Source organism: Miniopterus schreibersii (genome assembly GCF_964146895.1).
Source record: "Miniopterus schreibersii genome assembly, chromosome: 7".
Lineage (NCBI taxonomy): Eukaryota > Metazoa > Chordata > Mammalia > Chiroptera > Miniopteridae > Miniopterus > Miniopterus schreibersii.
This window is the reverse complement of record NC_138108.1, coordinates 11,706,344-11,828,239: the sequence shown is the minus strand read 5'-3', so window position 1 is coordinate 11,828,239 and position 121,896 is coordinate 11,706,344. Positions and strand designations below refer to the sequence as shown.

Genomic DNA, 121,896 nt, shown 5'->3' with positions numbered 1-121,896 from the left:
CAGGTGTTTTCACTTGGTCCTCTCTGTATGTGTGCTTTTGTTCAAATCTCTTTTTATAAGGATGCCAGCCATATTTGTTTAGGGCCCACTTGACTTCATTTTACTTTAATTATCTCTTTAAAGGCCATATCTCCAAATACAGTCACATTCTGAGGTACTGGGTTTAGGACTTCAACATATGAATTTTGAGGGCACACAATTCAGCCCAGAAAGAGCAGCATTTCAAACAGGATCGCACTGGCACAGGAACAGGCAGAGAAAAAATTGGAACATAATAAAGCAGAGGCTGAAAACTAGCACACACAGATTTTGTTCGGCCTGATTAATTTTTAAAAGATTTCCAGCTGTTTTCACATAAAAATCCTGATTTTTGGCTTTTCTTAAAAAAATCCAAAGTTCTAGCAACACCAACAATTGGCCAGAGTTGGGTGGTAGCTGCCCTGGGGCTGTCTAATTTACCCCAATTCCCACCACTCCTCTAATCTGGTCTCTGGCCTGGTCTGTTGCATTTCAAACTATTTTGATTTTTGACCTCTGGGACAAAGAGTACAGAAATAGGTCCAAATATATATTAGAACTGATGAAAAGATGTATATGGTATTACAAACCTCTGGGGAAGCATTGTATGGAAAAATGGGCCACACCATCTCACCACCAATCAGAGGATAATTGTTGACCTGAAAGAATTGAATGAAGGCAGGTGCCTTTCCCTGGGTATCAGAGGGTGTAGTCATTAGAGCTAGTGTAGACCTGTGACGCAGCGGGTCTCCTGCACACCCAAGAAAAGCAGAAGAGAAACTAACTGTTTTGTTCTTTAGCAAAATAATTTCTATTCACTGATTCAGTATGGGTTTAGACTGTACAGTTTTAGGGGAAGAAAAGTAATTTATCTAGGATGAAATGCTTACTTTTATAGGTCAACCAATAGAGGAACCAAACCAGCTGCCTTGTCATCTTGCTCATGGGTGCAAATATTGTCAATAAAACAGGAACTGAAGGTCCTTCTTCCCTGTCTCCCAGGTGCTGGGTGCCCACCTGTGCCACAGCTGTGGGACCACTGGCTGAACCCCAGGGTTGGATGAGGCTACCAAAGTAGGACTCAGAACCTTATCTGAAGAAGGGAACCCAGGGTCCCTGGGGAAAGAAGTGAGGCTCTCCTGAGGAAGAGAAGGTGAAGTTTGCCACTTTGAGACTTGAAGAAGAGAATGCAAGAGGGACATGAACAAATGCAGTGCTGGAGAACCCAGTTAGGAAGCTGGTGAGGTCGAAGCTACCAGCTGCCTACCCTTGTGGAGCTCAAGGTAGAAGTGAGGTTTGGCATGTTTGATTTCCTGAGTAGTGAATCCCCTCTGGAAATGTCCTAACCTCTTGCTAAAGGAACATGTGCCTTCTGGTATGTTGGTCTTGTGAAATGCTAAAGAGACAGAGTGGTATGCAGCGGCAGTGTCTGTTCTTGTCATCTCCTCCTGGCCTCTGGTGAAGGTGGAGGGTCATCCTAGGGGAGACTGTGACTCTGAATTCAAGGTGGTCATTGCAGTATCAGAGGATGATGCAGAGCCAGCTCCAGAAAGCTACTTGGCACCAAAGGAATGTACTGGAGTGAAATGGAAGGTCAGATCTGCTAAGTCCTGTAATATAATTTATTATTATTTTTTAAAATCTGCACCCTAGGATATTTTTTCCACTGCTTTTCAGAGAGAATGGAAGAGAGAGAGAGAAACATCAATGTGAGAGAGACACATTGATTGGTTGCCTCCCACACATGCCTAGACCAAGGATGGAGCCTGCAACCGAAGTACGTGCCCTTGGCTGGAATAAAACCCGGGACCCTTCAGTCCGAGGGCCAAAGCTCTAACTACTGAGCCAAACCAGCTAGAGCTAAGTCCTGTAATTTAAAGAATGCCGTTCCCAGATAGATGAGGGCACCCAGAAATCTCCTGAGCTATTATTTAATAAATGATGTTGGAATAATTAGAATATATATTAAGATTTTAGGTCACACCAAAACCAAAAATTAAGTCCACATGGATTAAATTGTTAACTGTGGGGGAAAAAATAGCATGTAAAAATGAAACTATCAAATGTAAGGTAAAATATAGGAGGTTTATTTCCTCTAATAATCTTGGGGCAATCTAAAGCAAGATATGAAACCCAGAAGTTGTAAAAGGACAAAAATGCCAGATTGAACCACACATAAATTAAGAAAAGATACCCTAAACACAGTCAAGAATAGGGGGGACACACTGTCAGGAGAAAATACTTTATCTATATACAAAGTATATATATGTAATCAAAGGTTAATCTCTCTAAATAGAAAAAGAACACCAACAAAACAATCAGAAAAGAAAAACAACCCCACAGAAAAAACTCAAATGATGTGACTAAGGACTTCACAGAGGAAAGAGAAATGGTCAATAAGCATGTTTAAAAAAACCCTAAGCCTTTATAATATTTAAAGGGATTCACATTAAGGTATCAACATGATATTTTTTCACCTACCAGTAAAAAAAAATTATATAATTATAGAACAAAGTCTGAAAGAATATACACCAAACTATGGACAGTGCTTCATTTTGAAGGAGTATAATTGGGGAAGCAGAGCAGGGGTCTTTCATTTTGTTACTTTATATAAATTTTTCAAGTGGTGGGATAATGGGTGATTTTTACTTTGGGGATTTTTTTTTGTATAGTTACATTGAAAGCAGTGCAAACATAAATTTTCTACTTTGAGGAGGTTTGGAAATTTTTTGTTTATTTTAATTTTCAAAATCACAAAGTGTATGAGTTAATTAAATAATCAGTTCAGTTTTATATACTCTCCCATCTCAACCCAAATTTTATGCACACAATTTGTCCTTGTAGTGAATTCATGGATATCTTCAATTATACATTTTCTACATCATACTTCTTTCTGGAGATCTGCCCCCCCCACCCAAAAAAAAAGAAAGAAAGAAAAATTAAGGTGCTATATATATGTAAGGATTTTATTATTATTATTCTTTAAAAAATATGTTTTTATTGACTTGAGAGAGAGAGAGAGAGAGAGAGAGAGAGAGAGAGAGAGAGAAAGAGAGAGAGAGAGAGAGAGAGAGACATCAACCTGTTGCCTTTGGTATGAACCCTGACCAGGGACCAAACTCACCATGACCCAGAATCTAATGGAGAACCTTCAGCGCACAGGTTGATGCCCAATCAACTGAGCCACACCAGTCAGGGCAGGATTTAATGATTTTAATACATTATTATTACTTTCACTAAAGTTCTTGACTCTAGTGAGCAAGATAATGAACAGCCAGACATCATTTTGGGAAACAAATTTTCAGAAAGTTCAAAAGAAAATGTCCTTGCTGTGTGACTTTTGGATAAGCCAGTTGAGACCACAACCCCAAAAGGACACACTTGGAAAACTGCTGGATATTCTCCTGAGATCTTTCCCTGGGACTTCCCCTAAAATCTCCACCCTTAAACCCTTAAGACGGAGGACACAGCATGCTCTCCCTCCTAGGAGCACATCCTGCCTTTCCCCTCCTTCTCCCCCCCTTTACCTTCCTCACTTCTAAGCTCCAAAGGCCCTTCCTTTGCCTCTGTAACTTGTTTCCTAAGGCCATTTCTTCTAGGACTTCTTTTACCTCTGTGAGTTTCTAAATAAATGTTCTCTTATAGTTTGAGTCTTGGCTCTGAATTCTTTCTTAGGCAGAGCTCAAGTACAGAGGTTGCTGAACTCAGGTCCCATCTGACGCCATGGGTCTAACCCCCGGTGCTCTCCCTACTGCCCCCCAAAGTAGCAATGTTTGAACAGATAATGCCCAGAAAAGTTCCCAAACTGATGAAGACATGCAGTCACAGATTCAAGAAACTCTATGACCCCTAAGGGGTAAGTAAAAAGAAATCCACACCCAGTCATATCAGCTGTCAATCTAATTGTCCCTTTGAAGTTAATATGCCCTTTCCCCCCCTCTGGCTGCCTATAAATAATAAACTCTTCCACTGCTCTTAGAACAAGCCTCACTATTTTGCTGGTTGTGTCACTAATGGGTTGAATAATCTTTGATCCTGTGTTTATTTTATATTTGTATAAATCATGTTTTTTATTACTTTTTGAAGAGTATACTTTGAATATATATGAAACAAAGAATTCGTGAAACAATACTTTTGCTTCTTGCAATATTTTCTGTACTATTTTATTGTTTTTCATCTTACTGAAAAATAATTCCGCTTGCACTCGCTAAGTGGTCTCAGCCTGCAGTGTGAAAAACCCGGCCTTCGCCAACTTGGGGCTGGGTTAGGGGTGAGGAGCGCCAAGGGCATTGGGCAGAATTGCATTTTAAAAGCCTATTTAAATTTGTTTGTTTGACTTTCCCCTCCAGGAATCAGATGACCTCGGACACTGGGCCGTTGCGTTTTATTTTCTCACTTCCCTCAGTGCTGGGACTCCGTGATGTGCGTGTGTGTGTGTGTGTGTGTGTGTGTGTGTGTGTGTGTAGGATGCCTTAAGAAAAGCCCCTTTAATTTCAGCAGCGGGTCCCCGGTGGCGACCCCGAAGGTGAGGCGAGGGCCGCCGCACTGGGTGGGGCCTCCCGGCCTCCGGGGCCTGCGGGACTTCCGAGAATCTTTTGCACTATTGCTGGGAGTTCGGACCAAGCGAACTTCAAGTTCTAGGAGTTCTCGGAAGTGCGATGCGGGGCGTCACGGAAGAGGCGGCCGCCGTCGGAGCTCTCCGGGTCTCCCCAAGCGCCCCTGCGCATCTTCGGCCATTGTGTTGGCCGGTCCCTTCCCCGGGCCGGGAGGCACACGATCGTAGAGGGTGCCTTCGGTGCGTTCGCGGAGTCCGGTGGGAGGGAGTGGGCGCCGCGAGCGAAGGGAACGGTAAGGGGCCTGGCCGGCCTTTGCCCGGCCCTCCCCGGGAGCCCGGTGCCCTTGGACCCGCCCCTGCTGCTCCGTCTCCGGGCGGGTTCCCGGCGCTCGGCACTCGCGGCTCAAAGGCGCGGCGGCGTGGGCATGGCTCGCCTTGCTGCGGTGAGCTGCGCGAGGCTGCGGTGGGCGCTGCTGGGGACGCGGGCGGCCCGCCTCGGCCCCGGCCCACGCGGGGCCAGAGCCAAGGCCTCGCTCCCCAACGCCCTCCCCGCGGCCGAGGCTGCCGAGGCTCCGGAAACCGGGCCTGGCCACCGGAGGCTGCGGAGCCCGGAGGAGCTTTCGGGACCAGGGCAGCTGCAGTTCTTGTTCCAGCTGTTGGGGCGCGGCTACATCCTGCACCTGCACCAGCTCCAGGTGAGCGCGCGGGGCTCGCGGTGGGGACTGGGGGCGAGTGAGCGCTGCGACCGAGAGGCTGGGATGGGGAGGTGTTGGACAAAACGTGAAGAGCGTGCCAACTTGGCTGGGCACCCGGCTGGGGCTATGTAGGGTTCAGCCCTGGGAACTGAAAAGAGCAGGTCGAGGAGTGTTAAGAATCAGGAGGGCACCAGAAAGGAGGTGGCTCGGGAGGCTCGGTTTGAAGTGGTCAGAGCTTGAGAGAGGAGGGAACTGTCTTGGTAACAACGGCAGAAGCAACTGTTTAGGCTGCCAGATGTTATAGAACCACTATTTAATTCTGGGCTTATACTGGCTACCACAGACTTCTTCCAAAGGAAATGGCTTCAAGAGGATTATAGAGATTTAGCAATTAGCCTGGTAAATTGACCCTTAGGGGGGAAAAGGTGTCACTTCTCAGGGAGTGAAAGCAAAATCACAGACATTAAGGAAAAGGCTCCTGTTTTTGTTATTAAGAAATCAATTTCCAGCCCCAGCGGGCTTGGGTCAGTGGTTAGAGAGTGGGCCTGCAGACTGAAGGGTCCAGGGTTCGATTTCAGCCAAGAGCACCTACCTCAGTTGCAGGCTTAATCCCCACCCCACTCTGGGCATGTGCAGGAGGCAACCAATCCATGTGTCTCTCTCACATCAATGTTTCTCTCTCTCTCCCTTCCTTTCACTTTCACTTTCACTTTCTCTGAAAAGCAATGGAAGAAATATCCCTGGGCAAGGATGAAATAAATGAATAAATAAGTTTATTTTCAGTAAGAAGGATTATCCAATGGAACACTGATATGAGACAGGGATGAATGGATAGCCCCCTGTCAATGGACAGAGACTGGGAAACCCAATATTGGTTAAGCTGGAGAAGTTTTTAGGAAATGAATCGAATTAATGCACACACTCTGCTCCAGGCATTTTTCCAAGTGTTAGGATTCCATAAGATAAAGTCAACACCCTCGTGGGGTTTATATACTCCTTTGGGGGAATAGGGGTGTGTGTGTGTTACATTCCATTGACTTGGCTCCAGCTCCTGGTGACCCTATGAATGAGTGATGCCCACAATGTCCTGTCCTCAACAGCCCTGCTCTGCTCCTGTATTCTCATGCCCATGGCTTCTTTTATGGAGTCATTCCATTACATATTTGATCTTCCCCTTTTCCGGCCTTGGACTGGTTACCGTGTGGCTGTGCTGGGCAGTAGTCAAAAAAGAGGAGGAGCTGTGGGAACTGGCATAGGACAGGCCTTTGAGGAGATTAAGAGCCCTGGTTCCTCTGAATGTCCATGGTGGGCTCTTGAGCAGACATGGGGTGAAGCTGCCTTCCAAGGGATACTGTCCAGGTTATGGTGTGTGCAGTAGGGTGAATTAGACAGGAGAGGGCCTCAGGTGATGGAAACTTGGGTGTGGTAGTGTCTGAGCCATCCTCCAGAGAAAGCTGGAGTGGGAGTTGAGGATGAGGGAGAAAATAGTTCTGAGGGTTTGAAGGCCTAAACTGACTACAGTTTCTCTGCACCTGTCCAGGCTGCTGCTGCCTCCTCTGGGACCTTCCCTGTTGGGCTCATGTTTCTGAGACTTGGTGGGCTGGTCCTAAGTTACTCAGAGATGATTAAAAAATTATTCCCTTTAGGCATAGCTCTAAGGAACTAAATAATCCACGAAACCAGAGTCCTGTATACTTCCTCTGCTTGATTTTACCTCTAGAAATTTGAGAGGCCCAGTGAATGGTCCAGGATGGAGGCTAAGGATTTCATCATTTCTCAAGGGAAGATTACTGGGAGGTTTTGCTGAGGATTTTCTCTAGAACAGTAACTACTAAAGAAATTCTAGATGGCCCTAGGAGGAAGAGGAAGAAGCAGGAGAAAGCCAACTATGTGTGACCTTTTAAAGGAGAGGCCAAGCTAGGATTTAGGATAACCTTTATTCCAGCCTTTATATCCCAAAGATCTGGAGTCATATGAACCTGGGCTGTGCCATGGGAAAGATATTAGCCCTTCCTATACACTACATGTGGCCGGTGTGAGTTAATAAAGGGCAGAGTTCTGCACATCTATAAAACCCAATTAATAATTCTATTGAGGAATAGCATGCATTCCAGCAACCCATTTTATATCAGTTCAAATTCATGTGGTTGCAACTCACACTGGCTTAAACTATAAAGCAGCTTTATTGGTTCATATAACCACAAAGTCTAATAGTTGGGTGCCCTTCAGGTATAGTTTTCTCTAGAGATTCATTAGATCACCAAAACAATAGCTTTGTTTTTCTGCAGTTCTCTTGGCTCTGCTGTCTCGCAGAAGTTAGTTGACTGGCTTGGGTTAATTGCCCATTCCTGAACACATCATAGTGGCCACAGGAATATTCTAATTAGCTTAGACTCATGCAGGCTCATCCCTAAAGCTGGGGTTGGGGTCTTTCCCTCTAAACCAGGTGTCCATTGTACAAGGAAGAGAAGTGGAATTGATATGGGAGCACCTGACCATAATGTTCCCTGCACCCTCAGCTGTCAAAAACTGAATATCCCACATAAAAGTCAAGTCAGCTTAGGGAGCATTGTAGGACTTAAGGGGGTCGTGTGGGAATTGGGACATGTGTAAATCATGTTAGTCCATAAATGCTACTTCCTTTCTCTTTCCTAACCAAAGTAATGTCAAGAGCATTGGAAAAATGAAATGTGAATATATGTTAAATTTATCTGATTTATATTAGGTTGGTGTCTTTTATAGATGCCACCCCTAAGAATGATGAGATCAGTTATCTATTCTGTAGCTCCTATGGTGGACTTCCTGGATTGTTGACCACCCCCCGCCCCTAATGCCCTGCACACATACTGATCATTTTATGTGTCATGCTTTTTTTATATAGTTACAAAATTTTTCTTGTGATGAGAACTTTTTTTTTAAATTAATCTTTATTGTTGAAAGTATTACAGGTGTCCCATTTCCCCCCCCAATTGACCCCCTCCACTTTGCTCCCACCCCCTCCCCAGGCCTTTACCCTGTTCTTGACTGTGTCCATGGGTTATGCATATAACTTCTTTGGTTATTCTCTTCCTACCCTCCACCCACCTTCCCTCTTTCCTCTGAAATATGGTCGTCTGCTGCATGCATCAATGTCTCTGGATCTATTTAGCTTGTCAGATTCTTTTGTTCATTAGCTTCTTCTTAAAGAAGACCCTTCAACATTTCCTGTAGTGCTGGTCTGGTGGTGATAAACTCCTTTAGCTTTTTCTTATCTGTGAAGCTCTTTACCTGACCTTCAATTTTAAATGATAACTTTGCTGGGTAGAGTAATCTTGGTTGTAGTTCCATGTTTTCCATCACTTTGAATATTTCTTGCCACTCCCTTCTGGCCTGCAAGGTTTCTGTTGAGAAATCAGCTGACAGTTGTATGGGTGCTCCCTTTGTAGGTAACTAACTGCTTTTCTCTTGCTGCTTTTAAGATTCTCTCTTTGTCTTTAACCTTTGGCATTTTAATTATGATATGTCTTCCTGTGGGCCTCTTGGGGTTCCTCTTGTTTGGGACCCTCTATGCTTCCTGGACTTGTACGTCTATTTCTTTCCCCAGGTAGAGGAAGTTTTCTGTAATTATTTTTTCAAATAGATTTTCAATTTCTTGCTCTTTCTTCCCCTTCTGGCACCCCAATAATATGAATTTTGGCCTCTTGAAGCTGTCCCAGAGGCTCCTTATACTATCTTCATATTTCTGGATTCTTTTTTCTTTTTTCTCTTCTGGTTGGGTGTTTTTTGTTTCCTCATGTTCCAAATTGCTGATTTGATTCTCAGCGTCCTCTACTCTACTGTTGATTCCATGTAAATTATTCTTCATTTCAGTTTGTGTAGTCTTCATTTCAAATTGGTACTTTATTATGTTATCGATTTTCTCAGTAATTTTTGTAATAGTATGCTTAAGCATACTTATAAACAAAATTTTGAATTCTGTATCTGTTAGCTTGCTTGGATCTACTTTATTTAGTTCCTCTTCTGGAGATTTCTTCTGTTCTTTCCTTTGTGACATGTTTCTTTGCCTCCACATTTTGGCTGCTTCCAGGTGTTTGTTTCTATGTATTTAGGTAGAGGTGCGATGTCTCCTGGAATTTGTAGAGTGGCTTTGTGTAGTAGGTGTCCTATAGGGTCCAGTGGCTCAGCCTCCCCAGTCACCTGAGCTGGGTCTTCTAGGTGCTCCCCTGTGTGGGCTGTGTGCTCTGATCTGTTGTAGTTGAGCCTTGGTTGCTGTTGGCGTCACTGGGAGGAATTGACCCTCAGGCCAATCAGCTGTGAGGACCAGCTGAAACTACAGCCAAAGAGCTGCTGTGCTGGAGATACCTCTGTGGAGCAGGATTTACTTCAGTGGAGCTTTGGTGTTCATCGAGTGTGCCCCTTGTGTGTGTCACTCGTGGATGTGGTAGGGTTGTAATCCAGCGTGGTCGAGTCTGACCACCAGGTGCACTGTCTCTGGGGCCTCCCGGGAGGGGCAAAGTCAGCCTCTGCCAGTGCCTTGCCCAGGGCCACCCAGCATGAGCTGCACAGCAAACTGTAGTTGGCTGCTACTTGTGCTGGGCTTGGAGGTGCCCAGGAGAGGCCAAGCTATGAGCCAGTGCAGGCTGCCGCTAGTTCCAGGCCTGGGGCCACTTATCAAGCCGTATGGGGCCTGCTGCTGCTTGTTTGAGAGATTTTAGGAAAGTCCTAAGCATAAGGCTCAAGAGGCTACTTGCACAGAAAAGCCACTGAAAATGGCCCGGATGAGCTGCTGGTGGGGAGGGGCGGGGCCTCCGGGAATCACGGGCGGGGCCAAAGGTGTGAGTCAGGTGCTGGCGATTCAAACATGGCGCCTGCCTGCCGGCTGTGTGCAGGGAGGACTCGCCAAAGGAGCAATGGCCTCCGCCAGCCCTTCTGCCTGGGAGGAAGCCGCCCTCCACCTCTCGCCCGGATCTCAGGCAGGTTAGTTCCTCCCCGAGTGTCCCAGGTCCTTTCTAGCTGCTTCCCCGCGATGGGCTCAGAGGGGGCGCCTCTGGGTAAGTCCGTGTGTGGGCGCATTGAGAGGAGCTGCTGGGGCTCCTGCAGCCTCCATGTCCCACAGCGACAGTCCCCGCTGTTTTTCAAACCCCGAAATTGTGGGGACTTCTCTTCCCGGCCCTGGAGCCCTGGGCTGGGGGCCTGATGTGGGCCTGGGTCCCCTCGCTCCTCCGGGAAACCTCCGCCGCTGAGATTCCCTCCCGGTTTTACCCCAAGGTGCTGGGTGTGGGCCCGGGGCCTGGTCTCCAGGATCCAGTCCCTGATTTGCCCTCGCCTCCGCCCCTCCTACCGGTCTCCGTGCTTCTTCAGGTCCTTGGTTGTGGGGCTTCTGTGCAGCTAGATTTCCGGGGGTTCTGAGTGATGGTGGTTCTGTATTTTAGTTGTCATTTTGATGTGGTTGCGGGAGGCCACGGGTGCAGCTGTTACCTGCGCCGCCATCTTGATTCTTCTCGCGGTGAGAACTTTTAAGCTCTATTCTCTCAGCAACTTTCAAATACATAATACAGTATCATTAATGATAGTTACCATGCTACATTACATCCACAGGCCTTATTTATTTTATAACTGGAAGGTTGTACCTTTTGACCCCCTTCACTCATTTTGCCCACCCTGCCACCCCCTGCCTCTGGCAACCACCCCCTGTTCTCTGTGTCTATGAGTTCGATTCTGTTTTGTTTTAGATACCACATGTAAGTGAGATCATTCAGTATTTGTCTTTCTCTGTGTGACTTATTTCAGTTAGCATAATGCTCTCAGGTCCATCTATGTTGTTGTAGATGGCAAGATTTCCTCCTTTTTATGGCTGAAATATTCCATTATATATATCACATTTGCTTTATCCATTCGTCCATTGATGGACACTTAAGTTGCTTTCATGTCTTGGCTATTGTAAATAATGCTGCATTGAACATAGGGGTACATATATCTTTTCAAGTCAGTGCTTTCATTTACTTTGGGTAAATACCCAGAAGTGGAATTGCTGGATCCTATGATAGTTCTATTTTTAATATATTTAAGGAACTATCATACTGTTTCCATAGTGGCAGCACCAATTTACAGCCTCACCAGTAGTCCATAAGGATTCCTTTTTTCCACATTCTCACCAACACTTGTTATTTCTTGTCTTTTTTATGATAGCCATTCTAACAGGTGTGAGGTGATATCATCGCGGTTTTTATTTGCATTTCCCTGATGGTTAGTGATGTGGAGCGCCTTTTCACGTACCCGTTGGCCATCTGTGTATTTTCTTTGGAAAAATGTTTATTCAGATCCTCTGCCTATTTTTAAATTAGATTTTTTTTTTTGCTGTTGAGTTGTATGAGTACTTTACATATTTTGGATATTAACGTTTATCAGATACATGATTTGCAAACATGTTCCCCATTCAGGAGGTTGCTTTTTCATTTTGTTGATGGTTTCTTTTGCTGAGCAGAAGCTTTTTAGTTTGATGTAGTCCCACTTGTTTATTTTTACTTTTGTTACCCTTGCTTTTGATGTCAAATCTAAAAAAAAATATTGCCAAGAATGATATCAAGGAGCTTACCACTTATGTTTTCTTCTAGAAGTTTTATGATTTCAGGTCTTATGTTCAAATCTTTAATTCACTTTGAGTTAACTTTTGTGTATGGTATATGCTAGTGGTTCAGTTTTATTTTTTTGCATGTGGTTGTCCAGTTTTCCCAACACCATGTATTGAAGAGACTGTCCTTTCCCCCTTGTCTGTTCTTGACTCCTTTATTGTAAATTGATCGATCATATATGCATGGGTTTATTTCTGGGCTCTCTATTCTGTTCCATTGATCTATGTGTCTGTTTTTATGTCATATATGGCCTTTATTATGTTGAGATAAAGTTTCCCTCTGTACCTACTTCATGAGAGTTTTATCATAAATGGATGTTGAACTCTGTCAAATGCTTTTTATGTGTCTATTGAGATGATCATATGATTTTTATTATTCATTTTGTTAATGTGGTGTATAATATTTGCAAATGTTCAACTATCCTGGCATCCCTAGGATAAATCCCACTTAATCATGATGTATGATCCTTTTAATGTATTGTTGCATTTGGTTTGCTAATATGTTGTTGAGGATTTTTGCATCTATATTTGTCAGGGATATTGGCCTGTAATTTTCTTTTCTAGTAGTGTCCTTGTCTGGTTTTAGTATCAGAAAAACGCTGGCCTTATAAAATTCATTTGGAAGTTTTCCCTCTTCTACTTTTTGGTAGAATTTAAGAGGATTGGTATTAATTTTTCTTTAAATGTTTGGTAGCATTCACCAGTGAAGCCATTTGGTCCTCAGCTTTTATTTGTTGGGAGATTTTTGATTACTGCTTATATCTTCTTACTAGTAATTGGTCTATTTAGATTTTCTGCTTCTTCATGATTCAGTCTTGGTAGTTTGTATGTTTCTAGGAATTTATCTATTTCTTCTAGGTTGCTCAGTTTGTTGGTGTGTAAATTGTTCATAGTAGTCTCCTATGATCCTTTGTATTTCTGCAGTATCAGTTATAACATCTCTTCTTTCATTTCTGATTTTATTTGTCTGAGTCCTCTTATCTTTTTTCTTGGTGAGTCTAGCCAAAGGCTTGTCTCTTTTGTTTATCTTAACCCTGCCCCCCCCCACAAAACAGCTTTTAGTTTCACTGATCTGTTATCTTTTTAGTCTCAATTTCAGTTGTTTCTGCTGTGATCTTTGTTATTTCTTTCCTTCTACTAACTTTTGAGTTAGTTTGCTTTCCTTTTTGCTAGTTCCTTGAGGTGTAAAGTTGGGTTGTTTGTATGAGATCATTCTTGTTTCTTATTGTACCCATTTATTGCTATGATCTTCCCTCTTAGGACTGGTTTGCTGCATCCCTTAAGTTTTGGCTTTTACCACTTTTTGCATCCTTCACCTAAGCAGGGGTGGGGAGCGTCCGGCCCATGGGCAGAAATCATTTGGTCTGACACTGGCAAGGCCTCACCAAAGAGAAGCAGTTCCAGCCATCACGTTAGGGGTAAGTTAATTAAATGTTTGACCAAATATAGAAGACTAATTTTTAAGTTGATAATTTTGTATGGCCTTCGAGTGGTGTTATAAATATCCAAATGGCCCTTTGCAGAAAAAGGTTCCCCACCCCTGTCCTAAAACTTCCAATCCCACTTTCTACTGGACATCAGCATCAAAGGCCAGATGATCTGTGACCTCCCGAACCTGGCAGGCTTTGTCTGCCCAGCACAAAGGATGTTATTTTCAGCTCCAGCAGCTCCAGCAGGTCACCTTCCTTGCTTATCTGTGGCTCAGCTGGCAGCATGAACATCCCTGTCTTGACTCTGGGAAGAAATGGTGTCTGGGCTTGGTCTCCCTTGCTGCTTGATCTGCCCCTGCAATCTACTCATGCACCTCTGCCACATCAGTGCCTGGAAGAGCATGTTGGTTATATTGCTCCTCTGCTCAGGAATCGCCACAGGTCTGGGGAATCAGCTTTAAACTCCTCACTTGGACATTTGAGGCTCCAGCCTCCTTTTCTCGAGCACCCCTCCCTTTAAGTTTTGGTATATTGTATTTCCATTTTCATTTGTCTTTAAGTATCTTTTTATGTCTCTTGATTTCTTCTTTGACACAGTGTTGTTCAGTAGCATGTTGTTTAATCTCCACATATTTGTGAATTTTCCAGTTTCATACCATTGTGGTGAGAAAAGATGCTTGATATGATTTCTTTTTTTAAATTTATCTTTATTGTTGAAAGTATTACAGATGTCTCCCTTTTTCCCCACATTGATCCCCTCCACCCCGCATCCGCCCCACCCCCAGGCCTTCCCCATATTATTGTCTGTGTCCCTGGGTTATGCATATATGCATATAAGTTCTTTGATTAATCTCTTTCCACCCACTCTCCCACCCCTGCCTTCGTTCTGAGATTCGTCAGTCTGTTACATGCTTCTGTGTCTGGATGTATTTTGTTCATTAGTTTATTTTGTTCATTATAGTCCACATAAGAGTGAGATCATGTGATACTTGTCTTTCTCTGACTGGCTTATTTCAATTAGCATAATACTCTCCAGTTCCATCCATGGCTGTCCCAAAGGGTAAGAGATCCTTCTCTTTTACAGCTGCATAATATTCCATGGTGTAAATATAACATAGCTTTTTTATCCACTCATTTACTGATGGGCACTTGGACTGTTTCCAGATCTTAGCTATTGTAAATTGTTTTGCTACGAACATAGGGGTGAATAAGTTCTTTCTGATGGGTGTTTAGGGTTTTTTAGGATATATTCCTAGAAGTGAGATCACTAGGTCAAATGGCAGTTTCATATTTAATTTTTTGAGGAAACTCCATATTGTTTTCCATAGTGGCTGCACCAGTCTGCATTCCCACCAGGAGTGTACCAGGGCTCCCCTTTCTCCACATCCTCGCCAGCACTTGTTTGTTGATTTGTTGATGGAGCCATTCTGACAGGTGTGAAGTGATACCTCATTGTGGTTTTAATTTGCATCTCTCTGATGATTAGCAACGTTGAACATATTTTCATATGTCTCTTGGCCATCCGTATGTCCTCTTTGGAGAAGTGTCTATTTAGGTCCTTTGCCCATTTTTTAATTGGATTGTTTGTCTTCCTTTTGTTAAGTTGTATGAGTTTCTCATGTATTTTGGATATTAACCCTTTATCAGATGTGTCATTGGCAAATACATCCTTCCATACAGTGTGCTCCCTTTTCGTTTTGTTGATGGTTTCTTTTGCTGTACAGAAGCTTTTTATTTTGATGTAGTCCCATTTGTTTACTTTCTCCTTTGTTTCTCTTGCCCTTGATAGGAGATGTATCAGCAAACATATTGCTTCTAGAGATGTCTGAGATTTTGCTGCCTATGTTTCCTTCTAGGATTTTTATGGTTTCATGTCTTACATTTAAGTCTTTTATCCATTTTGAGTTTATTTTTGTGTATGGTGTAAGTTGGTGGTCTAGTTTCATTTTTTCTGTCCAATTTTCCCAGTATCATTTATTGAAGAGACTGTCTTTACTCCATTGTATGCTCTTGCTTCCTTTGTCAAATATTAATTGAGTGTAATGGCTTGGGTCAATTTCCGGGGTCTTTGTTCAGTTCCACTGATCTGTATGTCTGTTCTTGTGCCAGTACGAGGCTCTTTTGATTACAGTGGCTTTGTAGTATAACTTGATATCTGGTATTGTGATCCTTCCAATTTTGTTCTTCCTTCTCAATATTGCTGTGACTATTTAGAGCCTTTTTTGGTTCCATATAAATTTTTGGAGTATTTGTCCTAGATCTGGGAAATATGCCATTGGTATTTTAATAGGGATTGCATTGAATCTATAGGTTGCTTTGAGTAGTATGGACATTTTAATGATGTTAATTCTTCCAGTCTATGAATACGGTATATTCTTCCACTTGTTTATATCTTCTTCTATCTCTTTTTGCAACATCCTGTAGTTTTCCGAGTACAGTAATAAACTTACCTCCTTGGTTAAGTTTATTCCTAAGTATCTTAATTTTTTGTTGCAATGACAAATGGGATTTTTTTTTAAGTTTCTCTTTCTGAGAGTTCATTATTGCTATGTAAAAATGCCATCAATTTCTGGGGTGTGAATTTTGTATCCTGTTACCTTGCCAAATTCATTTATTAAATCTAGTAGGTTTTTGGTGGAGTCTTTAGGATTTTCTAGGTACAATATCATGTCATCTGCAAATAATGACAGTTATACTTCCTCCTTTCCATTTTGGATGCCTTTTATGTTTTCTTCTTGTCTGTTCTCTGTGGCTAGGACTTCCAGTATTATGTTGAATAAGAGTGGTGAAAGTGGACACTCCTGCCTTGTTCCTGTTCTTAGAGGAAATGCTTTTAGTTTTTGCCCATTGAGTATGATGTTGGCTATAGGTTTGTCATATATGGCCTTTATTATGTTGAGGTATGATCCCTCTAGTCCCACCTTGCTGAGAGTTTTTATCAAAAATGGGTGTTGGATTTTGTCGAATGCTTTTTCTGCATCTATTGATATGATCATGTGGTTTTTGTCTTTCAATTTGTTTGTGATGATGTATCACATTTATTGATTTGTGAATATTGTACCAGCCTTGCATCCCTGGAATAAATCCCACTTGGTCATGTTGTATGATCTTTTTGATATACTGCTGGATCTTATTTTCTAATATTTTGTTGATGATTTTAGCATCTATGTTCATCAGCGATATTGGCCTGTAATTCTCTTTCTTTGTAGTGTCTTTATCTGGTTTTGGAATTAGACTAATGCTAGCCTCGTAAAAAGAGCTTGGAAGTGTTCCTTCCTTTTGAGTTTTCTGGAATAGTTTGAGGGAGGCTAGGTGGTAGTTCTTGAATGCTTGGTAAAGCTCCCCTGTGAAGCCACTGGGGCCAGGGCTTTTGTTTGCTGGGAGTTTTTCTATTACTGCTTCAATTTCATCAGCTGTTATTGGCCCATTCAGGTTCTCTGATTCTTCCCGACTCAACTTTGGAAGATTGTATTTTCCTAGGAATTTGTCCATTTCATCCACATTGTCCAGCTTGTTGGCATATAGTTATTCATAATATTTTCTTACAATACTTTGTATTTCTGTGCTGTCAGTTGTTACTTCACCTCTTTCGTTTCTGATTTTGTTTATTTGGGTCCTCTCTCTTTGCTTCTTAATGAATCTGGCTAAAGGTTCATCAATTTTGTTTATCTTTTCAAAGAACCAACTCTTGATTTCACTGGTCTTTTGTGTTTTTAGTCTCTTTGTCATTTGTTTCTGCTCTGATCTTTATTATTTCCTTCCTTCTGCTTACTCTGGGCTTTTCTTGTTCTCTTTCTAAGTCTTTAAGTTTTAGGGTTAGAGAGTTTATCAGAAGTTTTTTTAATTTTTGTCAGGTATGCTTGTAGTGTTATGAACGTCCCCCTCAGGACTGCTTTCATCATGTCCCATAGATTTTGGGTTTTTGTATGTTCATTTTCATTTGTTTCCAGGTAGTTTTTTATTTTTTCCTTGATCTCATTGGTAACCTATTTATTATTTAATTACATGCTATTTAGCCTCCATGTGTTTAAATGTTTTTGAGTGTTTTTACTGTTGTTGATTTTTAATTTCATGACATTGTGGTCTGAGAAGAGGCTTGATATGATTTCAGTCTTCTTGAACTTGTAGAAACTTGTTTTGTGTCCCAACATGTGGTCTATCTTTGAGAATGTCCCATGTGCACTTGAGAAGCATGAAGCTTTGGGGTAGAATGTTCTGTAAATGTCAATTAAATCCATCTGTTCTAGTGTGTCATTTAGGGCCACTGTTTCCTTGTTGATTTTTTGTCTGGAAGACCTATCCAGTGAAGTCAGTGGAGTGTTAAAGTCCCCTAGTATAAAGTCCCAACAGTATTGCTGTTGATCTCTCCCTTAAAGTCCTTCAGAAGTTTTTTTTATATATTTAGATGCTCTAATATTGGGTGCATATATGTTTATAAGGCTATATCCTCTTGTTGGATAGATCCCTTTAGTATTATGTAGTCACCTTTCTTGTCTCTTGGTATAGCCTTCATTTTGAAGTCTGTTTTGTCAGATATGAGTATTGCTACCCCAGCTTTTTTTTTCATTTCTGTTTGCATGGAAATTTTTTTCCATCCCTTCACTCTCATCCTGTGTAAGTATTTTGTTCTGAAGTGGGTCTCTTGTATACAGCATATCCTTAGGTCATGTTTTCTTACCCATTCAGCTACCCTATGTCTTTTGATTGGAGCATTTAATCCATTTAGGGTCACTGTTTCCATTTAACACATTTAAGGTTATTATTGATAGGCACTTATCTGTTGCCATTTTAATTCTTTTTTTAAAAGTATTTTTATTGATTTCAGAGAAAGGAAGGGAGAGAGAGATAGAAACTCAATGATGACAGAGTCATTGATTGTCTGTCTCCTGCACACCCCCTGCTGGGGATCGAACCCGCAACCCAAGCATGTGCCCTAAATGGGAATTGAACTGTGATCTCCTGGATTCTAGGTTGATGCTCAACCACTGAGCCATGCTGGCCAGACGGTATTTTAATTCTTTATGCCTTTGTTTCTCTCTCCATATATTTCTACTTCTTATTACAGCAGTCCCTTTAACATTTCTTGCAATGTTGGTTTGGTTGTGATAAACTCCTTTAGCCTTTTTTTTTTTTTTTTTGTCTGGGAAGCTCTTTATTTCACCATCTATTTTGAATGATTGCCTTACTGGATAGAGTAGTCTTGGTTTCAGATCCTTGCTTTTCATTGCCTTGAATACTTCATGCCATTCCTTTCTGGCCTATAGAGTTTCTGATGAGAAATCACCTGACAGCCTTATGGGAGCTCCTTTTTAGGTAACAGATTGCTTTTCTCTTGCTGCCTTTAAGATTCTCTCCTTGTCTCGAATTTTTAGTATTTTAATTATGATGTGTCTGGGCTGTGCTTCTTAGGGTTCTTCTTGCTTGGTATTTTCTCTGCCTCCTGAACTTATGTGACTTTTTCCTTCACCAGGTTAGGGAAGTCTTCTGCCATTATTTCTTCAATCAGGTTCTCTAACCCTTGTTTACTTTCTAGATCTGGTTCTCCTATGATGCGAATATTGTTATGTTTCATGTTGTCCCACAGCCCCCTTAAACTGTCCTCCTGTTTTTTTAATTGTTTTTTCTGTTTGGATTGAGTAATTTTTTCTACCCTATCTTCTAATTCACTGATCTGATCCTCAGCTTCCTCTAATCTGCTGTTTATTCCTTCCAATGTATTCTTTATTTCTGCTATGTCATTCTTGATTTCTGTCATAGTTTCCATATCTTTTCTCAGCACCCTTACAATCAGTATTCTGAACTCTATATCTGATAGATTGCTTATCTCCATTTCATTTAGCTCTTCTTCTGGAGAATTATCTTGTTCTTTCATTTTGGGCTTGTTTTTTTGTCTCTCCATTTTGGCTGCCTGTTTGGATTTGTTTCTATGTATTAGGTAGATGTGCTAGGACTCCCAGTCTTTTGGATTGTCTTTGGTGCAGGCCAATGTCAGATGCTGTTTGTGACTGGCCTTGAGTACCCTGTTTGGACGTATCCACAACCCACGGCTTGTGGTTCCCTCTGCTGGAGCTGGGTGCATTTGGACAGGACCAAGATGCACACCAAAGTCTGCTTTTCCAAGGCCCAGGTCCAGAAACAGATCAGGCAAAGACTCAAAGCACCCAGAGGTCTGCCTCTGCCTGCAGGCTAATTAATCTGATCTCTTAAAGAGCCTTAGGCTGTAGACCACAGGAAGGCATAAACTCCACAGGGTGGGTAGAGAGGTTTTTCCAGTGGTTGGGGCAATTGCTTCCCCTCCAGGCAAAAGCTGCCTGGCTGGCAAAGGTCTGCCTGAGAAAAATGTCCTCTACAGTATGGGGGAATGACTCAGCATAGGAATCCAGATGGCTGCCCTGTGAGCTCTATCTCCAGAGCCCACAATCCTGGATTCTCCTCACACCGCTCTAGTCCACTCTGCCCTCTCTCTGCTGGAGCCCAAATTGAGTGGCTGCACACAAAACTTTGTGCATTGGCCCTTTAAGAGGGTGCCTGCATTTCCAACCATCTATCCCTGGCAAACAGAAACCTCACTGCTTCTCACAGTCATATGTTATGTGGGCACCTTTCTCAGTTCTGATGCTCTGGGCTGGGGAGCTCAGCTTGGAGTTTAGACCCCAGAGTTCTCAGTGGGAACCCCCCACAGCTGAGATGTCCCTCTGGGACTTTAGCTGTTGCCAGTGGGAGCCCAGCTAGCCCTCTTGCTCCTTAGCACTTCCTACCAGTCTCTACTTTAGGTCCTTCGTTATAAGGGTGCTCTCCAGCTAGTCTTTAGTTGATTATTCAGGATGGTTTTTCTATATTTTAGTTGTAATTTCAGTTTTCTCCTGGAAGAGTGTCAGTATAGCTTCCACTTAATCCTCTGCCATCTTGGAATCCTCAATATGATTTCAATCTTCTTAAATTTATTTATGATCTGTTCTGGAGAATGTTCCATGTGTGCTTGAAAAGAATGTGTATTCTGTTGATTTTTTTTAGTAAAGAAAGGTTTATTGATCAAGAAGGCCCCAACCGAGAAGATGGGAGACCTAATAGTGCCTCAAATCCATCTTGCTTGTTGGAGTAAGTTAAGGGTTTCTAAGGGGTTTGGGGAACAGGTATGCAGAAGTGCTGGTGAAGCAAATTTTAATTGGCGGACCTTGGAACTTGGCCGTTTATGGTAAATGGGCATCAACACTGGATCTTTCTGGACAAGAAAGGGTTCTTCTGAAAGGGTTCTGGTGTTCAAGTTCTAGTTATGTCTTAGTTCTTTGGTTCTATGTATGTGTGTGTCCCAAAACATAGTGTCTTAAAACAACATTTTGTTATACCTATGATTTGTGGGTCAAGAATTTGGGCTGTGCACATCAGAAATGGCTCATCTCTACTTCACAGTGGAGTGGGACTTCAGTTTGAATAGCTGAAGATCACTAGGATAGCTTATTTGGGGCCATATGTCTGAACCTTGGGTCTTGGTTTTGGCTGGCTTCCTCAGTTTTTCTCCGTGTAACATCTGCCAGGGTTGGAATTTCCAAGATGGCTTTTTAAATTGCATGTTTGGTGCCTGGGATGGTTTTGCCAGAACAGCTGAGCATTTCTCTCTCTCTCTCCATGTAGCTAGCTTGGGCTTCCTCACAGTGTAGTAGTCTCTGGATAGTGAGACTTCTTCCATAGTGCTGACTTTCCCCAAAGTGAATGTCCCAAGAGATAAAAGTAGAAGTTGCCATTTTCTTAAGGGCCTGGAAACTGGCACAGAATAATTTCCACTATATTCTGCCCATCAAAGCTGTTACAGAACCCATCCAGACTCTGGAGAAGATATAGACCTCACTTCTTAATGGGAGGGATGTCAAAGAAACTGTGGCTATCTTTAACCCACCATATCCTCTTCCTAGGATCCAGGTACCTAGGGAGAGAAATTAGTAGTTACCTTAGTGGACTGCTGGTGTGCAGGGACCCCAGAATTAAAGGAATATATTTGTATGGAAGGAAATTTCAGCTAGGCCTTGGAGAAACCTGAATATGCTTCCCTGGTGTCTGTCCATTACATTAAGTATCTGTCTCTTGAGAGATGAATGCTGCCAAATTCTTGCTATTTGGCTCCCCTCTTCTGGGTTTTGTAATGGCCACTCTTATTCTGTTAACACATTCTTTCTTCAGTTTGGTTAATACCATTGATTAAATGGATTTTCTTCCTCAGAACTCACATTACTCTCAAGCCTTCCAGAGATTAGCCTCCAGTTACCCTGACTTGGCTTAAGTGTTTTTCAGTCTCATCTGGCAGACATTTACAGGTGCCCTTGAGGCTATAGCAGAATTAGGTGTACTGCCTTTAAGTTCGGGGATGGGAAATTTGAAACTAGGTGTTAAGGCCAAAAATATGAATCATACCAACTTATCAACTGCAATGCCAGAATTTTTATCTTACACATAAAGGAATATTCCAGCATATTCAAGGTAGCAATATTTCTGATTGGGAAAGATTAGAATGACTTCCATGTTCCAGTAGGGAGCTAATTAAATAAGTTATAATACATTCATATGATGAAATTTTATGCAACCATTAAAAAGAATAGGGGAGATCTATGGGTATTAACAGGAATTGCTTGCTAAGAGATGGAAAGAAAGTAAGGTGAAAAACTATGTAATTGCCATCGTATGTGAATTTTAAAAAGTGAGGTATATATACATTTATATATTTGTATGTACATAAAGTATCTCTGGGAAGACACACGAGAAATTGGTAGTGACAATTGCCCCTGTGCAGGGGTCTTGGAGTCTTGAGGTGAGAACTAGAAGAAAGACTTAATTTTTATTGCAGGACTGCTATGGACCTCCACCAGAAGTTCTTCTGGCTTCACCCTGCACGGGCATAGTTCAACAGCAAAAGAATGGAGAGAAGATAAACAGGTGTCTGACCAAGTGCTTCCTTGTCCAACATGTTTTGAGGTCTTCTGATGGCCCTTTCTGTTGTACTTATGTCTAGTTTTGGGTCCTTACTTTCGATGTCCACCTCTGTGTCGACATTATCTCTTCAGTTCTGCATCTGTTGCTGATCATCTATTGCTTGTTCTTGAAATACTTTCATTGCTTCACTCCAGCCCAGCCCAGCTTTTAGGCAAAGGTGTGATCAGCATACTGAGGTTTGCTTCTGGGTGTGTGAGGGCTGCAGGTGGTGGGTGGAGAGTGCTTCTTCTTTCCTGACAGCCTCTCTGAGGTCATCCAAGGCAATGCCTTTTCTTGGATCTTCCTCTACCTTCAGCCTATTGTTTCTCTAAATTTCAAAATCAGAAGGAAATTCTTATTGTCCAACTGCCTGGTAACTTATGACGGTTCTGCCTTCTTGCACAGGAACATATTTTTGGTTATTGAAGTAATGGCTGCACACATGCACAAAATTTTTTTTTGCAGCTTTGTTTGTAAAATAAAAAATTGAGAAACATGTTAAATGACCATCCATAGGATAAATAAATTGCAGTATTCATACAATGGAACACTATACAACAGTCAGAATGAATGCACAAGATTTTTATGTATCAATATAAAACTCAAACAAAGTTGAGTATAGAATGATATGTACAGTAGAATAGTGTTTCTATAAAATAAAAACCACACAAAAATATTATAAGCCATCATTGGTTATGTATATGCAGTAAAATTATAGAAACATTGACAGGAAGGCTATGCTTCAAATTCAGGATAGTAATCGCTTTGTGGAGGGAAGGAAAGGGAAGGATAAGAAGGGGAATTTGTATCTGAAATGTTTTCATTTTTAAAAAGATATGAGGCAAATATGACAAATATAAACAGCTCTTAATTCTGGAGAGTGGGTACGTGGGTGTTTATGTTATTTTCTTTAATTATCCACATTAAAATATTCATAATAAAAAATACAAGTGATTTTGCTCATCATGAGTCCAAATGGTGCCATTGGCTTGGTCTGATCTTGGAGGAGATCATTCAAGTCAAAATTTGGAGCAAGGGGAACCTGAGTATGCTGTTAATTATTTAGCACCTTCTGTCACTTTGATATGTGAATTTCACTTGCGTGAGGGGGTTGGGGCTAAACCCCTGACAACACTTTGACACCACTGTCCCTGCTGGACTCCTTTTCACCTTTGACCCTGAATGAGCCTTCTTTCTGGCATCAAAAGAGAGGCCTGTGCCTGAAGTTGCATCTGCCTGTTTATCCAACTGATGGCTGCCAGCTTTAGGGTCAGGCTTGTTGACACTGGCAGAACAGTACTTGGTATTTGTGAGCTCACTTTTGTCCTCAGGGCTGTTTACTTGCTGTGTTAGTGTTGTTTTGCTGTGCTGACACTCTCCCTAAGAAGCCCACTATCAGTACACTAAATAGTTCACCAAGTAGGAGAACAGAACATCGAAATGCAGTATCAAGTTTTTCAGGGGGAAATTTTTAGATGATTTTAATGTTCTTTTTTTTTTTTTTTTTTTGTAACAACTTTACTGAGATATAGTCACATACCATACAATTCACCCATTTAACAATTAAATGGTTTTTAGTATATTGACAGAGGTGTGCAACCATCACATCAATTTTAGAATATTTTTATCACCTCGGAAAGAAACCTCTCTCGGTATGTAATGCCTACATTCCCCATGCAGCTGACCTCCCTCATCAGCCCCTGGCGACCACCAATCTGCTTTCTGTCTCTGGATTTGCCTATTATGAACATTTCACATAAATGGATTCATTCAATATGTGGTCTGTTATGAAAGGCTTCTTTCACTCAGCATGAATTTTCAAGGTTCATCCATGTTGTAGCAAGTATCAAGTATCACTACTTTCTTCCTTTTTATGGCTGAATAATACTCCATTGTAGGGATATACTATAGTTTGTTCCTTCATCTGTTGATGGATATTTGGGTTGTTTCCACTTTTTGGCTTAAGTAGTACTTTTTGAGTTTTCAAAGTACATGCAACTGTCAAAGGTATTAGTTAAAGTGGTGAAAAATTGACTTTATTCAGAAACTACTGACAACAGGAGAAAGAGATGAACTCCATTCTGATGGAACAGAGGGTGTTTTAAAGGGAACATAAAGGAGTGAGGAGGAGGACAGTGGGGACTTGAGGAAAGCCAGGGAAGTGAAACATTACAAAAGCAGGAAGGGAGGCTTGGTTCCTGTGAAACTCATCTGGGTTTGCCAAATAGTGCTTATCTTATGAAGTTAAATTCCTATCATCCCACAGAGACTGGGAGGCTGTGGCCCAATCTTCAGGTGTTGGCTGGAACAAACAGCAAATTCTTTTGGCAGCCTTGAGTTTCCTCAGGCAGGTACTTGAAGGGAGTCTTCATCCTAGGAGTGGGCCCTGGAGTTGTTAGAAACTATGGTAGAGTGAGAAAAGTTAATAATGTAGCTTGGGTCTCTTCCAGCCTATCTCGGCCTCTTCCCACCTCCCCAAATTATAATGAAAAATTCTGTTTAAATGCGAGGTACCCTTTTGGTGAACCACCACATTAAAGTCCAAACTTCCTTAAGTGTGTGCTCCACTGGGAGCTGAGTCTTGGTTATCCAGTTATCTTTCAGTTTTTCCTTTAAGAGTCCATTCCATCTTTCAATGGCACCTGCTGCCTGGGGATCACCTAGGGGCATGGAAGGTCCAGCTAATGCCTCAGAGAGCTGCCCACTGCTGGGTACTTTTTACTACAGAGGTGGCACCATTGTCTGATTGGATGCTCTTGGAGTATCTGGATATGTAGCATGTAGCACAGTTCACTTAAGGAAGGGTCTTGGAATAGTGTGCCCCCCCATCAGATAACAATGCTTCCAATGGAATACATTCAGCAATATCCATTACAACCACTTGAGTATGTATTGGCTCAAAAAGGCTCATCCACTGTGAACCTTTATATATCAACTTGGCTCGGCTATGATCTTGTGAAGGTAGACTTTGAGTAAAGCAGTTTGCCTTTTGTAATGTGGGTGAGCCTCATCCAATCAGTTGAACGCCTTTAAGTGAAAAGACTAAAGTACCCAGAAGAGGAAGGACTTCTGCCTTTAGGCTGTCTTCAGACTCAAGACAGCAACTATGACTCCTGCTGGAATTTCCAGTCTTCTGGCTTACCCTGCAAATTTCAGACTTGCCAGCCTCCACAATTGCACGAGCCAATTTTTAAATCTCTCTCTCTATATATACATATTCAGTAAGTTCCCACTTAACATGTCACTAGGTTCTGCAACTTTAAGCAAAACAACATATAAGGAAACCACTTTTAACCATGGGCTAATTGATACAAACAAGAGTAAAGTTCCTATGGCATCTCATCCTTCTGGATGCCTGTATTCCTGCATTCGGCCCCCGTGTTAGTTTGCCAGGGCTGCCATAACACAGTACCACAAACTGAGTGGCTTAAACACCAGAAATGTATTGTGTCACAGTTTTGGAGGGGTCTCACTGTCTATTTTCCAGAAGGATTTTATGACCTTATCAGCTTTGGGGAGGAAGGGGTTAAAAACCCCATGAAGAGCCCAGGATTGCAACTTTTATTTCAGGAACACTCTGCTTTTCAGTTGGTGAAAGACAGCAGTTTTTCTTTGTCTGCCAGAGGGAGGGATTCAGTGTTGTCATTCCACCAACATTGTTTCCAGAAAACCACTTGACCAGCCCACTCTGAACTTTGTTGGGGACCTTCAGCTGGCCAATCAACAAAACATTATACAGTGAAAACTTTGGAGAGGAATTTTCCTAACACGTTGGGAACACTCACAATTAAACATTTGTTACTGGTTTCACATTTTTGCAACCGTCTGTAGGAGGAAATGGGCTCACAGGCTTCTCACTCACAGAATCACTTTCTTTTGTTCTCTTCACTGCAATCCTTGCCCCAAACTATTAATTGCTTTTTTATAGAAACAGAGACTAAGGATTTCACACAGGCACTCCAGGAATCATGCAGTGGCTGGAGCTCAGGAAATCGCGGATGGGGAGGGGAGTGGGGGGGTGTTCTAACGGAAAGCGCAGTTTTACACTTTCAGTTTTCAGTGGCCACTTATTGACAAAATAGACAGGCCTGTGGGGAGACCCTACTCCTCTGCACTGCTAGTCTTATCTGTCCTAACCTGAACTGCAGGTCCCCTAGTGGGAATATCCTCCCCTGGCCACACCCTCTTCCCACACACACACTTAGCCAGACCATGTGCTACTAGATAGCAGAAATCGGTTTATCTCCTCCTTGGCCAGGTCTTAAAAGAGCATTGTAACTTTACTAGCCCCGTGTTGGACACCAAACGTGTCAAGTGCACGCACTAGACAAGGTAAGGCCAAGGCCTAACAGATTCTTCTGGGAAAGATACAATGGAGCATGTTTAGATTTAGACAGTTTATTGCTTACATAGAGAGTGAAAAGAAAAAGCCAAACATCCCAGTTCCCCAAGATCATTGTCCCATACATGCAAAAGGACAACCCGGAAACACAAGGGGCCAGATGACTACAATGCAAGTTATGGGGTACCCTTTTGTTGAGGAGCCCCCTTTTGTGAGGGATGTAAGGCAGAAAACCCATACCCCATCAGAACCCACAGAGCATGAGAAACTGTCTCATGACAGCCTCCTAGGGGACATAGGGAGTTAAGTGCCAGGTGGCCTTCAGTCAGCTCCTTGCAGGCATCCAGGCCTCTGGCATTCCTGGAGGATGGCAGGGCTTTTCAGCCTGAAAATTCAGAGAAGGCTGGGTCCAAGCCTTTGTGTATATGGACACAAGGGTGCCATGGCGGAGCTATTACCCAACAAAGTAACAAAGGTTGTTAGTGTTGGGGCTGGAGCTAGAACAAAATCTACTGCCAAGTAGTCCCTGACTCCCCAACGCCTACTGCCAGCTGTGGCTGACTGAGCTGAGATGAAAACACATGACCATGAGACGGGAACTTTTTTTTCCTATAAAAATTACCCTTGGTTTTTAAAAATCACATAAATATGAATTACATACGAATTATTTGTGATTTCATACCACATTTAAGAGAGTGTCGTTTTCACTTAGTTGAAATTATTTGCAGAAATTGAGGAACCAGGAAATATAAAGACACAAAAAGAAGAAAATCCAAATCTTCCATAATCCTAACACCTTGCACATGCCAGAGTGCCTTGTACACATAGGAGCTTAATAAGCATTTGTGAAATGAATCCATAAATACACACATGATCCCGGGGTAAATAAGAATTGTCCCTGCTTATCAGTAAACATTTTTGTTTTAATGAATGAATTCAGCACTCTCCTTCTTTGGAATGTCCCCTGGCAGAGACCAGCCCTGCCATTCACCCTGGAGACGATCCCTCAGGAGGTTCTGTTCTGCTAAGTGGTACTTAGACAGGACCTATCTGAGAACCTGGGTTTTTCTAACTGGCTCAGGTTACAGTCCAATGGCTGGCACACAGACACAGCACACATCTCTCAGCAAGTATTCTGGTGTCTTTCTAAAATAAGTTCTTACATAAATAGATCCTCATTAAGTTCCACTGAATAAACTAACTGAGAAGAAGATGAAGGACGGGGGAGGAAAGCAGGGCCTGGCAAGGAGGAAATGTCCCAGAAACCTCCAAACTGATAGCTGGGAAGTGATTGTCAGGGTCTTTAGATTCCAGGGAAGAAGCTGATACCCAAGTAAATGGTAATTGGTCTAGTCTTTTAAAATATGACATATTCCCCCCTGATGCCAAGAGCATGGTAGAAATTTTGAAAAACGAATCAGGGTATAAAGAAGAAAGTAAACTACCTAAAAACTGTGACTCGGAGATAACCTCTGTTTGCATTTTTATAAAAATGTGACATGTAATTTGATTTGAACTTAACAGAAGGAAAAGAAACCAAACTTCAGATAAATATTTCTTCACAATGAGATGTATTTCTTGAAAAGAATCCTCTAAAATTAAATAATTAAGAGACATATTAAGGGGTTGGGGTTATGGCAGAGGTTCTCAACCTGGGTGATTTTACCCCTTTGGGGACATTTTGGCAATGTCTAGACATTTTTGGTTATAACCTGGGAGGGTGCTAGTGGGTAAAGACCGGGGATGCTGCTAAACATCCTACAATGCACAGGACAGTCCCCACAACAAAGAATTATCCAGCCCCAGATGTTACCAATGCTGTGAGAAACGCTGGGTTATTGCATAGTAAATAGCACATCGTTTTAAAGGGCTCAAGTTTGTTTCTAGTTAGTAAGACATAGTTTTCTCAGGGATCAGCAGAATAAGTGGTTGAGAGCACTGCCTCCAGTCAGGCCATTGAGCTTGAACTCTGACTCACCAGTAAAGTGACCTTGAGTAACCTCTTTGGGCCTTAGTTTTCTCATCTACAAAGCTGTGGTCATGTTAAACCTATACCATACAGCTGTAGCGAGGACTGACTGAGCTAATATAATTAAAATGCTTGGGACAGCCCAGCCGGGGGTGGCTCAGCGGTTGAGCATCGACCTAGGATCCAGGAGATAGGGGTTCGATTCCCAGTCAGGGCACATGCCCTGGTTGTGGGCTAGGCAGCCGATCAATGACTCTCTTATCATTGATGTTTCTATCTCTCTCTCCCTCCTTTCCTCTCTCTGAAATCAATAAAGATATGTTTAAAAAAAAAAAAATGCTTGGGACAGTGTCTGGTTTATGCTAAGCTCCATGGAAATATTTGCTATTATTATTACTACTACTAATATTAAGTGGTTAATATCTTAAATAAACCAAACAGAAAACACAAATTAAGCTTACTTTTAGGATAATTCTCCTATGGAATTTAGTAGACAAAAATAGATATATAAGTAAAGTATTTTTTTTAATGGAAACTTTGAAAAAAGTAAACAATATGAATATCTAGGGCCCACTTCTAAATGTAAGGAGTGTGTACATGAATTCAGGGCCCAGCAAGGCTTTCCTGTTTTCTTGAATTACCTGATCAGTGGTGGGTGACTTACTGTTTCAAGAAACACTTTCTTTTTTTCCCACCTTTAGATCTAAAAAATATGAATGTGTCCTCATAGTTCAAAACTCAAAACCATAAAACAAGATCTACATCTCACAGTCTTACTCCCACTGCTGTCCCTTCTACCCTCCCACAGGTAATCACTTTAATTAGTTTGTGATGTATTAATCCAGTGTTTCTCTATAAAAACAAATGCAAATGCTGTGTACTCTTATTTAGCCCCTCTTAGACAAAATAGATCATACTTTTCCATTTAACAATCTATCTCGGTTATCTGTCTTTCCATATTAGTGCACAAGGAGCTGCTTTATTCTCTTTTAAGGTGATATAGTATTCAATTATGTAGATGTCCCATACTTCATTTATAAATGTGTTTGTAATTTTTAGAGATATTAACAAATTGTCCTCCATGTAGGGTTGTGTCATTTTAGACTCCCACTGGTAACTTATAAATATGCTGTTTCTCTCCAAGAATCACTAGTTTACAATCAACTGTTCAAAATCATACCACACTGGCAGGCATTACTGGGAGATAGAAATGGAAACAGACTAAATGGATGTTAGGGGTTTGTTGAAGCTGCCATCCTAGGACCTGGCAGAATGGACTGTTAGTTTGGGGTGAATTCTGGGCAATTGGATAATATATTGAGGGGAATTGTGTTGCCTTGGTCCTAAGAAAATCCAATTTTTAATGACAGTAGTAACACCCAATAAGACTGGTGTTTTTCTAGACTATGAGTTAGGTGAAGTTCCTTCTATAATTTGAATGATAGATCTTTATAATTTTGATATATCTTTTACAGAATCCCTTTGGCCTAATTTCTATACTGGAAAAGATTCTGATTCTCTTAAAATCTCTTTAGTAACAGATTGTGAAAGATGAAGTACTTGGGAAACCACAAGGTTTCATTTGCTTTCAGTTTGTAAGTGTAAATTAATCAGTAAATTTAGTCTCAATATTTGTGAATTCTTTTAAAATTTTACCCACCCCCAAACCAAAGTATATATATTTTTTCTCCCTCATTTTTCAGCAGGTATAAAGACATCATAGAAATGTCAATTTCATGGATGCTATGGGTACTGTCAAGTGCTTTAGAAATTCTAAGATAAAATATTTGAGAATTACATTACTTAACACAACTAATAATTATTTTATCAAAAAAACTTCACACCACATAGTTTACTTCATATTTGAATTCTTTCTCATTCAGCTTCTTGTTTTTCCTGGAGTTTCTAATTGTGTTTCTTTTTTCTTGTTGATTACATGAGATATTTATCTTCACTTCTTTGACAATAAGCTGCAGTAGATTTAAATGCTTCTATGGAGGAGCCATAGAAGGGCTCAGTTTCTCTAAAACCCTGGACCCCAAATATCTATACCTCAGCACACCTCAGTTTGCCACATATCCCATTTCCCTCAAATCTTGTTCCTCCAAGGACCTCAACTCCCCCAGTTCTCAATATTCTAACTCCTGTGTGCCCATTTTTTTTTCAGTGTTCTCCTTTTGGAACTACAGGCCATCGCAGTGCCTATCTCCTACATAATGTGATTTTGCCCAGGCCACATGCTGTGGTGTGGTCATCAGACATGCCCCATCCATCTTCTCTCCATAAAGTGCCTGCCTGGTTGGGCATGGTTATTTAGCTTTGGTTGAACCCCACAGGTGCTGAACAAGGCCAAATATGGTCCAATATGGATAAACCGTGTAGGACCTCAGACACATGTGAACCTGGCCAGCGCCCCACTCCTGGAGCAAGTGATGCGGCAAGAGGGCAAGTACCCAGTACGGAACGACATGGCTCTATGGAAGGAGCACCGGGACCTGCAGGGCCTGGCGTATGGGCCCTTTACCACGTGAGCTGGGGCCTGAAGGGACTGGAATAGGGCCCCAGAGGGCCAGGGCCAAGGACAGTGGCACTGGGCAACCAGTAGATAAAGGGCAGGGTAGGCTCTCCCTGCATCCTCTGAACCTGATGCTCAGTCTAAAAAGCAGTGGCTGGGATGGACTAAAGCCCAGGGACCACTCATTGACTTTTCCACTAGTATATTGTGACTGTGGACAAATGAATACTTTTCCCTTCCTTGGCCTTACGTTTCTCATATGTAAAATAAGATGTTTGGACCAGAGTATCTCCAAGGTAACTCTAGGACCTTTCCAGATCCATTATTCTACATTATGGTTGAAAATACACCAACTCAAATCATAACGGGACATATCTGTTTATAGTTGAAAAAACATAATTCCCACATTAGTTGGGAGGGCTCAATTTAATTTTTAAAATATTTCCAAAATTATGTATTGTATGCTTGTTGTTAGATATCAATTTCATGGATCTCTCCATACACAGAGACAGATATAGGTTTCAGTCTTGAAGTTATACCGAGAAAAGTTCAGATTATTATGGCAGTGACAAATTGAAGGATGGGCTGAGTATGTTATATACCCATATGCCAACTGAAGCAAATTGAGAATCACTGGTGATAAACCATTCCCAGTGCTGCAGGTTGTTCTTGGATATATTACAGGCTTTTTTAATTTGCTATGGTGTTAACAGAGCTCCAAAAACAATGAATGGCTTTTAAAAATTTTTATGAATGGCTTTTTTATTTTCCCTAGTTGCTTGGTGTGCATGTTTTAGTCATTTCTTAAGGGATTAAAGTCAATCCTGGTGGTGGTAGTAGTAGCAGCAACAATGACAGTAAGTAACTGTGTTTATGACATGCCAGGTATCAGGCTAGTCTCTTTACATTTATTATTCCTCACAACATGCCCAGTAAGGAGATTTTTATTCCCATTTTATAGATGAGGAAACTGAGGCCTAGAGAGGTTTTTGTATCACTTGCCAGAGATGACACAACTAGCGAGTGGTAGAGCAGATCTCTGCTTCTGGAACTCAGGAACTTACTGCCTTGGCACTTTGGGAAAGGAAACCAGCTGGTTGGAGGGTTCATTTCCTGTGTTTGAGGCCTACATACTCATTCTCGCATTGCGTGGTTTTCTTTATTTTTCCTGGTTCCTTCACAGGTGGATAATTTCAGAACTTAACAACTCCTGGGCCCTTTATTCAAAGTTCTGGGAAGAGAATAGAAAATGACTGTTTTTCAAGAGCTCTTTCTTTACCTTGATGTCTGACCCTAAAGGCAAGATCTGGGTCTCAGGCTCTCACCAAGTCAGGCACCTCTGGACTTTAAGGCTCAGATATAAAATGGAAACTGAACATTATGTACACCCTTTTGTCATTGATTTATACTTTTTTACCCTAAGGCCAGTTTCCTATATATATTATACCATATATATGTATTTAAAGGCTATTTTGCTAGCCTATGATATCTTTTTAAATCTCATTTTATGAAGCATTGTTTCCCCAAGAAATATTTTATTGATCACAAAAATGCTCTCATTTAAGCTCTGCAAACCTGATTCCTGCTGTTGCAGAGTTTTACTCTCGGAGAAGCGCCTACTACCTAAAGTTTTAATAAGTGGGTCTATTCCAGTTTTCATTTCTTTCTCAGCAATACTTTTTGTTTATATTTTTCAGGTTTTCCCAATATAATAAAGGAAACTCTTGGGGGTTGAGGTTCCTTTAAATAAATACATTTTAAAAATAAAAAATCTGATTCTTAAGACTTTTAATGTTTTTCTTTTTAAAATACCTTATTGGTACCCAGCTGGCGTAGCTAAGCGGTCGAGCACTGACCTAGGATCCAAGAGATAGTGATTTGATTCCTGGTCAGGGCACATGCCCGGGTTGCGGGCTCGATCCCCAGCAGGGGGTGTGCAAGAGGCAGCTGATCAATGACTCTCTCATCATTGATGTTTCTCTCTCTCCCTCTCCCTCTTCCTTCTACTCTCTGAAATCAATAAAGACATATTTTAAAAAAAGAAAAAAAAGAATACCTTATTGGTTTTTAAAATTTTAAAGTATTTCTTATTGTAAAAATTCCAGTAATAAAATATTATCTTTCTATCTCTCACTCCCAACCCATCTTCCTAAGTAACCCTGACAGTCTGGTGTGTATTCTTCCTACTTTGTGTAGAACGTGCAAATATACATGTGGATATGCAGGGTTTCCTCTTAAAATTGGACCATATTGTACTTACTGTTCTGCAACTGGCTTGTAAAAAAATGGACTCGTCCCAGCTTGCTTAGGAAAGGTAATAGGTTTGGGGGATATACGAGTGTGGAGGCAGCCCCTGAACATTAAACGCCCCCATGGGAAGCATTCACCCAACGACGTGAGCATCCCTGCCTAACCAGAGTGGGGACCAAACCACCTACTGGATGGCAGTGGCAAGAGGGTTTGGGCAGCAGCCTAGTGGGGCTGCCTGTCCCCTTGGTCTATTGAGCCAAGAAAAGCATGAAGGTCAAGGACCTGAGCCCCCCCCCCCCGGAACCCTAATTGTCTCCTTTATTCCTCACCCTCCACACAGAGGGACTGAACCACTGCAGGGGCTCTGCATTTCATGTACAGAAGGTTCTGGAGTCGTATAATTCTAAAATAATCATAATCAACAACCAGTAAGCATTTGCCATTTGCCAGGCACTGATCTAAGCATATTATTGATCTGAACAACCTTGCTATTATAGACACTCTTATTATTCCCATTTTACAGAAAGGGAAACTGAGGCACAGAGGAGTTCAGTTCAGCCAGTAGTCATTATACCTGGGATTTGCCCCTACCTAGGCAATCTGGTTCTAGATGCCCACCTTAACCACTTCCACACTACTGTAGTGAGATTCTAAAGTTTGTGATTCAAAGATTCCATCACTTGAAAGTTTGGCGATTCTATCATTTTCAATCTCAAAATGAGATTTTCCTAGACTCCATAGGGGTCTCAGGGTGGGAAGATGCCCTTTAACCCCTATTAGAGAGTTAATTTGTGCTGCTCCTCTATTCCTCGAAGGCAAGGACATCACTGGTACCAGCTGCGCCAGGTTCTGAACCAGAGAATGCTGAAGCCAGGTGAGGCTGCGCTCTACACAGATGCTCTGAATGAGGTGATTGACAGCTTCATGGCTCGACTGAACCAGCTTCGGGCAGAGAGCACTTCTGGGGATCAGGTGGCCGACATAGCTCACCTTTTCTACTACTTTGCCTTGGAAGGTACCTTTGTTGGGAGAGGGACTGGGTGGGCATGGGTCAGGGGTAGGGTGTGCTTACCCTCCTCAAAGCCCCTTGGGTCCTGTGTGCCATGGCCCTGCCTCCCATGATGGCCTCTGTGCACAGCTATTTGCTACATCCTGTTTGAGAAACGTATTGGCTGCCTGGAGCGCACCATCCCCCAGGACACTGCAGCCTTCGTCAGATCTGTCGGGCTCATGTTCCAGAACTCACTGTATGCCACCTTCCTCCCCAAGTGGACCCGTCCCCTTTTGCCCTTCTGGAAGCGATACCTGGATGGCTGGGACACCATCTTCTCTTTTGGTGAGGAACCCAGGAAATGAAGTTGGGGGGGCCATCCAGGGACTATTCATTAGCAGTCTCTCCCATGACCTTTCTCCCTCATGCTACCAGCTGTTGGAGTGGCTCTTGGTCCATGGAGATCATGACTTCTGATCTTGTCCTCCACTGTTGTCCATTGTCCCTGTAGGGAAGAAGCTGATTGATCAGAAACTCAAGGAGATAGAGGCCCAACTGCAGACACGAGGACCAGATGGGGTCCAGATATCAGGCTACCTGCACTTCCTGCTGACCAGCGGACAGCTCAGTCCTCATGAGGCCATGGGCAGCCTCCCTGAGCTGCTCATGGCTGGAGTAGACACGGTGCGTGAGGGGGGCAGCGAGGAGATCAGGGGCTCCCATCCTGATCCGATTTCCCATTATCCCCCACCTGAACCTGACCTTCATCCCTCCAGGCACCTGCTTCTCTTTCTGTAACATGGATGTAGAGCTAGAAGGAAAGTGGGAGTGGGAGTCATTCAGCCCAGCAGAAGAGGGCATGGAATTTTCCTTTTGTAAGAGGGCTTCCATCATCTCTGGAGCCTTGCTGACAGCTGCGAAGTTTCATTTCGCATCTAATTCAACTCTCTTGTGCTGTAATTTAAGTGGAGAGTTGAAGAGCTTGTCCACAAACAACTTCTTTGTAGGACCTCTTTTTGGTCCTTTTGTCATGTTGGGGTTCTCTACGTTACAGCCTCCTCTGTTGTTAGAGTGTGATCCTCCATCATCGGCCCTCATCCCCCTGTGGAGTCAAGTTTAGCTTGGAGGGTCCAATGAGGCCCCATCTCATTCTGCCACACTTATGGCAAATTAGATTTTCTCCCGCATTTTGCATGCACCCACCCACACACCCTCCTACCACCTTACTGGCTTCTTTCCTAGAAATCCCTCCTTACTTCATCTCTCACTCAATTTCTCAGACATCCAACACGCTGACGTGGGCCTTGTACCATCTTTCAAAGAGCCCAGAGATCCAGGCCGCCTTGCATGAGGAAGTGGTGGCTGTGGTGCCAGCTGGGCAAGTGCCCAAGCACAAGGACTTTGCCCACATGCCCCTACTCAAAGCTGTGCTTAAGGAGACCCTGCGGTAAGCTGCTGTTTCCGGGAGCATAAGGCCTGTGTGTGGAGGTTGACTCAGAGACAGGAGTGGGAAGTGGGGACTGGTGGGCTGAGGTTAGGGCCAAGGGTGAGATGGAGGGAAGGGCCTGGGGGACCAGAGAGGTGGGGTTGAAGAGGTGGGCACTCTTTCCCTCCTTGGATCCAGAGGCAGGCCTGCATTTTCTTTTCCCTGCAGTCTCTACCCTGTGGTCCCCATAAATTCCCGGGTAATCGTGGAAAAAGAAATTGAAGTTGGTGGTTTCCTCTTCCCCAAGAATGTGAGTGGGGTTAGAGAGCTGGGGTCCCCAGGGGTGCCCCACACCCTAAGCTAATGTGCTGCCCATTCTTCCTCTGAAGACCCAGTTTGTGCTCTGCCACTATGTGGTGTCCCGGGACCCTAGCATCTTCCCTGAGCCAGAAAGCTTCCAGCCTCGTCGCTGGCTGAAGAAGAGTCAGCCTGATACCCTTGGGGTCCAACACCCATTTGGCTCTGTGCCCTTTGGCTATGGGGTCCGGGGTTGCCTGGGCCGCAGGATTGCAGAGTTGGAGATGCAGCTGCTGCTGGCAAGGGTGAGTGGGGTGAGGCAGGAGGTGTGTGGGCCAGGGAGGGGTAAAGGAGGCCTTGGGGAGGAGAGTGGGAGCATGCAGAGGAGGGCAGCAGGTGAAGATCATGGACTTTAACCACCTCATATGCACTGTACCTTCCAGCTGATCCAGCAGTATGAGGTGGTCCTGGCCCCTGAGACGGGGGAGGTGAAGAGTGTGGCACGAATTGTCCTGGTTCCTCATAAGAACGTGGGCTTGCGTTTCCTGCAGAGAATGTGCTGAGCTGGTACCCTGCCATCCTGAGGCTTGTCCTAGAGGCCCCGGCCCTCACACAGTGATTCCTGGCCCACTGCTATGTCTCAGATAAGGAGGAGAAAAGGGGGGCTGCTAGATACCAAAGGTTGGAGAAACTCAGTGCACTTCCCATGAGCTTTTGCTGTTTTTATCATTTTGCTCATCTCCCTCTTAGATAAAAGGCCAAATCCTTGACATATTGCTATCTTTGGGGAAATATAGAATAAAGGGGCATTTATTGATAATTGGAGACCTTGGTCATTCTTTTGATGATCCAGCATCTGAACCCTCTCCCCACTTAGGAATCTTGGTGGGAGGCAAAGCCGCCTCCCTCCATGGAAATGAGAACATCATATGCATTCCCAGATCTCACAGAGAGGCCTTGGCTTTACCTGGAATTGTATGAGGTCCTGCCTGAACAAGAGCTGCAGAGATACTTCCAGGCACTGAGAATAATACCCTCTTTTGAACAGAAAGTGCTTAGATATAGGAACTACAAGTTGCTACACAAATTTTTGGAAGAGTCACAGGAATGACTTCTAAGACATCACCAGGGCACTGACCAGCCTGGGGAGCACCACATTCGCCACACTCAGGAGAATGAGAGCTGGGAAGCTCTCACTACAGCTATTGGCCCTAGAGCTATTCCATGTCTCCCAGGTCTATACTGGAAAAAGAAAAAGATTCCCTCCCTCCCCACTCCTGCCTCTTAATACTCATGAAACCAGTAGTCCCTGGACTTGAACCTCTCTACTAATGCCTCCAGAAAGATCAGGAGCAGCAGAAGCATGGCCTCTGCCTCACAACCACCTTACAAATCTCTCTCACATACATCTGAGAGTCACACTTAGAACTCTAGTTGCAAGAGAGTCTGGGGATTATAGTTTTTAGCTTTCAAAACTCTTTAGTAGAGAAAGTCAACTAGAAAGAAAGTGGGTTTGCATTGAGATCCAATGTACCACATCACAAGCCTGAGAAGTCAGTGAGTCCCAACTTCATAGAGTCCCAGTCCCAGTTGTTCTGCTGAGTCATAGAAAACAAACGTTGAGTTTCTTACATCTGTGGGGATTTGAGTTTGAGCCCATTAAAAAAGCTTGTAATTGTCCTGACTAAAATCCTTAGCACTCAGGCAAATTTCAAGGTCCTAACTGGGGCTTAGAAGACTCATGTTCTGGTATCTTACCCTCCATACTCCCAACTCCTCCTCCCCATTCAGATACTCTTTCCACAGCTGAGCCCAAATTCCTTGTATTTCCCTAAGCATATTATGCTCTTTCTGGCCTCAATACTTCGTACTTAATGTCCCCTCTCCTTGGAACATTGTCTTCACAAAGTGTCATGTAATCCCAGAGAACTTACTTTTCCTTAGGACTCACCTCATGTCACTGCCTCTGCAAAGCCTTCCCTCACCTCTCTGGGTGAGTGTGAGCACTTCCTTTTGTGCTTTTCCCTGTCTTCTTCCTCTTACAGAGCTGAGCACTCAGTTTGTTCACCTTGTTGTAGACATGACTGTCACCGCAACCAGCTGTGAACCCCATGGAGGGCACAAATCAAGCTCCTTTCAGTTTGTTTCCCAGTGTCTAACTCTGTGTCTAGCACTTAGGAGGTGATTAATATATGTTTGTTGCATGAGAAGAGACCAGAACTGGAGGAAGGAAAGGGAAGGACAGGGATGGATATGAACTTTCCATATTGAGAAGAGAAACCTGGAGATAATTGGAAGGAATTCCTGATTATAAAGGCATGGATCTTAACCCTACCTGTGTAGGGGTTTCCCTGTGAGAGCTCCTTGTAAATGCAGAGGATTGGGGCTGGAGTCAGAGGGTGCCAGGATCCCTGTCACAATGTCAACCAAAGCAGACTTCTGCCTTTCCCAGTGTGTTGCTCTTTTAGACCACCAAAGGTGAGCTGCCCAAGTCACATGAACCCCTCAGTGCTGGCACTTGGGTGGGGGAATGTTGTTGTGATGTGGCTTGGAATTGGGGTTTTTGTAGCATCTATCCAAGAGTGTCAACATTCATGATCTACAGCTCAGTTAATGAATATATAGGATAATTTCCCATTAAAATCTATGAAGATCTTGTATATCCATGGATAGAATATTATTCAGTCATAAAAAAAGGAATGAAGTACTGATTCATGCTACATTATGGACGAACCTTGAGAATATTATGCTAATGAAAAAAACAGACACAAAAGACCACATCTTTTAATTAAATTTACTGGGGTGACATTGGTTAATAGGATTATATAGGTTTCAAGTGTAGATGTCTATAACACATAATCTGTATATTGCATTGTGTGCCCACCACCTGAAGTCAAATCATCTGTCACCATACATTTGGAAAAGGCTACATCTTGTATGATTCTTTTTACATGAAATGTACAGAATAGGCAAATCCATAGGGTAAAAAAGTAAATTAATAGTTGCCAGAAGCCTGGGGGAAGGGAGAATGAGGAGTGATTGTTAATGAATATGGAGTTTCTTTTGGATGATGACTATGGTCTGAAAGTAGATAAAGATAACAGTTGCACAACTTTGTGAATGTATTAAATACCACTAAATTGTACACTCTGAAAGAATGAATTTAATGTGAATTATACCTCAATTGGAAGAAATCTATGAAGATGAGTTTGTAGAAATAGCTGCCAATGGAAGCAATTCCTCTAGAGGCACCCCGGGAAATTTCGAGGTGGCTCTGTTCTGTTGGGCATAACCTATAGGGCCTAAAATCCAGTCTTCAATCGGAAATCTGAAACGCAGAGCCAAAACAAGAGCTAAGCAGGCTGGTGAAGTAGTAATGTCCTTGTGAGGATTAATTAAAGAGTAGGCGAGGTGTAGGCACAGCTTCAGAGGCCCCCCCCAAAGCCTTGCCATCAGTGACAAGTGAGCATTGTGTCCTACAAGATGTAAGAGCCAAAGAGCTATTAGCTATGAAACCTTGCCCACGGACATGGCTCTAAGAAGAAGACAGTCAAAGACTTCTACCCCAACAGAGGAAAACAAAATACAACGTGGCCAAAGAGGTTTTCTCTTTATACTAGAGGTTCTTTTTTTAATTTAACTTTTACAAGATTTTTATTGAAATATATAATATGCCTGCAGAACAGTGCATATACACCATATGTGTGCATGAAGTTCATTTGCTTATCCTGGGGGTTGGAAATGGCCTCTGCCAGTTTATATTCCAGCATGATGCCTGGATGAGACTGTCTGATGTAAGTGAAATAATTACTTTCTTTGACAGGATGGATGTGATGTAATAGTGTGGGCTCTTTCCTTTGTACCTTTCTCTCTGGAGGGTGAAAAACACCAGCTCTGGTTTGAGGTTTGGCACAAAGCCCATCAGTGGCCAGTACGAGGCACACGTCCAACACTTTATGGTTTTGTTATAAATAAAAGATGAAAAAGACATTTCAGTGGAATAACACTGTGCACAAAAGAAAAGCCACTTGCAGTGTTTGCCAATCACAGGTTTTCCTTCAAGTCTTTGAACTCAGAAAGTGCAGGGATCTTGCCACAAGTTCAGGTCAAATAACTAGCATTTTCTGAGTGAAACTTTTAAAACCTAAGTTCATGGGCTGTCCTTTTCTTTTTGTTTCCTCTATCGTTCATCCTTAGTGGCCTGAACACAGGGCCATCACTGGGGACTGAGAGCACTGTTTGCAGGTGAGAGCTGAGGACAGAATGGAGGGAGGCCCCGTTCTAACAGGCAGCTCTGCAAATAACTGCTGCTCCCTGGTGCCCCCAGCAGCCCTGAAATGACAATGCAGGGGGAGTAGGAGGGCAGTGGCAACATTGTGGGAACCACTAACGTGGTTCCCATCCAGAAGAACAGCTGGGGCTCCCAGGAGCTCGGAAGAATCCAGAGCCCCTGACTAAACCCATGGGCTGAGGGCTCGCAGCCCCACTGGGGCCAGTCACAACCCAGGTGGGGGAAGGTCATGTGGGAGGACATGGAGCGGGGGGCCTTAGGGCAATCCCGGTGCCTCTGGTTCAGGGACCTCTAGGCTTGACTCAGCTGTTCTCCTTAATTTCATCATTCCATAGTGCACTGGGCATTCCTGAGAGCTTCTGGGAGCATAGGCAGGGCAAGGGCATTTAGGGAGGGCTGGAGAGGCCTGTGAGGAAAAAAGAAGGGAAGCCAATAACTAAATGACCTCGGAGGGGAGGCAGTGTTTCCAGCAGGGGAACCTCAGTCTTGCCATTCATTGCCAAGCAGGTGAAATTTGCGCCCCACCCTCTGCCAAACACTCCCAGGAAAAAGTCTGAGATCACATCAGATCTTCTGAGATGAGTATTTAGAAGCTCCCTCCTTTTAGTTCTTACTGAGCAGGGAAATTCAATTCAACAAAGGTTTATTAACTTGCTTCCTTCTAGTAGTGGAATTCTGAGCAGGTGGGAACTGAATTGTGAGAGGGCAGGTTAATCTCCCCAGAGCACCTGAAGTCATGTCACACCTCCCTTGCCTTTCCCCTGGCCTCTTGTACCCTTCTTCTGATGGCTCTAGGACATCAACTGAGAATGGTGGTGGCCCCATGGTGAGTCCTGACACTTGTAGTTTTCATGGTGCTGCTCAGCTATGAGCTGGGCCACTCGCATACTCAGGGTGCCCCAGTCTGAGATCTGGGAGCCCAGAAAGATGGAAGGGCTGGTGCTGAGGCCAATGGCCCAGGGCAGAGCCTACCTGAACCAGAGTCGAACCAGCTAATGGGGGTGGGGGAAGATGAAGGCCGATGCCCGCTCCCTTCATTGGCTTTGGGTGTGGAGGGTGGCCTGGGAGTAGGACTCGGAAATTCTCAGGCACTGAGGGCCTCAATGCCAGCAGGGCTGAGCACCAGGGCCTGAAGGATGTCGGAGAGGGACACCACGCCCAGGAGATGCTGGCTCTCATCCACTAGCACCAACCGGTGTACCTGTGGGCCCACAGAAGTTCAGTCAGGGGACAGGGCCATGTGGCTATGGCAGCCAGTGGGGTTGGCATCAAGAATCAGGGGCAACAACTGGACATAACTGGGGGAGCAAGAGAGTGTCCCTTAGAAACCAATTGAGGTTCTGACCTCTCTGGGGTGATGAGCTGGCTGTGGCCCATAGCCTGAGGGCCCCATGAACAGGACCAGTTGCAGACCAGTGTGGACACCAAGAGGTTGGCCGTGAAATAGGACAGGGCAGGTGTGTCCTATGTATAGGAAGAGCTGGAGTAGTTCATGGGAAGCATTGAACCATATGTGATGGGAACATGTATGAAGGGCGTAGGGTACCTGCTCCCGGACAATCCGGTCGATGACTTCCCCCAAGTTCTCTTTGGGCTGGCAGGAAAGGACTCCCTCCAGGCACAGCGTCCTCTGCCTCAGTGCTTCTCCCACACTCATGTCTAGGTGGTTGTAGGTATGCTGGGCAGCCAGGTGCTGGGCAGGGAGGGAAGTATTGCTCTTAGTCGCCCCTTCAGCCAGGCTATAGTCCAGTGGATATGGCCCCCTACACACTTGAAAAGGCTCCCCTGGTCCACAGATGCCTCTGATTCTCACACCCACAGCCTCCCTGCAGTACCCTCAGCTCCGTTCCCCACAGATACTTACAATCACGTCAAAGCGGGAGTAGAGGCCCACGACCTGACCTACAGGGGTGGCAGGTGGGGTGACAGAAAGACAAGGAAGAGGTTCAGATCAGAACCAGGATGCCATGCAAAGGCTGGACGTTCCCTACCCCCACCCACCCTCAGACTACTGGCTTTATAATGAAGCATCAGGTGGTCACTATATGAACCCACAGACCAACAGCATCATGGAGAGAGAGACAACCTGACATCATGCCTCCTGATGTGACACAATATGAGCACATCGAGTCACCTATGAAATAGGCCAGCCTGAATCTGATAGAGCCTTAAATCTAATTTACAGGAAACAGGAACAGAGGAACAGGTAAAGGCCACCTGTAGAAAGCAAACAGGCAGACCTGGAGGTGGGTGGGACATTCTATAGGACAACTGACCCAGGTTCTTCATCCCCAATGTCAGAAAAATTAAATGGGGAGGGAGCTGTTTTAGATTAAAAGAGATTTAAAGGACAAAAGAAGCAGGTGCAAAGTATAGCCCTTAATCCTGGTCTGAACAAATCAACTGTAAAACAATATATATATTCTTGGGGAAAGTGGGGAAGTGAGAATGAGAATTGGATATTAGATAATATTAATAAATTATTTATAGTTTTTTAAGGTGATATAGGAAATATTTTAAGGGATGCAGACTGAAATGTTTAGGTGTGAAATGATATGATGTCTATAATCTATTTTAAATTACTTCAGCAAAAGAAAAGGAAAGAAAAATAACTGATTATGGCAATATGTTAACAGTAGTTTTCCAGACAATGGATATGTGGGGCTCATTATACAGTTTCTCTACCATTTTCATACATTTGAAATTTTTCATAATAAAAAATAAATTACAACGCTTCTTGATATCTAGCTTCATTATCGCAAATTTAACTTTGAAATCATTACAACCATGGTTTACCAAAGCAGTGGTCTTGTAATTCCTCTGACCCTTTCTCAGAGCAAGAAATTGATGTCTGACGGGGTCAGTCCCATGACCCATTTTAGGATGAATTAAAATGAAAAACCTCATCTACGTTTCCCTCATTATGATCATTAGATTGCACATAATCCTTTAAAATCATCCTGTGAAATCAGAGGGCGAGTATTGCTAAGATGCCCACTCTACACATGAGGAAATAGGCACAGGGAGGCTAAGTAACTGGTCCAAGGCTCAAAGCCAGCAGAGACTTCTATTCCAGGCTCCCCCCTGGGCCCTGAGCTGATGCTACGCAGACCTCTGCCCCTCCCTGCCACCCGCCCCCTTGAGCCCTGTCCTGGGTGGGTACCATTTTCGTTGATCACAGGCAGCGCAGACACGCGCCGGTCCACGAAGATGTCCAGGGCGGTGAGGATGGGTGCCGTTTCAAGCACCACGGCCAAGTCTCGGAATGTGCCGATGCCCAAATCTTGGATGGTTCGGGAGAGGAATGAGGGCCGGGGCAGCAGAGTGCCCTGGGTGAGTTGGGGACAGATGGTGCCATCAGAATGAGCAGCCTCCAGGGCTCCCAGCTGCCCCCTTCCTAACGATCCTGGTCCCCCCTAGGCTCACAAAGATGTGCAGGAACTTGAGTAGCCGCTTGTGTGTGATGATGTGGAGCACGTCGCCTGAGACCGGGTCCAGGACGGGCAGGCGGTGGATCCGGTTCTTGATGAGGGTATAGACGGCTTCGAACAGGCTAGGGGTGGAAACAGCCTGAGGCAGCCTGGGGAGAGACACCCTTCATCCCAGCCCCTAGATGGGAGAATGGGGTGCTGAGGCTGCCTTGTGGGCCCCCAAGATGCGCAGTTGAGTTTAGAACTGAGGGGTGAGGAAGGGGACTGTGTAGAGCAAGGAGGCTCAGGTGGGTGGTTGGGGATGCTTACCTGTCATTGGGAGAGATGGAGACCAGAGGCTTGATGCAGCCTTGAAGGTAGATCTCTGCAGAAAAAGCCAGAGTGGCCAAGGGAACTGGCTACCCTGCCTTACCGCACAGCCCACCAGAGGGCATCCCCTCCCTTGGGCCCCCTGGGCTTCCTGTCACCCTTCCTCTGCTTCCTCTAGGAATCCCACTGCCTGTCCTCTCCCTCAGGCCTTTGGCCCATGCTCACCCACACACCCTCAGCCCATTTCCAGGTCCCCTCTGCCTGCTCACCCCTCCAGGTCTCAATCTTATGTTCTTCAATCTCATAGATCTGGACCTAGAGACATAGACAGGGCTGCAGAAGTCAGGCATGGGGCCCCCAAGCACCGGGCTCCCTGAACTCCCCAGGTGGGTGCCCACAGGACTCCCAGCCCGTTCCTCACCAGGGGGGACCTGTAATAGCGATGCAGCACCAAGATGAAGTCTGTGATGGTCAGCATCCCTGCGGGGTTGGGGGGTACAGGGGCGTCAGCCTGGGGCCTTGTGGTGGGAGGCAGGTTGAGGGGTCAGACTCCCCTTCTAGGCCCTCCAGAGTCTTAGTACTGAGCCAACAGTGGGAATCATGGGAAGAGGGGAGCAGAGCAGCCCCTCCTGTGCCTGAGAAATGGGATTCTTCCTTTTCCCTCCAATTTCCTCCCCCTCCCCCCTTTTCTAGTCTCCTAATTTCTTCCTTTCCCTTTTCTCTTTTCCTACCTGGCATCCGGGACCTGGAACCCTGAGCAGTAGAGCTAGAGGGGTCAGCTGGTTCCAAATCCTCCACAGATGGGAAAATTGAATGCAGAACCACCTCACCAGTCCCTCCTCCGAGGGACCCTCCCCCACCACCTCTGGTCTCCAGCCCTCCTCACCCACAAAGCTCTGCTTCTTGCTGTCCCATAGAGGTGCTGCCCGGACACCGTTGGCCACCAGGGCGAAGAAGGCCTTCTTGATCTGAAGACCAGGGAGAACAGTTGAGAGTGAGTCTCTCACTGCCCCTTGGTGACACCCTGTCCCAACCAGGGTCCTCTTCTATGGGGCCTTCTCACAGGTCCTGCTCCGCAGGAGCTAGCCAGCCTTTCTCATGTCAGCGCACACCAGACTTAATCCCTGTCGGGAACATTTGCTACAGAGATAAGGCTGCTGGTGGCCAGAAGCACCAAGGTGACCCCTCATCAGGCACACCAGGGTGTAAAAAATGAACTGTGTTTCCACTCAGAAATCCTGTGTGTACAGACACACACAGTATAATTTTGTGAATGTAAGTACTAGAGGTAGAATTATTTACATAGCATTTACAAAATATTTTTATGTAAATAAATTTTACATTGACTCATTTTGGCCTCAGCCTAAGCAATGCTATCTAAACGTGCTGGTTGTATTTCTAATACATATATTAAAATAAATATAAAACTACTAATACAAATATATTCATTCACATGTCACTAGAATCAAATCGTGCACTGTGGACGACACATATTCTGTGTTTTGGGAAACGCTGCTTTACTGTACGTGATAAGAACGGAATGATAGGCATTTCGCAGCTCAGCCTAATGGAAGAACAGGGACCAGAGCTCATCCTAGTTATCTGTACCCAGAATCCCCTGCTCTGGTCCTAAGCCATTCTGCAATATCTTACAATAGTTCAGGGTTTGCAAAGTGCTCCTACCTATCCTGCATTGTTTCAGGAGTCCTTTGAAACTTGTAGGGCAAAGCAGGCATTCCTACCCCCATTTTAGAGATGAGAGAGGTAATGTGGCAGACCCAAGATCCTACAGATCCTAAGTGGCAAAGCTGTGATGACACTTAGGGGTTTCTCACAGAGAGCAGTGGTCCTCCCCATCCTGGTATCCATGGTGCTAAGAAGGAGCTTGGAAGGGGACACACAGGGAGGCCTGGCCTGGCTAGTGTCCTGGAGGGTGTGAGTGGTGGCGCGACCCCGTGAGGATGAAGGTGGGCAGAGCTGTGGCCTCACCTCCAGCGTGGTGTCGAAGATGACCAGCTTGGAGCTGGTTGCCATGGCATCGTAGCAGGTGTGTTTCTGCATGAAGTGCATGTAGACCTGGGACCCCGGCTTCTGCAGCTCATCATCCAAGCCCTGCTTGGGTAACGGGGCCTGGAGGGATGGGCACGGGGCAGGCCTCTCTTCCACCAGGCTGAGCTCAGACCTGCAGGCTGCTGCTGCTGGGAACTCTTTGCCCAGCTCCAGATCGCCTGTGCTGGAGCCAGTGGCCGAGGCTGCACACTCGGAAGGGAGGATGTCCGAGGGAGCAGCCTGGGCCAAGGGTGTGGCCTTGGGGAATGTGGCCTCCAGCCCAATGGACTCAGCAGCTGCCCTGGACTGGGGACCTGTTTAGTGGGGAGAAGACAGTAATTCCATCATCCAACATACTTTATTATCTGCTGTCTCAGTTTATCCTCACAGCAGCCTTGGGAAGCCTGGATGTTGTGGGCCCCATTTTGCAGATGAGAAAGCTGAGTCTCAGGGAGTCACACAAGATAGTGGCTCTGTCCTGAGTAACCCATATTGGGTCCCTGGCTCTACAATGTGGTGGTCCCCTTCCGTGTAGCGAGACTGAGGCTACAAGATGAGGGTTGGGTCCAAGTCTGTGTTATGGAAAAATCAAGGGCAGAGCCCAGGCCCCAGGCTCTGGGACTTCCCACTGTGTCTCCCCACCCCCGTCCCCCTTAGAACTGGTCTTGGCCTCACCTTCCCCCAGAACTGGCAGGTCCTCTTCCTCCACAGCCTCCTGCCTTGTCCATCTTGAGGCCTTGGCCCCCCGTTTCCCATGCCTTCTTTCTGAGCCGGTGGTCATGGCGGGTGATGGCCATGAAGTGCCATCTCCTTGCTCTAGGAAGCTCATCTCTGGAAGGGGGCCCGTTTGGTTAATAGGGAGTAACATAACAGAATCAATGAAAATGTTAAGAGTAACTTCGAATATTCGCAAGCTTTCAAAGGGCTTTTCCCCAACATTTTCTCATTCAAACCTCATAACAATCTTCTAAGGGAGGCATTACTACCATTCCTGGTTTACTAACAACCAGAGATTAGAGAGGTTAAACAGTTTGCCACAAATCACACGGCTAATAAGTGGTAAAGTCAGAACCAGGGTCTAAGTCTTCAGACTATAGATCCACCTTCTCTTTCTATGCCAGAGGAAGGAGCAGGTGAGGAAAAGGAGGAAGAGACACAGAGAAATAAAAAGGGAAATGGGAGGAAGACAAAGCCAGGCTAGTGGAGTGGAGGAGCCTGGGGGCCCCGGAAAAAGAGGCCAGGCCGCCAGGAGGAACCGGCCCACCTACCTTGACACTCAGGTCCCAGGAGGCTGCTCCAGGATGGGGTCTGTGGGGAGGAGAGTGTCCGAAGGAGTGGGGAGCACCCTGTGTTCCGGAACGCAGGCCTCCCTTCCCACAGTGCGCAAGCGAGCGCACACACGCCTCACAAACACATATACACATGGACATTCACCCCACAAACACACGCACCCACACACGAATACTTACACACACTCAGAGACACACAAACTCAACCATTCCCAGGCACAGAATCACGTAAACTCACTTACACAAAGAAAATATACACACAGACACCCACATGCTCGCATACACAGAGAAAATCCAGGTCAAAGACACACACGCACGTACACACACATTCATACGGTGTGCTGTGTCCCCCCTCACGGCCTCCCTGGCAGGAACCTCCGTACAGCGCGGGCCATCCAGACCTTCCGAGAGCAAGTGCTAGACACTGTGGCTGGGCAGCACTATTCTGGGCCTGGCCCCTGGCACCCCGCCCTCCCCGATCAGTTTCTCTCTGGGTGTCAGGCAGCGGGGAGGGAGAGGTCTACCCGCTCAGCTGCTCCAGCCCAGCAGCCTGGGGGCAGGGTGGGGAGGAAAGGGGCAACTTGGAATCTTGATGTCTGGTCCTGGGCCACCTCCTGGATCTCGGAGAACAAGCAGGAAGGACCCTGCTGTGGGGGAGGTGGCTTGGGCAATGTGGGGGCACTGGGGCTAGGAGGTGGGCTCTGTGTCCTGGGTTCCTCCTTTGAGGGTCTCTCTCATTTTTGTCAGGCACCAAATGAGTGAAAATGGAGGTGAGTTGAGCTTAACTTTCTTCCTTGTACGAACTTCAGTCGTGGGTGGTGCTGGACTTAGAAAGAGAGGTTGGGGATACGGGGTTTGTGGGTGGTATCCAGAGAGTGGCCAATATTTGTCCAGATATCCCCATTTGAGTCCCGGGAGCCCGTTCCTCCCTCTCTGGTGGAGGATTGGGATGGTTCTGGCAGGTGGGAGCCTGTGATGATCGGCAATGGGCTTGGTGTGCAATGGGCTTGAGGGCTTGGGACCTACACTTGTCCACAGGGTGAGAGTCACCTGTTTCTACCTGTGGTTTGGAGGTAAGTCCAGGTGTGCAGCAGCCCCAGTCCCCTCATCCTGCTGTGTTTCCTGTCTCTACATCTTCTGATGCCAACAGGATCCCAGCCTGGCTCTGGTGGCTGCCCACCCCCTTCCCCAACATTCTTGGGGCCTGAGTCAAGGTCCAAATTAGGAAAGCTGACCCAGCGGCTCTAGCTCCTCTGTCTCTGCCCCTCCCTTCCTCTTTTTCTTTCAGCCTCTTTCATCTCACCTCTGGCCCTGGAGTGGACACTTGGTAATGGATTACTGGATGTCTTGCTGAATTCGTTGAATATATATTTTCCATCATCCTTCAAAGCCCCTGTCCTGCCTGGGGAGGCAGGGGTGAAGAACACAGCAGGGAGGGACTTTGCCCATCCGTGTGTGTCTTGGACAGTGCAGAGGTAAATGCAGCTCTCCTTCCACAGGATCCCTGTCTGGTCTCAGATGATCGAACTTCTAAGGCACAGCTAATAGAACACCACAAAAAGTAGAAAGATCAAGTGGACCGTCCCTGGAGATGTGTGATGCATTGGACCTGGAAAACCCCCACCCCCTCATGCTCCCCAGGCCACCCTCACAGACAAGCCAGATACACACCAGCTCCCACCATTGCCTTCCCCTGCAATACTCCATTGTCAGACATGGTCCACCTACAGGGCCAGTAGCAGGGGCTCCTTTTAAGAAAGTCTTCCGTGATTGCATCACCCTCGCTGCACTGGTTTGATAGTGAGTGTTCTGTGGACATATCTCTGTGTGCACTGGTCTGGCATTTATGTAATGAATCACATGCAAATATCTTTTATTTCTTAAGTAAACAGTGGGCCCCTTGATGACCAAATTTGCTGACTGGATGTGATGGAAAGCCTGTTTAGGGGTCAGATGGACCTGATTAAAATTTATGCTCTGCTGTTGGCTGGCCATATTCCCTTGGCAAGCATTGCTCACTTTCTCCAAGCTTGTTTCCACAAATGTAAAATGAGGCTAAAACATTAGGTGGCAGAGACTGCCAGTTGCCTCCCAATATCTATTTTCCTCTTCTTCCTTTAGTAATAGAATCACTTGAATTTTAGCTGGAATGGCTGGCTATCATAAACACAACTTCTCAATCACCCTTTAAACTAAATATGGCCTTGTGACTAAATTTGGCCAAGGCAACGTGAGTGGAGGTGATGTGAGCAACTTCTAGATTAGGCCTTAAAAGAAAGAAATATGAGTTCCTCTCTTCCTTTTCTCCTTCTGTTGACTGGAATGCTAATGTGATGGCAGGAGCTAGAGCAGCTATCTTGTACCCAAGATGAAAGATGTTTATTAAGGGTTTCAGAGTCACCTTACCATGTTTGGACTATCTATAGACTATTATAAGAAAGAAATAGAAACTGTCTTGTTTAAGTCATTTAAATTGGGTCTTCATTACAACAGCCAAACTTGTATACTAACTAATGCAGACTTTGGTATCTGGAAGGGGTACTGCTTTAAAGGGCTAAAACAAGTGTCATTGGTGTAGAGACTGGATCAGATAGCAAAGAAAAATATTGTATGCTGGTAAGCTGGTGACCATTGTTAGGTTACAGCAAAACATATGGCACGTATGTCATCTATGATCCCCTGAAAGGTAAAGCATATGCTAACACTCATGGAAACTGGACAGAAACACTGAGATTGTTGGTGTGTATGGTCTGCTGCTTGCTGCTACAAGCAAAGTCCTACAAGATAGATGCACTCAGGCTAGTTCTAAGAGGTATTTGGAAGGAGGCAGGCTTATCAAGGGCTATACCTGTGGTCCCAAATCTTTCTCAAGCACACCCTGTTCAGCAAACAGTGCAAGCTGGCTCAGTGGGCAGAATAAGGGAGTTTCCTTCACAGTCAAGCATATTTGTTTCAGATGCCTCTAGACAGCTACCAGCAGTGAGAAAAAGACTAGGAAGTACACTAAATCCAGAGTATTCAAGCACAAAACTTACGTCTATATGAGACCATTGGCTGTGGTTACTCAAATAAGGAATCTTACCAGAAGACTGGTAAGATTTTGAGGGTGTTGTATTCACAAAGAAACCACAAACCTGGTCAGAACACCCTGGTTTGGCACCTCCACCCCCAGTTGTTCCCACTTCCCCCAAATCTGCACCGGCAGGAAGAGGGCTATGCAAGTTGTTAAGGTCTGCAAGAAGGCACACATATTCTTCAGTGCAGCTGCAGAGGATATTGGGTAAGGAAAAGCTTCCCAGGAGGTAATGCCAGAGGCCACAGGGGAGGGAAGACAGGGGAGATTCTCCCACACAGCAGAAGCAGGAGCAGGCAGATGAGCTGCCCGACTTACTCCACAGCTAGGAAGTGGCTTTGTAGTTCCTGCCCAAATGGATTTAGTAACTGGTAAGACCCAGTGACAGCCAGGTATTTGCAATTTTTTCTTGTTGAGTGGATTTTGTTTTTTAATTTTTAATTTTTTTTCCAATTACAATTTACATTCAATATTAGTTTCAGGTGTACAGCATAGTGGTTAGACAGTCATATACTTTACAAAGTATCCCCCCTGATATTTCCAGTACCCCTGGCCCCATACATGGTTTTTACAATATTATTGACTATATTCCCTGTGCTGTACTTTATATCCCTGTGACTGTTCTGTAACAGCCAATCTGCACTTCTCAATCCCTTCACCTTTTTCATCTGTCCCCCACCCTCCTCCCCTCTGGAAACCCTCAGTCTGTTCTCTGTATCTATGAGTCTGTTTCTGTTTTGTTTGTTCATTTATGTTGTTCTTTAGACTCCGCATAAGTGAAATCATATGGTACTTGTCTTTCTCTGACTGACTTATTTCATTTAGTGTGATACCCTCTAGGTCCCTCCATGCTGTTTGTTGCAAATGGTAAGATTTCGTTCTTTTTCATGGGTGAGTAATATTCTATTGTATATATGTACCACAGCTTTTTTATCCTTGAGTGGGTGTCTTAGTTGAGTTTATCCCTTTCCTCCTCCACTGTTGTCTGTGGGGAAAGGCAGGAATGATATTGCCTGCCTTTTGGTTTACAAGTCACTAGACCATGAGGCTCTCATCCACACCTGGTCTCCCAGAGATCCTGGGCTCTGAGCTGGTCCTGTGGATGGAATCCGGCCTTCCCTCCTTTTGAGGGGCGCTAAATGTGTTCTTTGTAAGAGGTGGATAGATGTTGGACTCTAGCAGAGTAATTAATACCCATTTTCCTTTTCTTCTTCCTCTACTAGTAAATCCCCACAATTTTAGCTGGGAGTAAGATTTTATTTCCCAGCTTCCTTTGCAGATAGGATGGTCATGTGACTAAGTTTGGCCAATGAGATCTGAGCAGCAATGTTATATGCAACCTTTAAGGGTGCCCTTAGAAGGAAGGGGTTGATGTCCCCCTTCCTACTGACTGGAAAGTGCAGGTTGAACATGATGGAACCTCCCACTCCTGTGCTGGCCTGCTCACCTCTGGGGTGTTATGTTATAAAGAGAAATAAACTTCTATCTTGTTTAAGCCACAGACAAATGGAACCTTTTGCTCCTCTCTAACTAACGGCCTTACTCGGCAGGATCAGTGCAGGGTTAGAGATTAGAAGTGTATAGAACGATGCTTCACGTTTATGCAGTGCTTAATATCTACCAGACACCGCAAAACATGTTGTGTGCAGAATCCCATGTAATCCCTCACAATCCTATGTGGTAAATACTTTTATTATTATAATTTTACAGATAAAAAAATCAGGTCCCAAAGAGATTAAGTAACTTGATTGAAATATCAAAGCTGGTGAGATGGAGCCAACTCAAACCCAGTGTTACTGGACTTTAGTGTCATACTTTAACCACTAAGCTTCATGTAAATAAAGCACAAGCCTGGCATGTAGTATGTGCTCAATAAATAGCTTCTAAAATGATTGCCTTGCCATCTGCTTCTAGTCCTCTTAGACCTCCAGCTATGAGGCTCCAAAGGTGGGCAGGCGCAAGGAGGGGGCTCTTTACTAGTCATCTCATGGTGGCATCAAAGGTGGGACAGCTCCAGCTGGGGACAGACACCAGCATTGCTCAACACTAAAATTATAGCAATTTTCTAGTTGTAAAGAAGGAGCTCTCTGCCTCACCCTAGCCCTTTACCTCTCAGAGCTCCCACACCTGCCCTTGCTGCCATCCCAGCCCACCCATCCTCTTTGACAGGGCAAATCAGCAGAAAGTACTGGCTTTGGTTGGGAAACAAATACTCCTTAGGTGTTTGGTTTGAGTTTCTGGTCATGGTATCTTATTTCTTGAAACCTTATTTCTTGGCTTGCTCTCAAAACAAGATGTGATAAGAACACGGTGCCCTGACACGAGGGTGAGTTTGGCTGCCATCTCTGGATAGTTTATTTGTCTGGGGTCGGGATCCTCTTTAAATGTATTTTTATATTAGAGAAAGGAAAACAGCTTGAGGAGGCCGAGAGAGTAACCTGGATGAGACCCCTTACTGATATGTCGTCATAAATGGTGTCCCCTGTGCCAGAGTGGTTGGGAGACTGTGAAAGCAGCTGTTATGTCATTTACCCAGACACTCCAAGCCCCATCCTGTGTGTGGCTGACACCAAGCAGCATCTATGCCAGTGTCCCAAGGACCTAGACAGACATTACTGAGCCCTTTTCTGCGGGCTGTTGGAGATTGAAGTGGACAGATGGTGCTTTTATCTATCCAGTATCCATTTTACCCTCTCTTGGCAGCCCCCCAAGTGTTCTTTCAGGGAACTACAGTTCCTCCAATCTCAGAGTACATGGTTTTCCAAGAAGCTTAAATATGGGTTCCAGGAAATATACCTCTGATTCAGACTTATTCCATCAGCACAGCATATTCCCCTGGCCACAGGGGTGGGGGTGGGGGTTTGAGGGGGGTGGGGGTGGCATTGATCTAATTAGTCCCAAAGGGGTGAATCCTGGACTTTTGTTGGAGCTAATGAGAACTTTCCCCCCTGGATTTGGACCTGTGAGATGTAAGTGTGGAGATCCTGCTACCTTGCAGGGTGGAGCTGTCTAGAATGAAGACAAAACAGAGGGCAAAAGACCACAATATGATGAGAAAGACCAGGTCCCCATGACATTCACTGAACCCCAGATCAAACTGTACCTGAAGACCTACCACCCCTGGGTTTTTCAGTTACATTAACCAATAGAATCTTTTCTGTTTAATGCAGCTTGAAATGAATCTTCTGGCACCTACAGTTGAAAGAGTTCTGACATCAGAGCTAAAGAAACAAGACCTAACACCTTCAAAGGCTTCTGGGGGTGGTGTTCAGTCCCCGCACTTTCCCCAGAAAAAGCGCAGGAAAAGGTGGTCTCTAGGTATTGTTGGGCATCAATAAGGGGCTCAGAACTGCTGCTGCTACCTTAGTACTTGAAGTTGGCACTGGAGGAGATCTGAACTAAGAATCAAAGTAAAATATATCAGAACCCCTGGAGTAAATCAACTGGAACCAGCCCAGCCTGCCCCTGGATGCCCTGTTCAGTGAACCAATAAATCTCCATCTTCTTTAAACCAATTTGAATTGAGTTTTCTATTACTTGTGCCTGAAATCATCCTGACTGATGCAGCCTGCACTCTGAGAAATTTAATCTCAGTTAGTTCAGGATCTCCTCAGTTCTCCTGGGGTTGTGTCTAAGTTCCTGAGTACTTATATAAGTCTAAGATTTGGGGAGTGAGAGTAGGTACTTGGTCCTGATGTCTTTTCTTCTGTCTCTTACTTATGATTCCTAGTGTATCTAGTTATTTTCAACTATATGCTGGATATTGTTAGAATAGTTTGTGACTTTAGAAGCGGTAATTTCCCCAGAGAACATGTATGTTTGCTTCAGCTGGGCACCTATGGTCATTAATGATTTGGGACCACCTTAAGTCAAGTTCAAGGTCTGATACTCCCTGAGCCATTCAAATGAGGAAAATCTTGACTGCAAATCAATCTGGGTAGCATGCAAACTCAAGTGGACATCTGTCCCAAGAAGTCCTAGTTCACCTAGTGGCCACAGAGAACCTTTGAGAAGAGTCTAGGCCTCAACAGAGCTCCTGCTCTGCTCAGCTAAGAGACATTCCCTCACTAGCTGAGTGACATTCAACAAAGCATTTGTTTTCTCTGAGCCTTGATTTCCACATCCCTAAAATGGCTAAAAGAGTGCTGAGAGGAAAATTTATAGCACTAAATACATTAGAAAAGGGGGAAAGAGGAAGGTAGGAAAGATATTTTATAGTGATACAGAAAGATATTCAGGATACATTGTTAAATAGAAAAAGCAAAATGCAGAGCAGTGGACATAGAATGCCACCTTTTGTATAAAAAAAGGGGACTAGAATATGCATTTGTATGTCTCTATTCTGCACAAAGAAACACTGGCAGGGTACATGAAGCAATAGAAGTGGTTATCCTGAGGATTTATAATGGAGTGAACTGCTTGGCCTCTCTCACTGCATCTTGTTCAAGCCTGCTTTCTTCCCATTACCTTTAGGCTAATAGCTTCTGCTTAATCTTGCATATAGACATGCTAGTCATTTGAGGAATTCTGCTTGCAGCTTAAGGAGATAAGGGAAGTATATATTGTTTATCAAAGATTGGCAGGAACCTAAGACTGGAGTCACATGACTAGCACAATATTTCTCGGACCCCTGCTGACACCCAGATGTCTGTGGTTGTCAATCATCTCTTGCCCCTCCCATTTCCCCTTCCCTTGACATAAAAGAAGCCTGAACTCTGTACTTTCTTAAGATGGATTTGAGGCACCAGGAAGTCTCCCCCCTTCTCAGTTGGCGCCTTCTCAATCAATAAACCTTTCTTTACTCCAAACACTGACGTTTTGAGTTTTGATCTTTCAACGCATCAGACACATGGACTTTAGACCAGTAACAGATTGGCAGAAGATGGCCTGGGGAATGGGGAGGTAAGAGAGTGAGGTAGATGAGAAGAAGGTGAGAGTATGATTTATTATATTGCCCTGATTTTTTGGACCTTAAAATGTGCAACTCATTCAAAATAACAAAACATTTTTTAAAATATAAAGTATAAAAGTAAAAACAAAAATGATGCATAATCTTCCTACCAGATAATCCCTGTTGACATCTTAAAATAATAATACACACACATTGTTACAAAATTCCAAAGCAGTATACAGAGGAGCAAAACTGAAAAGTGAGCCTCCCTTTCCCATTGTCCTTAAGGTAGCCCCCTCCTAACAGTTTCTTGTGTTTCTTCCAGAAATTTACCTTTTACAGTATTTATCCTGGTGCACTGTTCTAATTTTCTTCGTGAACAGTATGTCTTGACCTCTATCAGTATATGTAGAGAGTTTATATTTTATGGTAGTTGCTATAATGTAGATAATTTTTTCCCTATTGATGGACATTTGGGTTGTTTTGGGGTTTAATTTTTTTTTTTTTTTACTATTATCAGTAATGTGCTGATGGGCCATCTTGTTTAAACATCTTGAAATAATGAATTCACTTTGAACTTTTAGATGAGGTAAAAAAGGCATTCTGTAGAAAACAATAGTCTCTCATGATGCTACATTTCTTTTCCCCAAATATTTTAAAATATATAAATATATTTTGTAAAGAGGGAGAGAGGGAATATGAATGAATCTAATCTTCAACTCCCACCCAATAGTGGAGGCCCCAAGAGAAGGTGGTGCTGGAATGAAATGTTGCCTTTGAATACCAGCCAGTTGGTCTCTAATTGCTATTCGCCCAGAGAGATAAAGCGCCTTGCCCCTAGCCAGGCTGGGATGCAGCTCGCCCTGTGCCCACACAGAGCTCTTTCTCCTGAGCAGCCCCGCCCCCCCTCGGTCCTTCCATCTGTCGGTAGAATTACCCCATCTCTGAAGCCGTCACTTCTCAGGTCTCGCTGTGGCTCCTTCTGGATGGTCTGAAGGCTGCTTTGAATCTGCTCCTTAGGGTCTGCTGCCCTCTTCTGGCCATAAGGATTCACCACAATTGTTACAGGACTGCCTCATCCATTCCCCTCTACTGTCACATGGGGAAACTGAGGCAGCAAGTGAGGAAGTGACTTGCTTAAGAACACAAAGCAAATCAGCTCCTCAAACCAGAACATAGGCCTTCCGACCTTCCTTCTAGCACTGCTCCCAGCATACCTGGGAGTGGAGGGAGTTGGAGGGAGTGAAGAAGACATAGGACATGTCAGATTGGACTCCCAGGCTGGGGAATCCGCCTTCCACACATACCCCAGGAACTCTCTGGAGCAGGTGACCCCTGGATTGAAAGGAACAAATGAGGGCTGAACGCTGCTGTGCTTTGGGCAGTGGGCCTGTCATCTTCTCTGGGCCTCTTCAATTCCCCCCTTAGAGCATGGGTGGGTCTAATAATGACCTCGGCATAGGCCATGCTTCCCCAAAATCCATCATTTGCAGGCCCCTTTGTGGACTTTGCTATATTCACGCACCACCCGGACTATAATTTACCGAATACTTTTCTTTAGGTTGTCTCATTTTAAATGTAAAGATCCCAGGAAATGCATCGCCTTCCCCTGGGTGACACTGTGTGGATGCACCTGGCTGCCTAGGAATTGCCCTGGAGTCCTGTTTCTTCATCTAGTGCAAGAAGACTTGATCCTCACTCTGAGTTCTTGCTTAAAAAAACAAGCACCCCTAGGAAATGAGAACCTGGTAACCTTCAGGTCCTCACCTTGCTGTGTGTCTTCATGATGCTACTCAGTCCTCGTTACAGTTCTAGGGGGTGGGTGTTATCTGGATGGGAAATCAAGGCACGGACAGGCTAGCTACTTGCTCAAGGTCCCCCAGCTGCTAAGGGGTTGAGCTGAATTTGGCCCCACCCTATTTCCAACACCAGTGCATGTAATCTTGCTTGTCCTTTGAAATTAAAAGTAAATGATGCAAAGCTATAGTTACGAGACAAGGACGGGGGCAGCATCTGTGCTGTGGAGGGATTTGTTGTGCAGGAGGAAGACAGACAGTAGACATATGAGTAGGTGGGGTAGGTCATGTTTGGCCTATGGGAATATAGGAAGATCAGAGGACAGGTGCCCATGAAGGCCATATGTCTGGGGGAGTAGGGCCAGAGAGGAGATGGAGTGGGTAGAGGGCCTTCCAGGGCCTGCCTTTTTGATGCCCTGGGGAATGTCACTGACCCTGCTGGGTACCCTGTGGCCTCTTCTGATCACTTACATGCTATCTGGTAACATTTGCTCCATGGGAGCCTCCTTGATGGGGTGGCTCTGCCTGGGGCCTTCTCCTGGGGTAGAACTGGGCCACTGGGGGACAGGCAGAGGGAGATGGGGATAAGGGTGCCAGCAGAAGTACAAGCTAGACTCCTAGCTCTACCACTCGATGCCTCTGATCTTGGCTTCGGTTTCCTCACTTGCCAAATGTCCCATGGTAAACACGGAGATGCACAGCCCAGGTTGCCCTTCATGGAAGCACTTACTGCCCAGCTACAGGGAGTAGAGACAGCAAATCGTCTCCAGCTGTCAGCTCCTTCTGTGACAGTTTCAGAGAAACACTCTGCCCTTCTTGGGGCTGCCCACATATCTGGTGACCAAGTGAGGTAGGAGTGTAAAGGCCCAGTCGTTTGAATCCAACGAGGGACACTGTGGCAGGTAAAACTCCCTCCAGTGCTATTGAGAGAAGTACGGCAGGGAGGAAGACGGCCGATATTTCAGGCAGGTAATCATTTTCACTTAGTGGCTCCACAGACATTTCTCGAACACGTTATGTGCATGGCCTTGTGCTAGGAGTTGGCAAGTTTTGGAGAAAAGCGTCCGGGGAAGGTCTCTGACCTTGATTGCCCTTACAGGAGATTCCTCAGCCCCAGGAGCTTCGGACCTTTTCCTCATTGGTTCCTTCCTTATTTGATTTCTTTCCACTGAATAGTTGAAGCCTTAATAATAAAAACAAGCTTCAACCAAAGAGTAAATAAATAGGCAAAAGGCTTCTTCAGTATTGAGGATTAGCTACTTCTAAGGTTATTAACCCTCTTCTGATCCTTATTGCTACATGCACTGTTTCTATTTCAGAGTTTTTACTATAAAACCATGTTGGGTCCTCTTCTTGTCACTTGGAATTATTTTGTAGAGCTCGTTCCTCGCTTCAAATCATACCTGCTGTTGGCTAGGCATTACATAAGCTTCTAGCTCGTCACTAAGATAGAAAACATATTTATAATTACATTTGCATGCATTGAGTGGGTTCTTTTGTTTCTCTTAAGTAACTTACACTGGGTATCACCCCAGAAGTAAAATCATGCAAAGTATATGATCAGTTTTGCCAACATGCCCTCCAGGAAGCGTGGTTGAATTTATAGCGCCACCAGCGAGGACGCAAAAGTTTCTCCCCACCTCTCCCAGTTTTGTTTTACACCTTCTAAAATTTTGTTGTTAATTTAACAGGCTGATGTTCATGGTTCTCATTTTAAATTCTATTTCTGTTTTGGTCACCTCTCTTAAGGAACAGTGCCCCATCTTGGCAGGAGATGGCGCTGTGATTCTGTGCTTAGGCTACCTGAGAAGAAGCCATGCTGCTAGGGTGGGTTGTGTGTATGTACCCCGAGAGGGGATGTTAAGAAATCTCCTGGTTTCCCCTGAAGCCCCAGTTTCCAACCTGAGTTCAGAAGACTTGGTTTTGGTGAGGAGGTGACACCACACCTGCTGAGGTGGCCTCGCCCTTCCCAGGCAGCATATCTTTCACTCTCTCAAAGTTCCATGGAACCCAAGTTTATGAAGTGTCCGTTGCAGGCCTGACATAGTTCACACCTTCCAAAACACTCATAAGCAAGTGGAGAAAAATATACAAACAAAATCAACTTTAAAGGCTGTACTTCCTATAAAACGGGTTCAAAGTGTCACGAGTTATTGGGAATTGGAGTGATTGCTTCCTACTCTAGGTATGTGGGGTCTTGGAGGATGTGAGGGCTGAGCTGGGCCTGCTGGGGAGTGGAGTCTGGCCAAGAGAGTGGGGGGGGAGTGGGAGCAGGGTTTGGAGGCCTGACCAAGAGCCACTGTGAGCCTGGAGCTCAGGGGGAGACAAAAAGGAAGGAGAGGCTGGGATGACAAAGAGACAAACTGGTGGGGCCTGAGTGCCAAGCTAAGAAGCACAAACTGGATTTTGTGAGTGAAGGTATGCTGATGGGAGTTCTACAGCAAGAAAATGGTGGGGTCATATTTGTGCTTTGGCAAAATTAGCCTGAGGTTTAACTGATTCAGTGGTTTTCCCCGTGAGTTCTGTAGATACCATTTCCTACCCATCTCAGAAGTGGTCCACATGATTTTCCACCGCTCTCTTCTCCAGGTGCTGTCTTTCCTTGGCCCCTGTGGCCACAGTGCTCTTTCCCCCCTCCTGCCCCTGGAGCCCCTCCTTAGCCCCCGCTGCAGCCTCTTCTTCTCCACGCAGCCGTTAAACACCGCACTTCATCAAGGCTCCTCTCACTCTTCGCTCTCCCCTGGGTCATCTCAGCTCCGCTTTCTCAGCTTAATTACACCTTACATCAAGATGACTCGCCCAGGCCTCCTCTCCGCGCTCCAGACCATATATCCAACTGCCTACTCGACAGCTCTTGTTAATGTTTCGGAAGCATCTTTAATTCATGTCCCAACCCCCCCACCCGACCTCCCCTGTGCTCCGTAGCTGAGCAGACACACCGCCATTCACCCTGCTAGGCCAGGTAACAACAGCAAAGGCATGCTTGCCACCTCTCTCTTCCTCACCCCCATTCCCAACCTCTCCCCAAGTCCACTCAACCCTGTTTCCCCAGTACCAGTCAGAACTGTCTGCTTCTTTCCATCTCTTCCACCCCTGACCCAGGCCAAAGCCACCAGGGCTTTTTAGTGGGGCCACTGAGGAACGTCCTAATTGTTCCTCCTGCTTCCACTCCGGCTCCTCTCCAAGCCACTCTTCACACTGTGGCCAGAGCCACCTTTTCAAAATCAAGAACTGGCCGTGTCACTCACTGTCTCAATGAAATCTCCACAGTGGCTCCCTTTGCTTTTTTTACCCTTTGATTAAGCTAATACAGAAAAGAGCACAAATCAAAGGTAAAATTGAAGAGATTTGAAACCAACTGCCATGAAAGGAGACAGAACCTTGCCAGCCATACCCCTCAAAATAGAATTGCCTCCTTCCCTCACCCCCAGAGCAAGTACTATCCTGACCTTTATGACAGCTTATTTTTGTATCCAAGCAAGTGTCTCTAAATATTATAGTTCACCTTTGTTTGGGTTTTTACACATTTACATATCTGCTAGCTCTCTTTCAAACTAGAGGTCCCCCTCCACCTCTTTGCCTTCCCTCTTGCAATGTATTTGTCTTGTAGAATTCACATTGCTTTCAAAAATAAGAAAAAAATTTCCTTCCATGCCTGTAAGGCTTTATTTGGTCTGATCATCCAAATGAGACCTTCAGCCTCATCTCCCACCAGGCTGCTTTTCAGCCTCTTTTCCACCCCATGCCCACCTTGATTCGGTGCCCATGGCAACACTTTCTCCATATCTCCTCAGGGCTTTTACAAAGGCCATTCCCTCTGCCTGAAATGTTCTTCCCTCCCTTGTGTCTCCCAGTTAACCCTAGCTTATTTTTGTATCTCAGTTGGAGCATTCCCTTCTCAGAAAAGCCTTCTCCACCTTCCTTGACTTGGCCAGCCCCCTGCCAGAGGCTCTCACAGGCCCCTCCTTTCTCCTTCACCACAGAGGTCAAGGGCATGGGTTTCCACTTATTTGTGAGATGATATAGGTAATGGCCATCCTCTTCCTGAGGGTAGGGGTTAGGTCTGCTTTTGCTCATCATTGTTTCTCCACTATCTAGTTGGGTGCTTGGCACATAGTAGGTGGTCAATTAAAAATTTGCTGACTGCTGCCCAGGGAGAGAGAGCCAGCAGACACCAACACAATTAGGAGAGAGTCTGGGTCTGAAGACCTGGGTTGAGGAGCCCCGGTTTCCTCAGAGGTAAGAGCTGACACTGTGGGGATAGCTGGTGTTGCCTGGCAAAGAATGGAGCAGTGAGAAAAGGGTAGGGGCTCCCCCCAGAATACCCAGGGTCCTTCTGCCCACCCCACCCACCATCCATAGAGTAGGAGCTGGGCCTGGGCTGGGGTGGCTGGCGAAGCACCTGAGTCCTACAACTCCCGCTCTACTTGGGGCCACTGGGCCAAGCTAAGTGGAAACAAATATTCCCTGGTTTTCCCGGCCCAGTCCTGGTGGGCCAGCAGCCCCTCCCTGTCAGCCCCTGCTCCCCCCACCCCGTTTTTTCTCCCTTTGACTAATGGGGTGATAGGAAGGTTGGGGACATGGCTAGGGTTGAGCAATGTGGAAGATGGGAGGCACCTGGGCTCTGTGGGGAACCGGGGCCTGGGGTGGGGGTTCCCTTGGACAAAGGCCCAGAGGGAGTCTCAGAGGAAACTTGGCCTGCAATTCAGGGACTAGCCTGGCTAAAGCTTGGATGTTTGAGTTCCCACCCTCTCAGTGGGGAAGGTGCATTCTCTCGACTTCAGGTGGGCTGCGAAAAGCTGGAGTGGAAGGATCTGGGGTACAGAGGGGAGAGGAAAGTAACTCTTTTATCTATCTTTTTCCTTCCTTCTATCTCTCTAGAGAGTTGGCCTTGCCTCTGTTCTCCTGGGACCCAGAGACGCAGGGCCCTTAGGAATTCTTAAGTCCTGTCACCATCCTAAAGGAATGAGAATTAGGTCCCATGGCTGGGAAAGGAGGAAGGGAGGGTAGTGGGGAGGGAAGAGAGAGAGGTTATTGGGAGGGGAAGGGTCACAGGCCCAAATTCCTGGGCTCCTGCAGCTTCAGTCATTCTGAGAAACAAAGAAACAGAGAAAGTGATTTAGAGACAGACACAAATAGAGGCCGAACTATGGAGATGGGAGAGATGTGAAGACACTGAAAGAGAAAGAGAGAATCCGACAGAGACAGAGGGCTCTGCTTGTGCCTGCAGCAATTCTGATGTTATCTCTCTCCAGGTGCCTCTCTCCCCCTCCGCAGTCCCCAACTCTGCCCCCCCTTCCTCTCCAACCCCATAGCCAGACACCCATGTCTCTCCTTTCCCTCTCTCTTTTGCACCAGGGCCTAGATGTGGAGTTATCAGGTTCGTGGGACTTAAGGCAGAGCAGTGTGTGTGTGTGGGGGGGCAGTGCCCAGAGGACAGAGAAAGGGGGATTAGAGTGGCACCACTCCATTCAAGCTGCTCATGTCTGGTTGCTGTGTTCCCATTCCAATCTCTTGTGACCGTTCCTCTACTTGCATGTCTGTGCAGAGGTTGTGTGTGTGTGTGTGATCTCCAGGTAGGCAGGCATGAGTCTCATCCTGAGCCAGCCCATTTGTGTGTCCACCCATATGTGTGGGTAATCCAGCATTGTCTGGGGGAGATGAGGCTGTCCTGTGGTTTCTGTAGTTATATGAAAGTCTGTGCCAAGCTGTGTGTGGGGGGGGGGGGGGTGCTTGTGAGTGCATGCATCTTGATCTGTCTTTGTGTGCCCTGTCTCTATCTCCTGGTCCCCCAGTCCTTCTCTGTGGAAAGTCTTCTAAGGTGATAGCGATGACTTGAAATCTCAATAACTTCTGAAATCACCTATCTGAAGGTTTGGAGGGCATAAGGGCAGAAGGCATTGCTCTGGCTCTGCCAACTCCTAGATGAGGGTGCAGAGAAGGCAAAAGGGAGTGAGCAGAGGCAAGTTTCCCTTGGAACCTAGGCTCTGGTAACTGGGGCTTCCGGAGGCCTGTCCATCACAGCCCACAGCCCACACCTCCACTTTCCCAGGGCTTCTGCAGGCGCCACTGAGCCAACTGATTCTGGAATGGGACTCTGGGGTGGGAGGAGAGGACAAGGAATTGGGGAGTCCAGGGATGGGCAAATAGTCTGCAAGATCTGACCAGAGAGAGTACTGCAGGAGAGGTGGGGCAATCTGTGTGTGTTTGTAGGAAAGGTGGGGGGCGGGGGCAGAAAGGCCTCCTGCGGGGGAGAAGGCTTCTTGGCAAACACCCCAGTTTCCTGAGCTGATCCCTGCTCCCTGCCACTGCTCCCAATTCTGTTGTTTCAATAACATCATTTTTATCCACCCCACAGAGAGACTGTGTCTTAGAAGGGGGAGGCGAGGGGCAGGGCTAGGGCATGAGGGGGTGGTAGTGGAGAGAGGATGGGGTCTGGAGGCAGCTGGGACCAGATTTGGGGCGCTCCCTCCTCAGGCAGAGGCAGGGCGGTCCCAGAGCCCTGGTCCCCTGATGACAAAGACAAATACATTAAAATTCTTGCCTCGGAGAAGAATGCAGGATAGGGAGAGCATTTCATAATCTGCAATAACAGTAGCAGGGTGGGGGCAGGGGGTTCAGAACCCAGGCAGTGGATGGGGGGGCTGGTCACTGGCCACCTGCAGCCTCCAGGGACCCCCACAGAGCCACCAACAGTCTGTTCAGCACCATCTGGCCTGAGTGTGTACCTAACCTGGGCACGTCTTTGAGTGTGCAGTGCCCAGAGTTGGCATTGCCTTGCAGAAACAGCAAATGCGCACAAAATTAATAGGTGCAGGGGCTGTGCATGGCATCTGGACGCTATGAAGGGCTAAAATGGGAAAGGCAGCACTTGGACCACGGCCTCCTCACTAACTCCCTCAGCCACCAGCTCCTCCCCCAGGGCCCCCTCCCCTTCTCCAGAGGGTCCCAACCCCTCACCAGAACTCTCTGTACCCAGAAATTAGACCAACACAGCCCAGACCAACCAGGGCCCTGGGACGGGGCTTCCAGCAAACCCACAAACTCCCTATGTGCCTAGGCTAACATTTCTCCATTTCTTTTCCCCACTTCTCACCCTTCCTTTCCTTTCCCAGATCTGCCTCCTACTGTGGGGTAGGCACCTACGGTCTTTTGTCACATCCTCTTGCTCCCCAGTCTCATCTTGACCCACTTGCCTCCAGTCTCTGGGGTACTCAGAATCTTGCCTTCTCTCTGCTCACCAGGGGTGTTTTTCTTGGAAGTGGCTTCCCTGTCCAAGCTCAGGGGCTCCCCCACTCAAAGCACCAGGAGTTTTGCTCTGGGAGCCTGAGGTGTCTGCACCTAGATCTGTTCTCCCCACCGCAGTACTTTCCTAAAAATTGATGGCCACTCCAGATAGATGATGGTGGTTCGAGACTGGCCCTTGCTGTGGAATGTCTCGCACCACCTGTCCTTCAGCACCCCGGGGGCATGTGGGGCCGGAGGGGAGGAGCACAGACTGCAGGCGTTGCCAGCCCAGGGCCGTGATGAATGGAGCTGTCCCTCCTTCCCACGGAGCCTTTGATCTCCCCACGTGGGGAGGGGGCCAGGGGCATCAAAGACATTTTTGTGGCATTAGAGAATCGAATAAATGCCATCTCACCTGCAGCTGGCTCTCCCGCCCCTCCTGGCCCCACCAAGTTGGGGAAGCAGCGTGAGGCAGGAACCCGCGGATACGTGAGGCCCGGCTGCGGCGAGTTCTGAGCCCGCCATCTCTCGCAAGCCTGCAACCTCTTCTCTATCGCTCGCTGGAGTGTGAGCGCTTGAGCGGAGGCCATCAGGAGGTTCCTCTTGCTGTCTAGTCTCCCCTCCCCACACCCCTCCCCTGAACACGGGTTGGAAGAGGCGGGGTGGGGGGGCTGGGGAGCAAGAGTGGAGGCCTAGGGCTCCCTCCTTTTCTCGAGGAGAGGCTGGGGAAGGGGAGCGAGGCACGGAGGCGGGGACGGGTAAGAGGTGACCCCCTCCAGAGTCCTCCCGTCCGGACCCTCGAGCTCGACAGACACCCCTCCCCGGAGCACCCAGAGCCCCAGGCGGACTTCATCTCCTGGCCCCCGCTCCAGCATCGCCCTCCGCACCGCCCTCCCCCCCACCCACCCAAACTCCCTCATTCCTGGGAAGTTTTCTCTCTTTACAGTCAACAAACCTGTCAAACGTCTCCTTTCCAGCCCGTCCCCCATTCCTCAGCTCCTCTTCTTCCCCCCCAGCCCTCACCCCGCTCCACCCTACTTCCCCGCCCCTCCTTGCCCCCGACTCCGCGCGACGGCTGGGGGCTCCCATTCCGCGAGAGGGGAGGCGAGGGGGTGAGGCGGGCGGGTCCCGCAGCCACGAGCGCGCTCGGGCCCCGCCCCGGACCCTCGCTCCCGCCCTTCGCGTCGCTCCGCGTCTGCCGCCCCGGGGCTCTAGGCTCCCTCCCGAGAGTCCCGCCGCCTGACTGTCGCAACTGCCACCCCGACAGCCTCCCTGGCCCCCGCCCCTGCCCGGGCCCCGCTCCCCTCCCACCCCCGCCCCCGGCTCTGATTTCTTCTCTCGAGCGAGCTCCGCAGGAGACACAGGCGCTGGCTGCCCCGTCCGCTCTCCGCCTCCGCCGCGCCCTCCTCGCCCGGGATGGGCCCCCCCGCCGCCGCCGGAGCCATCGCCGCCCGGCCGCCGCCGCCGGAGCCGCACTCGCGCTGAAGCCCGGGCCTCCGCGCGCACCGGCCGGCCCCGCAGCCTCGCCCCCTGCCCGCACCGGCGGGCGGTCGAGCGGTCACGATGCTGCCGCCCGTGCCCTCCCGCCTCGGGCTGCTGCTGCTGCTGCTCCTGTGTCCCGCGCACGTCGGCGGACTGTGGTGGTGAGTGCTGCATCGGGCGGTCCCGGTGCGGCTCCCGGCGCTCGAGGGTGGGGACCTCGTGACGGATTGCTCCGAACCGCGGTCCCGCAGCCTCCCGGCTCTACCTGCGCCCCGGGGCAGTGCGGGGGAGGTGCGTACCGCTCTCCTGCCGGCCTCCACGGGCTCTTCCGAACCACCCCTTAGGCGGCTCCAACCTACTCCAACCCCGCACCTTCTATTGTATTCCCTCCTCCCGCGTCCTGCACCCCACCTCCCGCCCGGGGTGAGCGCTCAATCCAGGTCACCAAGGAACGGGGGGGTGGGGGGCCGGATAGCAGAGAGCTACCGGGGAAACGGGGATCTGTAGTTAGAGGTCCGAAGAAGCGTGCGAGGAGGGCTCTGGATTTAGGGGAGGCAGCCTGGATTCGGGGAAAGAGAGGAACTAGGTCGGAAGTCACAGGCAGGTAGAGTCAGACGGCTGCCTCTTCCCCGCCCCGCTTTGCCCGCAAATCTACCCACTTCTCTCTGGGCTCCTTCAGCGTGGGCCGTAGCGGCAGGAAAGGGACGGAAAGGGGAAACTGAGTCAAGACCTTGGCTTTCTCTCTTTCCTCCTCCCCCCCCCCCCCGAGTTAAGAAGAGGAGGAAAGGCAGGAAAGGGACCCAGGCGCGGGGAACTTGCTGATGGGGGGTCAAAGATAAAGTAAAAGTGCAGCTCAGGAGGTGCGGGGAACCGGGAAGGGTCCGGTGGGCGGGAGGGAGGCTTGGCCTACGAAGGGGTGAGCACGTCTTTCTAAAAGTGGCCCTAGCCAGAGCAGACACCTCGGCAGCGAAGGCTGCAGGAACTTCGGGTTTGGGGTGCCGGAGCAGGGGCTAGGAAGGCGGGTGCCGAGTCGGGACCGTTCGGGTATCTGGATCCCGCCGACTTTTTTTCCTGCCGAGTCTCCAGAGCAGCAAAAACCATCCCGGAATAGCCTTGGCGTTCGGAGAGGCGGGACTTGGACAGTATCGCTGATGCGTCAGCCAATCCTAAGAAGGCAGAGTCTTGTCTATTTGCATATCGCCGCGTTATTGGCTGGATTCTCTCCATTCCGCTCCTCCCCCATCCCGGGATTTGGACGGGGGGGGGGCGAGCAGGCGGATCCGTCTCCTCTGGGAGATGGAGAGAAGGGTGCCCACACGGGGAGCTGCTGGCCGAGGTCTCTCCTCCGTGGTGCGGGAGAGCGTCCCTCGGGGGTGTCAGTGAGCGGGCAAGTCGAGGACGATCCAGGTCCCGGCTAGGCAACGCGCGTCCTTTGATCCTGTTCTAGCAGAATGCAGTAGCAGCTTTGAAAAAGACCTGAGATCTAATCTCCTCCATTCGTTAAGTCTGTGACCTTGGGCAAGTCACTTTTTTTCTGACGTCCCCCAACGTCTCAACCATAACACGGGGAAGCAATCCCCCTATCTGGCAGGCTTGGTAGTAGCATTAGGTGGGATGATCTGCAAAATGATCTGGCATTGGGAGGCACCCCTTAAATGTAAGTTTCCTCCTCCATACCCCAGGTTCTCCTGGCAGAGACCTCATGGGTGCAAAGGGGGATTCGTTTAAGCTTAAAGTCCAGGGTCCCACGCAAAGCTTTGTAAAGGGATCTTTTGCTCTCCAAGCACTTTTCTTAACTTTTCCCTTTCTCAGGGTATGGCGACAGGGGTTTCTCCCTGACACTTGTTGCCTTCCCTCCCCTCCCTCTCCATTTGTCCACATTGTTCTTGTCCTTCCAGTTAAAACGACACTTCCTCCATGAAGCTGTCCCTCTGTCTTCCCTCCCTTGCCTCCTCTGTGCTCCCAATACATCCCAAGCATTGGGCAACCACTGCATTTCGACAACCGTCGCCTCTTGTGTCTCTCTTCCCTGGTCCTAGAAGGCAGAGCCTTGCCTTTGGGGCCCTGGAGGCTAAAAGCGCTGGGGACAATTTTATGGAGTGTTGCTGATTGGTTGATTCACCTTTCTGGGATTTGTATCTGTGGGGGTTCCTTTGTTCAGGAGGGGCTGCTGGGTGAGGGCCAAACCAGAAGGAGGGAGACCGGGTCCCTTGGAGACTGACCCTGAAGCTGGGAAGCGAGGAGTGGGGGAGGAGGTGAGGAGGGCAGGTGTGGGAGAACACAGAAGCCTTCATGGCCACAGCTGCAGGGCGAGCAGGGTGAAGAGTGAGGGGCTGGGGTGATAAGGTGTCCAGAGACTGCCTCACTCAGATGCTTCTCAGATAGAACCTGCCTCTCCGCCTGCCTTGGCCCCTTCACCCTGCTCTGTCTGTTTCTGATACTTCATTCCTTTGGTCTGAACCCAGATTCCCTTTCTCAGGATCTTTGACTCTGCTCGCTTACACTCCTGTTCCCACCACACCCATCATTGCCCTCCAAGATCAGGATTAGGCTGGTGGGCCAGACCCAGAATGCCAGGTGGCCTGAGGCCCCTCTTTATTCCACTCCCTACCCCCTGCCCCCCACCCCCAGCTTCACTTTGGCTAGGAGCTTTTTCAGGCCAGGAACTTCCAGGCTGTTCTCTGATGTCTAGGACCTACTTGCTGGCCCTCTTCTCTCTACTTCTCAGAGAATACTGGCCAGGTCAGGGCGCTAGTGGTGGGCCAGAAAGCAGCTAGACCTGCAACAGGCCACTGCAGCCCACTCTGACATTCTGGCAGCAGCCAGACTGGGAACAGAGAGGACCCCAGGATCTCTGAATGACAGGACTGTCCTGATTAGGAAAGGACGGTCCTGGAGGGGAGTGGCCCTGGCCCTGGAATAGGCTCAGGGACCTGGCTCCAGGTTCCAGAGGTTTCTCTCTCACTCCTTTCCCTCTCCCCCTTCTTCCCCTGATGCAATTTATGCTTTCTAAACTCTGCCCCAGCCTCTCTGCCTGTCTCTCACATCTGTAACCCTATCTTTGTGATCTCAGAATCGCAGATTCCAGGACACTGACCAGGCTGTCCTGAGGCCATCTTGACCAGCACATGCTCTGGCCCTGACAGATCCCATCTTGAGAATGAGGCAGAGAGAGAGAGGCTATAGCTTCTTAGTCACCAGCTCCCTTCCACCTGTTCCCTGACCTGCCCTCCCCCCAAGTTCTTCTTAATGCCTGACCCATCTTTACACCTTCAATTGGTGTATGTTGAAAAGAGCTCACTTTCAAAGAGCAGCCAAATCACTTTCCCTTTTTCTCTCTTCCTCTTTCCTCTTTTTTTTTTATGTTTTCCATGAAAGAAACTAACCCTCCCGTTGTTCCACTGGGAAAAACACCACCCAATCTCACGCTGTTCCCCCACCTCACCTTGCCTTTCACCCCCCTCCCTTATAGAAACCGGAGCCACAGGCCTAAGATAGCCTCATATCTGGTCCCATACGAAGGCAAGGAAAAGATGAGGCTTCTTCCCGAAACCCAGGCTTTCCAGCTGTGACCCCCACCCCAGACTGGGCCTGGCCTCCCTTTGCCATCCCATCTTTATCTGGGGCCCCTCACCCTTTGTGGGCAGTCCTGTTGCTGGTCCCAGCCAAGCTCAGGGTGCGGTGGGGATGGGGGTGGGGTGGTCACCCAGCCCCACCCTCCAGGCCTCCCGCCTTGGCAGCTTCCCCCAGGAAGACAATGGGGCTGTGAGCAGAAAAGGGCAGGGGCCAAAGGAGGCTGGCTCAATCTGGGCCAGAGCATGCCCTGAGCCCACCAGAGTCCTGGCACTGTGACACTTCCTGGGGGGTGCAGCCCCCTCCAGGCCCATTCTCATCAGGAGCCAGGAGTTGGTGGGGGGAGGTCAGTGAGAGGCTTGATCACCAGGGCTCAGCGAGGGGGATTCGAATGTGTACTTTGATGAAGAAATGCAGCTGTGGAGGGGACGAGGCCAGGGCGGGGCAGGCAGCCAGGCCGTGGTGAGACTGGCAGCAGGGCACCCAGCCAGCCAGAGCAGGAGGCATTCAGGGAACACAGAATCCTGTTCCTGGGGCTGGGGGAAGAGTCTTCTAGCTTGCACCCTCTTTCCTGCCTGCAGTGGGATGGGAGGAGACCTTAGGTGCTTCCCCTGCACTGCCTGAGAGGGAGCTGAGGGAGGGAAAGTTTGCTGGGAGGGTTCTTCCATTTTCCACCTGGCCTCTTTGACTGGTTCCTCCAGCTCTGAGCTCTCCATTTAATTCAGAAATTAGACCAAGAAAGAACTTAGAGGTCATCTGGTCCCATCTTCTCACAGTAAGAAGTCCAGCAAACCCCAGGGATAAGAGGTGGCCCAAGGCCACACAGAATGCATGAGTCCACCTCCTGTTGAGAATCTAACCCCAGGTACCACGGGGGGTGGGAGTCAGGAAAGGGGTACTGGGCCTTCCACAGGCTCCTTCTTCTCCCCCACCCCCACCTCCACATGGGTGCTCCCCACCTCAGTATGGGAGAGCAGAAGGCACAGATTGTCCTCAGGGGATCCAGTAGGAGGTTCAATGTGTCTACTCTTTGGCCTCCCACAGCCCTGATCAATAGGAAGCCCTCTTGTGTGGTGAAGTCCATCAGGGAAAGGAAAGCCCCTGCCCCTCCCAAAAGGAATGGGACGGAGAGCAGTGGGAGGAGGTGGGAGGGGCAGTGTCCAGGACAGGGCAGAGGGAACCAAATTGGGGTAGGGCAGGGTAGTAGAATAGGGTGGCTGGTGGGTGGTGGGGAGGCAGGGGTTAATGGAGCTGGGGCATCACTGGCTTTGATGTGGTGGTTGGGGTGGGAGTAGGGACTGGGGGAGGGGGAGCAGTAATTAGGGAGTTAGACAGAGCAGGACAGGACAGGCGGGCGGGCACAGGCCCGGGCCCAGCCGCCTCCGCAGCAGTCAGGCAACATTTTTCTGCCCCTTCTCCACCACCCACCTCCCCCACCCCCGAGCAGCCCCCACCCACAGCCCCAGGGTTCAGGGCTCCCTCTGCTGGCTCCTGCAGGTGAGGGTCAGATGAGGGACCCTGAGGGGGCGGGGTATGTGGGAAAAGTAGAGAAGCTGGCTGTGAGACCTTTCAGAAGAGGCTGGGCATCAGAATGGTCTGCGATCCCCTTGGCCTCAATAATCCACCCAGAAGTGCTCACTGGGGAAGGAGGGTGGGAGTCCTGGAGAGTCCTCTGGCCCATGGGCAGGGCTGGTAGAAGAGGAGACACGTGGACCCAGCCTGAGATGTGCAAGTTGGAGAAAAGAGAGTTCTCAGGAGTCCACAAATATCGCCTGCACTCCTACTGTTTGCCCTACTCTGTGTGGGCCAAGAGATGAAAAAGGGTGTGAATGGCAAAACAAAAGTCATTTGTGGAAGCCCACTCTCTGGACGGGCTCTTTTCATATGCCACCTTGGAAGTAGGCAGGTGTTATTATTTGCTTCCATTTCACAGTTGCAGAAACAGGCTCAGAAGGTTAAGTCTCATCAGTTATTCAGCAAACACTAAATGCCAGCTTCACATGCTAAGGATTTGCTCTGCGTTGTAGAACAAGCCAGCAGCAGAGCCCAGATCCAAATCCATGTCTGCTGGGTCCCTAGAGTCCTGAGTGTGCTCTGCTACTGACATGATGCTTCCTCATGAGATCTTTGCCTTCAATGATTTTTCCAGTCTAATTGGAGAGATAGACAAGAAAACATGACAAAACAATTATGCCACTGGCAGGATAACAAGCACCGCCCCCCCCATGAGTGACAGGTAGAATGGTGTAGAGGGAGAAGGTCAGTGGGGCCTGGGGCCCAGAGGCAGCACCGTAAGGCAAGGGGGAATCTAAGGCAAGCTTGGAGAGGTGCTGGGTAAGATTTTGATGACTTAGAGTGTAGAGAGTATCTGGCTCTGAGTCCAGCAATTTAGCGGGATAACCTGGGATGACTGCAGAGTTAGCCAACCCTGCCAGGAGTAAGGGCTGTGTGGAAGATGGCAGGTGAGGCCACCTAATGTCTTCTGATACCTCTGGTGACCATTTTCATCTGGCCTTTTGGTGTTTAAAATAGCTAAGTTTCTTGTGATGGGACCCCTCCACTGAGTGGCCAGCATTGGTCACCTCCCTTCTCAGATTGTTCATCTGTATAAGGGGGGTCAGGTTGGTGGAGCTGGACTGCATGATTCCTGGTGTTCTCTTAGGCCCTGTGACTCTGGAAAAGGAAAGGTAGGTTGGGCCAGAACCTGGGCCCTCCAGGGCAGGATCTACAGATGTTGCCCTGCGAGGAAGATCTTGATGCAGGCCAAGCCAGTTAGAATGGCTAACCCTAACCCTAGGCTTGTCCCTTCTTGTCTGCATACTGATTTCTTTTAAAACTAGCTTCATTGTTTTTATGCCCAGGAATGTCTTCTTGATTAGGATCTCAGACCCTACATATTCTATATTACATATTTCTTACCACCATTGTGCTCCAGTGCCCAAAGCATGCAGATGTTCCCAAAAGGGTACAGCTTCTGTGGGCTGATCCCAGGACAGTGCTGACTCAGAGGCACCAACAGCAGAGTTCATTCCCTAAGGAAGCAGAAGGGAAGGAAGGAGGGTGAAGGAAGAGGAGAGATGGGGGAGTTATTTTTTGATGTGGAGTCAAGTGTTAAGGTTAGACGGGGTATGCAAGCCTTTCATGCTAACTCCTCATGTTTCTGAAACCCAGAGAGGGAACCGATTTGCCCAGAGTGGCTCAGCTCACCCAGAGCTGACAAAGACCAGGGTACTGAAGTGAGGCTCAGTGTTTTGCCCAATGCCCCCCTGCCACTCATTTTCTGGAGTCCCCTTTCCTGAGACTGGAGGATGAGAGTGAGGACAGGAGGGCAGGGAGCAAACTGGTCCCTTGGGATTCTGGCTGCTACTACTGCCCATCCCTTCCCCTGACCAGCTTGTAAACAAGTCTAGTTCCCAGGCAGCCAGGAATCCTTCTGAGTCCTCTATCTCTAGCCCCTGGGAAACAGATAAAGTCAAGAGATTTTTGCTTTGCTCCCCTGCATACCCCCTCCCTGTCCTGGGGCAGAAGGAGGGAGAGGATAGGGATGGGGCAGAGTAACCTTGGGAAGATAAGGCCAGTCGACCTTGGGAAAGTAGGGAGTTAGCAGAAGGCAGGGTTGGGGAGGGGACTGGGGAACTTAATAACATGGGGGGGGGGTTGGTTGTGCAGAACCCCAGACTCCTAGGTGGAGTCCTGGACATGTGGGTAGCAGGAGAGGACCTGGACAGCCTAGGGAGGCCTGCTTCCCTGCCTCTGAATCCAGTGGGAGAAATAAAATGTTTATGGAAAGTAAACAGGAGTCGTGAAATGACATGTGGACAGGGGCTGGGCTCAAGTGAGGATCTTCTCTTTAGATGACTCATTTGTTCATTCAAAAACATGTATTATAACGGTATTCATTGTAGTATCATAGTAATTGTTCATAATATGCAAAATTTTCATAAAAATTGAAGGGAAATATGAATTAAGCACCTAAAAACCTGCCTAGGAGACAAAAGAAAATGAAGGTCCTCGCTCTCAGCTTGCCTATAGTCTTATCTACTGACCCCATGTAACCAGGCCAGAAGCTGCCTCATATTATTTTTGTAATGAGGTGAAATATATGGGTAGAGGTGGGGATAGATGATGATAGATAGATAGATAGATAGATAGATAGATAGATAGATAGATAGATACCAACTCTTGAAGGTCACAGGGCCACTGGGAGGCAGCTTGGCTGACCTATGCTTGGCCTACTCCCCACTGCTCCATCCTCACTTCTCCGGGCTGGGGAAGGGTTGGGGCTGGGCCCTCCCAGGCTACAGTTGGAATGCAGTGATGGCAGGTCCTAAGCATGGAGGAGGGAAGGTCTGGACCAGCGATTTTAACCTTTTTCATCTCATGGCACATAAACTAACTACTAAAATTCTGCAGCACACCAAAAATTTGCCAATCCAAAGAAAGGAAAAAAAAAAAAGTCTAATTCTGATTCAATCACACCGGATGGCTATTGTTGGGTTGGCTGGTGTCATTTTTTGTTTGACAATCTAAGGAAAAACAGGTCAGTGCCCCTGGCTCAATAGTCAGGTATTGCATACTTTAAAGATTCTTGCAGCACACGGCTGAAAATCGCTGGTCTGCTTGGACAGGGGTGATAACTATGACCTGTAGGATGGTGGAGGTGGTGGTGGTGGTGGTGGTGGTGGTGGTGTGTGTGTGTGTGTGTGTGTGTGTGAGTGTGTGGTAGGAGACCTTAAAGGGCTGAGCTTATACATCTTCCTGCAGCACCTCTTCAAGCATCTCACTCCTCAGCCTTAAGTTCTACCTTAAGACCTACATTCCCCTTGCTGCTATTTAAGCCCATTACATTTCATTGTTGTTGGGCCAGAACATGCCTGCGAAGCCTGTACTTGTGGAGCAAACGGGGACAGTGGGGGTGGATGTGCACTAAAGCTAAACTGGAAAGAGGCCACCTTAACCTTTGGCACCGATCTACCACCATTTTCCTCCACATTTTCTATCTCCTGGTGCCACTTCTCTCTCCCCGCCCAGAGGCTTTTTCTGCCCTCTGCTGAAGGGTTTCTGAGTGGTCTCAAATTACCCTCAGCTCCAAGTGCTCAACTCACTCATTCCCACAAGGCAGGGATGCCAGTTAAGCATTCAAATAAGAGCAATCTGATGAAAGCCCTTCCACCCAGGTGTGAACACCCAGCCAAATTAACCTTCACGGGCCTGGTATGGGAACCAAATGGTAGCTCTCTTGTCAGAATGAAGGCTGGGAATGGAGGGATTTCTGAAATTGTATGGAACTTCCCATGAGGTCTTTAGCCACCCTCTCAGTGTTCCCCTTCTCCAATCAGTTATGCCACCCCAATGAACAGGGCTTGGCTTGCTGCCATCCTGCTCTGGAAAGGCCACAGTTCCTAGAGCAGGAAAAGGGTCACTGTTATCTGCTTTGCAGTGCTTCAGAGCCTCAGTCTCCAGCTCCTTCTCCTGCTCTCCAGTTCAGTGAAACAGAATCTCAGGGTAGGAGGGCCCACCTTAGAGATCAAAGCCCATCTTCCCATTTTACAGAAGGAGAAACTTGGGCTAGAGAGGGAGTGTGACTTTCCTCAGAGGCTCCGTTCCCCAGACATTCTAACATCTAATGGCTTTCTATATCCCTTGGAATTGCCCAGGCTTTTCTAGCATCAGGGCTATTCAGCTGACACAAAGCCAGCTTGTGGTCCACTAAGACCAGATATTTTTCTAAAGATCTTTAGTATCTATACATAATTTCTTTTCTTTGACGACCTTCTTGATGTTCCTTCTGTTAATTTCTTCCCTGTCTCCCTTTGGGCTAGGCCTGTTGAATTTCAGTCTTGGCCTACCTGGTGCCAGCTGCCTTCACCTTGAGCCAAAATCATATAAGGATTTATTAATAAAGATGTGCATGGAGGGATAATTCTTACTCTATAGTGATTTCAGTCTAGGCTCTAGTTAAAAGGGAAAGCAGACATGGATGAAATGGTAAGAGAACCAGAGAGAAGGATCTCAGTCTTAGTTGGTGATGGTGGGAGGCACATCTGAGCTTCTGGCTGTGGGCTGAGCGGGGTGGGGGCCGGGTTTCCCTCTCTGCCATCCCCAACCCTTCGAGTTACACCCCTGACCTGCTGTGTTTTGCTTCCCAGGGCAGTGGGCAGCCCCTTGGTCATGGACCCTACGAGCATCTGCAGGAAGGCACGGAGGCTGGCAGGGCGGCAGGCTGAGCTGTGCCAGGAGGAGCCGGAAGTGGTGGCTGAGTTAGCACGGGGTGCCCGGCTTGGGGTCCGAGAGTGCCAGTTCCAGTTCCGCTTCCGCCGCTGGAACTGCTCCAGCCACAGCAAGGCCTTTGGGCGCATCCTGCAGCAGGGTCAGTGCGGGGAGGGGACCTGGGGCTCAGGGGAGAGGGTGGAGGTTTGGGGAGGCTGCCTGGGCCCCACCTCTCCCACGGATCTTTGGGCACTCTGCCCTGACCCTGTCTTCCAGCCCCACCCAGCCCCAGGCCTCACTGCCCCGCCCACCGCAGTCCCCCGGGACTCAGCCTCGGTGCTGCGCTGACTGCCCCTCCCTGTCCCCACAGACATCCGGGAGACGGCCTTCGTCTTTGCCATCACGGCTGCGGGCGCCAGCCACGCAGTCACGCAGGCCTGCTCCATGGGCGAGCTGCTGCAGTGTGGCTGCCAGGCGCCCCGCAGGCGGGCCCCCCCGCGACCCCCCGCCCTGCCAGGCACCCTGGGGCCCCCTGGCTTTGTGGGCTCCCCGGAGGGCAGCGCAGTCTGGGAGTGGGGGGGCTGCGGGGACGATGTGGACTTCGGGGATGAGAAGTCCCGGCTGTTCATGGACGCGCGGCACAAGCGGGGGAGCGGAGACATCCGAGCGCTGGTGCAACTTCACAACAACGAGGCCGGCCGGCTGGTGAGTGCGCAGGGAGTGGAAGCGTGTGTGCACCAGCGTGGAGATGCGCGTTTGTCAGTGGGTGCGGGAGAGGTGAGTGCGAGTGTGGGCGGGTGGATGTAGGAGCACATTGTGGAAGTGTGTGAGGAAGTGAGGGTGGAGGAAGCTGTTAATGTGCGGGAGCCAGTATGGCCTGGGGGCCAGCGGGGAAGGTTGGCTGGGGGCCTGGATGGGCATGTGGAGGTGAGGTTGCAGGCCTGGAAGATGGACTCACTTGGGAAGCCTGGGGGCCTGGGGCAGGGTAAGGAGAGGTCGCCCAGGGGAGAGGACTCATTCACGGCTTTTAGGGACCCCAGGCAGAGAGAGCATACTTCTGAAACAGGACAGGTGGGTAAAGACTGGGGTGGGTAGAGCTGTGGCTTCAAGGGCAGGGACAAGAGGATGGAGACAAAGGTCAGGGATGAAAGGAAGGACAGAAGCTGGGACAAAGATATGGGGTCCCGAGGTGGGGGGGCCAGGAGATGTGAGGGAGGCCTGGAAAGGGGCTGGACCAAGGGGCAATGGGCTAGATCCTGATGGAGGCGGGAGAGGGCTCAGGTAGAAACCAGGAAAGCTGTGACTGAGTCTGGGCTCTTGTCAACCGGCTGCCCAGCAACCCTAGAGCAGGCCCTGCCCAGGCCCTGGCAGCTTCTCCCCTTCCCTCTGCAATGAGGAGGCCCCAGGAGCTCCTGTTTAGGGACAAGAGAGCTGTCTGGATCAGATGTTTCCAGGGGGAAGGAGAGAACCTGAGAGGGGGGGCTGGACACAAATGTCTGTGGATCAGATTGGCTGCTGGACACTGAGCTTCCAGAGATGATCATCCTAGGTCATTTGACCCCATACATCTCTAGTGGGGTTTTGACTCTTAGACACAAATAGCAAATAAAGGGCAGACTCCTGGGTTCCAGCTCTCAGGAGTGCATCCACAGTGGGCCCTAAGCCTCAGACCTAGGGTGCTCTAGGGGCGTCCCCACACACATTCTGTGTCCTCTGCAGTTTGGGCCTGAGGCATTGGGCAGGGGGTAAGAGGGAGCCCAGAGAGGAATGTCCCGACAGGTCCACATACCTGTCAGAGAGGGCTGGGGAAGGGTGGTGGAGACAGACGCCCGAGGAGCGGGCTGTGCACCTCTACTCAGCCCTACCTGGGGCCTTGAGGGTTGGCAGGAGGGAGAAGGTGCGACAGCCACCAACGACGCCTCCCCTGCTCCAGGGAGAATCTCAGCCCTGCTGTCCATTCTACTTTCTCCCATCCCCTGGCTTTGGACCCCGGAGCCTCTGCGCCACATTCTGTCCCCCACTCCCCACTTCTAATTCTCTGTCCTTGTCACTCTTACCCTCCTGGGCTGTCGCTTCCTTGATTTCCTCCTCCCCACTTTGCCCTCTCCTTTGGTGGTGGTGGGGGGTCTGTCTTTCCTCTCCGCCGTCCACTACCCCCGCCCTCATTTTCCGTCTGTCGGTCCTCTGGGCCTTTCCGCGCTCCGCGCTCCTGGTCGGTCTCCATCGGCCTGCTCCTCTGCTCCCTGCAGGCCGTGCGGAGCCACACGCGCACCGAGTGCAAGTGCCACGGACTGTCGGGCTCCTGCGCTCTGCGCACCTGCTGGCAGAAGCTGCCCCCGTTCCGCGAGGTGGGCGCGGAGCTGCTCGAGCGCTTCCACGGCGCCTCGCGTGTCATGGGCACCAACGATGGCAAGGCTCTGCTGCCCGCCGTCCGCAGTCTCAAGCCGCCCAGCCGCGCTGACCTACTCTACGTCGCCGACTCGCCCGACTTCTGCGCCCCCAACCGGCGCACAGGCTCTCCCGGCACGCGCGGCCGCGCCTGCAACAGCAGTGCCCTGGACCTCAGCGGCTGCGACCTGCTGTGCTGTGGCCGCGGGCACCGCCAGGAGAGCGTGCAGCTCGAAGAGAACTGCCTGTGCCGTTTCCACTGGTGCTGCGTAGTGCAGTGCCACCAGTGCCTCGTGCGCAAGGAGCTCAGCCTCTGCCTCTGACCCGCCGCGCGGCTCTCCGAACTGCGCGCAGAACCACCTCTCGGCACCTGCGACCTCTGGGCTCCAGCAGGGGGCGCTGCCCTGGCCCAGCTTACCCTTGCAAAAGTCCATCTCCCAGGCCTCTGGAAACAGGCAGTGAGGCTGGAGATAGACGCACGCCCAGGAAGGCGCAGGGCATCGGAGTGGGCCCCCCCCCGAGGTGCTTTAGGGGGTTCTGGGGGAGACTAGACACTCCAGGGAGTCCTCTAGTTCTCTCTCCTTGGCCCCTAGATGGAAACCAAAGAGCCCTTCTCTAGATCTCTGGATGCGGGGCTCCTCAGAACTGCTGGCCGTGTGTTGGGTGGGTACGTTTAGTATCAATAAAGATATTTAAACCAATAGGACTGGGCCCACAGTTTGGGAGGGGGGCTGGTCTCCTGCGAGTTGTCATGGGGCCAGACTCTGGAAGGAATGTCTAAAGGGAGATGGTTTTGATAGAACTAGCAATTCAGAGCTCCTCAGTCTGGGTCCCTATCTTCCCTCCTATGGGGCTGAGCTCTCCTCGCAACCATGGTGAAGAGTGCCAAGTCTCCTTGGCATTCTTCTTGCTCACTCTTGTCACACACCTAGGGCCTGGATCTCCAAGCTGGGAAGAGTAGCAATCCCTCTTTAAAGAAGCAGGCTCCTGAGAGGGTCTGGGGGAAGCCGACCGGAAGCCTCTGTTGGTGTACTCAGCTCATTCAGCTCTCATCAAAATTCTAGGGCTGTGGGACACCTTCATCTGCCCTTCTGTTTCTGTGATCCCTGGGGGATTTGTGGGTAGACTTATAGGGCCACCCAAGCCCATAGGATTAAAGCACTTTATGAACTGTAGAATGTGATGAAATATGTTATTAGTAACATCACACTTAACATTGAAACTAACTTCACCCCCATTAACACTGAAAAGACTGCTCAGAACAGCATTGCTAATTACACTTGGAGGGAGGCAAACAAAAGTTGTTCCAAGGTTTCTCCTGGCACACAACTACATTTCCTTCCTTCTGGTTCTTTCTCAGGAAGCTGATGGTGAGTGTGGAGGGAAGAGAGGAAGGGTTTGGGGATCTGGGTTCTCCAGAGCTGAATCTCATGCTCCCCTCTTCCTCCAGGAAGAGCAGGGGAGGGAATAGCCAAAAGGCTGGGATTCACAGCCCCCAATTTTCTCATAGTCCCCATCGAGGTATGTGGGGCAAAGCAAGACCTTTGGGTCTGAAGCTGGTGCTGCTGCTGCTTAGAAGTTTATAGTATAGATCATGTGAGTTTCAGTTTCTTTACCTATATAATGGGAATATCATCCTGTTTCAGTTTCCATTGCTGCATAACAAACAACCCCACCATAACTACTTCTCATGATCCTTTAGGTGAGGAATTTGTCAAAATTTAGGTTGGTGGTTCTGCTCCTTACAGCAGAACTATTGGCTGTGGTCATTCACTTGACTGTACTCCACTGGTGGCTGGGCCAGGCTGGACACTCCAAGAGCCTTCTCTCATGTACGTCTAGTGCCTCAGAGCTTCTCCAGTGGCCTCCTTCTTTCCAAGTGCCTAGCTTGAGCTTCCTCACAGCATGGTGGCCTCAGTGTAGTGGGGCTTCTTACACAAGGCTGGCTTTTGAAATAGATTGTGCCAAACTGGGAGGCAGAAGCTGCCAGTCTCTTCAGTTCCAGCCTTGGAAGATGCACAGCATCACTGTCACTCTCTCTTGGTCGACACAAGTCACAGAACCAGCCAAAATTCAAGGGAAGGAGAAATAGATTCCACCTCTCAATGGGAGAGTGGCAAAGGATTTGCAGCCATCGTAATCTACCCCACATTCACATAGAATTGTGGGGAAGATATATTTAAACTATGAAAAGTACTCAGCACAGCATCTGATACAATAATTTATATCAAATTTATGCTTAATAAGTGTTAGTTACTGTGAGAATGGGGATAGAAAGCTGATGTTTTTTGGGGGTGTTTTTTTGTGTGTGCAGGTATCAGGCAGGCCCTGATTGCAAATAAAGATACACAGCTCAAATTAGCTTGGTCCAAAGAAAATTAATTAATGGGTCTTATACCTGGGAAGCCCAGGGGTAAAACTGAATTCAGGCACAAACTGAACCCAGGGCCCCAAAGGATGCCATAAGTCTCTTTCCATCCCCACCCCACAGCTATTGTTTCTGCTTATCTCTGCCTCTCTTTTCCTGTTATCTTAATTCTCTCCTGCTGCAGAGATACTTTCTCTAATGGCAGCTCTATGCCTACATTCTTAGAGCTAGTCATCGAAAAAAGAATGGCCTTCCCAGCAGAAGTCCCAAGGAAGAGCCTGATTGGGTCAGCTTGGGTCGCTTGCCTATTTATGAACCAATAACAATGTCCAGGGAGATGTCCTGCTATGACTGGGATTGGCAACCCCACCAGTACCACAGGGAGGACAGCAGAGTTCTTCAAATGAAACAGAAGGGGAACTCATCCTGAATGTGACAGACCCTAACCATGGCTCCCAGTGCATCTGTCCTACCCCCACAATGCCCCTCCATCCAACATCTATGCCCTAGCCGGGTTCAACTCTCAAGGATCAGATCGGGGCCCCACATGCAGCATGTATGGAGAGGAGATATAGGCTGCTGTGGGAAGGAAGGGGCATCTGGGTGTTCCTTCCTACGTCTCCTGGCTCCCTCAGGTCAAATGTCTGGGTTTCAGGGAAGTGTCATGGAAAATTTGGACTCAGAACTTCTCAACCCAAGCGGGTTTGGATAACTTACCAAGGGGCGAGAGTAAAACTGGAATTGTGGGACACACGGAGGCAAAATGAAGCTCCCTACAGATAGGGTTTATGTTCACATATCTTCCTTCCCCAGAGCTCTGCCATGGGTACAATTCTTAAAAAATAACCTCCTGGCCCTAGCCAGTTTGGCTCAGTGGTTAGAGTGTCTACCTGCAGACTGAAGGGTCATGGGTTGGATTCCGGTCAAGGGCACGTACTCAGTTGCAGGCTCCATCCGTGATCGTGGTCGGGAGGCAACTAATTGATGTGAGACACATCCACACATAGATGTTTCCGCCTCTGTGTCTCTCGCGCTCCCTTCTGCTCTCTAAAAAATCAATGAAAAAATTACCCTCCGGTGACAATTAACAAAAAAATCACCTGTACTTTTCTCAGAGACCACCAGAGGGTGCACAGAGCCCAGTTTCCCTATTAAAAGGGATCAACAGACAACCTGCAGGACATTTGGGGAACTCAAGAGTGGTGGGCAGGAGAGGGTAGGATAAAAGGAACCAAGGTGACCCACAGACAGCTTGGGTCAAGCTGCTAGGGTTCCAGACTGTCTGGGATGCCTGCCTCTTGTCTTTACTTCCAGGTCCGGGGGTAGGGGTGGTGGTGAGGGTGGAGAGTGTATGGGGTGAGTGATATTGAACATTCTTCTCCATGACGCCAGAGAGGGAAACTGAGGCAGTGGCATGAACTGATACCAACCCAGGCAGGTTAAAAGAAACTCAGAGGAAGTAGCATGATACAGTGAAAAAAAAAAGGCCTAGTTTGCTAGCTCGACCTTGATCAAGTCAGTTGATCTCTCTGAGCCTCAGTTTTCCCATCATGAAATGGGGGTGCCTGGTAGCTTGTTAATACATTGCAGGAGTACACTGCACTCTTTAAAGTGCTAGTCACTTGTTAGTGGTCCATCTTCTGTGACCAAGTCCAGCAGGAGCCTGGGAACTGCCATCTGTGAAGGGTGAGAGCAATGGCCAGAGAGGCAGCATTTTGTGTCCTGGTCCTCTGTAAGCTCAGAGATGGCTCTGTGCTCTCGCACTGCTGCCTGGGAAGGGGGCTGGAAGCAGGGCTCAGAAATGCCCCATCACACCACCCCCTCTTGCTGACCCAGTTGCTCAGCCCCAGGCACAGTCTGAGTCATCAAGGTTTCCTGCTGGTTGAGTGATGGAGGACATGTGGACTCAAGGAGATGCGGGATGATCACAAAGGTGCCCCAGATGTGTGTGTGACCATATCAGGAACAGTGTGAATACAAGATGGGTGGAGAGGCCGGCTGGAAGGTCCAGGATCAGCCAGAGGCTGAGAGCTCCAGCAACATTTTCCCTTCCCTTCAATGACCAAACAAATTAGTTGTTTGGGAGACTGAAGCAGCAAGTTATGCTCCCTTACCTTGCTGTGACCCAGACAATAGGACAGAGTGCTCCCTATCAGCCTGGGACTCCTTCCCTCTCTTCTTCCCCAAGACAAACTTCTCTAGCAGAGCATCAGGACTGAGGGTCCCACCTGTTCTCACCCTGGTGCCTCCCCAGCTCTCCCTTCCCTGCAACCTCCTCCAGAGCCACCACAGCTGGAACCATTCTCAGAGCTGCCTTTCAGCCCTGGTGCTCCCCCACCCCCAGTGGCCCCTGTAATTGTGGTCTCAGGCTGCGGCTGTGGGGGCTGGACCTGGGCTGAGGGCCAGAGCCCAGGGCAGGACCAGGGGGGGCCTAGGGGCTGCCCATGGTGTGTGGGTCATATGGGGCTGGGGCAGACACTCTTTCTGGGCTTCATCTGCACATGGGCCAAGGCCCTGTGCCCACATATGCCCTTTCCTCCCTGAACTGTGGAGAGGTGCTCCAGGCTTGGGTGCTTCTAAACCCTCATGACATCAGGCCAGAACCACACCCCAGTGCAAACAAGATTTGGGTGTCATTATTTGCCCCCTGGGATTTTCAAAGAAAGGGTCTTTTCCCTCTCCTGTACATGTCTGTGGTTCATGAATAGTAGAGGGTGGAGAGCAAAGAGACCCTCCCTCATTAGAGGGAGGCTGAAAGAAAAAAATCAGCCATTCAAGCAGATCAGCAGTGTTTCTCAAATGTGGTCCTCACAAAAATCACTTTAGGATACTGGTTAGAAATGTAGACACCCAGGCCTTGTCCCTGGAAAGGATGATTGGGCTGCTTGGGGCTGGAAGCAGTATTTCCCACAATGGCCCACCCCAGGGGATACATATGATGCTTGGATAGTGGGAAATGCTAGTGCGAGCACTAGACAGGGAGTAGGGAGGATTAGGAACCCATTCAGGGGGTCACATTCCTAATTGAGTGTGTTCCTAATCCTTTTTGGGCCTCAGTTTCCCCAACAGCCAATGGGAGCCTGCCTCCCCAGCCTGGCTTGCCCCAGCTGGTGCCCTCCCCCTCCCTGGGTTCATGCCTCCTTCCTGTGTTGAGTCTGGTCCTGCCCTATCCCTCCCCATACCTTCCCAAACTCTAGTCCCAAACTCTGTGCCTGCAGGTTGGTGGGAGAGAGAAGGGAAGGCAGAGGGCAGCTGGGGTCAAACAAGGCTCTGGCTGATGCAGACTGCTTCCTGCCCCCGGCTGTTTTGCTGCTGTCCAGCCAGTCTTCTCCCCCCACCCCCCACAGCCCTCCCCCCCACCCCCAGCAGCCTCAAGCCCTTAATTCCTGACAGCTGCCGTGGCTGCCGGCAGAGATGGGGGAATGAAGGGGGAGTATGCAGTCAGCCTGCTGCTGCTCAGGCTGTCTCCACCACCTGACAGTCTGGGAACAGAGAAGGCCTCACCCCTCTCCTCCAATTCCCCAGGGATGGCCAATTCCAGGAAAGGGCCCCTTTTGTCTCTGAGCCCAGTGGTTTGGGTAGTTTGTCCTTAAGCCAGTAGGGGCTCTCTTCTGAGAGAGAGGGTAGTGAGGTTGGGAGGGAGGTGTGTAGAGTGGGAGGCTTGTGCCCATTCTGTAGAGGGGGTTACTAAGGCCACAGTGGGACTAGGATTCACCATCAGGGCACAGATTAGAACCAGAACCAGAAGCTGAAGCCTCTGTCCCAACCCTTTGGCTCTCAGGCCCTTGCCTGGGTCCAGTGCACTCACCCCATATTGAGGTGAGCCCAGTGTTCAGCTACAGAGGGAGGACAGGAAGGGACCCAGAGAGGAGTGGGCCTGAGCCAGGAGGCTGGTGTTGGGGAGCTCCCAGAGGACTGAGTATACACGTGGCAAGGCCAGGGCAAGACCTGGAGCACTGACAGGCAGGGCCTTGGAAAGCAGTACTCAGTGCTGGGGCAGTTGCTGCTGTGCTGAGGATCAAGCGAACTGGGTTTGGTTCCAGCTGTTCCACCTACTTGCTGTGTGACCTTGAGTAAGTCACCACCCTCTCTGAGCCTCAATATTTTCTAGTGAAATAAAAGAGGGTGAAAGTGACCTCAAAGCACACTTTTAGGATTAAAAGGCTAATCCCTCCTCCCAGGGCGTGCCACCTCTGGGTGCTCTGCTCCCAGACAAGCATTTACTACTGGAGACCTGGCAATTTTACCTGCATTGGCTAGATGAGGAAACTAGATGAGGTGGGCCTCAATGACCTCATTTCACAAAGGAGCAGAGGGTGGCTCAGTGAGCACCAGGCACCTGTTTAAGGTCACACAGCGAAGGAGAGCAAGATCCAGAAGCTGCCAAACCCCTCTTTGCAGGATCCGACACCTGCCTCGGCAGCCAAGCCCGGGAAGTCCCTCCTGAGGTGGGGGAGGCGAGCAGAGGGGCCAGCCCCTCCCCTCCAGCCCTTGCAGGTGTGTATTTGGGGGGGGACCGCTCCCCAGCAGCTGCGTCTCAGCCAGGCACCCACACCTCCCAGTAACACACACCTTCGGACACAAACCAGCACGTCCCGCGCACTGGCACCTCCCTGTGCCCGCGCGCACAGACCCCAGCACCTCTCCTTCCCCTACCTCCCGCGTGTCCGCTCCCACCCGGAGTCCTGAGCGGACTCAGTGGCCTCCAGACGCGTACGCGCCTCCACTGCCCCCCCGCGTCATGACGTCACGTGGGGTAGAGCCGGGAGACACTCTACTGGGGGGTGGGGAGGCGGCGGAGCTCCCTGAGCCAGGACAGTCACTCACTCTCTGGGCGGTGGGGCCGGGCACAGACAGCGCCGCCCCCCCTCACCTCCCCTCCCGGCCCGCCCCACACGCCCTCGGAAGCGCAGGCTCTCGGCGCAGCGCTGGGGGGTCCCCGGCACCCCAGCCTCTCGTCCCCAGCCCGCGGCACCTCCGGGCCCCCCTTACCCTCGAGAGGCACCAGGAGTTGTCGCAGGGGGGCCTCGGGAAATTCCCTGGACCCCTGTGCCAGGAGGTGCCCGGTGCGCCCGCCCGCTCCCCCCCCCCCGGGGGCGGTGCCCGGGGGCGCTGCCCCATGGAGCGGGGAGGCGGGCGCCGTCTGCTCTTGGAGCCGTGACCCAAGTCGGAGCTGTGTGTCGCAGCCGCCCCGACCCCCGCGGATCATGCGCCGTCGCCCCTGGCTCGCCGGTCCCGCCGGGCTGTGAGCCCCCCACTCCCCGCCCGTCACGGCCCGCGCGCCATGGGCAGCACCCACCCTTGCCCCTGGCTGCGGCTTCTCCGACCTGGGCCCCAGCCGCGGCCCGCGCTCTGCGCGCTCCTGCTCTTCCTACTGCTGCTGGCCGCCGCCCTGCCCAGGTGAGCCCTCACCTTATGCTCCGCCCTCCTAGAGTGCTGGGACCCCCAGCCTCGGGGGCCTCTGTCGCTCCTGCTGGGGCAGGGGACCCTGTAAGGAAGGAGGGACAGTGTCGCAGGAGAGTCCTGGTGCCCAATGACAGTGTCCTCAGAGGAGGGCGTTGAACTGGTGACAGAACATGGGCAGTCCAGAGAGACAGGGCAGTGCTCAGGAGAGTGATGGCTACTAGACGGGAAGGTGTGAGTGTGGGGAGCAAGTTCCAAGTTGGAGTCCTTGCGGTGCTGGGGGAATGCACCCCCACCCCAGGAGGAAGCTCAAACTGCCTTGCTCCACCCTGAGATGGCTCACAGGCAGGGACAGGGGTTGGGGGCTAGAAGGGTGCAGCCCAGGTGGGGTCGGTGAGAGACTGCAGATGGAAGGGTTCTCTGCGTGTGTGTGTGTGTTTGAGTGAGCCCAGCAAACTGTGTTGTGTAAATAGCAGTCTGTGTGTACACATGTGTGTGAATGTGAGAGCTCCTGGATTAATGTATGTTAAATTGAACACATATGTGTACTTGTGTGTGTGTGTGTGTGTGTGTGTGTGTGTAACTGTCGGATGAGGCGTGCATGTGTATAAGTGTTCCTGGGTCTGGGTCTGGGTGTTCACCTCAATGTGCAGAAGTGTGTCTGAGAATGTGACTGCCTGAAACATGTCTTTAAGAGTGGTCTTCTGAGGACGCTGTATACGTGAACATCTATGCCTGGGGATGTACTTATAAAATACTGTGTGTGCAGGCATTCCAGATGTGTGCATTTGCACATATTTACCTGTGTGGGTGTGCAGCTGGGTGGGTTTTGCTGGAGGTGATGCTGGTGAGAAGGTCAAGGAAAGGAGAATGCTTTAGGGGTATGCTGATGGGCCCAAACTTCAAAGGCAAGGGTTGAAACAGAGGGATTATGACCTTTGGGACAGATTGTGTATTATTAGATGGGGTCCTCCTAGCTCCCCAAACACTCACCCACCCCACCCCACATGCCTGCAGGTCTGCACCCAACGACATTCTGGGCCTCCGCCTTCCCCCGGAGCCTGTGCTCAACGCCAACACCGTGTGCCTGACATTGCCGGGCCTGAGCAAGCGGCAGATGGAGGTGTGTGTGCGCCACCCTGATGTGGCTGCCTCAGCCATCCAGGGCATCCAGATTGCCATCCACGAATGTCAGCACCAGTTCCGGGACCAGCGCTGGAACTGCTCTAGTCTTGAGACTCGAAATAAGATCCCCTACGAGAGTCCCATCTTCAGCAGAGGTAGCTTCCCTTCATCTTGCCCCTCTGCCCTCCCCATCCAGCACCTCCACCCCAGAACCTATCTGCCAGCCATCCCCAACCCACTCCTTCAAACTGGTAACCTCCCCAGGTGCCCATCTGCCAGCCATGCTACTCTTCTTCCTCTATCTGGTCTCAGAAAGCACCCCCCCCCCGTGGGGAGTGGGGGGCAGGCAGACAAATGGGGAAGATGTAACTCCAGGCTGGGCTGTGCGGGCTGAGGGTGGCAGGCTGCATGTCTGAGAACTGGAATCCTGGGTTATCCTGCCCTGTCACTGACACTGCATTATCTCAGGCCCAGGAAACATCTATATCTATGACCTGCCTCACTTACCCTCTACCTAGCAAACAGCATTGAGGCTGGAGAGCCTGTGATAAAGTACCCAGAAAGCATGAAGGGGGGTCGGGTACTTTTGCCAATTGGAGTAGGTGAGGGAAGCCTGGACAGGTAACAGGTCTGTACTTCAGAAGAAGCTCTTCCCGGCAGGGTACACCACCAGCCTCTGTATCAGCCTCACCACCCTGGAAAGCGCTCTCTGAATCAGAGTACTGGGTGTGTGTGCCTCCAGCCCAGCAGGCCTGGCCGCCCTGCCAATTTTCTTTTCCCCTCACAACTCAGAGAAACTGAAGCTGACTCCTGTCCTCCCTCCCCGCTGCTGGGTGACCCAGGTCTCACCTGGGCAACCCCTAGAATGGCTTTGGCTGGAGATTGAGGAAGGTTTTATCACTCATTTCTGCTCACACCCACCTCCTGTGTTGGTATCTTAGGCCTTGACTCAGGTGTTCTGGGAAAGATGGGAGTCCTGCATCCTGGCTGGGCCTGACTGGATCTCTCTCTCTTCTCCTCTCAGCTGGGTGGGACAGAGTGGGAACCCCATGTGGGACAGTGTGGGGACCTGGCTCTTTAGGACTTGTCCAATTCTCAGTTGACAGTGAAGGAGGAAGGAGGGATACCCCTATACACTTTGGCCTTGGGGCCTGAGGCTTCTGGGAGAATCAGACTCCAATGGACCCCAAGTAAAGAGAAAAATTAGAAAGCCAGGGCCTTTCCCTTTTCACGAGGACCCCTCCCAGGACCCCTGGAGCATTCCCAGCCTCCCCCAGCCCAGCCGCAGGCCGCCCGCCCCGCCCCCGCGCGCTCCCTCCCGCCTCCCCCGCGAGCCCGGGGCGCTGTTTCTCCCTGGCTGAGCCCAGCCCGACGCGTGTGGCGGCATGCAGCCGCGAACTAATCCCCGCGGGCCGCGGCAGACGGCTCCCGGGCCCGGCCGCGCCGCTCTCAAGGAGGGCGCCCCCCGCCCGGCCTCGCGCTCCCGCCCCGCCCGCCCCGCCGCTCTCCAGCCTCTCCAGCCGCGCTGGGGCGCGGGGCCCGGACACCCGCTGGCCGGCCCGCCGGGCGCCCCGCCCCGCCGCCCGCGCTGGCGGACGCGGAGCGACAGGACGGGCCTCTGCATCTTTCATGTCGCGGCCGGGCCCGGCAGGCTCTCGCCGCCGCGCGCCCGCTCCCCCTCCGGGTTTCTAGGTCACCCGCGTTCCCCGAAGCCACGATCTCCCTCCGGCGCTCGGGCCCCCGCGGTGAGGACGCGGGAGCCCTCGCTTCAGCTCCGCTCCCCGGGGACTCAGGCGGGCGCTGAGCCCCTCACCCCTGCCGCTTACCAAGGGGCGAGGCAAATCTAGCCCTTTACCCCTCCCGGGCCTCGGGGTCCCCTCTTGCCCTCTGGTCCTCCAGTCACCTCTAGACTAAGTGAAGCCAGGCGTCCTGATGGCTGCGCCCGGGGAGGCCCGTGCGTCCTGGCGGAGCACGTGGGGTCTTGGACACTGGGGGCGAGTTCCCAGCGGTGGAACCGAGCGGGGTTGGCGCGGCGCCAGGCGCTCCCGGGTTCACCTGCAGTTTAATAAGCGGGAGGTGAGCTGGGGGGACGAGTGGGGGGAGAGGTTAGGGGTGGAGGGGGAGACTTGCCGGGGCTAGCCGGGCGGGGCGGCGCCCAAAGCGGGGAGGGGGCGGGACAGCGGCTCCTGGGCTTGGCAGGGGTGCTGGGCTCCCTCCTTTGGCCTCAGAACACCGTCGTGCGTCTCCCGCCATTGCGACACCTCATTTGTACCTCTCCCTCGAGGGGACGACTCTGGCTTCTGGGAAGAAATTGCCACTCCCCCCTCAGAGGACCTCTCTCATGCCACGTCTCAGTTCACCCTCATCGGGGTCATTTCCTGACGGACTAGCTAAATTTAAATCCCATGGGACCACTTTGGGTGGCAGCCAACCCCTGATCTAGGCCCTTCCCACAGTTTCACTTCTTTTTAAGCTATGGATTGTGCATTGTGGGGGCAGGTGACCTCAGTTTCCCCCAAGCGGAATATCAGGCTGCGGAGCCCTCTTCCGGCCCAGGCTGCCAGGAGGGTTTCTTAAGGGTGCATTCTGCCATGTTTAAAATACAGAAACTGCTAGGAAGAGGTGATCGGTCGCTTGGGCTTTCCATCTTAATGCTGCTACTGTTACCTAATTGTCCTGACACCTTTTCTGAGAGGGATTGGGCTGAAGGGGTGGGGTCTCTAATGTAGGAGAGAGAAGGAAAGGAGGTTGAGCACCTGGAGTGGGTGTTGGGGAAGGCAGGGCTTATAATAAGGCTTTACCCGGCCAAGGAGAGGGGATGGGAGTGGTGCTGAAGGCTGGGGTTGGGGGACAAGAAGAGGGGCCTCTAGGGGACTAGAGTCAGAAAAAAGCTGTGAGAGGGCTCTCAGTCCACGCTGGCTACTTTACCCAGCACAGGGGCAGGTGTGACCTAAGTGCCAAGGGCACTAGTATTCCCAGCTTTTCGTTCTAGGACTCAGAGGCTTGGTGCCTGGGTGTGGGGAGTGCTGGGCAGAATATCAGCTAGAGGGGAGCTCTTCATTGAGAGGACTAGAGAACCAATCCATCTCTCACTCAGGATCCAGGGACCCAAGGGAGATTGGGGGGGGGGCTGCTTCAGGCTGACTTGGGCCCTGCAGTGAGAGGTGATGAGAGGACAGGGAGAGGCTTGATAGAGGGGAATGTAGTAGATTCACACAGCAGGTCCTGGAGCTCCCACACAGTTTAGGTACTGCTCTCCCTAAGGCCCAGATCCATGGAAAACAAATAGAAAGAAGGTAAGTGAGGCCCAGCAAGCTAGGCTCCCAGCAAAGGGGAAGCCAGCAAATTAGAGTCCAGCCTCTGTTCTCCAAGGCCCTGGCTTGCTCTCCTCCTACCTCCCTTTTACATTCATCCTCAGGGAGTCTTGGTTTTTATGTCCAGGTCTCCAGTCTTGATGTATGCAGTAGAACTGAGATGGGGACACAGAGTAACAAGCAATCATATCCCAAGGTGACCTAAGGTGCCATTATTCTAATGGCACCCAATAAATCAGCCAACACATACTAAGTACTTGCTGTGTGCCAGGCACTCTTCTAAAGCACTTTATCTGTTTTAGAATCCTCAAACAATCCCCATTTGGTAGGTCAATCCTCATTTTACAAATGAAGCTAAGAGAGGTTAGGTAACTTGCCATTAGTTACACAGCTTGTAAGTGAGCTGTAGGACCAGGACTCAAATGCAGGCCAGCTGACTTTAGAGATTCCACTCAACTCCTGCCATACTGCCCCCCAAGCTAAAAGGCCACCATGATCTCTGTGTGCTCAGAGGTGAGCTGTGCAATGCAAGATAGTCCAGGAAATGAAACTGACATGCGTGCACACACACACACACACACACACACACACACACTCCTACCCATGTTTGTGCAAACATGTAGCCACATTCAGTGTCATCCCTAAGTGTTCCCATATGCACACAACTCTCTCCCTCTCCCTCATGAGCACACACAGGCACATGAGCACACAGAGATTATTTGCACAGAGGGAATGGAGACCAGACCTTTCCCCTTCCCTGTCTCTTTGATTCAAATGGGCAGGACTCAAGCTTCTCTACCCCCTCATGATTCCCACTGGCTCCTGAATCCTCTCTCCTCCACACTCCCCTAGCCTCCAAACCTCCTCCCCCAGCCCCTTTCTGGCCGTTGGCTTCAGCCTGTAGCAGCAGCTGACTCCACTTAGATGCTGGCAGTCCCTGTCCCAGATCAAAGGCAGGGCGGCTAATTGTGTGTCTTAACGAGCCCCCCCTCAATGCTCCGGGCAGCCCAGCTGGCCATGGCCCCACCCCTCTCCCCCTCCAGCTGGCCAGATGGCACAGTGCCTGCGTCTGCCCCAGACAGTCGGGGCCAGGACCGAAACTGGGGCCTTGAATGGGAGCTGGGGCAGACCCAGTGGGCTGGACTTCTCTGAGGCTTGGATGCTTAGAACAGAGGGTGGCCACACAAACTCCGCCTGGTCACACCTATGTGTGGCTGTGACAGCTAGTAGAGGCCATCGGATGGTTTCTTTAGCTGCCTGTGGTAGGTAAGGGTGTTCTCTGCAGGCTGTGGGCTGCATTTCTCCAGATTCCTCCAGCCTGCCCTTGGATGTAACAGAACCTGGAAGATGATGGTGAGACCAGCGCATCCCCCTCGACCAGCCTCTTGCTCTTTCCTGGTGTCATGCATAGACAGGGCCATGGGAACTAGGAACTGGGCTACCTGGTTTCTTACTCAGCAGCAGGTTGTCCCTAGAGTCAAAAGTCTTTCAGCAGAAAGTTGTCAGGCCTGGGAGCTGGGAGAGCTGGGGCTGGATCCAGCTCCATAACCCCTGTGACCTTGGGTATCTCCCTTTTGCAGTGTGTGTGTGTGCACGCATGTGTTTTGGAGGATGGATTTCTGAGGCCTGGACTTCCTCTGGAGGTCTGAATATTGCTATTTGTCTTAGGAGCAGGCTGATAACTCCCTCAGCAATAAGAGAAGTGCTTCAGAGTTCTACAGACAAAAGGCAATGGATAAACACAGGGTGTGCTTCTGAGCTTGGGTCTGCCCTCCTTTCTTTTGGCCCCACCTCCCAGAGCAGCGCCTACTCCTCTGCAGCTCCCACCAATTCCCAGCATCCTCTTTGTAGGCTCTAGCCCATCCCCATCCCTTCTTGTCTGCTAATAGCTGGGCTTCTTATGGTAAAGTCCCAAGATACTATGAACTGGAAAGAGAAACTAGAGGACAGTCTGCTTTATGGGCTTCTGGTGGCCCAGGTCATTTATTCTAGAGTGGGTCATGAGCTACTGGGCTCTGTCCCTAATCAGGGAAGCAAAAAGCAATGGCCTGAAACTATAGAAATAGTGAGTGAGGTCAGACAGCAGGAAGACCTCAATAACAGCTAATGTTTATATAGTACTTACTATGAGTAAGGTATTATTCTAAGTACTTTAAATTTACCAACTCATTAGTTCTTGGAACAGCAATGAGGCAGATAATAACCCCCCGTTGTACAGATGAGAAAACTGAGGCACAGAGAAGTCAAGTCACATGGCCAAGGTCACATAACTATTGACATCAAGTAAGTGGAAGAACCTAGACTTGAACCCAGGCAATCTGGCTTTAAGTTCATATTCTTAACTACGACTATACATCTTGGGGTATTTTGTTGTTGTTTTTTAATCCTCTCCAAGGACATTTTTTCATTGCTTTTCAGAGAGTGGAAGGGGGGAGAGAGAGAGAGAGAGAGGGAGAATGAATCATCAATGTGAGAAAGACACATCAATTGGTTGCCTCCAGCTCTTGACCTGGCTGGGGCAGAGCCTGCAACTGAGGGATGTGCCCTTGGCTGGAATCAAACCTGGGACTCTTCAGTCCCTGGGCTGACACTGTAACCACTGAACCAAACCTGCTAGGGCTCTTGGGGTGTTTTGTTTGTTTGGTTTTTGTTTTGTTTTGTTTGGCTAGGCAGGAAAGGCAGGAAGAGAACAGGGGCCTGTGATGCACATGGAGAGCACTAGGGGTAGGATTGGGCTAGGTCTCTGTCCAGTCCTGGTTGGCTCTCTGGATCTGTGAGTCCTCTGAGAGCATGTCCTCCCAGTCTTTGATGCTGGGATGGAAGGACCCAGAGTTCTTCCTCTGAACCTCTGGCCTCCCCCAAGGCCATCAGCCTCTGGCCAGTTTGGGGCTTTCTCAGCAAAGGCCCATGGCACAAGTAGATTCCCTTTGTATGAGGACTGTTGATACTCTTGGCTTCTCCCATCACCTACACAGGTGCAGAGGCTGGTCAGAAACTTGTACCAGCACCTGCTCCTAGCTAGTCCTCTCTCAGATGCAGAGTAAGTAAGAAGCAGCCTGTGGGATGGGAGCCAGACAGTCCTCTGCAAATAGGCCTTCCCCTGCCATAGGCCCAGACCTACCAGGGCTATCCCAGAGAGTAGCTCAGGCTGGGAACACCAAGGAGGAAAGCAATATAGACAAGTCCCTGGGCAGGCTGGCTCCTGAGAGTGGCTCCTCAGGGAGTCTTTGTCCCCCCTAAGCATCTCAGGGAAAGTGTCTGCCTTAGCTCTTCCTTCCCTCTCAGTTTTCAATACTACTATGTGCTTGACCCTATGCAGGGTGCAGGGCTCCCCTGAAACAAATGTCAGCTGACCTAGACTCACCACCAGTAGCTGGGTGGTGCCCTTTTCTGAACAGACTTTCACAGATGTCCTGTGGACAGAAAGAGGGGAAACTCTGCTGGTCGATTTCTCTGCCTCTCAACTCTGGCCCTCAGAGAGGGTTCTTTGCTGGACTGAGGGGGAGGCACCAGGCAGGCAATCTTGGGGCCAGGAGCTTCAGGAGGACACCAGCTCTTCTGATTTACCCTCTCCCTATTAACATTTCCTGCAGCTTGGGATTCCATCACTGGTAATTTATTCTTAAGGTTACATTTGCCTTCTTTCTGCAGACTTATTGTTAAAATGCAAACATTACATTTGAGGTAATAAATTAAGTCCCTGATTTTTAAAAGAATGGTTATCAGATCCTTTCTGTCCAACAGGAGCGATGTAGACACGAATTCTGAGCTTGCTAAGGGCGATGTTAATGAACAGAGAAAGGCATGCCAAAAAGGAGGGTTATGAGGAAGACTTCCGCCCCCCCCCCCCCATCCCCTGTGCAGAACTTCTGGTGTGATTTCTGACCCCCTTTGACTTTGTGCCCTGTAACACCCTTCCCCCAACACTGGGCTTCCGTTTCCCTTCTGTATGGTGGGAAGATTGCGTAGGGAAGGCAGAAGGATGGACTGTCAAGGCCGCTCAGAGCCTAAGTCTCCTGGATCTCTACCTGCAGGTTTCCGGGAGAGTGCCTTCGCCTACGCCATCGCCGCAGCCGGCGTAGTGCACGCGGTTTCCAATGCGTGCGCCCTGGGCAAGCTGCGGGCATGCGGCTGTGACGCGTCCCGGCGCGGGGATGAAGAGGCCTTCCGTCGGAAGCTGCATCGCCTGCAGCTGGACGCGCTGCAGCGCGGTAAGGGCCTTAGCCACGGGGTTCCCGAGCACCCAGCCCTGCCCCCTGCCAGCCCTGGCCTGCAGGACTCCTGGGAGTGGGGCGGCTGTAGCCCCGACGTGGGCTTTGGAGAGCGCTTCTCTAAGGACTTTCTGGACTCCCGGGAGCCTCACAGAGACATCCACGCGCGCATGAGACTCCACAACAACCGAGTAGGAAGGCAGGTGAGAGCCAACCTCCCCACCCCCTTCCTTTGCTCCAAATCCCTCCGCCAAGGGCCCCTCCCCTTCCCCCCCCCTTGCCTCTCCTCTGGGGCAATGCCTCCCCCTAACTCATCACCTTTCTCATTGCTCCCTCCTAATTCAGTCAACAAACATGCATTGACTACCTACTACTGTGTGCCAGGCAATTGATTAGACCTGGGGATGGAGGGTAGAAACAACCTCTGCCCCCATTAGCTGACCCTCTGCAGAGCAGCCTGCTCTGCCCATTTCCTCCCGGACGACGTTGAGAGACAGGGTTGCAGTCATACTTCAGGGGTCCTGGCTCAGCCACCGCCTACCCTCCCCTATAAAGTGAGACATTTGAACTGAGTCATCCATAAGGCCATCAGCTCTAGTGCTCCATGATTCTGTGGTTCCTCTGCCGTGACCCCCCTCCTCTCCCAACCTTTCTGTGCAGAATGGGGAATTCCTCAAAGTGAGGTTCCTAGGAACCTCTGTGGAACTGTGTCCCAGTCTCCCCTACCCTTAAATGTTCATACTACCTCACTCAAAGGTTTCATTCATTTGAAAGAGAGACAGAATGAAAGTAATAATAAACTGAATTTATTGAGTGCTTACTATATGTTAGGTACTTTTATGTTTGGAGCACGTTACTACATATTAGTCTATTTAATCCATACAACTACCTATTGAGGGTACTATAATGAACCTCAGGTCTTAACCTGATATGGAAACTGAGGCACAGAGAGACTACCGGCCCAAGGTGATGTAGCTAGTGAGAAAGTGGTAGAGTCAGGATTCATCCCTGGGCAGATGACTCTGAGGCCCTGCCCTTTCGCTTACAGTGTAATCTACCCTATGTGCATGTCTACACTAAGGTGCCTCCTTAGCCCTCAAGGTAGCTCAGCACCCTCCTTTCCTGGCTATTTGGCCCCCACCCCACCCCTTCTCTTGCCCTGCCAGGTCTGCTTAGGCCTTGGTTTTGGCTTCCCCTCACTCTGGCTTGCACCTTCTCCACCTCACTCCCCTTTCTCCTGGCCTCTCAGCCAGGCTGGTTCCACAAAAACACCAAGCTGATTTAGCTCTTCCATTCTGCATTAGAGGTGAAGTAAACTGAGGCATATCCACCCTCAGGTCAAGTGTAGCTCCCACCCAGCCCTGCCCCATCCATGCAGCTCTTTTCCCAAGCTTCAATACTATCCCAGCCCATACCAACAGTGCCTCCTCCTCATCGTTAAACTGGTTAATTAATGGCTGCTGCCTGTGGGAAGCAGATGTTCTGGAGCTGTTGGCCAGGGGAGGCTTTGGGCTGGTTCCCACGTGGTGCTGACACCGCAGGCTCCACATACAGGCTGCAGAGCCCTTTAAAACTTGGAGGAGCAGGGTCTCTTCTCTCTCTTATGGCTCTCCTGCCCAGGTTGGAGGGCCCCAGATCATCGCTCCCCAATCGGAGGGAGTGTCAGAGGGAGTGTTTTTGAAGTGGAACGGGGAGCGAAGGATGTAGTCAACTCCCTCTGGGTCCTCTTGGGACAATAAAGCAACGGCTCCTTTGGGAGGAGACTCCAGAGACAGGCAGGGCATGGGTAGGTTCTGTTCCCCAACTACCTCCTTTGGAGGTCTGGGAACCTCTCTCCAGTTGCACTGGGTTGGAGGGTCTGGCTCTTTGTGTTCTGTTCCCATCCTGTACTCAGGTAAAGCCTTTGGGCCCTGCTGGTGTTCACTGTTTCCTAGGAGGAACTGTGGTGCTCCATAGTGGGCACAAAAAGCCCCAGACAGTATACGGGGGAGGGGTGTCTCTCCCCCACCCCTCCCCCCTCCTTAGGCTCCCAGCAAGTGGTTTCAGGGTCCAGAGGGGGAAAGGGGCTTTCTCAGACTCCCCAAAGCCCCCACTCACAGCCTGGAGCAAGGCCAGAGGCTTTGGGGCTGGGATGTAGTAGGGCCAGCAAACCCCTGCTCTTGGCCCCCACCGAGGGCTGGAAGGAGAGGGAATTTCCCTGAGGATCTGGGATCCCCCCTCAGGAAGCAAGAGCCTCCAGCCCCAAGGGGCCCCTGCAGGTGCTGGGAAAGGCGGGCAGGAGAGGAGGGGAGCAGGAAGGAGGGAATTCCCCCAGGGCCTGGTGGGAGGTGGATGTGAGAGCAGAAAAGCAGGCCCACTTCTTCTCTGGACGGCATGGCTCAGGAGCTGTGCCACCCTCGCCCTCCAACTCTGTTTCGGGCCTCGGCTTTTGCCTCTGTTCAATTCCCATTTTCCATTTTGGTTTCGAAAGCCTCTGGCCCTCTCAGGGCAGGCCAGTGTCTCGTGTTGGAAGGAGGGCAGTGGGGCTGCCGCGGGTCACCTCTCACCGTGCCTCCCTCTGCAGGCCGTGATGGAGAACATGCGGCGGAAGTGCAAGTGCCACGGCACGTCAGGCAGCTGCCAGCTGAAGACGTGCTGGCAGGTGACGCCGGAGTTCCGCGCGGTGGGGGCGCTGCTGCGCAACCGCTTCCACCGCGCCACGCTCATCAGGCCGCACAACCGCAACAGCGGCCAGCTGGAGCCCGGCCCGGCGGGGGCGCCCTCTCCGGCCCCGGGCGTTCCGGGGCCACGCCGCCGGGCCAACCCTGCAGACCTGGTCTATTTCGAAAAGTCGCCCGACTTCTGCGAGCGCGAGCCGCGCCTGGACTCGGCTGGCACCGTGGGCCGCCTGTGCAACAAGAGCAGCGCAGGCCCCGACGGCTGCGGCAGCATGTGCTGTGGTCGCGGCCACAACATCCTGCGCCAGACGCGCAGCGAGCGCTGCCACTGCCGCTTCCACTGGTGCTGCTTCGTGGTCTGCGAGGAGTGCCGCATCACCGAGTGGGTCAGCGTCTGCAAGTAGCGGAGGGCTCCCCTTCCTGAGACCGGCCCTTTCTCTGCTGCTTGCCATCTTGACAGAGTCGCCCTGGCTCCTGAGAGAGGAGGTTGAACCACATGATCTTATAGGAACCTCCCGGTTCTAAGGGTCGTCAAGTTTGTAATCCTGGGAAGGTCTAGACCTCATCACTCACGTCTGTGGGCTCCAGGACTGACTTGCCTCCCCATCCCTGTCCCAAGCTCAGACTGCTCAGACATGGCTTCTGCCTGGAAAGTGTCAGCCAGGCAGCCCCAAACCTGTCTCCTTTCATTCCTTCACCCTTTCCCCTGGAGTGCGAGGGAATGAATCAGCTGATGGGCAAGGGGAAGGGGATTACAAAGAAGAAATGGACATAACTGAGCTGCAGTGATTCTAGAGAGGCCCCAGGCACCCTCCCCGACAGGCCTCGGCCCCTCGCCATTCAATTAACAAGTATTTATTTTGCACTCTTTGTGGCCCGGTACTCTTCAGGGGATGAGGGGTGCTGGGATGTGAATAAGAGAGACGGCACCTGCCCTCTTGGAGTTTACATTCTGACTGGGGCGACGGACAATAAATAAGTAAATGCGCAAACAAGTTCATTTCAGACAATGTTGTGTGTCATGCAGAAAATAAAGCAGAGTGCTGGATGTAGAGTGATTTGGGGGAGTGGGGCTCTTTTAGATAAAGCCATTGATTGTTCCAGAGAGGCCTCTGGGAGTTGTAATACTCTTGAGAGCCACATGGTGAGGAGAGGCATGCACAGATTGGGGGTGAGGGCTTTCCAGGCAGAAGCCATGTGAATACAAGAGCTCTGACGAGGAATGGCAGAGGCCAGTGTGATTGGGGTGAAGAAAGCAAGGGGCAGATTAGCAGGAGAGGAACTGGGTGCGGGGCAAGAGTCACATCATGTGTCCTAGGCCAGGGTAAGGAGGCGGGATTTTATATTTAAGAGGAATGGAAACCTTCACAGGGTTTTAAGCAGGCAAGTGTCATGGCCTGATTCCTACCTGGATTACTGTATGGGGAACTGGCCGAAGGGGGACAAGTTGACAGCGGGGGAGCCAGTTAGGAGACTATAGCTATCTTCCAAACCAGAGATGGGGCCTGGGCTGGATAGAGTGGAGGCAGGGGATGTTGACAAGGGGCTGGATCAAGAGCCCTTGATGCCAGAGCTCTAGCAGTCCACCTTGTGTCTGAACCCTCTGCCACAAGCCAGGACGAGTGGCGGTGCCCAGCAGCACCCGTCAGCAGAGACAGAAGGCACTCTGAGAGGAGTAATCCTGGGCAAGACCCAGCTCAACCCAGCCCAGTGCCCCAGGGAGCAGGTGGGGCTAGGAGGTGCGGCTGGGAGAAGGGTGGCGGGGGAGGGCCAGGAGACTCACTGTCTGGATTCTGGTCTCTCTGAGTCCAAGAAGGGGAAGTGGGGTATATAAGGCTGGGGTGGGGGAGGGGGGCATCTTTCGTGGGCCTCTTATACCCCCAGATCCCCAACTCAGGGTGCCCTTGGCAGGTCAGCATGCACATCCCCACCCTCATGCCCCCATGAAAACACTGCTGAACTGGTTCAGTGTCACACTTTCCTTGGTGCTCAGATCTGATGTTTTTCTGGAACAGACCCTCAAGAAGGAGGAGGGTGGTGGAGAGCAAGGTGAGATCAGGATCCTGGGGAAAGAACACTTCACCTACTTCATCCAGGCCTCCTGCTGCTCACAGTTGGGGATCCTGCTATCTGCCTCAGTTCACCCCAGAATGGCCCCTTTCTTGATCAACCAGGCGAGGGTGGAGTTTTATTCCTCTCCCCAGTTGCCAGCCTACAAAAATCCCTCATATTCCCCTAGCCTATCTCATGTCCCCCTAACCCTGGGAAGGGATAAGAAGGAAAGGATGCATCCCTGAAGGCTCACCAGCTGGGAGATATGACCCCACTAGCTTGTCTTCAGCTCCCTCCCCTCCAACGCCTGTGTCCCAGCAGCTCCCAGACATGCTTAATGCAGCATGGCCTTCTTCCACATGCTCAGCTCTTCTGCCTCTGTGGAACACAGGGTTTCTCTCCCCATCCCCCAAAAGACAGCCCCACAGGCAGGCAGGCAGGCAGGTAAGAGTCCCCAGGGAGGAGGGGTAGGCAGGAGCAGCCAGACACACCTGCCTCATTCCTTTCCTCTTGTTCACCCAGGAGAGGGCTGTGGGGGCTGGGTTCCCTGCCATCCCAAGGAGGAGGAGGGAAGGGGAAGAATTGTGGCCTTGGGGGCACTTCCACCCCCAGCAGTGTCCACTACAGCATAAGCTTTGGCCTCACCCTCCTCTGACTTCCATGCTTAAGGAAGGCAGCTGGGGGAGGAGAGACTGCAGATGGGGGATACGGGATCAGGGCTGGGATCAGGAGGCAGGAGCTGTCACACTGCCAAGCATGCTGCCTCTAGAAGGAGGGGTGGGCGGTGGGGTGCGGCAGGGGGCTGGACACCAGTCCAGTCAAGTCATGGTGATCTGACATAGGCTAATCTGACCTAAAGGAAAAGAAAAAAGTTGGGGATGGAACAAATAGCCTGTTGCCCGCCCCCATCCTCTCTGGGCCAGAAGCTGGACCCCATAATTGAACAGGCAGGGCTGTGTGGAATTTGGTAAGGGCCCCAAAGGGAGATGTGGAGGTGATGGAGGGCGGGAAAATGGGGCCCAAGAGGCACTGGGCTTATGCATAGGGGCTGAAGGGCGAGGCAGGAATCAATGTGCTGACTGCAAACAGGGAAATGGGCTGAAATGAAGTGGGACAGTGGAGCCAGATGGGAGGAAGAACTTCCCGACAGCTCAGAGAGGACCAGGGCTGAGATTTGGAAATGAGAACAGAAGGTGGACCAGAGAACATTCAGAAGAGAAGGGGACCATCTCCGCTCCCAACACCTTTCACCTTGATGGACACTGAGTCTTCTTGCAGGAGGAAAAATAATATGGTCTAATGGAGCCTGGATAGCCCCAACGGGAGGAAGGGAGGGAACCAATAGAGAATGAGGCTGGTGGACAGATCAACAGGCAGTGGTGGGTTTAGGGTCAGGGAGAAGCAGCCAGATTGGTGTGGGGCTCAGAACCCAGTCATCCTGCTTTACAGTCGCCCAAGGTCCCAGGGCTGGAAAACAGAGAAGGGGAGAGGCAAAGATAGAGACTTTGGCAGCTGTAGGAGGGCCCCGGTGGGTGAGAAGCAAGGTCAGGGGTATCCTCGCCCTCCCCCTCCTTCCCCTGAATTAAGGTGCCCCCAGCTAGCCCCCGGCAGGGGGCCTTCCACGTTGGAATTTGGCCAGGCCCTAGTCGCGGTCCCCCTCCTCCCCTCCCACTCCCACTTCTCATGTGGTTGCCGGCAGCTGCCTGCGGTCGCCCCAACCCCTGCGCTCAAGGCACGGGGACTTTCCAACAGGGGAAAAAATGACTTAATGAGAGTGGGAGCCGGGGGCGGGAGGGACAGGTCCCTGTAATCACCGCTCCGCTGTTGGGCCTGCGCGCCTCCGGGCCCTACCCCAGCTTCCTGCTGCCAGCGCCCCCCTCGGGCTCTGCTGGGAGAGGAGGACTGGCTGGCGACAGGGGGGTCCCTTCCCTTTTCTGGTTCCAGGCTCCCTGAGGCTCTCCGGCTGCTTTTGCTCCCTAGGCTTGCAGTCCGTGGGAGCCGTAACACCCCGTGATCCCTCTCTGGACTCTGTCCTTGAAGTTGGGGGAGGGCAGTCTCCCGCAGGAACCAGGGTCCTCTGCTGGCGGACCAGAGGGGTGAGGGATCTTGAGCAGAGCAGAGCCCTTCGCCACTTCGCGGCTGCGCACTTGGAAACGCCCCCGGTTGCTGTGGCAACCAGGGCAGTCGAGGTGTGTCCGCGGGGCTGGGAGGCTCCCCCCCACTTTTCTTGCAGCCCTTGGGGCCAGGCCTGGCCGCTGCGGTGCGCGGGGGTGGGGGTGTGCCGTTACCATGGCAAGGGTGCGCTAGTAGGGCACATTCTTCCCCAGGGTGGGAGCGCCCTAGGGATACGAGAAGGGGGGTGACGGGGGTGGCAGAAAGAGGTGTGGGGGGGTCAGGACGAGGGAGGAGACTCGGACAAGACTAACCAGGACTTCTGAGGTTGGGGTGGGGAGTTTGGAATCTGCCCCCCCCCTCCAGCTCTCCGAGGACGTTCAGCTCCTCCTCTCCCACTGTCGCTGGGGTTCAAGTCCCCCAACCCCCAGTTTCCGGGGAAGGCGTCCCTACTACCGACCCGAAGGTCTTTTGGCTACCTCCGCAGATGGGCTCTCCGAGCTAAGTGTCCGTTCCCTTCCCCCCAGCGGAGCTTCGGCCCAGACTGCGACCCGAAAGCCCTGCAGTTAAGCCCCTCGGCTGCCCCTGCGCCGCCCGCCGGTCCTCTGCTGGCAAGGCCTGCACCGCCAGTTACCACAGCGCGCAGCAGCTGATTGCTCCGGAGTCCGGGAAGCTGCCCGGGGTGGGGACAGCAGGCTGGTCAAGAGCGCGGGTTCCTTGGGGTTGTCCCCTGCCCAGGGTCCGTAATTGGAGCTTCAGGCTGAGGCTTTCTTAGCCCAGTTTCTCCGCTTCAAACAATATGCAGAGGACGGCTCTACTAACTGTTCAGTCCTGCTGTGCCTCAGTTTCTCTCTCCTGGAGTGCACTCCGCACCCAGGAGAGGATCTCTGTGTGTGTGGACGTTGGAGCGTCTGAAGTGGAGGGCTGGGTATTCGAGAGGCTCAAAGCCCTCAAGGCCGGCTCTCTCTCCCTCCGCAGACGGTCGCGGGGTCTCTCCTGGCCCGGGCCCGCCCCGTGAACCGAACCCGGCTCTGTCTTGCTCAGCCCCAGGGCCCCTGACAGCCCATTCCGCACTTTTGTGGGAATCAGAAAACGGCGCCCCCTCTGGGCGGGAGGCTCCCCCTTTCTGATCCACAAGTGAAGGCAACTAGGAGCCTGCGGAGCTCCTACAGTGGGGTACTCTGCCACTACCCTTACCCCTGCCATCCCTTCTTCTCTCCCGCCCCGCCTGCGGGTCTGCGCAGCTGGGGTAGAGCTCAGTTCTCCCGCGGTCCAGCTGTCCACATCTGGCGGGCAGCTGGGACCCGCCCACTGCGAACTGCTGCGGACCTAGCGCCCTCTGTTGGTGAGGATCGGCGGCGCACCAGCTTTTGAGCCTGGACTGCCAGCCGCGGCAGCCGGCCTGGGGTGGGTTTCGGGTTCCACCATTCCGTGCCCTTTGCGCTTGGGTACAACCCGTCCTCTGCCGCGCGTTGCTCCCGAATCGATTCCCTTAGGCCCGTTGCATTCCGCCGGCAGCAGCCTCACTGACCTTCTTTTCTCCTTCTCTGCCTGCTTAAAACCTTGTCCGGTGACTTAACCATTTCCCAATCTCCCATCTTCTCTAGTCCCCCTGGTTTCGAGGGTAAGTGCTGCGGCGCGATCTCTTGGAGCCCAAGATAAAAGTCTGCAAATAGAAGCATGATTATATAAATCACCTCCCATCTGCTCAATGGAATTCCTCACAGCTTCCTTAAAAATAAGGTGGTTGAAGTATATTTAGTGACTGAGACAGTGTTTGCTCTATTTGGGGTGAGGGTGCAAGATATAAAATAGCACAGGGCAGGATCCCTCCTTTATTGCAACAAAAAATTATAGATGTGTCTTGCATTTAAAAAGTCTAAAATAGGCAGCAAAATGCTAACAGAAATTATTTTTGGATGATGGGATTATAGGTGGTTAAAATTTTGTCTCTTCTTAAATCTACGTTATTAATTTGCCCATAATGAACATAGAGTACTTGGGTACACTAATAATTCCACATCCAGGATATTCTTGCCCAAAATGTGAGCATCCAATTATATCATTAGAACATACTAAATTTAAGAAAGAACCCTTTACAACTAGGCAGTAGAGAGACCTGACCTCCTGGCAAGAGCTAATATGATTATGTCACTGGGATCTTCTTCTTCTTAAAAATATGTCTTTATTGATTTCAGAGAGAGGAAGGGAGAGGGAGAGAGAGAGAAAGAAACATCAATGATGAGAGAGTCGTCACTGGTTATTGATTGGCTGCCCCCTGCAGGCCCTGATTGGGGATCGAGCCCACAGCCTAGGCATGTGTCCTGACAGGGAAATGAACCATGATCTCCTGGATCCTAGGTCTATGCTCAACCGCTGAGCCATGCCCAGCCGGGCCGAGATTTTCTTCTTAAAATCATGACTGTAGTGAAAGCAAATTTCCAACCTTTGAAAGCAGGCCCAGGAAACCCAAGAAGTTGTTAGAAGGGTCTGCAAATCCATATATATCAGTATTGTTGTGAATGGAATAGCTGATTTATTTTCCATTGTACAGCATATGTATAAAGATGCTGCCATAATCACCAATATAGAAAAAAATTTAAGCCCCAGCTGGTTTTCTCAGTGGTTAGAGCATCAGCCTTCAGACTGAAGGTTCAATTCTGGCCAGAGAACCAGTTGCAGGCTCTACCTCTGTCCCTGTTGGGGTGAGTGTGGTAGGCAACCAATTGATGTGTCTCTCACATCGATGTTTCTCTCTCTCCCTCTCCCTTCCACTCTCTCTGAAAAGCAAAGGAACAAATATCCTTAGGTGAGGATTTAAAAAGAAAAAAATTTAAGTTTAATGCCCTATTCTACGTCTTGATCCTCTTTGATGTCTTTGCAACACTACACATTAACTGTCCTCTCCTTAGACACATTCAGCCCTTTAGTGCACATATTTGATGTTACACTGCCTGGCCCTTCTCTCATTCTCTACTGCCTCAAGGGTTTCATTCACTGTTTCTTTGTCTTTTTTTCTTTTTTTTCTTTTATTGAAACGGAAAGTTACAATAATACAAAGAAGTTCCCCCTCCCTGAAACCATTTGATAGTAAGTTGCCTACCTGATGCCCCATCACTCCTAATACTATAGTGTATATTTCTTACTAATAATGACATCCTCTTACATAACCTAATAGAGTGCTCACAATCAGGAACTTAACATTGATACATTAATACTATCTAACCCCCAGACCTTATTGGACTTTCATTAGTTGGCCTAATGATGACAGGATCCAGTCCAGAATTATTCACTGCTTCAGAGTTTCCAAGGCTTCCTTTACTTTTATGATCAAGACAGTTTAGAAGACTACAGACCTATTACAAGTAGAATGTCTCTCAAGTTTGGTTTATCTGCTGTTTCCTCACAATTAGATTTAGGTTATGTATCTTTGGCAACAATACTACAGACGTGAGCGGTTTGCTCATTGCTTCATTATTTATTTTCATGCTCAAAATTCCACAGATTTGGCCAGCTGCCAAGCTGGCTCCTGTCACCCTAATTCTTTGAGTACTTCCTTACTTTCTGGCACAAGATGTTCTGAGCTCATCTTATACTTTCTCTGCTCCAGCCCCGCAATCAGCCATTTCTCCAAGGGACCTTTGTTTCTTTTAATGGAGAATAATATTTAGAAGCCAAGATCTGGGTATACTAAGTGTGTTCATTGTTCTTGGAGTGTCACTACTTCCAGGCCTCTCAGTGGACAGTATTAGGAAGTAAATGTATGATTGATCACACACACATTTATATCTGTCTACCTACCTACCTACCTACCTACCTACCTAAGTATCATCTATCAACTTCTCTATGTAGAACCTCATGAGTTCACATGAACATCTTCAGTTCCAATCCAACACCACAGGATTCATTCTAATTTTCTCCCTTTCTATTTGTGTAATTTTCTTCTCCCTTCTTGTTGGATTAATCCCTTTGTAAGCGACCTATTCCCCACCACTACTGCTACCCCCCTTCAATCCCCTTGCAGACTTTGTCTTCTCCCATCACGACTTGGCTTTGATAACCTATGCCAGCCAGTGATCCCTCTGCCCCCACGTGTGTGCTTTACTTTGCTTGTCCCATGTCATGGCATTTGAGCTAAGTTGTTCAGAAAGGCAGGCAGGCTAGAGACAATTTTACTCCCTCTTGAAGCTTTAGATATAATTCTCAATCCTCCCTATTCAGTAAATAACAACTGCTCTTCTAGCTATTCTTGCTGAAGACTTTGGAGTGACTGCACTCCTTTATATTTCTGATACCTCATATCTAAACCATCAGCAGATCCTGTTGGTTCTCGTTCAGTTTCTATCTAGAATCTGGCACATGTCACCTCCTCCATCATTGCCATCCTGGTCCATGCCTCCATGTCTCTTGCTTTGAATGACAGAGTTGTCTCCTAGTTAGTCTCTGCTTCTGCCCCCACCCCCACCCCCAGTCTATTCTATACACAGCAGCCAGGGTGATGCTCTTAAAGTGTTAGTCATATAGCATGCCTCCTCTGCTCAAAACTCTCCAAAGCCTTCCTTTCTCACTCAGAACAAGAGCCAAATTATTTGCAATGACTGACAAGGCCCTAAATATCTGGCTCCAATGAGCACATCCATTCCACCTTCTTCTACTCTCGCCCTCATCCATGTTGCTTCAACACATTGGCCTCTTGGCAGCTCTTTGAACAAACCAAATTGTTCTGCCTCAGGGCCTTCACACTCATTTTTCTCTCTGCTTGAAACAGGTTTCTCTCAGATAACCACATGGATGTTGCCTCTCTTCATTCAGGACTTTGCTCAAATATGTCCTTACAAGAGGGGCCTTCATGATCAACCTGTCTAAAATAGCCAGCCACCTCTTACCCTTACCTTGCTTTATTTTTCTTCATAGTACACATCACATATTTGATATATTTGTGTATTTGTTTACCATCTGTCTCCACACTCTATAATGGCAACTCCATAACAGCTGAGACTCTTTTTTGTTTTTTTTTGCTGTATTTCTATGGCAAGAAGGGCACTGGGTATATAAGTAAGTACTCAATATATATAAGTGAATGAGTCTTTGGGAATGACTACCAATCTGTCCTTAGGCCTAGCCTTCCTTCCTAGGATCTTTCTTGAAGTTCTGTCTGCCAGCTAGACATGTCTTGCTATGTGTCTGTGACTCCACAAACTAAAGCTTTATTAAGGCAGTTTCCTTATCTCATGTATGTATTTGTCAATGGAAGGACTTAGACTTTGTTTTGTTACTGTTGTTTTCTCACTGTCTAGAACAGTGGCTGGCATACAGCAGACATTTGATATTTGTTGAACAAATGAATGGATGATTTCCCCCTCCGAACTAGTTCTCCCTGACTTGCTAGTTTCTCTTTGTAACATCATCATTCTAGTTACTAAGGCTCAAAACTTGGACTTTCCCTTCTTTTCTTTGTTCTATATTCAATCAGTGGCCCAAACCTGGCCATTCTCCTACTTCACCTGCACCACCATATTATAGTTTATCACATACCCCAAATGTCACAACGGCCTCCAACTGGCTTCTGTCACTCCCATTTTCCCCTCTTCAATCCATCTTTATCAGAATTTTTCTACTTTTCTCTCCCATAAAGTGCTCTGATCATGTTATTTCCTCCGGCTGAAGCTTTCAATGGGTCTTTGTACCAATCAAGGTTCTTAATTGCAAACAACATAAATGGACTCTGGTTCACTTAAGTAGAAGAGGAATTTACTGGAATGATATAAGACAGTTGCAGAATTGACAGGAAGCCTCAAGAACCAGGGTCAGGAAGTAAGCAGGAACCAAGAGAAGCTAAGCAGCCAGAACTTCAGCCAGGTCTTGCCCCAGGAGCAGCCCGATTAGGGGGCTGCTGCCCCTGGGCTCTGGGGGCTGTCTCTCACACAGCCATCATCACCCTGAGATCTGGCTGTTGCTGCCTCTAGGATGAATTATAAACAGTCCTTGGTTTCTTTGGGTCACTCACTGAAGATTCATAGTCCTGAGTGGGATCATTGATTGGGCACACTTTTGAAGTCATAGTTCTGTGACCTTCCTGCCAGGGGTCAAGGGAGCAAGTATCTGACTTGCCACTAAGATTTCCATTAAGGAGGGTTCTCCAACACAGGAAGGAGACTCAGATGCCGGGCAGCTGATGACCCTAGTATGTAGCCACATACATATGCATGTCACTGGAGCCCTTCACAACCTGCCACAAATGATCATTTCCAGATTTCTCCCTTGCACACCACACTGCACTAAAACAGGACTACATGCAGTCCCCTTAGTTGATCCTTCCTGCCTCAGCTCCTTGTAGCAGCTTATCTCCAAAGATCATTGAACCAAACTTCCTGATATTCACACCCATGTATTGTCTACTCCCTTTGAATCTGGGCTGGGCCTGTGATTCATTTTCACTCATAGTATGCTGTGGAAGTGATGCTGCATGACACTGCATGAATTCCAAAGTCAGACAGGATGTACGAGGTCTGTCTACCCTGAGACCACCTAAGCATGAGGTCATCTCATGCTATGAGGAAACCTAAGCAAGCCCCATGTGTGGAGACAGAAATGTCTGGCCAGTCCCCATCTATTTCAGCCAATTCAGATGAGGTGCCAAACATGTGATTTTAGAAAGCCACCTTGGCCCTAGCTGGTGTGGCTAAATGGTTAAAGTGTTGGCCCACCCACTGAGGGGTTGCAGGTTCGATTCTCCCCAGCCTCGGTTGGAGGTGATTGCAGGAGGCAACCAATGGATGTATTTCTCTCACATTCATGTTTCTCTCTCTCCCCCTCCCTCCCTTCCACTCTATCTAAGAGCAATGGAAAAACATCCTTGGGTGAGGATTAACAAAACAAACAAAAAAGTCATCTTGGACATTCAGCCCATTGCCCTTCAGATGACTCCAGCCCCACCCTCCATCTAACCCTAAGTGAGAGCTGCCAAGCTGAGTGTAGTCAACCCATAGGACTGTGAGAAATGATAATAAATTGTTATTTTAAGCAACTACACTTTGGAGTGGTTTGTTACACAGTAACAAAACCGAAACAGCGCCTTTGTGGTATGTTTTGCTCTCTCTGAAAAGTTTCCCCCTCTGTCCTATCCTACCCACGGACCCACTCATACCTTGTCAAAATTCTGTTTAGTGCAGCACAGGGTAGAGGAAAAAGGGAGGCTTTGGGGTCAAACTGTGGGATGGAAGGGGTTGAATCCTAGTTTAGCCTCTCGTTATCTTTGTGACCTTGGGCAACACAATTTCCCTGGACCTCAGCTTCTGCGTCTGCCATATGGAAATAAAACACCTATCTCCTAGCGTTGTTTTGAGGAGTAGATATAAAATATGTAAAATAGCTATGCATCTGGTCCATTTTAGTCTCTTTAGGAGATACCCAGCCTTCTACACCTGCATTAAATGGCACTCCAAGGTCTAATTCTTATCATTTATGAACTATATGTTTTTGGATAAAGCCCTTAAACATCTGAGCCTTAGCAAGGGTTTGTTGACAGTATCTGTGTAATGGGGCTTCTTGACAGGACTAAGGACTGGGCTGCCTCACGATGTTAGGCAACACTGCCCCCTTGAGGCAGAGTGCCCAGAACCCTTAAACCTGCACGCATGGGGAGTCCTTTGGAAGAGGGTGCAAAAACCATGCCCAAGATTGGAGTCTGGGCATGAACAGACCCGTCTAGTGGGGCAGGGGACTGTGGTGGATGCTAAACTGCAGGAAGGAACAGTGGAGCGTTCATCACCCTGAGTGAGAAAGAGTTTTTCACGGAAGGGGGAGGGGTACACAGAACAGAGCAGAGGGAAGAGTGTTATCTGGAATGGTGTGAGGCTGGGTATGACCATCTTGTGGCTCAGGATCCCCACCCCCTACTCTGCCAGGGCCTTATTTCTCTCTCCATTCATTCGCTCACTCACTCATTTATGGTTTATAACAGCACCTCCTACACATTGAACACTGTACAACATGTACAGGGATAAAAAGAGTAGCAGCAGCTTCCATTTATTGGGCGTCTATTTTGGAGTAGGCACTGAACACACATCCAACGCTCACAATGATCCCATGAAGTATTATTAGCCCCATCCGTCAGTTGAAGAGTCTCAGAAAGGTTAAGGAAGTTACTCAAGGTCACACAACATAGAAAATGTCTGCATTTTCATTTGAACCTGAGTCTCTGAACGCAAAGCTGGAACTCTTTTCACTGAACTACACTGTCCTCTAGGAATCTAGGGATTGGAGGGATCCGTTAACAAACTGATCTACAAAAAAAACAAAAAAAAACAAAACAAAACATTGCTCTACCACAGCAATGAGGCCTTAGAGATGGAGTCAAAGCTGTCTGGGTGTGAATTCTGGTTGCATCCTTTTTGTGGCTCTCATCAGCCTCCTTCATTTTGAGCCTCAGTTTCCGTATCTCTATAACAAGGGTTAAAAAACCACACCTTTCTCTCAGGGTTCTTGTGGGGATTAAATGCGACGGACGGGTGTATAGGCCGGTGTGTGGCACCCTGTGAGCGCCTCGAACACGCAGTCATTAGCATCTGAGGCCTTATCACCCATACACCGCAGAGCTCCAGCCGGGCAGGGATCAGGCGGGAACAGCGGGGTGAAGGCGGTTCCCTGCCCTTCGGCTTCTGACCTGAACCATTAAGGCCCGGCGGGTTGAAAGAGCCGGTGCGCCATCACAGCCCCGTCGGTGCTGCTAGGAAACGGGTCGGGGAAGAGCTCCAGCCCCCTCCCACCGCCGGCGCAACCTGCTCCAGCACCCCCTCGGGCGCGGCCATCCGGGGTCAGCTCGGGCAGACGGGAAGACGCGCTGTCGCGAGACCTGGCGGGACCAATGGGCTCCGGGCCGGAAGTGAGGGGCGGGCGTGAGGGAGCGCGCCCCCTTTGAAACCCGAGACGCGGGCCGCCGAGGGCAGCGCGGGGTTGGAGGTTGCGGTGCCATCTCGGGTTAGAGCGGGGGTCGTGGCGGGGAGAAGCTGGCTCGGCGGAGACTTACGCGTGAGGTTTTGTTGGCAGCGGCCACAGAGTAACTCATCGGGCAGCTACCGTGGGCCGGCCACGCTCCGTGAGCCAGATTGGCGGGGTCCTCTTTGCTTCCACGGAGCACAGCCAGGGCCGCTGCGCGGTCCTCCAAACATGAGTAACATTCCCCGCTTTGGCCGAGCATTTTACTGAGCCTTGTGGCCCCGGAGGTGATTTGCTCAACGCCTGTGAAACTTCATTGGCTGGGGCCTCTGTTGCTCAGGCCCCCTCTATGGCATGAAAGAGGCCCTGCAATCACGTTTGCATTAAATTAGCCAAACTAAGATATTTTAACTTCTGTCTTTCCACTGAGACTTCCCTATCTGGGGGCATGGTAGTGGCTGTGGGTATTTTTAGGCACTTTGGAGTAGGGAATACTCTTAATTTGAGTTGTGGGAACTACCTACCTACCTAACTTACTGCCAGCCTTCTCAGTGAAGGAGTGGCTTCTAGGAATGCCCCTGTGCTGAATGACAAGCATGGGGATCTGAAGGTGCCAGAGGTCCTTTGGTCCTAGGCTGTCCAGCACCAGAAGAATGAGGAGATATAAAATATTAATCACTGCACAAGAAATGTGAAATTCCTTGAAATCTTATAGCTCACAAAGAAAAGCTTGATAGAGATTTGCCCAAATTTGACAACCAGCCTAAAATGATGAATTGGGAAGCTGTAAGAACCTTTCTAAACTAGAAATAATAAAGAGCAAATTTTGATCAACCACAGGACAGGAAAGACTGGTTTATCTTCTTGTTCTCTCCATAGAAAGCATTACAAAACTGTTGCCTTTGAGGAGGTCATTAAAGAATATACAGCCAAGGAGGCTGGGCGTGGCTCAGCAGCTGAGCATGGACCCTAGGATCCAGGAGATCGTGGTTGGATTCCCATCAGGACACATGCCTGGGTTGTAGGCTCCATCCCCAGTAGATCTCCAGTCAATCCTGGGTGTGCAGGAGGCAGCTGATCAATGATGACTCTCTCATCATTGATGTTTCTCTCTCTCCCTCTCCCTTCTCTCTGAAATCAGTAAAGATATATTTTTAAAAAAGGAAAAAAAAGAATACGCAGCCAAAAGTAGTGAAGAAAAAAAATGTATAGGCCAAGGGGTTAATTTGACAAATATATTATTTTAAATTTTTGTGTGATTTTGGGGTATTAACTTAAAAATTTGTAGCTTGATGTAATTTCTCATTATAAATATACATTCACATTCACACCTAATTTTGTATTTATAATTTTATATTTTTCATAAAGGGGTCCCATGAAATGATATAAACTGCAGGAAATCTAGATCTCCTTACATGGTTGTCCTCTCCTAACCACTCTGATCAGGGCAGCACATGTGTTTATTCCCTTAATTTTTGAGTTGAGGTAATGGAAGCCCAGAGGGGTTAAGTTACTTGCCCCAAATTTTGTTACTGTGACTGGCAGGACTAGAACTATAACCTAGCCCTTTTGGTTCTCACTTCAGGTCACACCAGGGTCACCTGCCCTATTCCAAAACCTTTCACTTCAGTCTTTGGAGAGTAGAGCTAGAATGTGTCTATTTGGTCTGCCTCTGGGATCTGGATTGTAAATAGTCCAGATGAGAGGCCCTGTAAAGCTAAAAGGGAACATTATGTTTCTGAACTGCCCCCAAATCTCAGATGATGGCAGCCTTCTCTGTGTCCTCTCACCCCTTCTAGCAATGAAAGAAGGACGGCATCTGGTGGGAGAGAATGGTGGAAGAACTGCAGCCATGGGTCCTCCCTCTGTGTCAGGGTAAGTGTGGAATCCTTGAATAGAAACAGAATCAACTGGTGAACTGGCTATGTGTGAATATGTATGCGAACATGTCTTTTGTTAGTTTTCAAGCCAAGTATATTTTTGGTCGGTTTCCCTGGAGACTTGAGAATATGGAGAGGCCTTACCAAGTGTAGTTTAATTTTGCCAGCTCCAAAATTCCAGTTCCCAAAATTAGTCAACCCATCTCTCTACCTAGACGGATTTTGTCCAAGGTCACTAAACTTTGTTGTTAAATCCAACTTTTCAGTCCTTATCTTAATTGACTCTTCCCTGCTATAGGTATTATTTAAAAATGTAAGTCTGATCTACTTCCATTTAAAATCCCTCAGTAGTTCCCCATTGCTTTTAGGATTAAGATCCAAATCTGACCCTCCTGATCAGACCCAGTCCTCTCCAGGTCATCCCAGTCATACACACTGACCACTCATTTCTCCAGTGAGCCATGTTCTCTGCCTGATTACAAAGCTTTTGCACATGTTCATCCCTTTCACCTATTGCATATAAATATATATGAACTCTAGGTATACTGTTTTATTTATACTAATGTATATATGTTTATGTTTTGGCACCAGTATGTGTATATGTATCTATACATACACACACACATATATACTATTTCATTTGTCCTTACACATATGTATACTATTTTACTTATACCTGCTATTTTCCAGACATTGTTTTAGTGCTGGAGCTACAACAGCAAACAAGGCAAGCAAAAGTTGCTGCCATTCTGGAGCTCACTTTTTGGTGATTGTTTTTTGCTGGAATGTTCTTACCTTCCCTCTTTTTTTTTTTTTTTATGGTCAGGAGTTTATTTATTCATGTATATATATTTTAAATAACAGCTTTATTGAGATACAATTCACATACCATAAAATTTATCCATTTAAAGCGTACAAGTCAATTTAATATGTGCTGAGTTGTGCAACCATTGCAGCAATTTTAGAACCTTTTCATTACCCCAGAAATAAACCCTATACTCATTAGTAGTCAACCCCCCCCCCCCAAACCTCCCCAGCCATAGACAACCAATCTACTTTCTGTCTCCATAAACTTGCAAATTCTAGACATTTCTTATAAATGGAATCATATATTATGTGGTCTTTTATGATTGGCTTCTTTCACTTAGCAGAACATTTTCAAAGTTCCTCCATGCTGCCATGCTGAGGCAGGTATCAGTATTTATTTCCTTTTTTCTTCCTCTTTTTTAAAATTCAGATATGATTGACATATAACATTGTCATATTGACATATAACATTGTGTAAGTTTAAGTACTTTATTTCTTTTTATTGACAAATAATAATATTCCATGGTATGATATACCACATTTTGTTTATCCATTCATCAGTTGAAGGACATTTGGGTTGCTTCCACCTTTTGACTATTATGAATAATGCTGCTATGAATATTTGTGTCTAATTTTTTTGTATGAACATATGTTTTTATTTTCTTGGGTATATACGTAGGAGTAGAGTTGCTAGATCATATGGCAACTCTATGTTTAACATTTTGAGAAACTGCTGACTGTTTTTTTACCACTTTACATTCCCACCAGCACTGTATGAAGGTCCCAGTTTCTTTACATCCTTGCTGTTATGGGTTGAATTGTGTCCCTCCAAAATTCATGTTGAAGTCCTAACCCCCAAGTGCCTCATACTGTAAACTTATTTGGAAATAAGGTCATTGCAGTTGTGATTAGTTAAGATGAGGCCATATTGGAGTGGGTCGAGCCCTTAATTTAATATGACCGGTGTCCTTTATAAAAAGGTGGCATCCAGACACAGAGACTCACACTCAAGGAGAACACCATATGAAGACTGGAGTTATGCTGCCACAAGCCAAGCAGCTGCCAGAAGCTGGGAGAGAGCCTGGAACAGATCCTTCCCAGCACCTTTGGAGAGAGCATGGTCCTGCTGACATTTTGATCTCAAACTTCTAGCCTCTGTTAAAAACAAGACAACAGGCTAAAAATGGAATCACTTATGCTAAGCCTCATGTCACCAAACCAAGGCTTAATCAGTTTCTGCTCTCCCAGAAATGGAATCTTAAACCAGTCCACTGATCAGCACTGGTTAGGTTATCTACCTGATAGACCCCTGCCGTCCATCCCTTAAAGCAGGGGTGGGGAACCTTTTTTATCAACTTAAAAATTAGCTATGAAAAAAGCTCCTAGATTTATTGAATTTAGATTCCCTCCTGCAGTTGCCTTGGCAGGGCCATACCAAATGATTTCGCAGGCCATGTACGGCCCTCACCCTGGCCTGATGTTCCTCACCCCTGCCTCCCAAGGCTTTAATTACCATTTTAAAGCTAATGACTTTCGAGTCCGTTTCCTACATAGGTGGCTCTCCAAAGCTGCAGTCCTGCATTTCCAGCTGAAAAGAATGTATATGTTGGTGGTGTTGAGAGGAGAGTTCTATAAATGTCAATTAGGTCAAGTTGGTTAATATTGTTACTCATCTTCACAGCATACAGGCAAAAAAAAAAATCCCAGCTGTACTGTAGATGTTCCTTCTGATCAGAGGTATCCATTCATTCAAAATTTATTTATGAAATGGTTGTTGTCTCCCAGGTACTGTTCTAGGCACTAGGACATAGCAGAGAACAGAAGAGATTCCAGGAGAAGGAGGAATTCTAGAAACATAAAAAAGAAATGAAGTATTCGAAAGTGTCTGCAGTTTGAACCTCTGATCAACATCACCAGAAAAGGAGAAAGAGAAGCACTGTTACATTTGCCACCGGGCACTATGAAACTGTGCCCTTGCCTAATTCCATTTCAGCAAGTCTTTACTGTGAACCCCTTATGTGCCAGGTGCCACATGTGGAGGTGCTGACCCAACAGCGATGAAGACAAGGTTTCTATCCTTGAGGAGCACAGTGTGAGAGACAGGTAAGAGGATGATTATTTTACAGGTGGTTTGTGCTGTGATGAAGGTGTGAACAAAATTTTATAGAGCAGAGAGACGAGTGACTAATTCTGCCTGGGGATATCAGATAATATTTGATGGAGGAGGAGACATTTCAGGTGGTTCTGAGGTAGGACTAGGAGGTGGCCAGGTTTGGGGGGGTATGGTAGAAAAGATATTTAGTTGTTTGTGGGTAGAATGACCAAGTTACAGATGCTAAGTTCTGAAATATGGCATGCTGCCATCTCTTTTATTACTACATGAAAATAAGAAAAAATGGAACTCTGTGAAGTCAGACGAGCTCCCCTGACCCACACTTCCCTCTAAAAGTTCAGGAAAATTAATTTCATGTGTAAATAAGCAAAAGAAAAGTATTGAGGCCAAATCAATTACAGAATTATAAGAAAATAAAAAGCAGAACCACAATAATACCTACAGGCAAAGAAAGCATGTCAGAAAGACATGCCCACAAAGCAGATAAAAACTGTAACCATCACCACTTAGAAAGAAGGTAAGAGACATTAAAAATAATACAAGACATAAAAGAAAAACATAAAGTTGAGAAAATCTGAAATGAAGTGACAACTCAGAAAAGAATTAAAAATGAAGGAAAAATTTCAGGAGGGAAGGCTAAATTGGAAAAACACTAGAGTGAATTAATACAATACATAATGCCTTAAGAGAAATAGAAGGTGAAAAAGAAAAATATATATTAAAAATGAAATGAAATTTTTTAAATAGATGAAAAGGATTCAAAGAGAGAAAATTATAAATATGAAAGATAGGCAAGTAAGTCTCAACACACAGTTAATAGAAATCTCTGAGAAAAAAATCCAGGCAAGGGAACAGAATTAATACAGTGGGAAGGTCCATACAGTGAGGAACTGAATCCTCAGACCAGACTTCGGCAAGGAACTGAGGCCTCCTGCCAACATCCATGTGTGTGAGCTTGGGTGTGGGTCTTCCAGCCCCAGTTAAGTCTCCAAATGACTGCAGTCCTCTCTTTGTAACCTTCATTATGACCTCATGAGAGACCCTAAACCAGAACCATCCAGCCAAGCTACTCTCAAATTCCTGATCTCAGAGGCTGTGAGATAATAAATGTTTATTATTTTAAGCCAGTAAGTTTTAGAATCATTTTTTTATGCAGCAATAGGGAACTAATATAATGGTCACTAAGGTAGCTTCCAGTATGGGACTATTTTAAATATCCCTGCTGTGCACATCCTAACCTGTGTCTTATGGTGAATATATGTGCATTTCTGTGGTGTATAAACCTTGAAGTGCAAAAGCTGGTTCACAATACATGTATGTCCAGTGTTAGTAGGTATTACAAAAGTGTTTTCCACAGTGCATATATCCATTTACACTCTCAGCAGCAATGTATAAGAGTTCTTGTTATCATCTTACCAACACTTGATATTTCTGTCTTTTTAATTTTAGGTATGTTGATTGTTTGTAGTAGAATCTCACTATAGTTTTAATTTACATTTATGTGCTATCTAATGAAGTATAGTATTTTCAAAAGCTTAATGTTCATTTAGACATTTCTATTTATAAAAAACTTGCTCAAGTCTTTTACCTATTTTAAAAATTGAGTTGTCTATCTTTTTTTTTTGATTGATTTATTCTTTTTATAATTCTTGCCTGGGCCCAGAACATTAACAAGTAAGTTTAAGATTAATATAGTTTTACTTATATAAGTTAAAATATGAACAACTGTCTTTCAATAGAGAGATAGACACATAGAAAGATAGAATTCTAAGATGGCCTCCTTGGTCCCTCTTTGCCATGTTACTCCCATGATTATGTAATGGTTATGTAGCAAAGGGGATTTTTGCAGGTGCAAGGAAAGGAAAACCTAAGTCTTATAACCACAAGGAACTACTGACAACCTAAATGAGCCTGGAAGCAGACCCTTCCCCAGAGCTTCCAAATAAGAGTCCTGCCCTTGATTTTGGCCTTGTAAAATTCTAAGCAGAGAACCAAACCAAGCATGTCTGGACCTCTAACTTAGAGAAGTGAGCTAATAAATGGATGTTGTTTAAACCTCTAAATGTGTAAGTTTGTGGTAATGGTTATGATAGCAATAAAACACATACATATATATGCTTAATCAGTATCTACATATGTAATAAGAGAATAAAAGAATATATAGAAAGGAGTAGCACCAAATTTAGGATATTGGTTATTCTGTTTAGGGGTTGGTGATAGGAAGAAGAAGAGACTATTGGGGAGGAGAAGATAAGAGGATTAAAGTGTGTAAGGCAGTATTTTATTATTTAAACTAGGTGGTGGATATATTGTTTTATTTTTTTTATACCTTTTTGTATGCCTGACATATTGTATAACAATTTAAAAGGTTCTTGACCTGCAATCACAGACTAGAAACAGTAGATGCCAGACTCTGAGGGGCCCTTCAGACTTGGACAATGAGTTCCCCCAAAGGACTGTGCTAGAGACTTTCTGTTTCCTGGAAATATCATGTAACCTTTGGAAGGAGGATGTAGTCCCCATAAAAGCTAAGACTGAATTTTCTTCCACTCCAATAGGATTGTGCTAGAAGTTGGATTTAATTAACCAAAAAAGAAAGAAGGAAAGAAAGGAAGGAAGGAAGGAAGGGAGGGAGGGAGGGAGGGAGGGAGGGAGGGAGGGAGGGAGGGAGGGAGGAAGGAAGAATTTCTTACACACTCAAATTTGTGGAGTGAATGAATGACTGAACAAATAGAAAGGTGAATTATGAGTGGGTGCCCAGGTACCCATAGAATCATCATCAAGATTGTGTATCCGGACAGCAGAGTGGAGTAGGAAAATATTGCTCCATTGCTGAACAACCCACAAACTATTTGCAAGTAAACAGTCTTGGAGTTAAAAAAAAAAAAAAAAGTGAACCATGTTATAACTGAAAATTTTGGTTTGATAGGAGCTCCAACCTCTCCACTGAGAGAGCTCCCCAAAGGCAGGCTAGTTTAGGAGTTCTGGAGTCCTGGATTAGAACCCCGGAGCAGCTTAAAGCTCAAACCCACCTCCACCCGTCCCCCAGAGACACTGTGCTAATGGCCCTGATAATAACAAATGGTTCTGTGTGGCCACAGCTGCCTCTTACACTGGTTGGGGGAAAACTTGATTCAGAAACATAATGGAGGGTGAAGCATCAAATTTCTTATTTGAGCAGGAAGCTGAGACCTAAGGAATGCAACCTGGCAGTAGCCCAGAAAGATTTGACAATTGTGCAGGCTGTAGAGAAATGGCTTTCCTTTCCTAACACCTTTACTTTGAGGAAGGGTCATGGGATCTGAAAAAGAACTCCATCAGAAGCTATGGTTTGGACACACAGGTTTGAGGAATCCAACAGGAAATAGGCCTTGGGTTCAGAACCCAGGTTGTTGATCAATAGTGTCTCTTCCAGAATCAGACCTTCACTGACAATCGGATGTGAGAGACCACTCTTCTTAGTCACTAAGACCAAACATGTACTTCTCTAAAGTTAGGGACATGTTTTCAGAAGAAAAATTTCCAGGCATGAAATTCTATTAGTCAGAATTGTTTTGCTTGCAACATTTGATTTGCAACTCAAATTACCTTATGATTAGAAAAAAGTGGGGAGGAGGGGCATTTATTGGCTCATGGACCTTCATCAGCCTACCTGGATCCAGGAGCTAAAATTACATTGGGAATCTCTCCTTCCATCTGTTGACTCTGTTTTCCTGTGTATTGGTTCAGATGATCTTTGTCCATGTCGGGGCAAGAGAGTCACCAGGATCTTAAGGCTTTCATACTACCAGCTTAGCAACCTCAGCGAAAGGAAAACATCTCTTTCCCAGTAGTTCTAGTAAAACTCCAAGACTTGAGTGTCATTGGACTGGTTTTGGTCACCAGCCCAGCCCCGAAACATTGTGACTAGGATGGTAGCTGGTCAGGTTTGTGTCTTGAACCCACCCTTGGGGTCTAGGGAGGGGCTGGCGCCATGTAGACCACATGGATTTGGAGTGTGGGAGAAGTGGTTTCTCAAAGGCACATTAGGTTATTCTTATCACAGGGAGGCTGGATGCTTGGCTGCAGCAACAATGGTGCACAACAGAAAGGACAGGTGGAATCTAGCCATCTCCCAGATTTTTCTTCTCCCTCTTAACATTTTCTGATATTGATCCCAGCTGAAGAAATTATAATTCTGTAGATCTGAGATAGAGCCCAGAAATGGCATTTTTACTAAGTTCCCCCAGTGGTTCTGCTGGGCAAAGTAGTTTAGGAACTACTAATTAATGTCGGGGCAACCTTATTTTTCTCTGCTCTCTACTCAGAATCAAAAGTGAGTATATGTGGGCTCTAGCTGATAAAAGTAGAATCGCCTTTTTTACTCAAAGGAGGTAAAAATAAAGAATTGTCTTTATATTTTGAGGTTAGGGAGAGGAAAGTGTAAATTAATGAACCTGTTTTGAAGCCCATCCCCCACCTGCTTCTAATCCTGAACAAATAGCAGATAAACAGAAGTGGCTCCTGTCCAACTAAGATGTTGGGCCAGTAAGCAGGCCCACCAGGGCTCTTCACACAAGCAGTTACTCATTAACCCTCACGCTCAGAGGGCGGGAATCTGTCACTGTGAGCAGGGAGTTGCCGAGGCCTGGCTCTGCCAGGGGAAAGGTAATTATCATCATCACAGCTTTGAGTTAGGCAGGGAAGGCCATAGACTAGAGAGGACATAATACCAGGTAGAGGAACTAGACCTCAGTTAAAAATTGATTTTAACTTCCTGCCAGTGTTTGCTTATCAGTAAGAACTCAGGACAAGCTAGAGATGGATTAGCTGCAAAGGTGGAGGGTGGAGGGGGGTGGGCAGGATTAGCCAAATTATCCAGTTCCACCCTCTATACCTGATCATAGGACATGATCCATTTACTACTGTTTATTGTTATTTTTCGTATCTCTATCATGTCTGCTGGACATCCTTTGTACAGGGAGCCCTACTTCACACCTTTTTGTGGTCCCAGAATCTAGCCCAGTACCTTGTAGGCTAGTTTCTCAAATAGTATTTGCTAACATTAAAAAAAATTTTTTGCAGAACAATTTGTCAAAGCCCTTGAAAAGCAGAAATAACCCTACATGGAGTCTCTGGAGCAGTGGAGAGATAGCAGATATGCGATGAATAGCCAGGGTATGGCCTCTGAAAAGCACAGTCAGAAGGGGTGGGGGTGGGGGTTGGGGTGGCCATTATGGTACCTGGCATGTAGCAGGTACACAGAGGTTCACAAAATTAATGAGGCCTGTGGTGGATCAGAGAAGGGGAACAGTGCCTGACATGCTATTAGGTCTTCACGACCTCAGGAATCATATCAAACAATCCCCCAGGAACAATCTGAGTAGCAATTGCTGCCAGCACAATAGCCAAGAAGAAAGGACAGCTATAAATTTGGGACTCAAAAACCAAACAAAAAGAAAATTTAATTGTACCCTGGCCCATTAATGAAGAATGTTCTAGTAAGAAGAAAAAAATGCTAATAGTATAAATCAAGCAAAATTTTCCTGCTCTGTAAAAGTAATGATGACAATATAATTTGTAATAGCTCACATTTTAAAAACACAAGCACCATGTACATAGAATATACAAGCATTGTGAGATTAAATAAAATCTTAGCCCAGCCGGGTGTGGCTCAGCGGTTGAGCATCGACCTAGGATCCAGGCGATCAGGGTTCAATTCCCGGTCAGGGCATATGCCCGAGTTGTGGGCTGCAGCCGATCAATGACTCTTTCTCATCATTGATGTTTCTCTCTCTCTCTCTCCCTCTCCTTTCCTCTCTGTGAAATCAATAAAAATATATTTAAAAATAAAATAAAATAAAATCTTAAAACAGCCCTGTGATGGTACACTTTGATAGACTTCAGAAAAATTAAGAAACTTGCCTCAAGTCTCCCAGCTCATAAGTGGAGGAGCTGGATTTGAACTCAGGCCTGCATGACTCCAGAATCCACATAGGAACCCCCACACTGTCTTTCTCTTTTAAAAAGACAAATGTTCTCGCCTGGCCAGCATGGCTCAGCGGTTGAGCATCCACCTATGATCCAGGAGATGGCAGTTTGATTCCCTGTCAGGGCACATGCCCGGGTTGTGGGCTCGATCCCCAGTCGGGGGCGTGCAGGACGCAGCTGATCAATGACTCTCATCACTGATGTTTCTATCTCTCTCTCCCCCTCTCCCTTCCTCTCTTGGAAATCCATGAAGATATATATATTTTTAAAAATACAAACGTTCTCTGTGCTATAGTGGTACCTTGGTTTTCGAACGTCTCCGTTGATAAACATTCCGGTTTACCAACGCCATAAACCTGGAAGTAAATGCTTCAGTTTTCCAATGCACCTCGGAAGTTGAACATGCCACGTGGCTCGGCTGAGTGCAAGATCCTGAGGCCTAGCTGTCAGCTGTGGATCCCTCTGTTTTTGAATGTTTTAGAACTTGAACGGTCTTCTGGCACGGATTACATTCAAAAACCGAGGTACCACTATATTTGTGAATGAGTCAGGTAACTTTCTGGCCTCTCCTTTTGTTAACAAGGAATCTGGGCCAGTGAGTTCCTTGTTCAGTCCCAAAGGAGGACTGGACCCCAGGGCTCAGGCTCTCAGGAGGCAGCTCCTGGAACTCCAGGGACCCTGAGTGATTCCTGTAAGTCAAGATAAGAAAGGCTTTCATGCCCTAGTCGGTTTGGCGCAATGGTTAGAGTGTCGGCCTGTGGACTGAAGGATCCCAGGTTCGATTCTGGCCAAGGGCACATACCTGGGTTGCAGGCTCAATCCCCTGCCCTGATCGGGGCACATGCAGGAGGCAACCAATTGATGTGTGTCTCTCACATC

General features: G+C 48.4%; 4 protein-coding genes and 1 long non-coding RNA gene across 6 annotated transcripts; 4 read left to right on the top strand and 1 right to left on the bottom strand.

Moving 5' to 3' along the window:
- The first annotated feature begins 4,412 nt into the window (after positions 1-4,412).
- Positions 4,413-36,884, top strand: CYP27A1 (cytochrome P450 family 27 subfamily A member 1). Its single transcript, XM_081143202.1, has 9 exons — positions 4,413-5,268; positions 30,917-31,107; positions 34,161-34,360; positions 34,484-34,681; positions 34,848-35,020; positions 35,617-35,783; positions 35,991-36,072; positions 36,152-36,364; positions 36,503-36,884. Exons 1-9 carry the CDS (start codon positions 4,999-5,001, stop codon positions 36,620-36,622), a joined length of 1,614 nt encoding a protein of 537 aa, XP_080999328.1. The 5' UTR covers positions 4,413-4,998; the 3' UTR covers positions 36,623-36,884.
- Positions 36,885-38,827: 1,943 nt separating this feature from the next.
- Positions 38,828-47,815, bottom strand: PRKAG3 (protein kinase AMP-activated non-catalytic subunit gamma 3). Of its 2 annotated transcripts, XM_081143204.1 has the most exons (14): positions 47,750-47,815; positions 47,408-47,447; positions 46,815-46,970; positions 46,080-46,453; positions 44,977-45,058; positions 44,512-44,570; positions 44,360-44,405; positions 44,091-44,145; positions 43,777-43,903; positions 43,514-43,679; positions 42,215-42,252; positions 41,897-42,043; positions 41,323-41,551; positions 38,828-40,756 (listed from the first exon to the last, which is right to left on the bottom strand). In XM_081143204.1, the coding sequence occupies exons 1-13, from the start codon at positions 47,759-47,761 to the stop codon at positions 41,435-41,437; spliced, it is 1,419 nt and encodes a 472-aa protein (XP_080999330.1). In that variant the 5' UTR covers positions 47,762-47,815; the 3' UTR covers positions 38,828-40,756; positions 41,323-41,434. The 2 variants fall into 2 exon arrangements, with proteins under 2 accessions (XP_080999330.1, XP_080999329.1); XM_081143203.1 differs by lacking the exons at positions 38,828-40,756; positions 41,323-41,551 and having other exon boundaries at positions 41,601-42,043.
- A 17,947-nt stretch (positions 47,816-65,762) lies between these two features.
- WNT6 (Wnt family member 6) lies at positions 65,763-80,423 on the top strand. Its single transcript, XM_081142192.1, has 4 exons — positions 65,763-66,058; positions 75,620-75,840; positions 76,051-76,385; positions 77,930-80,423. Exons 1-4 carry the CDS (start codon positions 65,979-65,981, stop codon positions 78,389-78,391), a joined length of 1,098 nt encoding a protein of 365 aa, XP_080998318.1. The 5' UTR covers positions 65,763-65,978; the 3' UTR covers positions 78,392-80,423.
- A 5,158-nt stretch (positions 80,424-85,581) lies between these two features.
- On the top strand, positions 85,582-98,196 carry WNT10A (Wnt family member 10A). Its single transcript, XM_081142194.1, has 4 exons — positions 85,582-85,836; positions 86,857-87,119; positions 94,313-94,692; positions 97,053-98,196. The coding sequence occupies exons 1-4, from the start codon at positions 85,721-85,723 to the stop codon at positions 97,548-97,550; spliced, it is 1,257 nt and encodes a 418-aa protein (XP_080998320.1). The 5' UTR covers positions 85,582-85,720; the 3' UTR covers positions 97,551-98,196.
- A 12,018-nt stretch (positions 98,197-110,214) lies between these two features.
- LOC308559612 lies at positions 110,215-115,827 on the top strand. The gene is made up of 3 exons (XR_013999184.1): positions 110,215-110,289; positions 112,047-112,122; positions 114,720-115,827. It is a non-coding gene; the product is annotated as an uncharacterized lncRNA (long non-coding RNA).
- Positions 115,828-121,896: the final 6,069 nt, after the last annotated feature.

What these genes read in the sequence shown, in the direction of transcription:
- PRKAG3 (XM_081143203.1), bottom strand. An exon ending in CCTGGGACCTGAGTGTCAAG is followed by an intron (nt 46,971 to 47,407) that starts GTAGGTGGGCCG and finishes GCCCCCTTCCAG; the next exon opens with AGATGAGCTTCCTAGAGCAA. An exon ending in TCTTCGACACCACGCTGGAG is followed by an intron (nt 45,059 to 46,079) that starts GTGAGGCCACAG and finishes CCTGGTCTTCAG; the next exon opens with ATCAAGAAGGCCTTCTTCGC.
- CYP27A1 (XM_081143202.1), top strand. Translation starts at nt 4,999, where the DNA reads ATGGCTCGCCTTGCTGCGGTGAGCTGCGCGAGGCTGCGGTGGGCGCTG. An exon ending in CTACTACTTTGCCTTGGAAG is followed by an intron (nt 34,361 to 34,483) that starts GTACCTTTGTTG and finishes CTCTGTGCACAG; the next exon opens with CTATTTGCTACATCCTGTTT. An exon ending in TCATGGCTGGAGTAGACACG is followed by an intron (nt 35,021 to 35,616) that starts GTGCGTGAGGGG and finishes TCAATTTCTCAG; the next exon opens with ACATCCAACACGCTGACGTG.
- WNT6 (XM_081142192.1), top strand. Translation starts at nt 65,979, where the DNA reads ATGCTGCCGCCCGTGCCCTCCCGCCTCGGGCTGCTGCTGCTGCTGCTC. An exon ending in TGGGCGCATCCTGCAGCAGG is followed by an intron (nt 75,841 to 76,050) that starts GTCAGTGCGGGG and finishes CTGTCCCCACAG; the next exon opens with ACATCCGGGAGACGGCCTTC. An exon ending in ACAACGAGGCCGGCCGGCTG is followed by an intron (nt 76,386 to 77,929) that starts GTGAGTGCGCAG and finishes TGCTCCCTGCAG; the next exon opens with GCCGTGCGGAGCCACACGCG.
- WNT10A (XM_081142194.1), top strand. Translation starts at nt 85,721, where the DNA reads ATGGGCAGCACCCACCCTTGCCCCTGGCTGCGGCTTCTCCGACCTGGG. An exon ending in GAGTCCCATCTTCAGCAGAG is followed by an intron (nt 87,120 to 94,312) that starts GTAGCTTCCCTT and finishes CTCTACCTGCAG; the next exon opens with GTTTCCGGGAGAGTGCCTTC. An exon ending in ACAACCGAGTAGGAAGGCAG is followed by an intron (nt 94,693 to 97,052) that starts GTGAGAGCCAAC and finishes CTCCCTCTGCAG; the next exon opens with GCCGTGATGGAGAACATGCG.